Below are 118,744 nucleotides of genomic sequence, written 5' to 3'. Positions count from 1 at the left end.
CGCTCAACGTATAGAGCCACCCAGGTGCCCCGAGAGAAGTATTAGCATCCCCATTTTCCTAAAGAGGGATCTGCGACCCTGGGAGATTAACTTGCCTAATAGCAAACAGTGAGTATGGATTCCGATCCTGTCAGAGTCCAAGGCCCCAGACTTAACCATCAGTCTGCTTTTTTCCCCTTCTGTTTACTTCCTACCTCCATCCCTCCTCCCTTCCTTCTTTTCTCCCATTCTTCCTCCCTTCTCTCTTCTCCTTCCTTTTGCCTCCTTTCTCTTTTTTAGACGGAAAAACCATAGTTGAACTCCCAGTCAGGAAGCCTTTGCAGTTTCCTTGGGTGTGATGAAAGGCTGTTTCTGAGGGTGATGAGTGGAGCAAAGAAGGAAGTAGACATGCTGAATATTTAGGGGGCGCTAAGCAGCATGCTGAGAGCTTTTGTACGACTGGTCTCATTTAATCCTATAAGCTTCTAGAAAAAGGAGTTTCTATTGTTATACCTATTTAACAATGAGGAAACTGAGGCTCAGACAGGCACCTTGCCCAAAGTCACACAGTTTTTAATGAACAGAGCTAGGATAAATCATGATCTGACAGAAGTCTGGTGCCAACTTGCATTGCTGATCGCTATTATTGTCTCCCCGCTTTATGCTATACTTTTCAGTATGGTGGAGAAAATGGTCCTTTTCTGGGTGATATTTGTCAACCTCTCCTCAAGAACTTAACAATGGTAAAATCTTGGTAATTCCACCCGGCTTTCAAAGTCTTTTGCCATCGGCCCGTTTTTTAGTTGGTCAATTTCACTTCCCACAACTCCCTTTCTGCACTCTCTCCTCTTTGCAGGCTGGTATTTTGTGCCGCTGCTGTCTATTACATTGATTTCCTCGTCCACGCTTTCTAGTCTCCGTTATCAAGCTGCATACATCCTTCAGTGCTCACCTTAAGCACCTCCTTACGCATTCCTCATCTCTTGGTCCTAAGTGACAGAGACATTTCATCACCTCACAGCTCTGTGCAAAAGCTTTCAGTGATAGCCTTTTAACTGCTAAACAGAAGCCAGGCTTCTTAGCTTGGTATTCAAGGTAGCCATTCAGTCACAAATAGGTACTGAGAGCCAGTTATGTGCTAGGCACTCTTGAGGTGCTGGGCGAACTGTAGAGAACCAGACAGACGGGTTTCTATCCTGATGGTGAACAAACTGGACATTAAATAATTACAAATAATCAACTAAATAACTATTAGTATGATTCAAGCAATTACGAGGTTCTCTAGAATCTGGTCTCAACCGATTTTCAGTTCCTTCTCATCCTTTATTCCATTCAGACGAGCCTACTCATTCCATTCCCGCCTCCGTGGCTGTGCCCTTACTCTCCTATTTTTCCTGGGCGTGGGTTCTTCCCTGCTCCACCCTCTACCCCTCCAGGACTGGCTTTAGTTCCACGTCTTCCATGAAACCCTGCTCCACAACTTGAACCCAAAGGATCTTCCCTCATTTGAATTTCTAGCACTTATCCATTGGACAAATATTTACTGAATGACTTCTTGAAATGTTTGATGAACGACTCTTCATGAAGTCCTAAACACATGCTACGTATTAAAGATTTAAATTATATAAGGAGTTAGACTTTTCCTACTGAGAGGGATCAAGGATCTTTTTTTCCTCTTCTCTGGGTGGGGGTGGGGGAGAAGAGTGGAGATCAAAAAAGCTACAGTAAAACATGTAAAATTGCCAATCAACAAAATGACAATAAAAATTGCCCAATCACTCATAATGATGTAGGAAACAGGCAAATGAAAAATTAAATTCCCTTACCGCTTACAGCCCATTGACAAGTCCTTGAGACAGGCAGAGTGATCTCCCTCTAGGAGCTCAGCTGCCTCGATGATGACACTTTGCTAAGGGCAAAAGGGAATCTTAGCTTAACGTGATCCTCATCCCCCAGAATCCTGTAAGTCTACTTTGACATATAAAAATTCCTTTGGAAACTTCCTTTATCTTTACTGCCGCCCTCAAGATATATGTTGGCAATCATCCTCCAAGCATATGCCTCACTGATATATATCTTAAGGGTCTCATGACTAAAGTTTTATTAGACAATAATAAATAACATTTTCCTAACAACAGCTAGCCCCCTCAGAGTCCTGGAAACCTTGCATCCAAAATTCCTTAGACTTTCACTATCCCTAACCCCCTCCCAGCCTGAAGGTATATAATCAGTCACCCATCAGAACCCCAGTGCAGCTCTTTCCGCCCACGGGTCCTGTTCCCGTGCTTTAATGAAATCACCTTTTTGCACCAAAGATGTCTCAAGAATTCTTTCTTGGCCGTCAGCTCCGGATGCCCACCACTCCAAAACCACGTCAAAAATCCTACTACTTGAAAGACATCTACCACTGACAGCTTTCTATCTTCCTAGTTGTGTCTGTTTCTATTTCTCTGTGTGTGTGTGTAGGAAAAATTTATTTTCCCTCCAAGATGATCAAGAAAAATCTTTTTTCTTATGGTCTTTTTTTTTTTAAACCGAATACATCTACCCCCCCCCCCCGCCCCCACTTTCCTGCTCTTCTGCTTGAAGGTGGAATAGTTTGTTCGAGGTTGAACAAAACCCAGCGAATTTACTCAAGGACTCATCCGTATCTTTTCTAGTTCGATGTTCAGATAAGAATCTGAACATTGTTTTATGGTGTTTCCTCAGAAGTCCTACCTCAAGACCTACCCTGGATGCTCTTCAGAAGTTCCAAGACTTCCAATGTGTGGGATGCCTAGGTATACAGTGTAGCCATACTTTTATGAAAACCACAGAATGTGGGGCCTACAAGAACACAGATCTTCCAGTTGGTCCCCCTCACTTAAAGGATGAGCAGGCTGAACTACAGTGTTAAGTACTTGCCCACGATCATGCAGCTAGTTGGGACAGGGCTGAAGATGCCGGCCTTGATTACCTTTACAGATTGTTCCACTGTCTCCAGCTCGTCTAACAATCAACCTCCACCTAAAACTAAACAGAAAATACTCAATGAAGCACCAACTCTTGCCAAGCAAATTGTATTTACTCGTGCCACTGATCAGGGAAAAGGGTACACGGTTTGGTAGAGATTGGGCTGGACCTTTTAGCGCTAACTTGTTTTGAAATGTCAGAAAACTTTCTCCTTGGAAATCTACATTACTATGATAGGATTACAACAAAGAGGAAGTATTTGGGGCCACTTACCTCATTCTTTCCTAATGTTTGAGATATGGAGGATAAGAAAAAGATGTAGGAAAAGGTTGGTCCTTGATCATGAACTGTAGCATTGGTCCGTGTGTATATTCTACTTTGGTTCTTAATCTGATTTCTAGAGATCAGCATGATCTGAGGTGCAATTCATTCGAGCAAAAGTAGAAAAACCGAGTCTCTTCAGAGAGGCCAAGCACTCTCTTCACGGATAGTTTTCAAACTGAGCTTTCCGGCCTCAGTTTGAAGCCCCAGTAAGGTGGTCTCTCATTCATTCTCTCTGAATTCTAAAAAGTGCCAATTCTAAAAAGATTGGAATCTCTTACAAAGGCGGGAACTGTGTGAAAAGGGCGGGAACTGTAGTTTTAGGAGTGCTTCTAAAGAACGTTCCAATGGGCCTAAAGGCCTTATAGAGATTAAAGGTTTCCTGGGTGGGAGTGGGGCTGGGAGCGGAAGCTGATCCACCTGGTTGGACAGGGGCAGACGCACATCCAAGAGCGAGGAGAACCCAACTGCAGGAGGGAGCTAGAGAAGAAAGGGCTCTGGCGGGGGAGGTACAACCCAGCTCTCTTCCTCTGCTCCCTCTCAAAAGCTCACTTTACGATCAAGAGCACAGGTGCTGGCCAACGGGGCCACTGCCCTACGCCAGCAAACAAAGGGCGCAGCCTCCTACAGCCTTTTTGGTCTGAATGGAGGCTCGGCCTTACCTTTCTGGGTCCACCCATCCCTCCGCATGCACCCAATGAGGCCGCAGCCTCCTCCAGCCAGGAGGTGTTGAACTCTCGCAAGAAATGGACAGGTAGCGCGGACCAATGGTTGGAGCCGCCGCGGGCCAATGGGAGAGGGAAATGGGTCGACCTGGGGTTGAGAATGAGAGCCCGCAAAAGGGGGCGGGGCCTCGGGGGAGGGACACGTAGGCGCCGGGGGTGGAGAGGGGCGGGCGGGTGGCAGGCGGGAGGAACCTGCGGACGGTCGGCCGCGGCCAATGGGAGGGCGGGTTGGCGTGTGGGGGGTGGGTCCGGTGCCGGGCGGCCCCGCCCCTTCGGGTCCGCAGGGCTGGGGCGGAGCCAGGTCCGCGTCAGGTGGTCCCGGGCGTGCGGGCGGCGCTGGGGGCGGGGCGCGGCGCGGAAAGGGGAGCGGCGGCCAGCGGGCGGCGGCGGGCACCGGCTGCGCGAGCAGGTACCCGCGGCGGAGGTGGCCAGGCCGCCCCGGGGGGGCGAGCGCGAAGGCGGGGGCTCGGGCCCGCCGCGCCCCCATGCCGCGGTGAGCACTCGCGCTCGGCGCACTTGTCGCCGCTCCGCGCCAGCCCCAGCGAGCCGGCTCTCCCCGCCCCGCCAGCCCGGGCCCTACCTGCGGCCGCCGTCGGGGGAGGGGGGTCCCCCCAGCTCTGCGGAGCCGCATGAACAATAGGCGGCGGCGGTTCCTGCGGGCGGCGGCAGCCCCGCACCCTATGGATCGGCCGCTCCATGGAGCCCTCCAGAGCGCTTCTCGGCTGCCTGGCGAGCGCCGCCGCTGCCGCCCCGCCGGGGGAGGATGGAGCGGGGGCCGCGGCCGAGGAGGAGGAGGAAGAGGAGGAGGAGGCGGCGGCGGCCCCCGGGGAGCTGGGTTCCGAAGCACCGCTGCCCTACTGGACGGCGGTGTTCGAGTACGAGGCTGCAGGCGAGGACGAGCTGACCCTGCGGCTGGGCGACGTGGTGGAGGTGCTGTCCAAGGACTCGCAGGTGTCCGGCGACGAGGGCTGGTGGACCGGGCAGCTGAACCAGCGGGTGGGCATCTTCCCCAGCAACTACGTGACCCCGCGCAGCGCCTTCTCCAGTCGTTGCCAGCACGGCGGCGAGGACCCCAGTTGCTACCCGCCCATTCAGTGTAAGGCGAAGGCGGGGCCGCGGGGCCGGGCGAGGAGGGGGGGGGGGGGCTGGAGGCCTAGGGGTGGTCTCGTAACGGGTGGGGAATGATTGACCCGCGGGTGGGTGTGTGCGCGCGCGCTCGCGCTGTAGGGGCTTTGATGGGTGCGATGGGTAAGGTAGAGATGCCGCAGGCCTTGCCTGGAACCTCAGGCGCTCGGGCTCCTTAACCTTCATCTGACCACCTCAGCGGCAGCGTCTGCTTTCCACATCCTGAAGCCCCAGCGTGAGAATCTCCTCATTTCCCACTCCCCGCTTCCCCCAACTGTGGAAGGATTTCAGGCCAGCTGGTAGCTTCTGTCCTAACCTTAGTCCCCAAATCAGGGACCTTCCTGACCTCTTCTGCCGCCTGTCCCCGCCCCTTCAAGGCATTTGCTAGGGAGCAGATGGGGGTGTCTCCCGCAGGGCTGGCTGGGCCGGCTCTCAAGTCCCGGAAGCCTGTGTGAACTCGGGTCGGAAGTGTCTTTGAAACGTCTTGTCTATTTCTCGGATCGCAATCTTGTATCTCAGAAGTTGTACCTTTCGGAGTCTCACTGAGAAGGGTCTAGTGTGTGGAGAAGCAGGTGATGGGGTGAGAAAGGATTAGAGAGGGAAAAAGATCTTCCCCCGTGAGAGTGGCTAAATCCCAGTCTCTTGACACCCAGGCTGTTCACATAATACATTTCTCCTTTCTTCTCATCCTAGATCCTTGCCTATATTTGGTATTTGCCAAATCTCAAGCGGACCATGCCCACGGGTCCCTCCCAGGGCCTTTCTTCCAGTGTCCTGGTTTTCATCAGTTTCCCAGGAGCCCCCTGTTCCACACCCTGCTATAAAATTCCCTTTTTTGTTTTGTTTTGTTTTGTTTTAAAGGAGTTAAATTGCCATTAGAATCCCTTAATCAGTTCTGCTAGGTGGTTTTAGAAGAAAGATGTAAATATCTTCTGTGCAGTTTACACTGTTTTATATTTGAGGGTTCTCATAATTTCTTTCTTGCTAATACAGGTTTTGTTAATACATATTTATTATTGTTTATTCCAGATTTTGTATACTTTGCATTTTAGTCAATTAAAAAAATCATTCCCAGGGCCAACTTCAGGCATTGAATTTTTAAATTTCATTTGTAACATTTATCTTTCTGAAACAAACAAACCATTTATCTTTCTGGTCCTATAACTTATTTTCACCTGAAGAATTGTGTTACTTTATTTAAGATGTTCATAAAATACCATCACTTAATATGACAGTCACAACCTCTTTCCTTATTTTTCTGTTCTCCTTTTTTATTGGTGTTTTGACTATCAAATTGATGTTCAAATCCTTAGTTCCCTTTGTTTTTATCTCCCTCTCATTCAATTTAAAACTTCGTGTTTCTACAATTTGATCTACTTAAAGCCTGGAGGGGACAAATGACTTTAAATTGTTTCTGAGTGTTAAATCTTTTTGCCTGTAGTACTGGGAAGGTGTAGGCTAAGGGTCCTAGCATACGGGTCTGAAATAGTGTTGAAGGTGAACATGGTCACATATTGGAAGAATGGCCTGGCATATTAGACACAGTGTAGTTTTAAACAGAAGTCAAATTGTGAGTTTCTTTGTGGGTGACTTCTTGTGATTTTTTTTTTTTTACAGCTAATGTCAGAGTAGGAGAGCTATGTGAGGCTCCTGAGCAAGGGACTCAGTTTCTTTAATGTCTGTACTTCCAGCTGTCGAGCAGTCAAGAGTGAATATGACTTGGGCTGGAAGAACTCATCTGCAGAACACCAGATGTGTCCACAGTGTGCTACATTAGCAGCTCCTCCATTAGGTGCCCAGGACTTAATCTTAAAAAAAATTTTTTTATCCTTTCTTCATTTTTTGATAGAGACAGAGCGTGAGTGGGGGAGGGAGAGAGAGAGGGAGACAGAATCCTAAGCAAGCTCCAGGCTCTGAACTGACAGCACAGAGCCAGGACTTAATCTTTAATGTAACAAAAGTTACCTTGGGTAGACTAGATTCCTGTATGTAGAATTCAGATGATGAGAAAGTAGGGAGTACTTTGTGCTTCTTAAAAGAACTGACTTGAAGAACATGATTTTTGAAGGTCCTGGTAACTTATTTTATTTAGTCTCACCACGAGTTCTGAACTTGAATGGGATTAATTCTTGATAATTCAGAAAGTTTAATTTCATCCAAAAACCAATTAGAGTGCCTTGTGAAAGATGGATACTGTGTTAAATACCAAGAGATAAAGAAATAATAAGATAAGGAGGTGCTTGTAAGTCATGCCTGAGGGAGATTGGTGATGTAAATATATCATTTCAGTGCAGTGCTTTGGTAAAGATGAACATGGGAAGTTGCTAACAGGTGCTCTGATGGGTCTCCTGTGTCCACCAGTTCAGTTAGTGTCACTCAGAGAATAAAGGTGATTGGCAACCTGGTCTCCAAAGACTATGGAATAAAATTGAGCCACTGACAGCTTTTCCCCAGTTACCCTTTTGAATTTCTCCTTTGAGGCATGAATTGTGACATTAGATTAAGAACAGCAGACACTCAGTTAAGTAATAATGTTCAGTTTTAGTTTCAAATATTGCTTTTCAATCTGAAAATTTTGTTTCACACTTCATTCAAAACAAAAGAGGGGAAATTACCAAACCTTGTGACAAATTTTTAAAAAATAGTGATACTAGAAATCATCTAATATTTACATAGTGCAGTTATCCCCACCAATGTAGATATGAAAGTTTAGCTTTCCATGGAGCTGACAAATACAAATAACCTAGGAACTCATTCATCTTTTTTTTTTTTTTTTAGCGGAAGAGGAAAAATGTACAGTTCCAAATTTATCATCATGAGAGATAAATAGCCCTAGGTTATTTAAAAAAAAAAAAACAACACAACAGTTTCTTTACAGGAGGATTATGTCTGTTTTCAAGCAGGGTATAAATTAAGGTTATTGCTAATTTACATTTTTTTCTTACATCTACTAGAAACATAAGAATGTATTTTCAGGCATACTTGGGATTTTTAAATGAGTCACGTGTGTACCATTCACTCGCCCAAACCCACCAGAATGTGCCTATACATTTAGTTTCCAAGAATACAATTGAGAGAGAATAACATCTTGACTGCAAAAACGAAAGAAATAAGGTTTTGTTCTTGATATTCCTGAAAATATCCATCCACAGAAACTGAAAAATGTACTGAATGTGACTTGACCTGATTTTTACTTAAAACCAGGTCTTGACTGGAGGGGGAAAGGAGAGCCCCACATTCTCTCAGCTGCAGTGAAGGTCTATTTCCTACCCAAAGGAATCTTCACAGGGAGGAGAAAAGAAAGTACCCTCCCCCCAGTCCTCACTGTTCTGTCTTCTATCTGCTTACAAGCTGTGCTCTATACTTTTCTTGAAGGCTGTTCATACTATTTCCTTAGCTAGTTAGCAAGAACCTGAGAGTTTATGTTCTACCAGAGAGAGATTATCACTTTCCCTTCCCCACAGAGGTTTTCCGTCTTCAGTGAAATGCCATTTGAGGAGCTGTCCTTTCAGCACCCTGATTCAGAATCCCTTCTTTTAAATCCTTGTACGTTTAAATAAGTACTTAACACGTCCTGTGTGTTTACAACTATGCCTCAGAACAGAGGAAAGAAGGGAGAGTATAAAACAAAATACTGAACAGTTTATTCCCTTAAGGAAAATTCAGATATTCAGTTGAGGAAATAAGATGTGTAAATGCCAACTTGTTACAGAGACATATCTTTTTTCATCAGTGTAGAAGCTGTTAGAAAAAGTGAATGTTTGAGGCACCTGGCTGGCTCATTAGAGCCTGCGACTCAATCTCAGGGTCATGAATTCAAGCCCCACATTGGATATAGAGATTACTTAAAAATAAAATCTTTAAAAAAAAAAAGAAAGAAAAGTGAATGTTCATTCTCTCCATGACCAAGGAGAGTCCTGACATAACTTACATATTTCTCCAAGAGGGTTTCCTTTTTCTTTTTTCTTTTTTTCTTTTATTTGAGATGGAGAGAGAAAGAGAGTGTGTGTATGAGTGAGAACACAAGTCAGGGAGAGGTGCACGGGGGTGGGGTGGGGAAAGAATCTTAAGCAGGCTCCACGCTCAGCATAGAGCTCTGTGCAGAGCTCAATCCCATGACCCTAGGATCGTGACCTGAGCCGAAATCAAGAGTCAGACACTCAACCCACAGAGCCACCCAGGCGCTCCTTTCCAAGAGAGTTTCTAACAGCCCCTTAATATACCCATGTTTTCCTCATTCATATAAATGAGATAAGACAAGAATTAGTAATCAGGATTCATTTTAGGACCCAGAAACATTTAAGCTATTTTAAGCAGAAAGTGAGTTAGCACAGGAAAATGAGTGCTTACAGAAGTGTTGGAAGGGCAGGGAGAAGGGGCTCTTAGCTGGATCTGTGGGAACAACTCTCAGAACATTGCAGACCTGGCCCACCCGGCAAGCCACCACTTCTCTAACTAGAAACATACAGAATCAGGGGGTGACATTGAAGCTGTCAATCTTAGGAACACCCTCTTGTAGTTACTGTCCAGAGATTAGGCAACCACTTGACCTTACAACATTCCTTTCTCCGTCTGCCCAGAGCTAATGACTGACATGCAGGAAAATCCTACTTCTCCACAGCCATGCTTGCCAGGAGAAAAGCAAGAACATGGTGTCCATCTCACTTCTACCTTCCCTATCTTGTGCATCTAATTGGCAGAAGCAGAACAGTAGCGGTAAGGGAGTCTGGGAAATGTAGTTCTTAACTTTCGGGCCTCTGAAAGATCATGTAGAGAATTGTAGAGCAGATGTTGATTGTTTGTCTGCAGGACCAGCCACACCACTGATTCTTCAAGAAGAGTGCCAGATTGAGATGAAAAGCTTGAACAGCTGAAACGTTTGGGTCAAGAGGGGCTATACCTTCTGTGTAACTTTTTGTATTCCTTTGTGCAGACTGCCGGTTGCATTGTAAACTACAAATGAATGTTAGCCCTAGATAGGCTAGGAATGCTCTAATTCAGGGAGAATAGAGGTTTGAGGACTGCCAGCATCTGAGTGGAAGATGGAGGCATCCTGGAGCTGGCTGAGGAAGGAAGAGAACAGCAGTGGGCATTTCCTCTTCTGATCTTGCCAGAAGTTCAGAAATGTATCTTTGTTTTCTTCGTTTTGTTTTGTTTTGTTTTTTAGCAACCTTATTTTCTCTATCTGTTTCAGGAGGTCCAATGCATTTTTTTTTTTAACTTTTCAGGTCTGTCTGAGTTTGGTTTAGTCCCTCCTGAGTTAGATTTTGCCCCCATTTTACTTGACTATCACTTACCTGCTGAGTGTTCAGCAGGATGAGTACAGTGGTGAGTAAAGCCGACAGAATCTGCCCTTGTGAATCTCACAGTTTAGCAGGACAGCAGGCACTGAACAAGTAATTAAACCTTGCCGAGTCTTGCCAAACAGAGACTGTTATGGATATGTTTGATGGGGGCCTGACCTCATTGAGGCAAGGGTTAGGAAAAGTTCCCTTAGGAGATTTTGTTTAAGCTGAGACCTGAGGGTTGAACATGAGTCAGCCAGGTAAAGACAAACTGAGAAGACACAGCACAGGGTTTTCATGAGAGAAACATAAAATAGCACTTTACTCATATAGCGACACCTTATCTAGCTCAAGATTTATAATCACTGATAGCTATTATTATCTATCCATGGAAGCCTTTCCAAACAGAGCGGAAGATATAATCAGGTACCCTAGATTCAAACTCTGCATTGGAAAGAAGATGAGTGGTTGGGTGTGGTACTGGGAGAATCAGGATAGAGCTGTGGAGCAGGTGACTTCTGGAGTAAGATGTCTCCTGGGAGGCTCCTTTCCCACATATCCTAGTCACCAGGTCCTGGTAGAACCGTGTTTTGAAAATATCCTCCCAGTTCACTGCACACTCTCTGTCTTCACTGTTGCTGCTATTCAGACCTTGGTGTTTGCATGCCTGGGTTACTTCAGTGGCCTCCTTAGTGGTACCTTTTGCAGTAGGCTCCCCATCCGCCAGGTTATAGTCCCCATGGCTGCCAGAGTCGATGTCCTTTCTAAGTCCCAGTCTGAAAGCACTCCTCTACTTAAAAATGCGCTAGTCCTATCATTCACAGTGTGAAGTTCAAGCCTCTCAGAATGACTTTTAAAACATTTCACAGCCTAGGTGACCCCAACAACACTTTGAGCCTCATTTTGTGTCCTAATGCATCTAATGCAGCCACACTGGACTCCCTACAGTTCTAAATATGCCATATACTCTCATGCCCCATGTTCTTGCTCGTGACCTTCCCTTTGCTTGGATTGTCCTTCTCCCACCCCTGATCTTCACTACCTGATGAGATCCCTCCCACTCATTTTTTAAGATTTTATTTTTAAGTAATCTCTACACCCAGTATGGGGCTCAAACTCATAACCCCGAGGTCAAGAGTTGCATGTTCTACTGACCGAGCCAGCCAGGTGCTCCCCTCTAGCAGACTCATTCTTTAGGGTGCGTTCCCAATGTTGCTTTCCCTGAGAATCCTTTCCCACTCACCCTCTTAATCCTTGTCCCGCAGTGGGAGTTGGTGTTTTTCCTGATCTGATTATACTGCTCTAAAGGTTCTTTTCACACCGTGGTTTGGTTGTTGTGTGTCTGCCTTGTCACTGGGTTGTACGCTTCTCCTCATCTAGTACCCAGTAAAACGATCTCCTTCTGTGTTCCCTTTAGTTAAAATGGTTTGTCTTGGTATGACATTCTGTATGATGTCCCAAATAGAAATTATTACATGAATATTTTTTGAATGCCTGCTATGTGCTAGTCATTAAGAATAATGCAAGAGGGGCGCCTGGGTGGCGCAGTCGGTTAAGCGTCCGACTTCAGCCAGGTCACGATCTCGTGGCCCGTGAGTTCGAGCCCCACGTCAGGCTCTGGGCTGATGGCTCAGAGCCTGGAGCCTGTTTCCGATTCTGTGTCTCCCTCTCTCTCTGCCCCTCCCCCGTTCATGCTCTGTCTCTCTCTGTCCCAAAAATAAATAAATGTTGAAAAAAAAAATTAAAAAAAAAAAAAAAGAATAATGCAAGAGGTTAACATTTCCTGCCCTTTTGGAGTTTTCCTTACAGTGGGGAGACAAAAAAGCCAAGTGAACAGACAACTTGCTGTTAACCCTCCAGGTAAATGGGTGATTCAAGGGTGTTTTCAGAATGTTTTTGACTTCTTTTTTTCTTTTCTTTCTCAGTGTTAGAGATTGATTTTGCGGAGCTAACCCTGGAAGAGATTATTGGCATCGGGGGCTTTGGGAAGGTCTATCGTGCTTTCTGGATAGGGGATGAGGTTGCCGTGAAAGCAGCTCGCCACGACCCCGATGAGGACATCAGCCAAACCATAGAGAATGTTCGCCAGGAGGCCAAGCTCTTTGCCATGCTGAAGCACCCCAACATCATTGCCCTTAGGGGTGTGTGTCTGAAGGAACCCAACCTCTGCTTGGTCATGGAGTTTGCACGTGGAGGGCCTTTGAATAGAGTGTTATCTGGGAAAAGGATTCCCCCGGACATCCTGGTGAACTGGGCTGTGCAGATTGCCAGAGGGATGAACTACTTACATGATGAGGCAATTGTCCCCATCATCCACCGCGACCTTAAGTCCAGTAACAGTGAGTATGAAGAGATGGGGCTGGAGGGCTCAAGAACACTTTTTATACTCAGTCCATGGCTTGGTGGGAGTGGATTCCGAGTGGAATCTCAGTGGGCAGTGAAATTCCTTGCTTAAAACCATCCCATCCTTGAGTTGAGACGTAGGGGTACAATGAGTGCCAGGAAAAAATTGGTGTAGGAAAAGAAGAATGAGGCAGCTCAGGGGTTTGGGATAATTTTGAGCTCATACTAGCAGGCAAGGTTGGCAGTGTATAATTCTGATATGCTGTGCAAAAATCCACATATGTACATAGATTTATTTTTCCACTTGAGGGAAGTGTGTCTGTAATTACAAAAGGGGTTTTCCCCTTTGGAGGAACAGCAGATAATGCAAATATATATTGCCTGCATGCATTCTGCCTGAGCACCCCAATTTGAGGTACCCACTAGGGAAGGGGCCATAAGGAAAAAGAAGCATGTTCTTTGAGCTGCGAGGCCGATCCAGATGATAATGTCAACCGAGAGAGCATGACCAGCTGGTAGTATTATGGACTCCTGATAGCCTACGGGTATTATTAATTAATTGTTGTAACTACCTAGTGTTTAATAGCAGGGAACTGAGTAGTAACTGTTTATTAAACATCCAGAATCCATAAACTGGATTGTAAAGCAAGTGTTAGACATAATTACATGGTAAGTTGGTAGAAACCAGTCTCCTTGGCAGAATCGGCAGGTGCTGGGACTATGCTGCTTTTGTGTGGTGATTCGTGCTCTCTCTTGCCTGAACTGTGTGGTATAGAGGATAAAATTTGTTAAATGGTATATAAATCACTTTGAGCATCCTGTCCAGAGAGGAGGGAGTTAGGGTTTTGGAGAGTGGTGTGGGTCCCCGGAACTTCGCTCTCTGTCTTCTTCAGCATTGAGCCCAGAAATCCTTCAGACTTTATTCCGAGCTGTTCCAGATGTGGTTTATTTTTCTGTTAATAATACTGTGAATCTGTTTACTTTAAAAAATACTTTTTAAATTTTTTAAAATAATAAGTAAAATTATATAAGTAGTGCATGTTTTTGTTGTACAAAAGTTAGTAAGTGTAGATAAAAAAGAAAGAGAGAGAGAGAAAGGTAACCCATAATGTTTTCCTTCAGGAAGCATAAGTATTACATTTGACATATCCTTCTAAATATTTTTAAAGTAAATACACACACACACACACACACACACACAAATATATTTTCCAATTTACTTTAAAATAGACTTTCTTACCCTTAAAGTAAATACACACACACACACACACACACACACACACACACCAATATATATTTTCTAATTTACTTTAAGATAGCCTTTCTTACCCTTATCTCTTCTACCTGAGCCTTCTTCACCCTTAACAATAGAAAAATTCATCCTGGGGCGCCTGGGTGGCTCAGTCGGTTAAGCGTCCGACTTCAGCTCAGGTCACGATCTTGCGGTCCGTGAGTTCGAGCCCCGCGTCAGGCTCTGGGCTGATGGCTCAGAGCCTGGAGCCTGCTTCCGGTTCTGTGTCTCCCTCTCTCTCTGCCCCTCCCCTGTTCATGCTTTGTTTCTCTTTGTCTCAAAAATAAACAAACGTTTAAAAAAATTTTTAAAAAAAAAAAAGAAAGAAAAATTCATCCTTGCAAAAGCATGGAACATTAGATATAATGCATGTAAGGGATTTAAGTTCCATAAAATAAAATACGATTATTCTCATCCCTCCTCTCAAATTCTGTAAATGTTTAAATAAGCTAAAACTTTTGGTGACCCTTTTCACATTTCTGCCTAGACTTTGCTTTGGATGATGGGGTAAGAATAAGCAGAGGAGTTGGTAGAAAATGTAATGTAGAAAGTGAACTTTATTTTTTCTTATCATGCTAGGAGAAGTAGGCAAAGTGCTCGAATCTTAAAAACTTGGGCTAGGATGATGGAACTGTAAAAGTCAATCATTTCCTCCAAGAAGTTTCAAACTTGGGTGTAATTTAAGCTAAACACAAGGATTTACCTTTTGTGAGATTATGTATGGAAGTCTAGGTTCTTGTGAAGGAAAAGTTTACTTGCTGCAGGAGATGGCAAGAGACCTCAATGCCATTCTGTCATCTGAGAGACAAAACCCTGGTCTTTCTTTGTCTTTAGGGGGCTTTAGGATTGCCAAGGTGGAGCCCTCAGGTGTACCATGTTGTGATGAGAGTTGGACTTACATGGGGCAGTATGACCCTTGACCTCCTCACGGTAACAGATGCCCAGAAACGTGCATAGTCCATTGGGCTGTGTGGTTGGTGCTGATATTGATGTCTGCTGTATATCTCTCATGGGAGCTGGGGTAGCTTCTTGAAATTTGTCTGTGGTGGCTGTTTGCCGGGACTGTATAAATCCAATATGAGCCTTGATGACGTTGTTGTTTTTACTCCATTGCTCTGTGGGCGTGACTTGAAAATCATTTTAATCATTTAAAATAATGTTGTGCTAGTTTTTACCCGCCAGTTGGAGAGTCAGAACTTAGTGTTTTTGCAGACCTGGGTACACTGGCCTGTTTTTTTCTTGGTTCCAGAGAGTTGGATTTTGGTCGCTGTCATGTGAGGGCAGAATGCTATGAATCCTACGTGTTAGTTGACTTAGAACCACTAGAGAAAAGAGAATGTATCTATTGGGGCTGTCTTTGTGGAAAAAAGAAAGTAGTTGGTGATAAACATACGTTACAAAAGATTCAGTAAAAAGGTGATTTATTAAAATGCTTTATCATCCTAGTCACCTACTTTTAAAAGTCACGTGCTGTTAACTGGCAATGGAACATGTATAGCATCCTATATTGGTGCATAATCCTCAATAAGTTTAGGGTTGGCTGCGCATCACCTAAAAACCAAAATATCAGTGGCTAAAACAAAGTATACATTCATTTGTCTTTGAAAAGAGGTCTGCAGGGTTAAGAGCACCACAGTGTCATCAGGGACCCAGGCTCCTATTTTTCACGGCAGCCCAGTACATGGGTTGCAGCCTTAGGCTTGCCTTATGGTCTAAGATGGCTGCTGAAATGCCAGTTATTTGGTCCAAGTAACAGGCCTGAAGGGGGACAAAAAGCAGAAGCCCGGAAAAAGGTGCTCCTGACACTGAGTTGGCTCCCATGAACCTCCCAGAAGTCCAGCAAGACACATCTGCTTGCATTAATTGGCCAGAATGTAATCATATAGCCATGGCTGGCACAGAGGAGGCTGGGAGAGGCAGGGCTTTAATCTGGGTGGCATCGAGCCCAGCTAGTAATCAGGGTCTGCTGCCAGGGGAGGCCGGTGGTGGAAGCAGCTGGCGGTCTTACCATGGCATCTTAATGTGGGACATGCATTGGGAAGAACTATTACTTCAGATATTAAGCATCATATAGCCAAACAAGGTTAGCCAGGACTTGGGACGTGTGGCTCAGACCCCCGATTTTTTTTTTTTTTTTTTTTTTTCTTTTCCACGTTTTTATTTATTTTTGGGACAGAGAGAGACAGAGCATGAACAGGGGAGGGGCAGAGAGAGAGGGAGACACAGAATCGGAAACAGGCTCCAGGCTCCGAGCCATCAGCCCAGAGCCTGACGCGGGGCTCAAACTCCCGGACCGCGAGATCATGACCTGGCTGAAGTCGGACGCTTAACCGACTGCGCCACCCAGGCGCCCCAGACCCCCGATTTAACTAATGGTTTATACTACTTTACCATGTTGCATCATTAACTTAAACATCCCTTCTTAAACTACTTGCAGGAAACCTTGGCTATATAATTGGATTTGTGTCTCGCTCCATCCACTGGGGAAAACCAGCGACTTGATGGTTAGCAAAGGTGTCAGTGAAAGATGGTCGTTTAGTGGAAAGATTGCCCTTTTGGGGGTAAGGAGATGGATTTCTGGATTTTGGCTTACAGGCATTTGGCAGAATAGCAGTTTAATAGCGGTCATTCAAGCTTACATTAGTGTAAAAATGAGATCATAGGAAAAAGCTTTGGACATTGAAAAGCCTTGCCCAAAGTGAAGGTTGTGTTATTACTTTTATTATTAAATCACTTCTTTTCTCCTCTTAGAAAACACAGAAAAACATAGAGGTAAAGCAGTTTTTCCAGTTTTTGCATTTATGTGTGTTTTTTACCCAGAATCATACACAGGAAATCCTAATAACCGTGTAGCATGCTTTCATGCTGCCCTCCTTGTCAGCAGGTCGTGACTTGTTACGTAAATAAATATTCTTCCACCACAAGGTATTTAAAGGTAGCACAGTCTTCTGCTACTTAGATATGCTGTATTAACTAAACCAAACCCTTAATAATAACAGTAACAATAATAATATAACTGATGTGATTGGGGCACCTAGGTGGCTCAGTTGGTTAAGCGTCCGACTCTTGATTTGGGTTCAGGTCATGATCTCATGGTTTTGTGAGTTTGAGCCCCTTGCCAGGTTCTGCGCAGACAGCGTGGAGCCTGCTTGGGATTCTGTCTCTCTGTGTCCCTCCCCCACAAGTGCATGCACTTGCTCTCTCAAAAAAAAAAAAAAAAAAATCTATATATATATGTATATATATATATATATATATATATTATATACAAAATGAGTGCTCTCTTTAGGTCAGGCACTGTCTGAGCATTTCATGTAGATTCTGTTTTAATTCTTACAGCAACCCTGCCGAGTAGACTATGAATGTCTTTATTTTAGAGATGAGGAAACTAAGGCTCCAAGGGGTCATCCATTTCTCTAGGATCTCACCTCCAGGCCTAAGAGCAGACTTAGCACCCAGGCCTGACCCCTCAGCTTGTGTTCCCAGTCACCACGCTGTTGCTGGCACACTGCTTTTGGGCGGCTGGGGCGTCTCGCTGAATTGCTTCACGTGGCCCTATAGTGCTTTGGTTTTATAGAATTAGGAATGCTATTGCTGTCCTACTCATAGAGCCATAGCAGCCACATTTCATTAAGAGCTGATCAATTTACTCTTAGCTTCATAGCTGAAAACCAGAGGTGAGTGGTGGACTGCATTTGGTTGGGACTAACCACACCCGCCTTCTTTGGTTTGGATGTCACCTGAAACTTCTCATGAGGTCTTTGCTGCCTTTATCTCTCTCTTCCTCTAAAGGCACTTTCCCCTTAAGCCAAGCTGGTTTCCTCTTTCCCCTGGAATACACTCTGTGCTTCCGGGCCACTGAGGCCTCATTACACCCTTGCCATGGGAATAACCTTGCTTCCCGGGGTGGCCTTGCCTCGTGTCTCTGCCTGTCCAAACCTTACCCATTTTCCTGTGCTCAGCGCAAACCTGGCCGCTTCCTCCCGACAGTCCATCACTGTGGTCATTGCTAAGTAGTCACCTCGTGCTGAACACACGCTACCTGAGAGCACGTAGAGGATATTACCGTGGCAAGCTCAGATGTCTTCCAGGGTCAGTACGTCTGTGAAGCCGCTGGTGTGAAGCTATAGGGCTTGGTGGGAATGATGAAGGGAGTGCGTGCTCCATCCAGTGCGGGCCGTTGAAAAATAGAACAAAGCACTGCTGGCCTGTAGCCGGCTGCCAGCCTGCATCCCCTGGCCTCTTTATGTTGGCGATGATTTCAGGAGCATCCGCTCTGCCTCCAAACGGATTTTGTGTCTTTAGCTTCCCAGGTACATGAATGAGTGAATAAATGAGCGAGCGCAGTGTCACTTGAACTGGCCTGCTTACAGGATCTCAAAATGTAAAGCTTCCGCTTCTCTTGTCAAAGGACGTCCCTCCTGCCTCCCTGGTACAGATGTCGCTTTTCATCCTCCGTGTGATCTCCAGGCCCTCACCCCCTTCCTAATGTCCGAGTTCGCCATCGTTTCCGGTGCCGAGGGTGGTATTCTCGCCGTGTATTTGTTGCCGTCCTCCAGTGCCTCTGCCCTCTTCTTTCCCTGCACCCTTCCTGGATGCCAGCCCCGAATAATCCACTGGCCAGTGTCTCCACTGCAGCCAGTTGCGGGCTGCCGGATACTGCTGGAGCAGCGCCCCACCCCCCCCCCCCCCGCCCCTGTGCTGCGTGCATCCACTGCCAGTCCGTTCCATCCAACCTCAGCGATCCTTGTGTTCCCAACTTGTGAATCCCCTTTTGTGCTCCTTACAGTCTCAGTTCTAGTTTTGTTGAGTTTGATTGGCTGCTCCCCCTGCGACTCAAGGCCTGAGTAGCACCTCTCCCTCTGGTGTCTCTGCTCGGTTGCACTTGGTGCCCTTCTTCAGCCTTCTCTCTGGAGTTGACAAGATAAGGAAGCCGAAGACTTGCTTTCTTTGGAAGAGTCAGGGGGACAGAGCTTCCGTCTTGCCCTTGACCTCAGGCAGGCTGTAACATCTAACCCCTGGTTTACACCTGGACTGGACACTGGCCGTAGCCCTGACTGTGTTTCCTGGGGAGGATTTCTCCAGACTGACAGCATGCCAGCTGCAAGGCTTGTGGAACGGTCTGACCCACTGGATTCCACTCTCTGGTGCCCTTCCTCCTGTACGCTGAGGTAGAGCGCGTTCCTATGCGCAGGAAAGAAGGAATGGAAGAAGCAAGTAGGGCACAGGGATCCTGGCCAAGAGCAATGTGGCAGGAAGGACTTGCCTAGAAAAGGATGAAGAGTGGCCATAACAGCAGTTTTTCCTATAAGAGCATAAAATAAACTATAAAACATCCCCAGGATGGGTCTGGGAGGCAGCAAAGTATGGGCTAGAGAGCCCAGTTCCCAGTCCTTTATAAGAGGTGCGTAAATGCCTTTTTTTATGCCTCAGGAATGCATCCCCAGTGAGATACTTCCAACAGTACCTGGCTCGGGTGCTGCTGGCTCTCTCTCCATTTTTCTTCCCATTTCTGTTCTTTGTGGTTCTTTCCTCAAGCTCCTTCTTTTGGAATTGGAGGGTGATGGACATGTTTTGAGGATTTTTTTTCCTGGCAAAAGCATATCAGCGCTTAATGAATTGGGTCATTTTGGTTGTAGGAGGCAATAGCTAAGGTTAGCTAGCAGCCACCAGGCATGTACCAGAGTATTCTGTTCAGCTGATGGGTAGCATTTTGCATGAACACAGAGACATGTTCTGGGAGTCAAAATGAAGACATACGTGGATGAGGCTGAGACGAAGCAACCAACCAGCCAGGTGAACACGACTCGGCAGAAGAAGCGGGTGAGGCCAGAAGGTCTGGGTTGCAGACCTCAGTTCTTTCACTTTGCCTGGGAACCTTGCTTGTCCATTTTCCCCTGGGCGTGGCCGTCTTCGCACAAAGATGCTTCTTCTTTGTGCGTCAGTTGGAGCGCTTGGTGTTGAGAATATAACAGTAAACGAAAACAGACACCTGCCCTGCCCTCACAGAGCTCCCCCGGGGGTCATGGGGGAAAGACCTAAAATGTAAAGTCATGACTCTGCGCATACTGTTCAGGGCAGATGTTGGTACCATGAGAATGATAATAAAGGGACATGCCTGAGAATCTCCGGAGGGAGTAGGGAGGAGTTCATGAGACAAAGCAGTGAGGGTAGCTAAGGCCAGGATGGTCCAGGCAAGGAGACCAGCAGGCACAAATGTCCAGTGAGAGCATGCCCCCCCCCCCCCCCACAAGAGGCAAGTGCCCTTGACATCCCCTGGGTCCTTTCCTGTGGATGGTGGGGCTGAGGGGCTGCTGAGAAGGATCAGGAGGGAAACTGGTCTCTTTGCCATCCTTTCCCCAAGCTTGCTCTGGAGTGCCTTCCTTCACCTTTGGTGGCTCTGGGGCTTCTCTGCAGCTTACTCAGTGGTGTAGGAGGTAGTGTGGGGCCCTGGGCAATGTTTAGGCACCTCTAAAGCCTGTGTTGCTGTCGGAGCAGAAGATGGTGTTGTGCGAAGGATCTTGGTAGGTATCCTGGACCCTGAGTTGTTATCTTGGGGAAACAGCCTCAGTGAGGGTGCAGTTGCAGGGCAAGCAGGGCTTCTAGTGGTGTGCGGGCTCTGATTTCCAGATTCCTTAGTGTTTTCCCTTTTATCTCTGTTTCCTCTGATTTGAGCTGCTGTTGCCTTGAAAGCCAAATTACTGTGTCTTCTCTTCCCTACACCTTTCCCCAGGCAAGCCTGGTAACAGCTAAGTAGTGACCTGAACCTTTTGCAGCTGGTCTGTGGCACTGTCACCACTCAGGGTCAAGATTTGTGCTTCAGGGGCTCTAAGGAGACCAGAGCCTGCCTGGCTCTCCCTTCCTCCACGCCTCTTGGAAGAATTTCCATTCCTGACCCGGTGTTTTACCTCATTTCCGTGAGGTAGCTCAGGGTTACTTATGGATAGGGAAAGTGAGACTCGAGGTGTGAAGTGCGTGGTCTTGTTGAGTCGAGAGACAAATGTAGCTTCTTCCCCGGGCCACCCGTCTCTTTACCTTAGAATCCCTTTCAGTCCCCCATCAGCTTCTTGTAGAGCCATATTTGTTGCTCTTATTAGGGACAGGTTGTTAACACAGCACCCTTGAATCCCTGGGAGTCTACGCAGAATGTGTATAGGTTCATTTGGGGTGTACTACTTTGACTAATCCAAGACTCTGAGAAGGTTATGAATCAACACTGTTAGAGAGGATTTCTTATTCTTTTTTTTTTTTTTTTTTACGTTTATTTTTGAGGGGGGCGGGGTTGCAGAGAGAGAAAGAGACAGAGAATCCAAAGTAGACTCCAGGCTCCGAGCTGTCAGCACAGAGCCCGGCGCGGGGCTCGAACTCACAAACTGTGAGATCATGACCTGAGCCGAAGTCGAACACTTAACCGACTGAGCCACCCATGTGCCCCTGTTACAGCGAACTTCTTAAACTGGGCCTGTGAGTAAGGGAAGAATGAATGGGTGTGGTGGAAGGAGCCTAGACCCACGTGCCACCCTCAGCACTGATTGGCTGGGTTGCCTTTGGGCACATCTTGTGCTCTCTGAGCCTCAGGTTCCACGAGTGTGAAATGAAAGGTTTGGACGAGATGGTCCCTGAGGTCCCTTCCAGGACTGACATTGTGTGACTTAAAGTGTGAATGTGTGTTTGGGAGAAGGTGGTGATTACGTGGTCTGCACAGGCCCGGGTTCCCTGCTTTCTGGCTTTTTGTTGCAGGGGCCAGAGCTCCTGATGGGGAATATTCTCCAAGTGGTTTAGCGAGAACACAGTTGACTGGAGCTCACAGGAGCTCCCTGCCCCTTTGCTGCCCAGGGCATGACAGATGGCCTTGCCGAGAGAAGATGCTCCAGTCACATGAATCATGATGGGGATTCACAATAAACCAAGGGCAGCCTTCATCCTGGAGGCAGGACGCAGTTCGTCAAACGCCATTTCTGTCCTTGGGACTGAATGAGGGGCATCCTGGTGTCTCCGAACTTTGCTATCAGCTTCCCATCCCCACTTCTCTGAATTGACGTTAGGCTTTTACAGATGGGGCTCAAGACCACTCAGGTGTTTGTGTGCCTCCGTCCCCCTCCCCATCAGAGTTGCAGGAAGATTGTGCTCATGCAGATGCTGGAGCATGACAGAGAGGTCTAGAAATGAGACATATTAAAGCTGAGGATTGCTCATCCCCGGGATTTTTGCTCTCTGTAGGAAACTTGGAGGTTTTGATCTGAGAAGAAAGCATTTCCCCCTATGCTTGGTTTTGGGAATCCCATTGGTCCTTCCACACATGGAAGGAACGCTGGCTGGGGAGTCAGAGAGACTTGGATTAAAGCTACTTCTTGAGCCCTGACATGGGACATGTGGGTAGCTTCTTGGAGCTCCAGGATCCTTATCTGCAAAATGTAGGCATTACAGAAAAGAGCAGTGTTGTTTTAAGATGGTATGAAACAGGGGCGCCTGGGTGGCTCAGTCGGTTAAGCATCTGACTTTGGCTCAGGTCATGATTGTGCGGTTCGTGGATTTGAGCCCCGCATAGGGCTCTGCACTGTCGGATTCTGTCTCTCTCTCCATCGCTCTCTACCCCTCCCCTACTCTCACTTTCTCTCTCTCTCTCAAAATAAACTTTAAAAAAAAAAAAAAAAAGAGGTGGTATGAAACAGTGTGTGCCATGTGCCCCATAGGGACCACGTTCAGTAACGAAGCTGTGCTCTTTTCCTCTTTCCAAGGAGTAGGAGAAACTTCTTTCTATTCCTTGTTATTTTAGATGTACACAGGATATAGTTCACTTTCCCTGTTTAAAGTAGCATGAGGACGGGTGCCTGGGGGAGTTCAGTCGGTTAAGCATCCACCTCTTGATCTCAACTCAGGTCTTGATCTCAGGGTTGTGAGTTCAAGCCCTGCGCTGGGCTCCACGTTGAGCATGGAGCCTACTTAAAACAAAACAAAAAAGTAGCCTGAGGATTTTAGGCAGCCCTGAGCTGACTTTTCCCAAGTCGGTCAGGGGTAGTTTTACCGTAAAAGGCAGATTTATTTCAGCTGAAGCCGCAGAAGGGGACCGGTACCCCCCCCAGCCGCTTCCAGCCATGTCTGGGCTTCTTGTAGAGAAGGCGGTGTCTCTCTCACTGTCTCCAGACCTATCTTAACTCACAGTGCTTACCCCCCTGAGAAATGCTGCCTTGTCTTGTTACGGCCTTTGGCCTGAATGAATGGGACAGCTGGTCGGTTTTATGGCTCTGCTGGCCTCTCAGTTGATAATTAAAATGATTTTGCCCCAGGAGGAAGGCAGTATATTTCTCTCTCCTCTGCTGCACCAGTCCACGGCCAAGGTCAAAGGGAAGGCCGTTTTCACACCTCTTCCTGGCTTCTTCCCCAAGTCAACTTAGCATGATTGTTGCACGGCCTTTTTTAAGACTGGAATATTCAGGGCGGGCTGAAGAGATTTTTTTTTTTTTAATTTTTTTTTTCAACGTTTATTTATGTTTGGGACAGAGAGAGACAGAGCATGAACAGGGGAGGGGCAGAGAGAGAGGGAGACACAGAATCGGAAACAGGCTCCAGGGTCTGAGCCATCAGCCCAGAGCCCGACGCGGGGCTCAAACTCACGGACCGGGAGATCGTGACCTGGCTGAAGTCGGACGCTTAACCGACTGCGCCACCCAGGCGCCCCAAAGAGATTTTTTTTTGAATGCCGCGGTCTTCTTTTGGTAGGAGGATGGCGCGTCACTGCCCCTTGCCCATCTCTGTGCAGCAGCTTTACTGCCTATAGCTATTGCACATCTAGCTGGGCCCAGCACTTAGTAGGTCCTCAAGAAATGTTTGTGGGTTTGGTCATCACAGATTCCAGCACTGTGCCTGTTCCCATGCATTAACGTCTCTCTCCAGCCCAAGATATTATCTCAACAATGCCCCCACTCTCCTTTAGAGTCCACATTTAGGATGTGAACCCCCTCTTTCATTGGAGATGAGCCCACGTGAGCTCTGGGTGAGGTGTGGTTGATGCCTTGGCTCTATTACTTGATATCTGGGACCTTGCACAAATGATAAACTCTTTGTGCTTTAGTTTTTGTTAATGTTAAATGGGAATAATGATAATTGCACCCATCTCATTTTATAGGGTAGAGGTGAGGATTCAGTGAAATAATCTAGATGAAGCGCTTAGCACCGTCTGGCACACGGTAAGTGCTCCACATATCGATCATTATTATTGTAATTCCAGAGGCTACGTTTATTTCCTCAGTCTTTAGATCCGTGATTTGTGATCTTCTGCTTTTAAGTATAAATTGTCTTGTACTTGGCTGTTAAGTGTTTTAGTCCTGTTCTCCAATTGCAGTGTAGATATTTATAGTTATAGACACAGTGATACGTACAGAAGGTAAGAATAGTTCAAAACTGAAATACAAAGAAAAGTTCATCTTATTCCTACCCGAAACCCTAAGTTTACTTTTTAGAAGCAAATGTAATTAATGTGTGGGGTTTGTTGTTGCTGTTGTCTCCTTTGATAATTTTTTTCTGTGAAAACCCAGGAATCCCAGTAGAATTATTGACGGCAGAGGTAATGTTTTTCTTTCTTCCATTTTCTCCTGCTCCCTGCCTCCCCTTTCCCACAAATCACCCCCAGTATAGGACTTTGCATATAGCCTTGCCTTTTCTACCCCTAGTTCCTTTCTGGATGGACTCAAACTCCTCTACTGAACAAACTGCATTTGCAGTCATCAAGCTTTCCTTTTATATGTCCATTTCTGTTTCATAAACTTTTCAGGAGCTTAGGACTCTAAAGAGGGTGTTTCTTGGAGCTTAGAAAGTCAGAAGCCTAATGTTTGCCTCTGGAATTGCCCAGCCGTGGAGGCTCTGACTCTCTACCCATCTGTCTACCTTGGGGCCTGACCTTCACAGTGGGTCTGTGGGGCCCTGGCAGCAACTGATCTAGTAACTCAGACCTTTCTCTGCAGATCCTTGTGACTGCTTGCAACTTGATATGCCCGATAAGGCAAGGTAACAGGAAAAGGTATTCTTGAAAAAAGAAAAAGAGGTATCCCAGATTGCACAGTGCAGATGCGACTGTGTTTTCTTTCTGTGTGATTTGCCTATTCCTGTCTGTGTACCTCATCTCCTGCCACTTCCCTCCGTGGAGTGCATGCCATCTGGATACATTTTATTTTTGTTTGTTTCTGCATTCTGTTAACCTTCAGAATCCAAGAGGAAGGTGAAAGCTGTAGTTGGGGGAAACAGTGATAGTCTCCAGTTTCCAGTCATTCATAACTCCCTTTTGTGTTTATGGATTAGACTAGAGCTTAATGGAATCTTAGAGCTGTGACCACAAGACGTTGAGTAATTTGCCTAAAGTCAGGCTTTCGGGTTGCCTGGGTCCAGTGACAGGTCTTTTATTCCAGGCACTCTCAGCCCCTGACAGTGGGGCCTGTCACTCTGCCATGTTTCCCAGCTAGGTCCCAAGTATCGTGGGCGACAGCATCTGAGGCATCTGCACCATCCAAGGGATCAGGGATGCCTTGCTTATAGCCCCAGAGGTCAAAGCTGAGCAGGGGCGCCTGGGTGGCTCAGTCGGTTGAGCGGCCGACTTCGGCTCAGGTCACGATCTCATGGTCCGTGATTTTGAGCCCCGCGTCGGGCTCTGTGCTGACAGCTCGGAGCCTGGAGCCTGTTTTGGATTCTGTGTCTCCCTCTCTCTGACCCTCCCCCGTTCATGCTCTGTCTCTCTCTGTCTCAAAAATAAATAAACGTTAAAAAAATTTTTTTTAAAGCTGAGCAGCAAAGTCTGCATCTTTCCTGCCCACTAACGATCATGTCTTCACTGGGTTATATAAAAGAGACCACTGTTCAAGCTCTGCTATGTATTTTAGTTTTCAGGAAGTAAAAACAGTAAAGACTCCTCCTCTCCACCCCCCGCCCCCACCCCTGCCAGCTGTATTGAGATATAATTGACAGGTAACATTGCGTAAGTTTAAGGTGTACAATGTGATGTTTTGATATGCATATATATTGCGAAATGGTTACCGCAGCAGGCTTAGTTAACACATCTGTCACCTCACATAATTATTTTTTGGTGTGGTGACAACATTTAAGATTTACTCTTCTTAGCAATTTTCAAATATATAATAGGTTTTGCGTTTTTCTTTAAGAGATTTTATTTTTAAGTAATCTCTACACTCAACGCGGGGCTTGAGCGCCCAACCCTGAGACAAAGAGTAGCGTGGTCTACCGACTGAGCCAGCCAGGAGCCCCAATACGGTATTGTTAGCGATAGTCACCATGCTGTATGTTAGATCCCCAGAACTTACTCATCCTCTAACAGGAAGTTTGCGCTCTCTGGCCGGCGTGTCTCCATTTCCTCTACCCTTCAACCCCTAGCAAACACCATTCTGCTTTGTTTCTGAGTTTGCCTCTTTTTTAGAGTCAGTACGTACCTTTCTCTGTCTGACTTATTTCACTTTGCATAATGCCCTCACGGTCCATCCGTGTTGTCACAAATGGCAGAATTTTCTTTGTTTATGGACCAAATAATACTTGATCGTATATGTATGTACAGCACGTCGTCTTTATCCATTCGTCCGTGGATAGACACTTGATTCTTACTATACTGTGGCTATAATGCTGCAGTGAGCATGGGGGTGCAGATATCTCTTGGAGACAGTGATTTCATTTCCTTTGGATGTACACCCAGAAGTAGAATTGCTGGATCATATGGTGGTTCTACTTTTAAATTTTTTGAGGAGCATCCATATTGTTTCCCACCGTGCCTGCAGCAATTTACATTTCTACCGGCAGTGCACAGAGATTCCCTTTTTTTTTTTTTTTTAAACATCCTCCCCAACACTTGTTATCTCTTGCTTTTTGGTAATAGGCATCCTAGCAGATGTGACATGATATCTCATTGTGGTTTTGATTTGCATCTTCCTGATGATTAGTGACGTTGAGCATCTTTTCATGTATCTGTTGGGCATTTGTTTGTCTTCTTTGGAAAAGAGGGGCCTCTGCCCATGTTCTGATCAGATTGAAAAACATTTTTAAGTAGTCAGCTCCTAGCTATCTGTCTTTAGGGATAGGAATCCCATGGTGGGCCATTAACAATCTCTCTGTAATTGCCAGTTCTCCCCTCTCCCTCAAAATCATAAAATTCATCATAAATTAGCTTGTCCTTTCCAAGTGCATGGCAGCTGGTGACAAGGAAGGGTGGCCCATCAAGTCCCATGGATGGTAATAGAAAAGCAACTTAAATTTTTCCCACATAAGCCTCTCATAAGCCTTTCCCACATAAGCCTGATGATTTAAGATTATTAGTGACATTATCTGATTTCTTTCCTTAGCTTATTATTCATGGTGACAGAGATAAATGCCCTCCATTTCGCCCCCCAGTATTCCTAGAGATGAGATGAAGAATAATCATGGTTTGTATTTGGTGCTATAGAATTCAATTTGGAGCAGTATCTGTCTCAGATGCTCAAGGCGGAGGTGGTGGTAACCCCATTTTGCAGTAGAGGAAACTGAGGCCCAGAGAGGTTTAATGCATTGCCCAAGAACACATAGCTAGAGAATGGTGGGGCCTGAACTCGAGTCCAGGGCCCTCCAGCACTCGTGTAGTGGTCTTTCTTCTCTGTCCTCTGGGAGCAGATTGCAGTGGGAGACCCCATACTAGCAGCTTGTTCTGTAGGACTGACCCTGTGACTCACCAGACTCTGGGTGCGCTGGGGCTAGCCGTGGCTTTAAACCTGGTCTTGGGGTCCTTGTGGGGCAGATCATCCCCACATCTGGAATTGCAGGGAGGGGATCCTTCACTGTTCTACCCGAGGGACCTGACAGCCCTAGACCTGGTGGTCCTAAAATGCATAGGAGCGGAGGGCTACTTTCTCCTTTGCCCTTTCCCCAGGGCCCCTCCAGGAGCACAGTATGAATCTTAGCCATCATTCTGTAGCCTCAGCTTTGCTTCTTGTTAGGGTTCAGGGTGAATCAAAGTTATGCTTATATAAAGCTATCCAAAAGTTGGACCATAACAGAAGCTTCCACATCATCTGACTCTTGAGAATATCAAGCAGGCTCCCTGCTGTCAGCACAGAGCCTCATGCAGGGCTTGAACCCATGAGCTGTGAGATATGATCTGAGCTGAAGTCGGATGCTCAACTGACTGAGCCACCCAAGCGCCCTGTAAACTGAGTTTGTAACCAGATGGATCGCGTTGGGCCCATGTGGCAGTTCCGTTCCCTATGGAGGACGGGTGGGCAGGCTTTGTAGTGCTGACTTACATTCATAGATTAATATCATGAAAGAGAAATTGGGCTTTCCAGCCTTCATTCCTTAATGCTCTGAGTTGACCTGACTGCTGGTGAACTAACGCCCAACCACTATGAGTAAAGCCTCCCAGCTCTTCCCTTCTCCTGCCTCACCAAGAGAATTTTGAGTTTGTTGCCACCGGTATTTTTAAGCTATGGTGACGGAAGGCAAGCAGAGGGGACAAGGACTGGAATCCAGCAAATTCACCCTGACAGAAACACTTTTTTTTTTTTAAGTTTATTTATTTTGGAGCGGGGGAGGGGCAGAGAGAGAGGGGGAGAGACAGAATCCCAAGCAGGCTGTGCACTGTCAGTGCAGAGAGCCCGATGCGGGGCTCGAACCCATGAACCATGAGATCATGACGTGAGCCAAAATCGGACACTTAACCAACGAACCCACCCAGGCTGCCCCATGTTAGAAACACTTTTTAAAAAGGAATTTTAAGCAGAAAGGTCATGAGTTTCTTTATGTGAGGACAACAAATAGGAGAAAAAAGGGGGATCTGCAGAAGTGTTTCTGTGGAGCACATGAATCCTCTAATGCCTGGCAAAATAAGTAGAAAGTCTGTGTAATTTTGATTTACTTTTGGATGTTGCCACCACCACCCGCCCCGCCCCTGCCGTTGGACACCTTTCCACCCGTGATCATTGCATGTAAGGCTGGCTTTAATTTTTCTTTAAATGTTTATTTTTGAGAGAGACACAGAGACAGAGACAGACAGAGCCCCAGTGGGGGAGGGACAGAGAGAGAGGGAGACACAGAACTCAAAGCAGGCTCCAGGCTCTGAGCTGTCAGCACAGAGCCTGACGCGGGGCTCGAACTCACGAACCACGAGATCATGACCTGAGCTGAAGTCGGATGCTTAACCAACTGAGCCACCCAGATGCCCCATAAGGCTGGCTTTGTGTGCATCCTTCTAGGTCATACGGACCATGAATCCAGCCAATTTTAGGCTCCTCATAAGTTTTTTGGTGTTTGATTTGATATGTAGTACACTGAAGGAGAGGCTGGGAATGAGAAGGTCACTGATAATGACCTTATAGGAAGAGTAAGAATGTCCCTGCTCAGGAAAAGGGACATATTCTAAGACCTTTCCTCACTAGGAAGTTCCCTGAGGGCAGGAAAGAAGACATTTGAACATTTTCCTGGCAGTTTCAGGGTATGCCCATTATGGCTACCTTTCTAGGTATCAGGGAAGGAACCAACAGACTGGTCTCCCTCTGGAAACAGAGATGTACCACCTTGAGAACCTGTGTGGTTGTGATTTTACCTAACCATAGTAAGATCCTCAACTCTATCACTTGGATTTCAAGAGTCATCTTTGGAGATAGGCCAGGAAGGTACAGGTACAAACCTCATCTCACCCATCCCAGTGGGCATGGAGGTGGAAGGTGGGTACTCAGAAAGGCATCTGTAGCATAGACAGGAAGACAGTGAGTCAGAACAAAGCTAGTCTTAGCCTGAGGTGTTACTTGAGGTTGGCCTCTCCCTACTCTTAGATGAGAAGTTGGGAAATGACTCATAGGAAATTTTACTGTGTTTTTCTTAGCTTTCCAGGACTATTAAGGATTTGTGGTTCAAAATGGCGACTCCCATTGTTTTGAGACTTTGTGGTCGGGCTTCCTTGGCTACAAGGTGATGGTGATGGTGATGGGCAGCTGTGGTGGGTCGTGCTGTTTCTTCCTCCACAATAAAATCTTTTCTCCTCTGTGATGCCTTGGGTGATGCCTGGGGTGTTTGCATTTTGCGTGGGTTATGATTCTCAACCATGAGAAACTGACGTGCCTGTGATTGCATAGGTGCTGTAGGAAATACGACACATCCCTTTATTATGTATGCGATGTAGACGTCACTTCGACCACATTCTTTCCATCCTCAGGAGCCATATGGCATAAACACACCCAGACAACCAGAACAGTATGATGCAGTATGGAATAGTGTGCCAAGGGTACATGAGATGGTGTCTACAGAAGGGAGAACTCTTTGGCAGGCACTGATGGAGGAGTTAGGTCTTAAAGCAGTTCGGGGGGCGAAGAGGGTGTTGATAAGAGGATGGTGGGCCACAGCAGTGACTTTCCAGAGGAGGGGGCTGCCCCAGTTCAGCCATGGCCAAGTGTTGGTCAATGTTGTGCCTCTGTCACTAGATTCTTTAGGAAATTCCCACACCTGGAGTACTGAACAGGAAAGCCATGTCCCCAGGTACTTAAGTTTCCCATATAGAAACCACTCCTGTCTCAAAGCGGCTGGGGAGCAGATATAGTGTTCTAGGCTCTGAGTCAGGCAGATCGGGCTTGGGCAGGGTCCTCAACCTCTGAGTCCATTTCCTCTTCTGTAAAATGAGGATAATCCTAGTATTTACTCATAGCATTGTAATGCTACATGAAATTATGCACACAAGCCCTTAGAATAATGCTTGGCACAAAGTAAATGCTCAATAAAAGGGAGCTCTTCATTCTTTTTTAAGAATACCGTCTCCGAGAGCAGCTGCTTCTCTGGTAGCAGCCGATATGACAATAGACTCACAAGCGTGTCACCAACTGTTTCCATTACTGTTGCTTCAGAACAAACCGCCCCAAACAAGAATCATTTCATTATCTCATGAAAACCAGGCTGGGAATTTAGAAAGGGCTCAGGAGGAATGGCTTGTTCCTGCTTCTCCATGTCTGGAACCTCAGCTGAAACAATTTGGAGGGTCTGGTTGAGGCCGCAGCTGGAGGCGGAACTCTTCAGAAAGGCTTGTTCGCACATGTCTGGTGCCTGGGCTGAGAGGACTCGAAGGCTGGGGCTGCTGGTGATGGTGCCCACGTGTGAGCCCTCCGAGTGTGGCTGGCTCGGGGCTGGTGGCCTTCTGACACGGTGGCTCAAGGCTTCAAGCACAAGTGTTGCAGTGAACAAAGCAGAAGCTGTGTCGTCTTTCCTGATCTGGCTCAGAAGTCATGCAGTGTCACTTATGCTGCGTTCTGGTGGTTAACGGGAGTCTCAGGCCCGCTGCGATTCAGAGGGGACAGAGACCCGCCTGTCTGCGGGAGGAGTGTCCAGATCACATCGGAGAAAAGCATAGAAGGTGGGAGATGTTGTGCCATTTTGAAAATGCCACCTGCCCTGCCTTCCAAGGGGACTCTGGTGGCAGAGCCTGGGGACACAGGTTCGTGGGGAGCCTGGGAGCAACACCCCATGTCCACATGCCAAGGAAGAAGAATGGCTTTTTGTTGACAGAATCATCAAAGGTTTGATGTGCTGCCTCTTTCTTGATCATTTTTATCCAGTTTGTAGCTGAGGCATGACTGAGACCTGGCAGCTCTTCACGGTCAGGGTGAGACGGTGTGGTGGGAATGGTCAGAGCTGGCAGGTGTTTGTGGAGATGTTCTTTAATAAGGAAAGTGGCTGCATAAAAGCTCTGCCTCTGCCTTTCCGTTTCCTGCTGGTGACATCTGTGTCTGGACGAGCTCAGGGCTAGAGTCCCAGCTGTGTTATCTGAGCTTAATTTGCACAAGGTGGCAATGTCTGTAGGTGCCCGAGTTGAAATAGTCCTATTTTAGGATGTGGCAGGGGGCAAGGTGTCCTGCAAACACACGCTGGGAAGTTTGGCCAGCAAGGTGGCAGCGGCCATTTGTGTTTTAATCACAAGAAGCTTGGCTGTGAGAGAACCTTCGCTCGGCAGCGTGAGAGAGGTGGGAAGGGGCCACTATGTCGAGAGAGGAGATAAAAGTGAAGTTCCCATGGAAAGCTGGGGCTGGTTAAAGGGGTCATTGAAAAATAGCTTGAAAAAGGCTGATGAATTGTGCTGTGTCTCTTGAGACCAGCCATTGTTAGTCTATAAATATATGAGTTCTCGCTCATGTCCCCTCTATCCTCCAGCCCTACAAAGCAGCAGAAATCCACCCCTTGTGCTGTTGAATCATGTAGCAGGCACAGATGTGGGCACGTCAGGAAGGCTGGTGCTTGGAGTTGTCTCTCAAGTGCTGGCTTACACGTATACATCTTTTCCCTTGTCCCCCGTGCACGTATTCGCGAGAAAACCAGCCAGAGTTGGGAGTGGCCTGGAGCCCTGGACGCCCTCCAGGTTTGAACCGAGGCCCCAGTATCACAGTCCTGTTAACTAGCCTGTCTGAACACTGTGCTTAACGGCCCAGGTGCCAGAGGACTGGCTCTCAACAGGCAGCCCCGGGAAGCCCATCTATCAATTCTGGCCTCATTCTCAGCCTGTGCCATTCTCCGAGCTCTCTGCTGCCTGCCCTTGGCTGACATCGTGAAGCACAGAGCACTGGTATCTGGGGCTTGCCCGTTGTCCCAGATGAACGCGGGACTGAGCTGCGTTGGCAAATAGTGTCTGGTCCCAGCATGTCAGGGCCGTGGAACTGCATGTGGTCCAGACCGTGGCAGTTCGTAATGTGTGAGTTTGTGACTGTGCCTGAAAGTGAAGGAACCGTGTTCCCAGGTGATTATGGAGAGCTGGGAGGGTCTGGGAAGCTTCAGTCTCTATCGGAAGCCGTGAGATGGTGGGCGTGTGTTGGCACAGAGGTAGGGGCAGTGAAACCTCCCAAAGCCCCCGTCCTCGCTGAATGCGCATACCTTCCCGAAAGATCGATGACCTACAGGTACCCAGCCGGAGCACGTGGGTGCTGTGAAGCCGGAGAGATTTCCCGGGACTCACTGGCCGCTCCTTTTCCCTGTTCGTGTGATTAATCACCGCATCTCGCTGGCCCGTCATCTCCATCCCAGTACCGTGGTTCCTTCTTCGCCACCTCCCCTGGGTAACTGTAAAGGTCACTGTTGTGTCCTCGCTGCCTGTCTCTTGCTCTTTCAGTTCTGTTTGTCTCGCTGCAACCACACCACTTCCCTGCTCACAAACTGCCTGTCACTCCGGGACAGATTCCCAGCATGTCTGCGTGGCCTGCAGTCTTCCGGTCCAGCCCCAGCCCTTCGCTGCCGCTACGTCCTGCTCCAGCTACCGGGGACCATTTCCTCTTCCCTACATGTGTCAGGGTTTCTTCCCTTTGGCCTGAAACCACACTATTCCCCTTGCTCAGAGTGGCCTCCTGCCTCTTTCCCTTGGATGAAGCCCTGTCCTTTCTTCACAGCTCAGCAGCTGTGTCTTCTTAAAATTTTTTTTTAAGTTTATTTTATTTTTGAGAGAGAGAGAGAGAGAGAGAGAGAGCGTGTGAGCAGGGGAGGAGCAGAGGGGAGGGGGACAGAGGATCTGAAGCAGGCTCTGCGCCGACAGCAGCGAGCCTGATACGGAGCTCGAACTCATGAACTGTGAGATCATGACCTGAGCCGAAGTCAGACATTTAACCTACTGGGCCACCCAGGAGCCCCGGTGGCTGTGTATTCTGTGACCTCCTTCCGAGGATTTTCTTTCCATCTCTCATCTCTCATGTCCACGTTTCTCCACAGTAGATGCTTAAAGCAAGATGGGCTTGTGGGGTACACTAAGATCATCATCAAGAGCGTGGGAGTGGTAGCCAATCGTCCCAGATTTACACGTCCTGGCTGTGTAACTGACGAATGTGCTCACTTCGCTCGGCTGCAGCATCTTCACCTGTAAGCAGAAATGAAACAGTACCCGTTTCCTGAGGTGATCGATTGATGGAGGTAGTGCATGTAGGCTGCTTAGCACGGTGACGGGTATGTAGTTAGCGCTCCATAAATACTCGCAGCGCTGATGGCCGTGCTTGTAAGGGGCGACTTATGGCCAGAACGAATGGGAGGGGGGATGGGAGAGGGAAGGAGGTTCCATTCCTGTTTTCCTTTATAGGACCAACTCTTCCTTGTTCCTCTCTCCCCCTCTCCCCTGTGAAGGGGACTGCCGGCCTAAGCAGCACAGCTAGTATCTTTAACCAAAGTCCGCAGATTCTTAGACAGGAGGGTTACCAGGGAGGAGTTTTGCTCTCTTGAGTAACATCCTGGCTTCTCTGATCCTGGATGTTGGTTGTATTTTAGAGGCTTTAGCTAATCCTGAATCCCTTTTCACCCATGGTGTGGTGCCTTCTTCCCAGAGAGGAGTGTGGGTGCTGCACTTAGGCAGGGTGGGGCCTCATGGTCTGTGGGCCACACCCAGCACCCTAAGAGTTGACCTGCTGGGGCCTGGGCCCCGCCAGTGAAGGGCTGACCCTTGTGCTTCCGAACTCCGCCCCGTACCTTGCCCACTTATAATAGCATCAGGCTAGTCTTACAGGGGAGACTTTCTGGCCCCTGGACTGTGATGGAGCGAGAATCTTCCTCTCTAAAATAACCTTTCTCCATTTTGGGATGTAGAGAATGGTCGTTCGTGGGGTGAATGAGCAGTGAGCAATGTTTCTCCCATGGTGGATTGTGGCTGTTGGTGAACAGGGGAGCTGAGGTACAGAGCTCTTGGAGTTGACCCATATTCTTTGCACTTCTGATATATAACCTCAACCTCTTTTCCCCCTCTCCAGAGGCCCTTTATGCTAGCCTGGTAAGACACACATTTTAGAAAAAGGGAAAAGAGAGGCATGGGTGGGGACAGGAACAGAAGGTCCCACTGTGAAAGGGATAGTGACCTAGGCACTGGACCAACTAACAGGACCCTGGTGCTGGATGGGAAATTGGAGGCTCGTCAGTCTAGGGTGTTTCATAGCTCTTACGGCCTAGTGTCTGCAGGGCCAGTGGGAGAAGATTCTGTAAGTCAAAGCAGAGATCCTGGGTTAAGAACATCCTGTGTTGGGGGGGCACCTGGGTGGCTCAGTTGAGTGTCCAACTTCAGCTCAGGTCATGATCTCATGGTTTGTGAGTTCGAGGCCCACATTGGGCTCTGTGCTGACAGCCAGGAGCCTGCTTGGGATCCTCTCTCTCTCCCTCTCTCTCCCCCTGCCCCTCAAAAATAAATAAATAAAGCATTAAAAACAACAACAACAACAACAATAACATTCTGTGTTGGGTGTCGCTGAACAGCTGTATTGGACCTTCCTGCCACTGCTCAGCACCAAATACATACCTATTTTGAGGGTGAAGGTCCAGTGGAGAGAATAGGACTTAAGGCCCCAGGATTCCCCTGCTTTGTTAGTTCCTATGCTCATACGTTTGAACATTTAATGTGAAGTCAGCCCTCCCACTGGCTTCACTGAGTTACCATCTGGGGGGTGTGACTGGAAGGCGACCAGTGCTACTGAGTTTGCCGGGTCCAGCCTGCACCACTCACCGCAAGACTCACGACTTCTAAAACAGTTTCAGACCTGGTGTAGGACAGTTACTTGTCTTGCCCCCATCAACACCTTTCCCCGTGCCCCCAAGCTGATGTACTGTCTCAGCCGTGGCGCTTTTAGCACACATTTGCCCTAAATAATGCCTGGTGAGATGTTGCCCACCAGCAGGCTTTTGCCACCACTCCTTGCCAAAGCTGTCCTGGTGTGGGTGTCTGTGAGCTTCCTGGAAATATAGTCTTTATTTCTAATATACTCTTATTTAAACATAAAAAGCTGGTTCCCTTCCCTACAAGGATACAGAGCACTACTCAGGTGGTTTGGCTTTAGTCTGAGACCCCGGAGTTCCGGTGAAAAGGGCAGTGTGCACACAGGTAGAATTAGGTTTGACTCCTACTTTGGTGGCTTCTCTGCCAGTTCTCTACTGTTCTAAATGCAGGTTTTCCTCCTTGTCCCTCCCTACCACTAAGACATAGCCGTCAACTTGACAGTGTTATGGGAAAGCCACTCTTTTTTTTTTTTTTTTTTGGTAATTAAAAAAAAAAATGGCTTTTAATGTTTATTTTTGAGAGAGAGAGAGAGAGAGAGAGAGCCAGTGCAAGCAAAAGAGAGGTGGAGGGGGGGGGGGGGAGACACAGAATCTGAAGCAGGCTCCAGGCTCCGAGCTGTCAGCACAGAGCCCAACATGGGGCTTGGACCCATGACCTGATCATGACCTGAGTTGAAATCAAGAGTTGGACGCTTAACCAATTGAGCTACCCAGGCACCCCTAACGACTTAATTTGTAAAATATTAACAAAGAATACCCATTTAATGTAGACAATTTTTTATAATATAAGAGGGGCACCTGGGTGGCGAGGTCAGTTGAGCCTCCGACTTTGGCTCAGGTCATGATCTCGCGGTTTGTGAGTTTGAGCCCTGTGTCGGGCTCTGTGCTGACAGCTCAGAGCCTGGAGCCTGCTTTGGATTCTGTATCTCCCTCTCTCTCTGCCCCTCCCCTGCTCATGCTCTGTCTCTGTCTCAAAAATAAATAAAACATTAAAAAAAATTTTTAGATGAATATAAGAAAAACTTATCGCCCCAAAACCTGGTACACAGAGGTAACTATGGTTAACATTTAGGTATATATCCTTCAGGTGTTTTTCTGTCTGGTAAACAGCATATTCTTAACAAAAAGAAATCTGATCAAACCATGTATTTTTGTATACTAATGTTTTATGAAAGTATAGTCATATATATTATTGCTTGCTACATCTTTTTTGTGTATGTATTTAAAATTTTTTTTAATGTTTATTTATTTTTGAGAGAAAGAGCACGAGCTGGGGAGGGGCAGAGAGAGAGAGAGGGAGACACAGAATCCAAAGCAGGCTCCAGGCTCTGAGCTGTCAGCACAGAGCCCGAGGCGGGGCTCAAACCCATGAGCCATGAGATCGTGACCTGAGCTGAAGTCAGACACTTAACCCACTGAGCCACCCGGTCACCCCTTTCTATATGTATTTTAAAGTGCACATACAGTACCTATTAAAAAGCTAAATTGTATCACAGGGTTAATAATAAGAAACAAAGATCTCCTGCTCTAGCCTTTCTTACTCCCTGAATCTTCCTCCTGGCTAGTGATCTTGAGAGGAAGTACTAGTTTAATTTATAGTTGAACACATTGTACTTAGCACAGTACATATGGGCTCTCTCTACAGGGGGCTCTTTAAAAAAAAAATTTAAGTCAACACTTATTATAGAACATGACATACTACTTAAAAAACATGCAGCTGAAACGTGTCAAGTGGATTCATTTTATAGAAGCTTGGAGAGGTCTTCCAAATCTTCGGCTGTATTGTACAGAGATTTTATTGACTGGAATTGTTGCTTTGGGTTTAGATTTTCGGTTTTAATGTGTCTATTTGCTAAAAGAGATTTTGTAGCAGTGGAATTGAACTTCGTACCTGTTAGATTAGGTTCGCTGATGCGAGACAGACACCCAAAGTAACAGTGGCTGAACTAAGAAATCTTTTTGTCTTAAATGTAAAAGTCTGGCAGGAGACGGCCCGCGGTTAGCATGACATGTCTGTTCCACAAGCGCTAGACTCCTTCCATTTCACAGTTCTGCCAACTTTCAGGCAGAATCTTATCCTCAGAGTCCAGGGTAGCGGCTAGATCTCCAGGTATCATGTCTGTGTTCCAGGCAGCACGATGTGGGAAGGGATGAAGAACAGCCAAAGGCCTTGAGCTGATGACCTTTAAGACCGGTTACAGAAGGCAGCCACATGATACTTCCGAGTCACCTGGCTATGCTTTCGAACTGGGAGACTGGGAAACATAGTTAATGTTATATGTGGCCGGGTGCCCATCATGCACTTGAGGGTTCTGTTACTATGGGATGAGGGGAGAATAACCATTGAAGGGCGACTAGCAGTCTGGGTCACAGCTTTCAGGCTCTGTTCCTATCATTAATCCCTCGTTAGTCCTTCCATGATATGTTGCCAGGATTGCTAATGTAGCAATTCTTTTCTGCTGTGTTTTCAGTTTGTTTTCTGTTTCTCATGGAACGCTGCTGACTCTGTCCTTCTGTTTTAACCCTTCCTTGGAGACTTCTCTCCCATCGCCTCCTCTGGAGTCAGAGGCCTTGAGACACCTGCTTGGATATGAGTTGGTGGCTGGCTGCCCTTTTCCTCAAGGGCAGTAGCCTTCTGTTTTGTGCGTGGTGGGCTTCCAGTGACATCATTGAGATCAGTGGTTCCCAGTGATGGGCTGTAGCCCTCTGGGGAGGGGGCTACTGCAAGGCCTTTTTGAATCTAAGTGTGTTTGCAGAGAGTGTCAACATTCATGTCTGTTTTTCAAATGTGTGTAGGTGCTATTGTGTTGATAGAATGCAAATTCGGTTAAAAGTGTTTTTCTCAATGAATATTTTAATATGGCAGGGTGGTCGGGGCACTGAATGTGATTTCATTCAAACCTGGGTTAGGTCCGGGCTCTGCCTCTTATCGCCTGTGGACTAGCCTCTCTGGATTTCAGTCTCCACATCTGAAAGTGCCTTCCTGAATTACTGGGAGAACGAAGTAAGATTATGGATGTAAGTCACTTGGCCCAGTGCACGGCACACTGAAGCTCCCATGAACATTAGCTCTGAGTCGTATTTTCTTCTTAATCAACATGAAAGGTACATCTGTCATCATAATAGCATTTTTTCTAAGGGTGAAAGGACATATTTCAAGAGGTTGGGAGCCATTGCTGTAGCTTCTTTGGTGATTCCGACGTAGCCAGCCCTCAAACAAGTTTGGGGACCACCATGTAAACTGATTCAGTCAGAAACCTTTTGGGATGATTTGCACGTATGTATTTATATATTTATTTAAGCTTTTAAAATGTATTTATTTATTTGGGGAGGGGCAGAGAGAGAGGGAGAGAGAGAGAATCCCAAGCAGGCTCTGCACAGTCAGCATGCAGAGCGGACGTGGGGCTCAAATTCAGAAAACCGGGAGGTCGTGACCTGAGCTTAAATCAAGAGTCGGATGGTTAACCGACTGAGCCACCCAGGTGCCCCTGTATCCATTTATTGATTCAACCAAGAAAAGTCCTTACTGAGCACCTATTATGCCTCCTCAGGCTGCAGGCATAGAAAGGGAGCCATCGTGGTTCAGCTTTGCTCTAGCTCTGGGACAGGCAAAGGTCACTGTGCTGAGTGCTCTTTGGCTGCTCCAGCAGGGCTTCCTCTTCTGTTTCCTTCGGTTGCCTCTTCTGCACCAAGAAAGGGCGGATCCTAAGTCCTCGAGGACCCGGTTCTCTCACCTCTCTGCACTTCTGATGGGGCCTTCGGCTGCCCACGCTGAGTGTTGCCGGGAAGCACAGCTTTGCCGGTCGTGCCAGTGGAACCCAGCGGAGCTCTGCTGACCTTGCTGAACTGGCTGGGGCCTCCGAGGCTGCGTCTCCTGGCCGTCTCCAGGCAGCGCCGCACCTGCTGAGGCGGAGAGTCGGGGAGTCTAGGTGGTGAATCATTTGCCTCAGTAAGCGAGTCTGGCCTCTCTTGGCCCTGCCTGGAGGGACAGAGTGGGCTGAGGGTCAGCAGGGGCCGGGAGAGGCCAGGGGATGCATGCTCGGTAGTGGTCCGTGAGGCAAGCTTTTCCGCGTGGTTCTTGCTGAGTTAGCCTGGCAGGGAGGTGGCTCCATGTTAGCCACGGACCTGTTGGCATTCTGGGCTGCTGGGTGGGGCTAGAGCCTGAGTTCTTCCTTCCTCCGCTGGAGACAACGGGCCGCAGGAGGCAAATGTCTCGCGCACTGACTCAGGTGCCCTAAGGCCTGGCTGCGTCTAGTGAATGGGACTTTTCTCTGGGGTAGAGTCATCTTGCCGGACTCCTCTTTGCCCTTTGGTTTAGCTGTTATTCCACTCGGATGGGTGGTGGGGCCTGGCTGGCCCCAGGAAAGACCGACACTGCTTTCAGGGAGTTACAGACTCGGAATGTCAGAAGCAGGGGGAACGGGGGCCTGGTGCAGATCCGCAGTGGTGGAGCCAGAACCCAGACGTTCTGGCTCTTCAACTGTTACTTTTTTTCTTCCTGCCTTTTTGCAGCTCAGAGGTTGTTTTTGCTAAGGTGGGAGAGAGGGGAAGCTGTGACGTAGGTCTGGGCTTTGGCAGGAAGACGCAGGAGAACCTCCGTAACTGGAGAGGTGGAAGAACTAAGCCAAGCAAAGGGGAAGCCCCTGCAGGTACCTTTGGGTACAGACTATACCAGCTCCTTCTCCCTACACCAAGAAAACAAGCAAAACTGAAGGCAGGATCCCAGGCTGGGACGGCAGATTGAACACATACACGTACTGCATCTTCTGGTGCTCACTCTTAAAACCCAGCTAAGGGGCGCCTGGGTGGCGCAGTCAGTTAAGCGTCTGACTTCAGCCAGGTCACGATCTCGCGGTCCGTGAGTTCGAGCCCCGCGTCAGGCTCTGGGCTGATGGCTCGGAGCCTGGAGCCTGTTTCCGATTCTGTGTCTCCCTCTCTCTCTGCCCCTCCCCCGTTCATGCTCTGTCTCTCTCTGTCCCAAAAATAAATAAACATTGGAAAAAAAAAAAAAAAACCAGCTAAAACTGCAGGAACTCACCAGGCCGGCAGGAGAGGAGGCCGCAACAACCAAGTTTTGGAAGCTGGAAAACAGGGGGGTGAATGGTAACCAGGTGATGTAGGACATTTGAAAAAGATCGTTTTAAACGGACAGAAAAGCAAAGAACCAGTCAGTTTATATCACAGACTCCTAAAAAGTCTAGCAACTGGCAGCCCCAGGCGCCTCTGGAGCTGGGGCCAAGTGAGGTCCTAAAGTGAGCAAGGTTGGGTAGCAGTGCTGTGCAGTGCATTTGAGTCCCATGGATCTTTCTCCTCCACTCCTCCACCGACCACCTTTCCATTTGGAAGAGGTTAACAGTTTCTAGACAGGGGGACTAAGCACAGTGGAGGGTATGGGTGTTTTATTTAAAAAAAAGGAGGGATGGGGCAGCTGGGTGGCTCAGTCGGTTAAGCGTCCGACTTTGGCCCAGGTTGTGAACTCGCAGTCCGTGAGTTTGAGCCCCACGTCAGGCTCTGTGCTGACAGCTCAGAGCCTGGAGCCTGCTTCAGATTCTGTGCTTCCCTCTCTCTCTGCCCCTCCTCCGCTCATGCTCTGTCTCTTTCTCTCTCTCTCTCTCAAAAATAAATAAACATTAAAAAAAAGGAGGGACGAAGTAAGCGTTTACAGACTACAGTGTGCATTCTGAGACCCCCTTGGCCCTCACGACTGGCTTCCCAGCACATTTGGTAGCCAGGCCTTTCCTTTCCCAGCCATTTGGAAGAGAACTGCTCCCTGAGAGCTGACCAGCTCAAGAGGAGTGACCTCTGATATTCCTTCTAGGCTTATCTGGATTTCCCCACAGTGAAGCTCAAGGTTGACAGATTCCTCCTATGTGCTTAGAGGTTCTAGTCAGCTTATGGTTCCTCACACCTTTTCCTGCCTACTTATTATGGAAAACTTACAAGTAAGGGAGATTGCATAACGAACACCCATGTACTCACCAGTTTCAACACTGGCCAGCTCGAAGGTAATCTTCCTTTGTTACCCCGCTCATTCCCCAGCCTTGATTATTTTGAAGGAAATCTGTAGCATCATTTCATATTTTCAGTAACTATTTCAGTACTTCGTTCAAAATATGAGGACTTTTTACTTTTATTTATTTTTAAAGATTTTATTGTTAAGTAATCTTTACACCCAACGTGGGGCTGGAACTCGCAACCCCAAGATCCAGAGTCGCACGCTCCACCAGCTGAGCTAGCTAGGTGCCCCAGGATTAAAACCTAAGCACAGACGCCTGGGTGGCTCAGTCGGTTAAGCATGTGACCTCGCCCCAGGTCACGATCTCACAGTTTGTGAGTTCGAGCCCCACATCGGGCTCTGTGCTGACAGCTCAGAGCCTGGAGCCTGCTTCGGATGCTGTGTCTCCTTCTGTCTCTGCCCCTCTCCTGCTCGCACTCTGTCTCTCTCTCTCTCTCAAAAATAAATAAACATTAAAAAAATTTTTGTTTTAAACCTAAGCACCGTTTGGTTCTTAATCACAAACAGACAACCAAGGGTTGCTATAACTCTGAGTGAAAGTGCATTAGAGGCCAAAACACAGATAGGAAAAGCAGCTGAGGCAAAGTGCACTGGAGAAAAACAAAGAAGTAAAAAAAAGAACCATTGGCAATACACGGGGGTAGAAGAAAAGATATTGTGCCCATATTTAAAAAAAAAAAAAAAAAAAAAAAAAACAGCTACCTGATGCCAAGCACCCAAAAAGAAAAAAAAAAAAAAATCAGAGGAGGAAAAAGAGCTCCTTTAGCAATTAAAACCATGATAGGGAAATGAAAAACCCAATAGAAGAGTTCGAAGGTAAAGTGATGACATTTCCTAAAGAAGAGCAAAAAGAAAAAACAGATGGGGAAAATAGAGGAGAAAAGAAAACTGGAGGACCAGTCTAGAAAGCCCGATATCTGAATAATAGAGGTTCCAGAGTGGGAAAACAGAAATACAGGCAAGGAAATTAACAGTAAAACACTTCAAGAGAATTCTCTGTAACCGAAAGACATGGGTGCTCAGATTTCAAAGTACTACGTTCCCGCCTCAAGCCACATCCCTCTAAGATTTCAGACCACAGGGGACGAAGAAGAGAGGAGAAATTTCCCAAAGGAAAAAGACATCACTTACAGGCATCACGAGGCTCAATGGCCTGAGGCTTCTTAACAGTGTTGGAAGCAAGAAAATGGTGCATAATGCCTTCGAAATTGTGAACGGAAATCTCCAATTTTATACCACGTATGGGGATGGAATATAGACATTTTCAAACAACAACAACCAAGTACCTTCCATGCATTCTTTCTAAGGAGCTACTGGAGAATGCACACCGCTCAAGCCAGAGAAGAAACCAGCAGAGAGAGAGAGTGTCCTGTCCCTGCAGGACCCAGGGATTAACACAGCAGGAAAAACCCCGCAGGAAATGAAGGAAAACCCCCGCAGACTGTGAAGAAAGAGCCCAGGAGACCGGCTGTGCCCCAGACCTAGAGGTTGGGCAGTTGACATCCTGCAGTGTGAGTCAGGACTGACATCGCCACCTCGGCTGCTGCTGGTGTTACATTGATTTAACCTGAGGCCTGCCTGCCTGCGGGAAGCCTGGTCCAGATTCTTATCTACACTCAGCTGTCTTGCTCATGTGTTGATGAAGCTCCTGGGCGCTCCTCCTTGCCCTGCTTACCGGATAGACAAGTGTTTTCTTTGCCCAACCGGAGCAGCAGAGGTAGGTCAAAGTGAATTTAGAAATAGAAAATCCAGAGGAGTTCACACCTGTGTCTGTGACCTTATTTGGAAGTGGAGTCTTTGCGGATGTGATCAAGTTAAGATGAGGCCACACGGATGAAGTCTGGCTCTAATCCAGCGACCGGTGTCTTTGTAAGAAGAGGGAAACTCGGATACAGACACACAGAGACGAGAAGGCCGTGGGAAGACACAGACACACGCACAGGGCACACAGCCAGATGAAGACACTGGAGTTACCGCTGCCCAAAGCCGTGGAGCACCTAGAATTGCTAGCAGTCACCAGAAGCTAGAAGAGGCAGGGAAACACTCTTCCTTCCCTGGAGTCTTCAGAGGGAGCATAGCCCTGCTGACACCTCGGTTTTAGACTTGAATTCTAGCCTCCAGAATTCAGAAAAAATTTCTACTGTTTTAAGCCACCAAATTTGTCGCGACCATTTTACAGCAGCCCTGGGAAACTAGTTACACACAGCTGCATTTGTGCCGGCCACTCGCCTTTGCAAAACATCTCCTGCAGGGATGTGTACACAGGTGGTAACGTTACAAAAAGTAGGGGGATGAGGGCCGCCTGGGTGGCTCCGTCGGTTAAGCGGCCCAACTCTTGATTTCGGCTCAGGTCATGATCTCGCAGTTTGTGAGTTCGAGCCCCGCGTTGAGCTCTGTGTTGACAGCTCGGAGCCTGGCGCCTGCTTCCGGTTCTGTGTCTCCCCTCTCTCTTCTGTCCCTTCCCCGCTCACGCTCTTTTTTTCTCTCTCTCAAAAATAAATAAACATTTTTTTAAAAATTAGGGGTCCCTGGATGGCTCAGTTGGTTAAACGTCCAACTTCAGCTCAGGTCGTAATCTCACGGCTGGTGACTTCAAGCCCCTCATCGGGCTCTGCGCTGACAGCTCAGAGCCTGGAGCCTGCTTCAGATTCTGTGTCTCCTCTCTCTGCTCCTCCCCTGCTCGTGCTTTGTCTCTCTCTCTCTCAAAAATGAATAAACTTAAAAAAAAAAAGTAAAGTTTAAAAAAGTAAAAGAATTCTTTAAAATTAAAAAAAATAATCAAAAAAAATAAAAGTAAGAGAATGAATGACAGAAGCTAGGAAAGGGATGTGACTAGGAGGGACACACAGAGCTTCTAGGAGATTAAATGGGGATGTAGGAGTTGTCCTCTCATTTTCTTTAAACTACATACGTGTTCTGTACACTCTCCTATGTGTCTACACATTTGACAATAAATTGAGAAAAAAAAAAGACTAGACCAAGCAAAACACAACAACACTCAGAACAGAGTTAGACCAGCTGCTTAATCTGGTGCTGAATCATTCGTAGCGAATGAAGGCCTGGGGACGGAGCCTTGGCGCCAAGGTGAACATTTAGCAAGTCAGAGCCCCTTGTGCTAATGGCGATGAATAATAAATAAGAAATCTCAAAATGATAAATCATCCACCAAAGCTAAATTTGCCATTACGACATATGGGAGTGTCTCCTCAGTTGTGCCAAGTTTTGAGAGCCTGGCTTCCTGCTAAAGGATATTAGGTCAGACTCCGAGCCCTCTGTGGCCTCCCCTGCCTGACTCATTTCTCCCTCTGATAACCTGACCGGAGCTGGCCTTTTAGGTGGTCAGTTTAAAATACCACTGAGTTCCATAGAAAGTCACTCAAGCTCTTTATATTCATGGAGGATTAAGATTCACTTTGGCACTAGTTACCTTTCTTGATTCCTCTCCAACACCTTTTGTTTGTTTGTTTGTTTGTTTGTTTGTTTGTTTTTAATTTTAGAGAAAAAGAGAGAGTGTGCACACAAGCAGGGGAGGAATGGGGTTGGGGCGGGGGGGTAGAGAGAGAGAGAGAGAGAGAGAGAGAGAGAGAGAATCCTAAGCAGTCTCCATGCACAGCATGGAGCCCAGTGTAGGGCTTGATCCCATGACTCTGGGTTCATGACCTGAGCCAAAATCAAGAGTCGGACACCCAAATGACTGAGCCACCCGGGCACCCCACTCTCCAACACCTCTAATCACTTCTTTCTAATGGAGATAGAAGGCCTTAAAAAAGGAGTTTGACCTGTAACAGGGTCTACTGAAACTTAATAACAGTGATTTTTGTTTTCGTTTGTTTTATTTGTACAGGTTAACCGCTATTAGGAGAATATTTGTGTTTTTCATTTATAACAATATAAAATTTCTTTTAGTAATTTTTAAAAAGTCACTGTAAAGAAAACTATTAAGTTAATGGTATATAAGTGGTATCCTGATCTAGAAATAATCAAGAATAATGTCCATGGGTTACTCAGGTTCAGAAGACTGCTTCTCCTGCTTATCCTTGTAGCAGAATGTAGGCCCTTATCATTGATGTTCCCTTTGTCTTGACCTGATAGTCAATTTTGTCTTGTATCTTTCTTTTTGTTGTTGTTGTTTGTTTATTTATTTTTAGAGAGTACGCACACATGCATGTGAGAAAGCATAGGAGGAGCACAGAGAGAGTGAGAGAGAGAATCCCAAGCAGGCTCTGTGCTGTCAGTGCAGAGCTCGATGCGGGGCTTGATCCCACAAACCATGAGATCATGACCTGAGCCGAAATCAAGAGTTGGACGCTTAACTGACAGAACCACCCAGGCGCCCCTGTCTTGTATCTTTCCATTCAGTATGTAGAAGGCCCTTAAGGGCAGAGTCTCTAGCTTCTCTTTCCTTGTAAACCCCCACCCGACCTGGAAGCAGCCAGATGTGGATGCGTTATTCATCAGTAAACCCTGGCTGCAGCATTCCTCTTTCTTCAGTCTCGTTATCTTGCCTGGTCCTTATCGGCTCCCCTTTGTGCCTCAGGACGGATGACACGGGAGGATGTCACCCCCGGTGCCCACAGGGTGGGGAAGTGGACTGCCTGAGAAGATGTGCAAGATACTTCTTCAGTGAAATAAGTGAAGGGTCAGTTCTTGCAGAGTCTGGCTCTGTTCTGGTTCCTGGAGACGGAATGGTGCGGATTCCAGAAGAAAGAGAATGGGGTTTTTGTCCTCGAGGAGTCCTATCCATCACATTCCAGGGATGATGAGACACACCTATGTGCAGCAGTTGGGAAGGATTTAAAAGAAGTATATAAAGTTCAACTGTGCCGAAGGAATAATTCAGGAAAAGGGAGAGCAGTGAAGACTAGTTAACCAGTGACAGTTTAGGGATCAGACAGAACTTGAGATAAGCCTTAAAGACACATAGGATTCCTTACTGTCCTCTGGATGGCACAGCACATGAAGAGAGATGTGGCTTTGGTCCCATCTCCATCCCTCACTTAGCCTTGCTGTATCTGTTTTAGTATGGGTAGAATTGGGAGAATGTTTGCACCTACCTCATAGGGTTGATTTAAGAATTAACTAAGGTGATTTATGTAAAGCTCTTCACATACATTATGTAAAGAGCATCATGCCTCTACATAGCAAGTGATCAATAATGGGTAGCTATCATTATTAATTTATCAACCATTCCATTTATTTATACAGCGAAAACTTATTGCATGGCTACCATCTGTCAGGGACTCCCAGGCTCCCCACCAGTGTCCTCAGTACCTTTAACGCCGAGTCCCATGGCTTCCACTTATGCATGAGACGCTTAATCATGATAGTAATCATAATAGCTATAGTGTCCTGAGTGGCTGTGTATGTGTCAGACCCTCTGCCACGTGATTCGTTACTACATCACCTTTAATCTTTATCCCCATTTTACAGAAACGAGAATAGAAATGCAGAGTTGATGAAATTTGTGCCGGGTCCTATGTGGAGTGTCGGGCCTGGGATTTAAATTGTCTGCTTTTTGGGTGTTGGTTTGTTAGTTTGTTTGGTCCACACTGACTCTTGTTACTGTCACCGTATACCCATGATGTTTCCCAAACTGTACTTGGCTTCCTCAAAGGGCTGTGCCTCTCAACTTCAGTCCTCGACACCTCTATTCTACTTGTCCCGCATGTCTGAAAGACGGGAACCCCGCCCCCTTCTCCATCAAGCCTCTGTATCTGGTTGGCCAGTAGGTTTTTGGTTTTTTCCCCCTGTTCCCCTTACCCTGGCCGGCACCTCCACTGACTTAGGCCTGGACTTGTTGATTTCAGGATTTGTTCCACTGCCCTAGCCTTGAGAGGTGAGGGCCACACAACACGCTTGGATGGACTTCAGTAGATTTTGATAAACCATTCTTAAGTTTTCTAAGAAGTAAAGCACAATCATTCGTTAGTTCTGTGGCTGTTTGTCAGTGGTAGAAACTCAGAATGGTCTAACTGCAGCGGTACAGACAAGTGAGTTGCTGTGATTAAACCTTTTTCTCCCTGGGGAAAGTGTGTTGGGAGACAGCTACTCTGTTCTGTTTTTAAAAGTAAAGCCATTTTCTTTAACAAACGGGACAGTTGGGTATCCACATGCAAACAAATGAAGTTGGACACCCTATATGATATACAAAAATGAACTGAGAATGGATCAATGACCTAAATATAAGAGCTGAACCTGGAAAACTCTTAAAACATACAAGTAAATCTTTATAAACTTCGATTTGGCCATGGAATTCTTCTTACACCAGAAGCATGACCAACAAAATAAACAGATAAAGTGGACTTCATCTAAAGTAAAAGCTTTTGTGCATCCATGGACATTGTCAAGTAAGGAAAAAGACAGCCTACAGAAAGGGGGGAAATGTTTGCAATCATATATTTGGTAAGGGTTTAGTATCCAGAATATAGAAAGAAGTCTTATAACTCAAAACAAAAAGACATTACTTTTTAAAAATATACTTATTTTAAATAAGAGTGAGTGAAAGAGAGTGAGCACATGAGCAGGGAGGGGCAGAGAGAGAGGGAGAGAGAAAATCCTAAGCAGGCTCTGCACCGTCAGCACACATCCCAACACGGGGCTCGAGCTCACGAACCATGAGATCATGCCCTGAGCTGAAATCAAGAGTTGGACACTTAACCAGCTGAGCCACCCAGGTGCCCCAAAAAGACATTTCTTGAAAGAAGATATACAGACAGCAAACAAGCACGTGAATAGATGCTCAGCATCATTAGTCATTAGAGAAATGCAAGTCAAAACCACAATGAGCTGCCACTCTACATCCACTAGGATGGCTATCATCTAAAAGAATTAAAGGAGGGGGCGCCTGGGTGGCTCAGTCGGTTGAGCGTCCGACTTCGGCTCGGGTCACGATCTCACGGTTCGTGAGTTCGAGCCCCGCGTCGGGCTCTGGGCTGATGGCTCAGAGCCTGGAGCCTGCTTCCGATTCTGTGTCTCCCTCTCTCTTTGCCCCTCCCCCGTTCATGCTCTGTCTCTCTCTGTCCCAAAAATAAATAAACGTTAAAAAAAAATTTTTTTTAAATAAAAAAAAATAAAAAAATAAATAAAAAATAAAAAATAAAAAAATTAAAGGAAAATAAGTGCGTTGAGGATGTGGAGACATTGGAACCCTCATACACTGCTGGTGGGGGCGTAAAATGGCACAACTAAAACATTTTTTTGGAAAGGGCCACCTAGGTGGCCCAATTGTTTGAGTGTCTGACTCTAGATTTAGGCCCAGGTCATGATCTCAGGGTCATGGGATTGAGCCCCGCACCAGGCCCCACGCTGAGCATGGATCCTGCCCCAGATTCTCTTTCTTTATCCCTCTGCCACTCTCCCCTGCTCATGCATGCTCTCTCTCCCCAAAATTAAAAATAAAAAATTTAAGAAAAATAAAATGGCACAGCTGGCGTGGGAAACTGAAAACAAGTCCTCAAATGAATATATTTATGTACATATGTGTGTATAGCAGCACTAAATCACAATAATCAAAAGGTTGAAACAGCCGAAATGTCTGTTGTGGAGAGATAAACAAATGGTGGTGCGTCTATACCGTGGAATATTATTCAACCATGAAAAGGAATACAGTGCAGATACAAGGTATAATATGGATGGACTTTGAGGACATTATGCTAAGTGTGTCCTATATTGCATGGTTCCATTTATGTAACATATCCACAATAGGTAAATGCATAGAGAGAGAGCAGGTTGGTGGCTGCTAGGAGTCGGGTGGAGGGGAGAATGGGGAATGATTGCTTGATGAATACGGATTTCCTTTTGGAGGTGATGAAAAATGTTTTGGAACTAGACAGAGATAGATGTAGCCAGGATCACTAGCTGGCTTCTGATGACAGTCTCTTCTTTGCTGAGGTCAGGACCCCATGGCCGGCGATTTCTAACTCTGATGCCTTCACGGGTCCAATCTATGGGGATCTGTGTCTGAGGTCAGCCGGATAGAAGTCAGCAGGGAGTGGTGGGGATTAGGTGGAACTAGGCTGGACCTGCACTGTCTAAAGGCATTCGTATTCAGGGAGACCTTCCCTGGGTGGATTCTTGCCCCATCTCCATCATTCTGCCATCCCTCTCCAGCCATCTGGCAGGCTAATGTATTTAAACATCTTCGCTGTACCATTCATTCTCTCTAAACCCATGTCCTGTAACAGAACCTAAACTTCTTTGTTCCCCCTTCCAGCCTAGGATCTGCGGAAGGTCAGCTGGTTCTAGATACATCATCAAACTATTACCCTCCTCCCACTCACCCTGTCCCAGCACCTGGAGTTTGGGTGATAAGACTAAATCCCATTGGCTACGTAAGGGGATGGGCTCACTCTGAATCTTTGGTTTAAGGGTGGCTTAGAGAGAGAGGGTCAGCAGCTGGTGGCTGCCTCTAATCAGGGAATGGTGGGTTTCTTTAGTGCCACTGGCCCAGCAATTTGAGGGCATATTTGTTGTATCTTCCAGCAGAGAAGGGGAGAGGGGCACAGAAGAATCTGGAAAGATGTTTGTTATTCGAGGAGATGGAGAAAGTTTTTTTAAAATCTGTCCAAGCATTTAGAGACTTGGATCCATTCAGCTCAGAGTGGGGAGGGGTGTGTCAGGGGAGTCCGGGAGAGGGTGTGGAGGAAGGAGACCTAGTCCATTAGATCTAGGGAGGGGCCAGCACTGTTTTCTTTTGTGCTTCCAGCTCTATAGCTGCTTGTAATCCCCTCTTCACTGCTGATTTTCTGAGAAGCACTTAGGACAGAAAGATCTTTGTCCTTCCAATAGGTAACAATAGGTAACCATCCTTCCAATAGGTAACAATCCAGTGGGCATTTGCAGGCTGGGGGCAGGATGAGAAAAGTATAGCTGTGTGACTTGAAGGAACTGCCTAAGGCTCTTGTGCCCTAAAAAGCACCCCTAAACCCCTCCATGGTACCCAGAGTACCACCATCACACATCCCTTTATTGAAGGAGTTTGCCTCTCAGAGGTAAAGGTAAAGCCTTCTGAAGAGGCCCTCAGCGAGGGTCACTGGAAAGTCAACCCTGGGAGGGTGTGACCCAGCACAGTAGGGCTCAGAACTGATTTTTTTCATTGTTTACCTAGACAGAGTGGTTGGAGGAACCGAGTCAACTTTTTTGTTACTCTATCCTCAGTGGATTCCTTTCCCTCCCCTTCCCATTTGGACTTGGAGAGCAGGGATGGGGAGAGACTCTTCCTACCTTCTCTGAAGTCCTGAGTATAAAGCTCTGAATCCCAGGTGTTCAGCGTCCGGCCCGGGAGAGGTTGTGCTTTCATGAGGCCTTCAGAACCTTCCTGCTTGTGGAAATGGAGGCCTGGCTCGCACGTACCCTCTGCCCGCTCAGAGCTTCTTGGCTTGGCATACAGCACTTCAGTCACTTAGCGTGTTTGCTCTTTTTTTGTTTTTTAATTTATTTTTGAGAGAGAGAGAGAGAAATTGCAAGTGAGGGAAGGGCAGAGAGAGACACACACAGAATTGGAACCACGCTCCAGGCTCCCAGCTGTCAGCACAGAGCCCGATGGGGAGCTCGAACTCACGAACCGCGAGATCGTGACCTGAGCCCCTTACCCACCTGAGCCACCCAGGTGCCCCTTAGCATGTTTGCCCTTTTTAGGAAGATTGACTCCTGCAAGGGGATGCAGACAGCTGGAGCTGTCATGTAGGTGAGGTAGCCGCCTCAGCTACTGTCCTAGGAGAGCCCAGATGGCTCCACACTGTGGTGCTTTGGTGTTAGAACTTGGGAGACAGGCCCAGAGTATTACTGATTCAGTGAACTAGTTTTTTCCTCCTGGGTCATACACACAGAGAGATTCATGGTTGTGAACATACATGTATCCTCTGACTTCTTCAATTTGTCAGGCAGTTCTCAGTGGCTGGGGGTGGGGGAGGGAATTCCTGGATCAAAGGAAAATCTCTGTGCCCGAGAGACAGCTTTCTTACAAACTTAACTTGGGAGAGGTTCATGGGAACTGTGCAGGCACTGCCTGGAACCTTGAAAATCCATTCCTTGCGCCTCCAAAATGCACCCCATTCCTTGTGGTCTGAGAGTGGTTATGGCCCAGGGGTGCCTGGCCAGATAGGAAGCCCAAGGAGCCTCTCCTCAGAAGGGTCAGCTGTGACATCACAGGTCCCTCCATAGGGCGTGAATGGGCTGTGTGCTGTGAAGGTTAAGAGGGAAGGCTTTTGAGTCAGGCTGCCTGTGTCAGTCCTGGCTTATTAGTTGATTTTTTATGTCAGTTTCCTCATCTTGTAAAAAGGATATGGCAATGGTACCCACCTCATAAGGTTGTTGTGAGTTAATGATAATGCCTATAAAGGACTTGCCACGAAAATGGATGCATCGTAGGTGCATCTTACCAAAAATGATGGCTCCTACCATCAGTCCATGGTAGCTGCACAGTGGAGCCTAGAGGAGAGGGTAAGAATCTGGCAGGAGGGCTCTGTAGTTGGTGGTTTCCCTGTGATTAATGCAGACTTTCTGGTTTCTTCTATGTTCCTTTTCTTCCCAGTACTGATCCTCCAGAAGGTGGAGAATGGAGACCTGAGCAACAAGATTCTGAAGATCACTGATTTTGGCCTGGCTCGAGAATGGCACCGAACCACAAAGATGAGCGCAGCAGGGACATATGCTTGGATGGCACCTGAAGTCATCCGTGCCTCCATGTTTTCCAAAGGCAGTGATGTGTGGAGGTAAGGTCCAAAGGGTCAGGGGCAGTGCCGCCCTGGTCTATTTTGGTGGTACACGTGTTTCAGGACTTGGAGAACTGAGGATGCATAGACTCCCAGACACCCCAAGTAGGTCTAAGTGACCCCTTCACAGCAATCTGTAGTAACTCCCAGGTTGCCATGGGACAGTTTCTAATGCCTTCATCTATCCAAAATTCCTTTAGTGCTGTGGCAGGTACCGCCTCTATGTGTTAGTGATTGCTCCGTAGGAAAGACCAGTAGATCCCAGGGGCAGTGTGTACTCCCATCTCTGACTGTAGGGTGGTGAGGGCACCCAGGCATTCCTGGGGACTGACCTTCCACGAGGTCCCCCTGGCTTCCTTAGCAACTGCGGCTGTTATTGCTGGACTTGTTCTCACTCTAAGCTCTTCAGCTGATGAGTATTCTTTGTGCTATCTCTGTTGTTTTGGTGGGTTGGAAATTATGCTTTCTAGTTATATGGTTAACCTTTTAGTCAGGGCACTATCTGTTGAACATTGATACAGAAATGGGAAAAGATGGGTCTCAAGCATGTACTGAGAACTGCAGAGTCACAGATTAGACTAGCCGTTCCCCTAGTAAATGTCAGCCTAAGAGGTCATAGGGACATGGATCTAAAAATCTAATCCCCATTGATGGGAGGAAGAGCTTGTGCAGAGGGTGCATCCTCCTGGCTGTGAGAAGTAGCATCACCTTGGCACACCAAAAGAAAGGGCCATAGGTTATCATCGGACTTCAGTCTATGAAGTTGTTTCTTCCTGGTGAGTTGTAAAGTGAGCTTGTGTGTGTATATGACGAATGTGTCTATTAAAAAAAAAAAACAGCTTTATTAAGATATTCACGTATTACGAAGTTCACCCTTCAAAATGTTGAAGTCGATGGTTTACAGTAAATTTACCAACTTTGTACCAATCGGCATTGTTACCAGCTTGCTAAGGCTGCTGCAACAAGCTACTGCAGGCCTGGTGGCTTTAAACAATAGACCTTTGCAGTGTGGAGGCCAGAAGTCTGAAATCAGTACTAACAGGGCTATGCCCCCTCTGAGACTTTGGGGGAGATTCTGTTCCACATAAGGGTTTTGGATATTAGGACATGGATGTATCTTTTTAGGGCTACCATTCAAACCACTACGACTGCTATCTGTTTCCAGAATTATTTTTCTCATCCCAAAAAGAAACCCAATACCTGTTGGTAGTCATTCCCCAATCCTGCCTCCCCCTGTCCCCAGCAACTACTAATTTACTTTCTGTCTCTATGGATTTGCCTATTCCAGGCATTTCTTATATATGGAATCAATACAACATGTGCTCTTTTTGACTGGCTGCTTTCATTTATCATGTTTTCAAGGTTCATCCATGTAGCATGCATGAGTCAGAACTTCATTCCTCTTTATACCTGAATAATATTCCATCCTGTGGAAACTTATTTATCCATTTATAAGTTGATGAACATTTGAGTTGTTTCCACTTTTTGGCAGTTGTGAATAATACTGTTGTGGACATTTTTGTGCAAGCTTTTGTGTGAACATAGATTAACATAGATTTTTAGTTCCCCTAAGTATATACCTGGAAGTGGATTTGCTAAGTTATATGGTTATTCTGTGTTTAATTTTTTGAGGAACGACCGAACTATTTTTTTTTTTTTTACCATAGCTGCACCATTTTCCATTTCCATTAGCAATGTAGGAGGGTTCCAATTTCTCTACATTATCTTAATACTTGTTATTATATGTCTTCTTAATTATTGCTATCCAGTTAGATATGAAGTGGTATCTCATTGTAATTTTGATTTTATTCTCTAATGACTCCTGATGTTGAGCATCTTTTCATGTGTTTATTGGCCATTTGTATATCTTTTCTGGATAAATGCCTATTCAAATCCTTTGCTAGTTTTGAAACTGGGTTGGTTATCTGTCTTATTTTTAAGTTGAAAGAGTTCTTTAAGGGCGCCTGGGTGGCGCAGTCGGTTAAGCGTCCAACTTCAGCCAGGTCACGATCTCACGGTCCGTGAGTTCGAGCCCCGCGTCAGGCTCTGGGCTGATGGCTCAGAGCCTGGAGCCTGTTTCCGATTCTGTGTCTCCCTCTCTCTCTGCCCCTCCCCCATTCATGCTCTGTCTCTCTCTGTCCCAAAAATAAATAAACGTTGAAAAAAAAAATTAAAAAAAAATAAATAAATAAAATAAAAATAAAAAAAAAGAAAGAGTTCTTTATATATTTTTAATATAAGTCCTTTATCAGGTACATGATTTGTAAATATTTTCTCCCATTCTATGGGTTTCTTTTTTCTTTTCTTTTCTTTTCTTTTCTTTTTTTTTTTTTTTTTTGAGTGAGGGGCAAAGAGAGAGAGAGAATCCTAGGAGGGGCAGAAGTAGAGGTAGAGAGAGAGAGAGGCAACGCTCACCCAAAGCGGAGCTTGTGCTCACCAGAAGCAGGACTTGAGCTCACCCAATGTGGGATTCGAACTGACAAACCATGGGATCATGACCTGAATTGAAGTCAGATGCTTAATGACTGAGCTACCCAGCTGCCCTCTTTTTACTTTCTTGATGGTATTCTTTGAAACAGAAACATTTTTAATTTTGATGAGGTCCAATTTATCTATTTTTTTATTTGATTGCTTGTGCTTTGAGTGCTTATGCTTAGGCTTTTGGTGTCATAGTTAAGAAACCATCCCCAAGTTTTATGAATATCTATACCCATGTTCTAAGAGTTATAAAACTCTTAGCTTTTACATTTAGGTCTGTGTTCCATTTTGACTTAATTTTTGTATGTGGTGTGAGGTAAAGGGTTTAACTTCATTCTTCTGCCTGTGACTACAGTAGTCCCTCCTTATCAGTGGTTTCGCTTTTTTATGGTTTCATTTACCCATGGTCAACCATAGTCTAGAAGGTCAGACCTATCATCAGAAGGTCAGTATTAACTAACGCTGGGTCACAATGCCTACATCATTCATCTCACTTCATCTCATCACATAGGCTTTTTATCATCTCACATCATCACAAGGGTGAGTATAGAATGATAAGATTTTGAAAGAAAGAGCATATTTGTATAACTTTTATTATAATATATTATAATTATTCCATTTCATTGTTCATCTCTTACTATGCTTAATTTATAAATTAAACTTTATCATATTTATGTGTGTATAGGAATAAACATCTATAGGGTTCTGTACCACCTGCAATTTCAGGCATCCACTGGGGGTCTTGGAACATATCTCCCATGGATAAAGGGGGGACTACTGTATCTAGCCCCATTTGTTGAAAAGGCTGTTCTTTTCTAATTGTCACCCTTGTCAAAAAGTAATTTATCACAGATGGAAGGGTTTATTTCTAGACTGTCAATTATACTTCATTGGTCTATGTGTATATCCTTATGCCAGTACGACTCTTTTGTTTTAATCAGTCTTTCTTCCTCTTTCTTTCTTTCTTTCTTTCTTTCTTTCTTTCTTTCTTTCTTTCTTTCTTTCTTTCTTTCTTTCTTTCTTTCTTTCAACATAAGCAGGGACGAGCAGAGGGAGGCAGGGGAGGAGACAGAATCCAAGGCAGGCTCTGAGCTGTCAGCACAGAGCCTGACAAATGAAGGGCTTGAACTTACAAACCATGATTTCATGACCTGAGCCAAAGTTGGATGCTTAACCAACTGAGCCACCCAAGCACCCCAGTACCATTCTGTTTTAATTACTGTAGCTTTGTACTGTTTTGAAATTAGGACATGTGAGTCCTCCAGCTTTGCTGTTCTTCAAGATTATTTTGGCCATTCTGTGTGCCTTGCGTTTCCAAATGAATTTTAGGAGCACTTTATCAATTTCTCCAAAATAGGCAGCTGAGATTTTGATGGGAATTGTGTTAAACCTGTAGGTCACTTTGGAAACTGTTGTCAGCTTAACAACATTAAGTCTTCCAATCCATGAACATAAGATATATTCCTATTTACGTAGATATTTTCTAATTTCTTTTAGTGATGTTTTGTAGCTTCTGTATATTGCATCGTATATCCCCAAGCATTAATTATAGGGTGAAGTGACTATCATGCAGAAAAGAGTTTTCTTCCCTTAAAATATCTGGCCAGATTTCATCAGTGCGAACTGTGTAGTGATAGTCCAGTGTTTTTGACCTACAAAAACAGCAATTTCATAGGCTTCAATCTAACGCTTTCATTACTTGACTATAGGCTAAATGAGAATAGCTAATATATTGATTAGGCTAAGCTACTATTACAAAGAGACCTATAGATGCAGTGGCTTAAATAAAGTAGTACTCAAAGAGTAGTGCAGCCAGTCCAGGCTGTGGGGTAGCTGTGCCCCGTGAGATCCTTCATAAACCCAGGTTCTTTCCGGGTCCCTCAGTGCATTGTTCTTATCTAAATGGTTACATCTAAGTGACTGTTGCTTCCACGTTGTATTTTGCAGAAAGAGAGAAAGAGAGCTTATCCATGACAAGCAGGTTGTCTTTAATTTGGAGACAACCCAGAGGTTGTGTACATCTCCTGCTCTTTTGTTATATGTGCACACCCGGCTCCAAAAGAGGGAGACAGATGTAGGCTCTAGCTGGGTAACTGTGTGTCCAGCTAAAACTCTTATGATGGAAGAAGGGGAGAGTGGATTTGGGGGACAATCAGCTACTTGCCACACTCAACTTGATCTTACCTTTCTTCATAGGAAACCATGACTTCTCAGTAACATTACTGTTTTCTACTTCCTGTATTCCTGCTAGGCTTCTTCTCCAGCCTGGCCCTGAAATTGTGCAGATTTTATTGCCACAGACGCCAAAAGTTTCTGTCGCTATACTGATTTGGACAGAGTTGCTGCAGGTATGCAGGCACATTCTTAGTGGGAAGCGAAAGCCCCAATATCTAATGTAAGGTCTTTTCATGGTGACAGAAGTGGCCGGCAAGGAAGAGCAAGGCCATCGTAGGAGTTTGTCCATCATGGAGGGAACAGGGCAGGACCATTCATCTTTTACCCAAAGTGTCCTTGTTCTAAGGCTAACCTCCAGGTCTTGCCTTTCAACCACAGATCCTGAAAGCAGGCTTGAGGAGCCTTTGGTGAATCATCTGATGAAGTTATTCTGCTCTCTGAAGGGAATGGCTTGGAGGTAAACTCCAAATCAGTAGCACTTTGGATGAGGTGGCTTGGAAATGGTCATGTGGTCTGCTCTGCCACTAGGTCTTCAGTTTAGAGTTGTTCCCAGGACTTCAGCTTCTTGACTCATCTCGGTCGAGGAATGTGGTTTGAAGACATAATTCACTGTGCTCCCTCCAGCTGTCTTAGCTTCCGCGCTGCAGTATTCCCTGCAAGGAACAATGTATTGGAACCCCTTAGATGGGCCTTTACTCCTTGAGCCTACTTACCTAAGTGGCTCCAAATGATCTCAAACCTGTGTCCGAGGGAAACTTGTGCCCATTGCTGTATGTACAATATGCACACACTGGTGACAGTATTTGCTACCCACACAAATGCTTATGAGCTAGGCTCTATGCTAAATACTGTACCCCATTAAAAAAAACTTTTAATGTTTTATTCTTTCTTTGAGAGAAAGACAGAGTGCAAGTAGGGGAGGGGCAGAGGGAAGGGGAGACACAGAATCCGAAGCAGGCTCCAGGCTCTGAGCTGTCAGCGCGGAGCCGGACATGGGGCTTGAACTCACGAACCACGAGATCATGACCTGAACCAAAGTTGGACGTTCAACCTACTGAGCCACCCAGGCACCCCACTATACCTCTATTTTATCTCATTTTATTCCTCACAAGAATCCCCAAAAGTAGAGGATATTATTTCCATTTGGCAGATAAGGTAACCGAGGCTTAGATGGTTTAAGTCGTTTGTCTAAGTTCATCCAGGTGGTAGAGACAAAGCTGTGGTTAGAATCAGAGCAGTGCCTGGGTGACTCAGTTAAGTGTCCAACTCTTGATCTCAAGGTTGTGAGTTCAAGCCCCATGCTGGGCTCTGCACTGGGTGTGAAGCCTAGTTAAAAAAAAAAAAAAAAAAAAGGAACTAAATATGTGTCTCTTAAAACTTTGTGGTGTAGCCATATTGCCATCTGTATACCCTTGTGCCTGCATTTCGGGCAGCTTCTTCCGGGATGATTGGCCACTAGGCCTGGGGCTCAGCAGGATGTCCCAGAGAGGGCCCACACATGCCCAGGAGCTTGGACAACGTTTGTTCACAAATCGACTTATAACTCATTTACTTATTCAGGAAATGTTTGTGGAATATTTACTGTGTGCCAGGTACTGGGCAGAGCCTGTGTCCGTCCTCTACCCCTCCTGGAACTCCTCAAGGTCTGGGGCCTCTGGGCCTCTTCTGTTGCTGTGTGCCGAAGGCCAGCTGAGTTTGTCTTACTGCTTTTCAAGTGTAGGTCTCTGGGTCTCTTCCACATGCTGTGATGGAGGGTATGATGATCACGGCCCAGATTCTCGACTTCATGTGTTTCCTGATGTGCTTGGATTAGACCGCCTCAGGAGGAGTAATTGACAAAACCTTTCCCTTTGGTTGTGTGTGCACAGAGTGCAGTGGTTAGTGGTCTCCTATAATGACTTCTTGCCTGGTGTGGGGGGGATGGAGTGGAGGCATTTTAAGTTTTCAGAATTATAGAACTTGGAGCGCCTGGGTGGCTCAGTGGGTTAAGCGTCTGATGCTTGGTTTCAGCTCAGGTCACCATCTCATCGTGTGTGGTTTCGAGCCCTGCGTCGGGCTCTGTGCTGACAGCATGGAACCTGCTTGGGATTCTCTGTCTCCCTCTCTCTCTGCCCCTACCTGGCTCTCTCTCAAAATAAATAAATAAATAAACATTAAAATAAAATTATAGAAGTAAAATGTGTTCACCGTAGGAAAAAAAAATTAGAAAATATGGGTAAACAAAAAGAAAAAAAAGGGAAAAAGAAATCACCCATTACTCACTTCTAAAGATAACTTCTGTTAATATTTTGGTGCATTTATTTCTATTCCTGTGCTCATCTACTCGTCCCTTAAAATGAGATCATTCTGTTTTGTCAGCTGCTTTTGAATATAATACAGGGGCACCTCTGTTGGGTGTCTGACTTCGGCTCGGGTCATGGTCTTACAGTTTGTGGGTTCGAGTTCTGCATCGGGCTCTGTGCTGACAGCTCAGCTTCAGATTCTGTGTCTCCTTCTCTCTCTTTGCCCCTCTCCTGCTTGTCTGTCTCTCTCTCTCTTAAAAAAAATAATAATAATGTAATATAGCATGCGCATATTACCATATCAGTAAATATTTACCATGTCAATGTATTCATCTATATATTACATATATAGTAACAAATAGATCATCATTTTGAATGAGGTCTGGTTAACAACAACAAGAACAGTTTTGTGTTACTTCACAATTTACAGAGTGCTTTCATATGTGGTAGTTCAACTATCTTCACCAACAATTATTAAATAGCATGGTTTCTGGAATGTGGGGTCGCAGCCAATTACCAAGTGCAGAAGCCCATTCAAGGGACACCCTCTCCTATCAGGATGTGTGTCTTAGAGACAACATAGGTTAATAAGAAAAATAGTCCTGATCCAGCTCAGGTGTGGATTTGCTGTGCCTTTGGTTGGGTTGCTATCTACTCTGATGCTTTTCCTCACTTTGAGAACACAGAACGCCCCTCCCTGACCTGTGACCCCACCAAATGGTGGAAGGCATTACCATACCTCTGGAGGTGGTTAATCATTGACACAGGGTGCATTCCCCAAGGTTTGCAAGGACGCCTGGGAAATCCACTGACAGCACTGTGGGAATGGGCGGCTCCCTGTTGGGGGAGGGACTGAGGCAGAGTTTTAGCTGAGCTGGTACCTCCAGGCCGCTTGTACAAGGTCTTGAAAGGGCCTGTTGACCTTCTCTCAACCTTGGGAGGGCATCAGAGTGGGTCAAACCTGAGGTAAACCATGTGGGCTTCTCCTGCCCACCTCTCCCGGGGGCTCAGACACATCTAATGTGTCATTCTCTAGTTCCTTTCTTGGACTCTATTCCTGCCAAAGGAATGCCAAGTCTTCATTTACATCACCACCTTCTGTTACAGAAATAAAGAGGAACATTGGCAGAGGAGAACTAACTGGTTCAGTCATCCCCAGGAATGCTTCTTCCCTGATTGCTGTCGTCCCTCAGCAAGGCTCTCGGCCGACACTGCAGTCTCGCCCTGAATCCCACCAGAGGCTTTCTTGTTTCAGGACCTTCCCAAGGGGAAGCACACAGTGTTTACTAGCTGTGGAGGGTAGCTTCCGGAGAAGCAGTAGTTACTGTTATTTATTCTTTGCAGTTACTCTGTGCGGTGGGAATTGGCTGTCTTTGTTGCACAAGTGAGGAAACTGAGGTTTGGACAGGTAAGCTTCCTTTCCCACGGCCCCACCACTGTAAGTGGTGAAGCAGACACATTTGACTCAAGTCTGTCTGAATCTTCCTTGGGCAGCATTCGACCCGTTTCTCCTAGTTGTGGGGCATTTCACATGGAACAAAATGCGGTGGAACAAAGAAACAAGCCAGGTGAGAGCAGGGCTGCCCTCGTCGAAACTGAGAGAGACGGAGTCCCTGGCTCCACCCTCTTCGAGGTGGCCCGAGGCATCTCCATGGGTCACCTAGGACTCAGCAGTAAAAGCATCACAGAGTAGATGCGAGGACACAAATAGGACCCATGTTTAGATCTTTGAAATCCTCTACTGTCTTTCCAGGTAGTTAGGGCTCAGACACCAGGAGAGGGGTTCTTTGGGACCTTGGGTTTTTGTTCCCCAGAGTGGAGGTTGGCAGTGATGCCAGGAGCAGACAACTGAAGCTGAGGGTCACCGTAGCCTAGGAGTCTAGTCCGCAGTGCAGACAGTTCTTAGAGGTCACTTGGTAGCAGCTGCCCAGCACGACTGCTGTCTGGATGAGTCACAGTAAAGATTTGGCAGGAAGAATAACAGTGCTATTCTGGGAATTCAGGGCTTACTCCAGGGCGCGCAGTGCAGCCTGCGGGACTGTCTATCCATACAGTGCTTCCCACCAGCTCACTCACTAGACGAGGCCTACTGTGTACGAGGCCCTGAGAAAGCAAAGGTTAAACGACCATCCCTGCTCTCGCAGGGCTCATTGGCTGGCAGACAAACAACCACAGCCCACGGCAGCCCAGACAAGGGTGAAGTAACAGTGGCAGCATCAGGGAAGGCTTCCTAAAGTGTCCATTGTTGCCATCAGCCTCAGACTAAAAGCCAAGTCCCTGTCAAGACAAGACCTGTAACTGTCTACCAGGCTTTTTGTGGTTGTTGAGATACATAAAGAAAGTGATGGTATTTGGAGGGCGCACTGGGGGGACGCCGTTGTCCAAGGAGACTGGCCAGGCCACTCTGGAGGACCGTCTGCGGGGATCTTCTGGGATGCCCTGGTGCATTGGTTGGCACATTGCTCTCCTTTGGAGCCATGCCAGGTCACCTGGGATTCTTTGAGGGCAAGCCTTGGCTTTGTATATGCTGATCCCTGTCTTCTTTTACCTAGCAGTCCGGCTTAGCTGTCTCCTGGCCCCATTCTGGTCTGGTTTAGGTGGCCAGGGGCCCATCATTGTCTCTTTGTGCACTCATAATATGTCTGTTGTGACCCACTCTGTGTGCTAATTGGCATCTTTTCTGTTCCTGTCGGTAGTCTCTTTGTAGATAAGATCTGTGTCTTGTATCCCAGTGGCCTGCAGTGAGCTTGATGCACAATAAATCTTTAGTAGATGTTTAAAACGAATGAATAAAGGGTGGAGCATTTGAATTTGAAAGACGATTATAGTTCACCAAGCAGAGAAATGGTACAAGGAGATTCTAGAGAGAAGAAATTGAGAGTTGGTCCAGGGCCCACCATGACTTATTCCACGTATGCCCTTAATATATGCTGCTAAACTTACCTGAACCTCGCTTTCCTCATCTGCAAAATGGTGATAATATTTATCTTGCAGGTTCGTGGTAAGGATTTAAGATGATGTTTATAAAGGTCTTAGCATCTTGTGCATACAAAGTACCATGATGAAATATTAGGCTGTTTTCCAATTAATCTCTATGCCCAGCGTGGGGCTCGAACTCACGACTCCGAGATCAAGAGTCGCACACTTTCCCACCTGAGCTATGTTTTGTTTGAAAATAACATGACTTTGTTGGTTATAAACTACCGATGAGTATTTTTAAAAATTTGAGGCTTGTGTTAAAAATATGAGGGGAGCCACTCTTTACTGTTCGTGGCCTTATGGTGCTTGTCCTGAAAGGATTGTTATTCCTGGAAGGATTGAACCCTACATGATTTTGCCTCTTTCTGACTGTGAATTCATAGAATAATTATTCCGCTAAATTCTGTGCTCCCCATTCTCTGACTCACAGGACATGTGAAAAGAAATTCTTCATGTGGCTTTGAAAGGTGGAGAGGAAACTGAAGTCCTCACAGCTGACACACTGCTCTGTTGTCCCCATGTTGGCCACGCTTGTGCAACTTTCCCCTTTGAATTAGACAGAGTCTCTGTTAAGTGATCAGCGGCAGGAATCTATCCAGCCTAATGGGCATTTAAAGAAATCTGTTACAGGAGCAAAATCTGTTCTAGGTGGTCAGGTCTCTGCTTTTCTAAAGCCAAAGAAATATATCTGTGGCTAACGCTGAACTTTTCTTTTTTCTTTTTTTTTTTTTTTTTTAATTTTTTTTTTCAACGTTTATTTATTTTTGGGACAGAGAGAGACAGAGCATGAATGGGGGAGGGGCAGAGAGAGAGGGAGACACAGAATCGGAAACAGGCTCCAGGCTCTGAGCCATCAGCCCAGAGCCCGACGCGGGGCTCGAACTCCCGGACCGGGAGATCGTGACCTGGCTGAAGTCGGACGCTTAACCGACTGCGCCACCCAGGCGCCCCTGAACTTTTCTTAAAACAGACAAAAAATGTATTCTTGGGAGGCTGCCTCTTCTTCCAGAGTGTTATGTTATGGATAGCAGCAGAATAGCTGTGGCTGGCCGGCACGTATTTAAACCCTTAGAGTGGCTCAATGAATCTCGCGGCAGCCTTGTGAGACTGGCCGTGTTGTTTGCACTTTACAGATGAGGAATCTGAGGAACAAGCCTTCAAAATCAAGTGTGCCTGACTCCAAAGCTTTTGCTTTTAGTGGGTCGGCCTCGTGGTCTCCCGGTCTGTATTACATTGGTGCATCTGCTTTGTTGGTGTCCCTCCGTCCCAGAAAGAGTGTGGGCAGCTCAGAAAGGTCTCATGAGCCCTGTTGGTGAGACTGCCTTGTGGCTTCTGTCTTCTTCCCCTGTTCAGCTACGGGGTGCTGCTTTGGGAGCTCCTGACTGGCGAGGTGCCCTTCCGAGGAATCGATGGCTTAGCCGTAGCTTATGGAGTGGCCATGAACAAGCTCGCTCTTCCCATTCCTTCTACGTGCCCAGAACCTTTTGCCAAACTCATGGAAGGTAAGTGACCCCTGGCTGGAACAAAACTGGAGAAAGTTTACCTTTCGGCAGCCCTTGGGTATGTTGCGGACAATCCTGCTGGGTCGGTTACTGAAAGAGGAGGTGAAGCATTGGTCACTCACAGAGGAATCCTGTGGGTGGTTGGAAGACCTGCTTGAAGATATGTCAACACCCTGCCTCGCTGATGTCACAGATGTCCCTTCTGTCTATCTACAGTGACTGTAGAGCTTGGCTCAGTAACTAAAGCCTGCTATCCAGGGCTTTAGCATTTTATTACTTAATAAAAAATGAGCGTATTACACATATAGAAGCAAAGAACATCGGAGAAGAAAGGAACTCTAGAAGTCATCTGGTCAGACCCTAAGTGAGAAACCCAAAGCTGAGAGAGGCGAGGTGCACTCTATTAGCTAGTGTCTGAGCTGAGAGTAGGTAGAGTTCACTTTTCCTGCTGCCCAGCCTGGTGCCTTTTATCCTTGCCTTATCATCATCCCATAGAGGTGGGCAAGGCTGGCTCATTTATTTGTGGGAGATGGAGGCCCCAAGTCTCGTGACCCACTGTCAAGACTGGAATCGTGTAGGAACATGAGAAGTCATGGCTGTTGACCTTCACGCAGGCAGAGACTCTGGACTTGCTTTTCTTATGCTAACTCAACAGAGTCAGATGGGGGCGGCCGCATTATATTTCCCCATTCAGTCTTTATAATATTGAGGGTGGGCAGCTTGTTTTATTTCCCCAGCCCTATTTGTGGTTACCTACCCAGTGTTTCAGTTTCTGGAGGGAAAACTATTTCTGGTAAGTGAGGTCCCGTAATATTCTAAGTCTTAACGCTTGTCTCTGTCCATTCATGCTTTCTGTCTGCTCACGTGTTCCGTGCAGACTGCTGGAATCCCGACCCTCACTCACGACCATCTTTCACAAACATCCTGGACCAGCTAACTACCATAGAGGAGTCTGGTTTCTTTGAAATGCCCAAGGACTCCTTCCACTGCCTGCAGGATGACTGGAAACATGAGATTCAGGAGATGTTTGACCAACTCAGGGCCAAAGAAAAGGTAAATAAAACAAGAAAAAGCCATGCATTGAATCAGTGGACCTTCCCCACTGGGGCCTCTGGACAAATTCCGACACAACCACCTTCCTGCTTGGTCTGTGGTAACAGAGCAGCTTTTTTCTTCCCGGCTCTACATGGAGAGAGTTCTCCAGGCCTTAGGTATGCCCTGAAATAGTATAGACGTTTTCTTTCTTTCCGGGATATGGCAGGAACAAGTAGGGGAGTCATGATCCAAAGCTCTTCTTACAGAGTATCTATTTCACTGTCCAAACCAGAGGAAGAGCACCACTGGGTAAGTACCAGCAGAAAGTATGAGAAAGTTCTAGAAATGTTTCTTGGTGCTGTAGTGGACTTCTGGGGGTGGGGGGTTAACTTGTTACAGGGATACTTCAACACTGAGCACAGGTATCAGAATCAGAAATAGCGATGGGCTAAAAATACTATGGTTCTGAAACTATTTGGTATTCTGCGTGTTTTTATGAAAAGGGCTCAAGCCCAAACTGACTGAGGAGTTCAGATATTCTTAGCTTACTAAAGATCTACCTTTTTGTTTTGGTGTCCATTCCCTATGGGTCTCCCCTCTTTGCCCTTCATGCCTGGTTAGCAGCCAGTATCCACAGAGGTGAAGCTTAACACCAGCACCTATGTTGCTTCTACTACAGGGGCCAGGCTGGACCTAAGGGCTATAGCTGCGGGCATAAGCGGCGTCCATGTGTCTCTTGGTTAATTTCTGCTTTCCCTTCTCATTCCCCATTATGGGCATTTGGGAAGCAATTTAATATAATAACAGTAGCTAAAATTGTGTATGTCTTTCAAGTTCTTTCACTTGAAATGTCTGATGATAAAAGAACCTTGTATCATTTTTATCTTGGGGGGGGGGGTGGTTATGGCCCTTGCCCCCAGCATGTAGGGCAGGTATTCTCTTTTTCATCTCAAGGCTGAGGGTCAGTGACTTGTCTAAAGTCACACAGCCAGTATAGTGAGAGGCAGAATCTTGAACCTGGATCTTCTGATTCCAAAACCTTTTTCTCTCCAATATAATTGTTGTTTCCCTAAACAAATGACTTAAAAATCATTTCTGGGGGCGCCTGGGTGGCACAGTCGGTTAAGCGTCCGACTTCAGCCAGGTCACGATCTCGCGGTCCGTGAGTTCGAGCCCCGTGTCAGGCTCTGGGCTTATGGCTCGGAGCCTGGAGCCTGTTTCCGATTCTGTGTCTCCCTCTCTCTCTGCCCCTCCCCCGTTCATGCTCTGTCTCTCTCTGTCCCAAAGATAAATAAACGTTGAAAAAAAAAATTTAAAAAAAAATCATTTCTGGAGCTGATGTGAAGAAATTAAACTCTTTTTTTTTCTTTTTTTTTTTTAATGCCATATAGCACTCCTAAACCTGGTACTATTTGGCAAGTCAGTGAGCATTCTGCAGGGGAATGGAGTGAGTCTATGACATCTTTTGTGACCTGGGGGGTGGGGGGAATCCGACACTGACCTTGGAGCAGAGTAATTAATCGAGTTTGTTCCTGTTACTAATGCTATTCCAACTAGAAGAAACCTAGAGTTGCTGGTTCTTTTTAGACTGTTGAATCATTTGACTCTTGGTTTTCTTTCTTTTGATTGATGAAATTATAAGGGTATTAGCCACCAAGAAGAATGAAACTTGGATTTTGTCAGTAAATAGTTACTAGGATAAGCCAAACCCATTCTCATAACAGCTAACATTCGTAGAGCATGTTCCCTGTGCCATGCTCTAAGTAATTAATATGAATTCTTATGTAATCTTACACAATAAGATAATAATTGTCTTATGTACCATGTGCTGTCAGTGCTGTTAACTCCATATTGCATATGATGCCCATGGTAATTCACTCCAGGCCACTATTCAGCCAGTTTGTTCCAGAGTCCTTGCTCTTTTTTCTTTTTCTTTTTCTTTTTTAAGTTTATGTTGAGAGAGAGAGAGAGAGAGAGAGAGAGAGAGAGAGCGCGCGCATGTCCACAAGTGGGGAAGGGGCAGAGAGAGAGGGAGAGAGAGAATCCCAAGTAGGCTCCACACTGTCAGTGCAGAGCCCGACGCGGGGCTCCAACTTAAGAACCGTGAGAACATGACCGTAGCCCAAGTCAAGAGTCAGATGCTTAACTGACTGAGCCACTCAGGTGCCCCCAGAGCCCTTGCTATGATGCCTGTCCATCATAAGGCTTGTAGTTGGGCAAGTGAGGGCGAGATGGATAATGAGCTTTCTCTCTGGAGAGATTCCTACTAAATCATTGTATGCAGATAATGTGATTTGCATACTAGAAGACTGATCCCCAAATAGGCGTTTCACAAGCAGGAGACACATGTTTGAGTCTTCCAGATATATGGTGCCATTGGCAAGTACTCCACAAATGTCCTGGTTTCCCATATGATTCAGCTCATTCTCAGCGTGTCTCAACTTGACAGCTTCCACATATAGTGACAATGGATTTGTCTCTGGACTGGGGTCTGACTTCCCGCAACAGAGGGGGCTACAACACAAACCATCCCCTAGACAAGAGCGCACAGGAGAAGATGACTTAGGAAAGCTGAAATCAGCTTGAACTTTTTAACTTTCCCATCTAGCAGCAAAATCAACCAACCAGGAATGATTTTTCTCAGTCTTCTGTGTGTGTGTGTGTTCTCCTAATGGTGAAAACAAAGTACCGGGATAAGGAGAGCCAAGGTTTTGGGGGGAGCATACAACAGTTGCTTATTTCATTAGAGAAGAAGTCCAAAAGTTCAGGCTCATCTCTCAGACACTTTGGATGAATCTGGGTTCCCATAAAGGCGTGTATTTATAAAAGTGAATCCTGTCTCCCCCTCCTTTCTCATTCACGCGTTGACACTGAGCACCTATCATGTACAAGACAGTTTTCAAGGTGCTAATCCTTTTCTCACTTCTGCCTTTTCTATAACATTTATTATCAATTTTGATACTCTCTTGAGAGTAGAGGGCAAGTTGAGTGAAAGTTCCTAAATGTCAGAATATTTTATTCCCCTCAGGTCTCTGTTCTCTCTTTGTTCTCTACCCACTGCTCAGCTTTGCCAATATGTGTTCACAAACTTTTTTCCTAGCTCTAGGCTCCCTTTCTACAGTCCAGAATGACTTCTTCTTTTTTTTTTTTTTTTTCCAACGTTTATTTATTTTTGGAACAGAGAGAGACAGAGCATGAACGGGGGAGGGGCAGAGAGAGAGGGAGACACAGAATCGGAAACAGGCTCCAGGCTCTAAGCTGTTAGCACAGAGCCCAACGCCGGGCTCGAACTCACGGACCGCAAGATTGTGACCTGGCTGAAGTCGGACGCTTAACCGACTGCGCCACCCATGCGCCCCCAGGATGACTTCTTATAGTGGAGCATTCCTTGGAGAAATTGTAGCTTTCGACCACAGAAGTGTTGCTCTGACTACTTTATTGAAGAAATGCCCATTTTTTTTTTTTTAGGTTTGACTACATCATGCCCCCTCACTTCAGTCTTACGCCCTGGGTAACCAGTGCTAACAGTTTAGATGCCAGATTTGACAATTGTATGTACATGTTCTGTTCTCATTCCTGTTTCCTCTCCTAATACCTAATACCACCTCCCCTTCCCTCCCACCCCCCATCTCAGGAACTTCATAAATTCATGCAGAAGGAAAAAGGGGAAGCAGGCAAGAGGGCTTGCCCATCTACTAGAGCAAGCGCCTGGCAAAGACTTTGGGAAATGTTTTCTCTTCTCTTTGCTGTGCTGTCGTGGTCCTTCCACAGCAAATGGTTGTCCTTTGAGATAAGAGGAGAGTTCAAACCGCATCCCTCAGTAGAGTCACTCACCAACTGAACAGAGGTTTAGAAGACTCCCTTTTTTGAACAATCACTCTGGAAATATATTTTTATTTGAGTGTTAGGTGATGCCTGGAGGGTGATTCATTTCTGGGGGGGGGGGGCACATTTTAAGCTAGATCACATTTAGTTGGCTCCGGTTTAAGAAACATCCCTTGGGGCGCCTGGGTGGCGCAGTCGGTTAAGCGTCCGACTTCAGCCAGGTCACGATCTCGCCGTCTGTGAGTTCGAGCCCCGCGTCGGGCTCTGGGATGATGGCTCAGAGCCTGGAGCCTGTTTCCGACTCTGTGTCTCCCTCTCTCTCTGCCCCTCCCCCGTTCATGCTCTGTCTCTCTCTGTCCCAAAAATAAATAAACGTTGAAAAAAAAATTAAAAAAAAAAAAAAAAAAAGAAACATCCCTTATATAATGGGGGAAAAAATTAAAATAGAACCAAGTCTGTGAATTTTTTTTAAATGTTTTTATTTATTTTTGAGACAGAGAGAGAGAGAGCATGAGCAGGGGAGGGAGGGGCAGAGAGAGAGGGAGACACAGAATCTGAAGCAGGCTCCAAGCTGTCAGCACAGAGCCTGACGCGGGGCTCGAACTCACCGACTGTGAGATCATGACCTGAGCCAAAGTCGGACGCTTAACCGACGGAGCCACCCAGGCGCTCCCCAAGTCTGTAAAATTTAAGGACAGGATTATATTTTCTACCCAACCCCCCCCCCTCATTTTTTTTCCAATCACAGGCAATTTTTATCAGTACTCAGGGAGCACCTGGGAACTACCAGCCCCTGTCTCCAGGGCTGCGGTAGCCGTGTCCTCAGTGTGGCTGTGCCCAGCCTGCCTGTCCCCAGCGTCCAGCGTGGTCAGGTGTCCGTTTACCAGCTACCTGTGAGGCCTGCATCTCCTCCTGGGACCGGGGGTATGGGCATCACAGGAGCGCTGTCCAGGTTTCCGGGAAGCACTGGCCCTCGGGGGCCCTCGGCCTCCACCCCTGCACTGAACGCCCCGTCTTCTCCCCGCTGCGTCTGCCGCTGCAGGAGCTCCGCACCTGGGAGGAGGAGCTGACGCGGGCCGCGCTCCAGCAGAAGACGCAGGAGGAGCTGCTGCGGCGCCGCGAGCAGGAGCTGGCCGAGCGGGAGATCGACATCCTAGAGCGGGAGCTCAACATCATCATCCACCAGCTGTGCCAGGAGAAGCCCCGGGTGAAGAAACGCAAGGGCAAGTTCAGGAAGAGCCGGCTGAAGCTCAAGGATGGGAACCGCATCAGCCTTCCTTCCGGTCAGCGGCGGGGCTGGGGGCGGCTGGGGCGGGTAGGGAGCAGGGCAGCCTGCTGCAGGGGACCCGGGGGGGTGGCCAGGGACGGGGCTCTGGGGCTCAGAACGGAGCAGGTTGGACGTGGCCCGTTCTGCTCACCGGAAAGACTGGCCTGCGGAAAAGCTACCCGGCTCCGGGGGAGTTTTTGAGGGTGACTGATCACAGGGTGTGAGGGAAGACCGACTGGTGGCTGGTGGACCTGACAGGCGGGCACGGTCCAGACTGACAGTCGCGTGGTGGCTCACATAGACACGTCTCACATGAGGCAAGCCCGGCGAAGAGGCCCAGAGCTGCAGGGGCAGATTCCGGGGCATGCGTATGCCAGAGACGAGAGAACGCCGTGCTCTGCAGAATAACTTATCTCTGGCTTTCTTTAAATAATTAGTTGTGTGCGAGCAGTGGAGATCAGGATTAATGTGTAAGAATTTGATTTATGCACAACCTTTCAGAAGCACATTGGGTGAATAAAGGCACATCTGGAGTACGTCCAGGCTTGGGGAAATGCAAAGTAAAAGGAATCTGTGAAGTAGAATCTTTGTGGGGTGTAGTGTACCAGTGGAGGGAGGTGAGTGTGTGTTTATGCAGATAAAAAAAAACTTCGTTGTAGTCTAAGTTTATCAGGTCTGGGAAGCAAACCTATAGAAGTGTAAGGAACCAAGGGAAAAGGGCCGAATAGGAACAATAGCCGATGATTGTAAGCACTGGTGGCTTCAGTACAGACAAGGGAATCCATTCAGTGAAATTCCGTGACTTTGTTTGTGGGACATGTTTACTGGTGTCCCTGTTGCACATTTTTTCCGGCCAGGCAACAGGGAGTCTTTGAGTCCCTCTCGAACGTGTTGCGTGTGGTGTGCCACGCTGCTGCCGTGTGCTGGGGAAAGCTCATAGGAAAACAGTAGCTCCCACCTTCCGGGACGCTGCATCTAGTGGGGAGACCTAGGTGTGAACACTCAGCTGTTCACGCTTCTCGATACATGAGGACGCTGGAACTTAGAAATCCAGAGCTGCGAGTTTTACGTTCTTCATGCTCTGCCATAACTGCCTCTGGAAGACGTCACAGTCTGGACCATTAGCCCCACTGCCCTCACTTTCCTAGGTTCCCACCAAGGATTAGTCCTAATTACTCTGCCCTGCCTGCACTCAATGAGAAACATCAGTCTCCCTGCTTTGGTCCCTAAGAAAAGGGGGCATGTACTAATAGATTGTAAGAAGCAGAATTGTTTTTATTTGTTTTGAGAGAGAATTTTGAGAGAATTGTTTTTATTTATTTTGAGCTGAAATCAAGAGTGGGACACTTCATCGACTGAGCCACCCGGGCACCCCAAGAAAAAGAATTTTAAGTTAGATTTCCTAGAATACGCAACAAGTCTCATGTCTTAAACAACTATTGTAAATCTGTATATATGAGATTCGCTTAGACAGTGAATTTTCCTTCTCCTCATATGTTGGTCCTGCTGCCCTGCCTTCTTTGGGGAGAAAGGGAACATTTCCTAGGTGAACAAGTTGCTTCTTGGGAAACTGGGGCCTGTCCCTCAAGCCCAGGACATGTCACTTTTCTCATAGGAACTAGATTATGGGAAAATGCGTCTAGTGGGAATGCATTCACTTTTCTCATAGGAACTAGAGTATGGGAAAATGCTAATGCACACACATGTCTGTGTTTCCCCAAGCAGATTTCCAGCACAAGTTCACGGTTCAGGCCTCCCCCACCATGGATAAAAGGAAGAGTCTCACCAACAGCCGCTCCAGTCCTCCTGCGAGCCCCACCATCATTCCTCGCCTTCGAGCCATCCAGTGTGAGACTGTTTCCCAAATTAGCTGGGGCCAGAACACACCGGGGGCACCTGTCCCCTGCTCTGTCCAGCCACCGACTGGCCCAGGCTTGCTCCATCCATAACTTCTGCCACCTCTCCTCGACAATGTGTATATACATGCACATATGTACGCAAACCCGTAGCCCTCCTTCTTGTCTCTCTCCATTAGCTTTACTACCGCCTCCTCTACCTTTTACTCTTAGATCCCAGCAAAGGGGGTTGTGGGTATCGACGGGATCCTTAGTGAACTACAAAGCAATTTGGAAACTGGTGTGTGATATAGATACCCTGGTACCTGGCCTGGGTTGCTTGGTACCCTGGCCTACGGACCTTGTGCACTCTCCGCCATGTTTGGGGGATCACTGTTTTTCTTTTGTTCATGCTTCCCAGGGAAGGGTGTTTTCAAAGTGTAGTTCCTAAGAAAACTCGCCAAAGACTTTGTGATAGGCCAAATTGGGACCGATTTTATTTTCACCACCGTGTTTACTGAAAAGAATTTACACACACACACGTGAACAAAGTAGTTCCCCTAACTTAAAGATAGAGATTTCATTTTTTTAAAAGCCCTAGATTTCTGGCTATCCTTGAAAAATCGGTTCGTATCAGTGGATTCCCTTTTTCACGTGGCCACAGTTGGCTAGAACCAATGGCAGTTTCCTTATGCACCGTGTTTTGCCTCAGTCCCCTCAGCTCCCTATTTTTTGGTGTCTGGAATCATTCACTCATGTATGATGTAAGCCTCTGAAGCATTTGGGTTTCAGCCCTTGTTATAAGGTAGCAATGTCAGAGGAATGTTCCTCCTCTCTTACCTAGTATATTTCTCTAGGCCTGTTCCCTCCCCTTCCCCTACTCCTGACTTCCTTCTCCGTAGTCTTGAGTTCCTCATTATCTTTCTTTCTTACCTACAATTCCTTTCTGCACTTCCAAGTCTTCCTTACCCCCTTATATTTTTTCTCTCCTTCCTAACTCCTCACCCACTGCCCCTCCCCGTCCAGTCCCACCCAACAAAACCAAGTTCTTTAAGTCAGATCTGTTTGGAACTCTGCCGTCTGGCTGGCCTGAGCTCCAGCTTTGCATTGGACTTACGAGAATCTGGGCAGTTTTTCCATGTTTGGTACTTTGCGAGTGCTCAGTGATTGGTGGCTGAGGACTTGAAGGCTCCACTTGGGCACAGAGTTTTTGAGGAGGTGTGACTTCTTCCCTATAACTCCGTGCGTGTGTGTCCACGTGCGCATGTGTCTGTGTCTGTCTGGTGAGGTAGAGGCTAGTTTTGGAGGGGGTGGGGGGCTGTCTATCTTTCTTTCCAGATCCCATCCAACTTTTGTTATTCACAGTGACACCAGGTGAAAGCAGCAAAACCTGGGGCCGGAACTCAGTCGTCCCCAAAGAAGAAGGGGAGGAGGAGGAGAAGAGGGCCCCCAAGAAGAAAGGACGGACGTGGGGGCCAAGTACACTTGGTCAGAAGGAGCTTGCCTCGGGAGACGAAGGGTAAGACCCAGAATGTAAGAGATTCTTTCCACTTAAAGATGGGTATACCCTTTTAAAACTATGATATGAAACACCGTCTCCTCTGTTGTGTTTCATTGCTTTCTGAGAAATTACAAGCTTCAGTTTTCCAATGTCCTCATTTCCTGAACCTCCTAGGACAGGGCTCAGCATACGTTTTCTGTAAAGGGTCAGATAATAAATATTTTAGGCTTTGTGGGTCACATCGTCTCTTTTGCAATTACTCACCTCCTGTGTTGTAGTGCAAAGGCAGCCATAGACCATGGGCACTTTGTAAATGAATGAGCGTGGCTATGTTGATTCAGTAAAACTTTACGAAGGTAGGTGGTGGACAGGATTTAGCCCCCTCGTTGTAGTTTGCCGACACCTGTAGGGGTCTGACTCAGAGTTGCAGGTACATTAAGCATGAACCAAATGTGATGAGTTCAGCCAGGTGTCCTGCTTGTACCCGGCTCTTCCCTTAAAACATCCGCTCAGAGCCAAGAGAAGGAAGAGCAAGGCTTACAGGCCTCTCTTGACTTGGAGGCTTATCCCGAAGCAAGGGCTGGTGGAATGACCCAGCCCGGGTAGCGAGTACACTCAGGTGTGACCCCAGGGCCAACCGGAGCTTCTCTTAGGCCCCACCTCATTGCTACACGGACAGGTGTGAGCGCGTCCTCTGAGCGAAGCAGGGGACCCGGCTTCGTGCCCTGGATGTGCTTGTGTTCTTACAAGTTAAATTCTCTCAAGTCCCGGTTCTTCGTAGGCCAGTCGCTCACCGTGTAGTGGTGGCGAGCATAACCCCTGACCCCAGGCTGCCTGGGCGTGAATCCTGGCTCCGCCATGCCTCACCGTGTGGCCTCGTGTTTCCTCATCTGTAAATCGGCGGTTATACCAGTACCCATCTCCCGGGGTTGATGTGAGGATTAAATAAGTCCATTTTGGGAAGTGCATACAAGATTAGCTGGCTCATAGGAAGCATTTGTAATACCTGCTGTGATGGTTCTTCCCTGCTCCTGGTGCATTTTCTATTTCGTACCTTCTTCTTGGTGTTAGAGGCTAGAATCCTGTTTTTTGACTTTTCTGAGCCTGTGAGAATAGGCAGTAATCCCCTTCGCCCTTTTCAGAGACTTTCCTGAACTTGTGCCCGAACCTGTAAGTGGCCTTGGTATTCCTTCAAATACTAAGAAGATTTCATGTCCAAAATCTGTTCTCTTATGTCAGATCTGAGCTGAGAACGAAAATAGCAATTTGATTCAAAAAGGATTGACTCCGAAGCCAGGCTTTAGAAATCACAAATACCTTGGAATAGAAAATTTAGGTACATAGGGTGAACTGCCTGAGCTCTGTGAGGGCTCGATGATGGTCCTCTAGGAATGGTGAATTGCTCTGCTGTGCTAGGTCCTGTAGAGGCAGGATCTCCCTCAGTTTGGATTCCTTCGAGCCCTGGGGTAGAGTAGGGTTAGGTTGGGTCTGAAAGTCAGTCACGCTGAATCCCTGGATGTTTCTGACATTTCAGTAGCTTCTCTGGTTCTGCTTCATTTATAGATGTTTTTCGTCTTGTTTAGTAAATTAACTTTGGTTCATGTTTCAAAATATTAACTTTGAATTTTCTTCCTCCTTGCATAGATGTGTCCTCAAAACTACTGAAGCATTTCATAGAGGTGGGGGAGGGGAGGGGCAGAGAGAAGGAGAGACAGAATCCCAAGCAGGCTCTGCACTGTCAGCATAGAGCCCAATGTGGGACTCGAACTCAAAAACTGTGAGATCATGACCTGAGCCAAAATCAAGAGTCGGACGCTTAACTGACTGAGCCACCCAGGCGCCCCAAAATATGACTTGAATTTTTTATGATTCTCCATTCCTGTTGAAGAAATAAAGTATATTCTGTTCATTCTCGAGTAAAGGCTTCTTTAACGTCAGAAATTTTGGGAGCCTCTGTGTGATAATATTTCTAATTTTAGCCCCTATCAACGGAAGAAAATAATCCCTAACAACAAAAAGCTATATTGAATTCAGTAATGTTAAGTGACTATACATCCTTTAAAAAACGAGTACATATCTATAGGAAACGTATGCACTTGCTTGTAGATAGCTTGGGTATCTGTGGGTTCACGCGGCCTCTGCAGTTATGCTGTGGCTGCTCAAGGACCTTTGTCCCACAGATTGGGAGGTCCTGGGTCTCCTTGTTAGGATTCCTTCATCACGTGGGCTTTGTTTACCGGGCCAGAGGAGGGCAGCTACCAATGTAGCTAGAGTCAAGCCTTGAGGGCTCCCATGTGGGAGATACTGAATTGGATGTACCCACTGTCGCCTACTACTGATTTTCTTTATTCATTGAAGATCCCCTCAGAGACGTGAGAAAGCTAATGGTTTAAGTACCCCATCAGAGTCTCCACATTTCCACCTGGGGTGAGTCTAATCTTCACCCTTTCATCAAATGTGTTCGTAATAGTCCCCTTCCATTTCCTTGTCCTCACAGCACATCCGGTAGAATCAAACCTCATTATTGCCAAGGCTATGCCGATTTTTTTCCTTTAAAGCAGTACCATCGTGCACCCTGGGAAATTCCTGTGTCGGTCTGACTTTCCCTCTCCTCACTTCTCTGACCATTCCCGTTGTGGGGATTCTCCTGGCACCCTTAGTTTTAGGGGGCAGTACATGACGATTTATGCTTTGAACTTTAGCACTGGCTTTGACTTTGCTAATCTGGATTCCCCTTGAACTCAGAGCTGGAGGTGATGTTGTAAGATCATCAGCTAAAAGTCCCAGGCTGTGGGTTTGGTTAGCATGCTTATCCCTGGCTGTGTATTTTGGTTGAAACCAATGGTGGCCGGAATATACTTGAATTCACTGGTGTTTCTGACAGCACTTGAAATAGAGATCTGAAGTGAGGGGAAAAGTGGGTCCCTCTCTCTCCCTCGAGATGGACCGGGAAGAGTGGGCTTTAGCTGAACAGCTTTTCCTGGCCCTAAAATGAGAGCCACCTCTGGTTATAATCCTGGTATGTCCAAGGCAGCCATAACCCACGGAGTCCTCAGCCTTCTCTCTTCGTTGTCCATTAGAGAAAAGACCAGTGCTTCTGGGCCTCTGATTCCCCCATCGTAAAGGGGGTCGATGGGGTGCCCCGTCAGGATCCTCAGAGTTACTGGCTGGCAGGTGTGAGCTCATCACAGGGACTTGAAAGCAAGCTCCTGCCCTTTTCCTCTTCATTCCCAGACAAACCAGGGGCTCGAGTGCAGCATTATGTACTACCCACATAGGTCTGTCCCAAAGTGCACTGCTCTGGTGCAGCTTTGTTGGCTGATTTTTGTTTTTGAAAAGTGGATGGCTTGGAAAGTTGCCTAAGCATGCCGTGAGCTTGGAAGGAGAAGTTGAGAAATGGCCCATCCCTGCTAGCTCATCTGCCCAGGGCTCGCCTGGGATCACAAGGCTTCGAATTGCAGTGTCTCTGATGTCAGCAGTGTGCTGGACACAGTGTCCTGGAGTGATCGTCTCTGCCTTAAGGTGGGCTCAGGCAAGACCCTGGCCAGTGCTGGGCAGTCCTCATTCTTCCTGTCTTCTTGCCGGCCTGCCTGCTAGATCTTTCCACAGCTCCGTAGCAGCATGTGAAGGGGTGGGTTCATGGCCCTGCTTTTCTTTTCCTGGAGCATGTGCACTTCTGTTTGTGACACGAGGGGACCCAGTAATGTTCGTTACCCCGAGGCTCTTGGGCTTTGGTGGAATTAAGCACACAGAAAGAGACGTTTCCATGGGCCCCTGGAGGTGAGGGTGGAGTAAGGGAAGTCACCAGTTCTAACAGTTCCCCCATTTCCTCCTATTTAGCCTCAAGTCCCTGGTAGATGGATATAAACAGTGGTCGTCCAGTGCCCCCAACCTGGGGAAGGGCCCGAGGAGTAGCCCAGCCCTGCCAGGGTTCACCAGCCTTATGGAGATGGGTAAGCATGGCCCTTGTCCTGACTGTCCCTGTTCCCTCAGGGAACTTCTGGCCAAGCTTCTGGGAGTGTTTGAGGACCCCTAGTACCACCTCATGGGAATTGTCTCCTCTTTGACCCAACTCCTGGGCCCTCACCCTATTCCCTCTTCATTGGCTCTACTCCCATTGCATCAAACCTTCCCAAATCACAGTTTGTTCCCACTGCTGCCATGGAGCCTGCCCTTGGCCTCCTATCCCAGGGCGCCGGTTGTAGTCTCCTTAGGGCAGTGCAGAGGGTGAGGACTTGAATCAGGCGCTTCCATCTGCTTGGGTCTCTTTGTATTTTAACATGGGGAGTCTGCAAGACAGGAGATGATGGTGGAAGACACTGTGGTCTTTCTCTAAGGAAGCTTTCCAGTTGCCTATGATTACTGAATGGGTAAGGTCTTCTCCAGGCTCCCTCTCTCTCTCAGATAGGATGTCCTCTTCTCTCTGAAGATCTTCAAGTCTTAGTAGGTCAGTCTACAGCGTAGATGGGCCTTCACCCATGTAGAGGATTCCAGTCCGTTGCGGGACACTGGTCTTGAGACCGGCCTCTAGGCCATTGTTGTAGAAATTCAAGGTCCCTTCCAGTTTTAAGGTGCAAAAACATTAGGGATGTTTCTGTTCTACCCACTATTCTAGGAAACTCACACACTGTACCTCTTGTGTTGAGGATCCCAATGCAAGAAGTAGGAAATTAGCAGATTTGTCTGCACACAGGAAAATAGGCTCTGGAATGGAGAGTGATTGCCTCATATTGGCCACGGTTGAGTGTGGAGGGGTAAAGCCCTGTGGGTTCAATGCCCGGTCCTTATCCTGCCTGTGAGACTGTTTGACCCTTGCACTCCTGAAAATCCACCAGGAGGCCCAGGGTTGGGGAGAAGGATGAGATTCTTACTCTTGCTGCCTCATTCCCGTTTCCTGTCCCCCACACCCTGCCATTTTTGTCATCTCCAGAGGATGAGGACAGCGAAGGCCCCAGGAGTGGGGAGAGTCGTCTACAGCATTCACCCAACCAGTCCTACCTCTGTATCCCGTTCCCTCGCGGAGAGGATGGGGAGGGCCCCTCCAGTGATGGAGTCCACGAGGAGCCCACCCCAGTCAATTCAGCCACCAGTACCCCTCAGCTGACGCCAACTAACAGCCTCAAGCGGGGTGGCACCCACCACCGCCGTTGTGAGGTGGCTCTGCTTGGCTGTGGGGCTGTTCTCGCGGCCACAGGCCTGGGCTTTGACCTGCTTGAAGCTGGCAAGTGCCAGCTGCTTCCCCCAGAGGAGCCTGAGCCACCAGCCCGGGAGGAGAAGAAGAGGCGTGAGGGTCTTTTCCAGAGGGCCAGCCGTCCTCGTCGGAGCACCAGCCCCCCATCCCGGAAGCTCTTCAAGAAGGAGGAGCCCATGCTGTTGCTAGGAGACCCCTCTGCCTCCCTCACGCTGCTTTCTCTCTCCTCCATCTCGGAGTGCAACTCCACCCGCTCCCTGCTGCGTTCCGACAGTGACGAGATCGTGGTGTATGAGATGCCCATCAGCCCGGTTGAAGCCCCACCCCTGACCCCTTGCACCCACAACCCCCTGGTCAACGTCCGAGTGGAACGCTTCAAGCGAGACCCTAACCAGTCCCTGACTCCTACCCATGTCACCCTTACGGCCCCCACGCAGCCCAGCGGTCACCGGCGGACTCCTTCTGACGGGGCCCTCAAGCCAGCGGCTCTCCTAGCCAGCAGGAGCCCCTCCAGCAATGGGTTGAGCCCCAGCCCAGGAACAGGTGAGTCCCGTCCTCCTTTTCTCTTTCCTGCCCTTGGGCCTCCCGGGTGTGGCAAGATTGGAGTGAATGGCAAAATTAGAATGACAGTTCCTCCTCTGACTCGGCCCACCAGGACGAGCTGCCCTGGGGTTGGAGAGATGGCCAGGCCGGCTGATTTCTCTCTGTCCTGTGCCTCGGCAGGGGGCTTCCCTGAGGAGTGAAGGCAGACCGCAGGTTCTGGGAAGAATCGGACCCAGGGCTCCTGTAGGATGTTCAGGCCCTGGGTCTTGGAGGGCACAGCGCAGTGCCTTCAGGGCATAGGAGGGGCAGGAGCCGAGCTGTGCTCGTTCCCTGAAGTGGAGACAAAAGTTACCGGAAGGAATGCTACACTCTTACAGGAGGGGTATTTGTGCCACGTAGCTGGGCTCTTGCCTGTGATTAGAGCTTAGTACAGACCTACTCGTGGGCAAGCTTCCTCCCAGGCATCCTGCCTGTATCGCTCATCCCTTGTTCGTGCCTGACTCCGAATCCAGATACATTCCTGTATCTGTGCCTGTGCATGAGCTCGCCTTCCCTGTCTGACGCTGAGCCACCTGGGTGTCCACATCCCTGTCTTTTCCTGCCACTGTCACTTGCTCCCTAGAAGACTGAAACCTGACTTTGCAACCCCTCTCACCCAGTAGGAGAGGAGATGGCGACTGGGATTTCAGGGAGATTTTGAGTGTAAATGACAATTGTATTTTCCCTTTCGGCTTTAGATTTTTTATTGTACTCAGGTATGTGTCCTCTTTGGGAAGAGACCTTATGACTCATCTTCAGATTTTTGAGACCTAGATTTGTTCTGGCCTCACATGTTTATTAAATGGATGAACTGGAAATAAACAGACACTTCCTTACGTCAGGGGTCAGCAAACTTTCTCGGTAAAGGGCCAGATAGTAAATATTTTAAGCTTTTGGGGTCGTACGGTCTCCGTTGTAATTACTCAACACTGCTGCTGTCGTGGGAGAACAAGCCATAGGTGCGGCTGTGTTACAATAAAACTTGTTTTGCAGACCACAGGGTGGCCCATGGATCGTAGGGTTTTCATTATGGATGTGACCCCCATATGTCCTCTTCTTATTTTATTATCGGAGACAGTGAGCATGGCCTTCTAGTTCACTGTTGTATCCCCAGTGCCTCCCAGCACACTCCGCTGCACGTAGTAGGTGCTGCTTAAATATTTGTTGCTCGTGTTATTCCAGGTGAATAGGGATGTGGCAGGTATGGGGAGGGAGCAGTGTCTATCTGGTCTAGAAATGTGTGCCATCACCTGATGCCTCTCCCTCTGTCTCTTTGCCCAGGAATGTTGAAAACCCCCAGCCCCAGCCGAGACCCAGGTGAATTCCCCCGTCTCCCTGACCCCAATGTGGTCTTTCCCCCGACCCCAAGGCGCTGGAACACACAGCAGGATTCTACCCTGGAGAGACCCAAGACCCTGGAGTTTCTGCCTCGGCCACGTCCTTCTGCCAACCGGCAACGGCTGGACCCTTGGTGGTTTGTGTCCCCCAGCCATGCCCGTAGCGCCTCCCCAGCCAACAGCTCCAGCACGGAGACACCCAGCAACCTGGACTCCTGCTTCGCTAGCAGCAGCAGCACTGTGGATGAGCGGCCCGGACTCCCGGCCCTGCTCCCGTTCCAAGCGGGGCCGCTGCCCCCTGCTGAGCGGACGCTTCTGGACCTGGACGCAGAGGGCCAGAGTCAGGACAGCACCGTGCCGCTGTGCAGAGCCGAACTGAACACACACAGGCCCGCCCCTTATGAGATTCAGCAAGAGTTCTGGTCTTAACACGAAAAGGGTTGGGGGCGGGCAAGGGGGAAGCAGGAGGAGATGGGGGGAGCTGGCTGGCACAGCCCTTTCTCGGAGTTGGACCCCCTGAAATCCAGCCCTACTTCTTGCACTGATAATGCACTTTGAAGGTGGAAGGGATGGAAGCAGGGCCACTTCAGAGGGTCCCCTGCCCTGTAGGGCCTTTCTACCCATGTCCACTGGAAGGGGCTGCGGCCATCAGCTCTGGCTGTGTAGGGGAGGGCGGGGTGCGTGCATGTCCCCCACCCTCCACAGTCTTCCTCGCCTTTATGGTGACTCTGCAGGGTCACTCAGCCAAATCTGTCTGCTGCCCCCTCTCCTCAGCCCCCTGGGTAAGCCTGGAGCCTGTCCCGGAGTCCTTTTGTTAGCCCTGAGTTCAGCCTTCCCAAACACCAGTATTGGATGATCTGTGATTGATTTTGCTCCTCTTCCACATTCTTCCCCAGCACCCATGAATCAGAGTCTCATCTGGTGTGAGATACACGCTTTTCTGTGCCCTAAGCCCTTACGTGCCCGCTGGAGGACTGAAGGCAAGGTGCCCCAGTGTGGGACGTAGGAGTTGAGGGACCTGGTACTTACCCGCCTGCCCTTCCAGGTGCCCCGCTTATTTATTTGAGCCCCACAGGGGTAAGGGGACCTGGGGGGAGGAGAGGGAATTAGGAAAAACAGAGTCGAGTGGCAGCAAAGAGGGTAACAGAGTCTGCCCTTGTTCCTTTCGGAAACACACAAATAAAGGCAGAAACCAGCACCTGTTGATGGCATCCATCTCCTACCCGGGGTCTGGACATGGCCAGACCAGTTTCCGATACAAACATGCTCATCCCAGGGATAGTTTCTTGGGAGACTCACTCACTGGTGCCAGTTCTGAAGCCAGAGACAAAGTTCCTGTGTTGGTCCGTTATGTTGTTCTGGTCGTTATGTGTTATGCCCTTCCCTGGATCTTTCCTCCAATCCCTGGAGCCAGTGGATTATGTGTTTGGTTGGTAGATATCTCTGCACTGCACCAAAATAGCATATTGGGGGTTGGGGGGTGGGAGGGTCCCGGACACTGGGAGCTGGAACTGTGGGGATTTCTTCTCAGCCACACCACCCATTACGGGATGCCCTTGAAGTAAAACGGAGCCATTAGTGGTACCTTCCACACACGGATATGGTGAGGCAATGATGTTCGTGGGGTGCTTAGTGAGCCACTGATATACAGGAAGCTTTGAGCCCCAGGCACTGCAGACTGACCGAGGGCTCATGCCTCTGGGCACAGGTGGCCCCTGATGCTGGGCTCTGGACCCTGAGCTGGGTAGGAAGGAGAGCAGAGGCCAACCCTGACTTTTCTGGAATCTGTTTCCTTAACTGGAATGTTGAGCTGCTTGTGGAGCTTCCTCCTGTGTGCCTGCACCATTTCCACTTCCCCTGGGGCCTCCCGTGTCAAGTGTGAGCGGTTGCCTTTGTGCAGGACGCACACGTAAACTTGATTGGGAGCAGAGCCTTGGGTCATGCTCCTCTCCTCTCCAGACTCTCCAAATGTGGCTTCCCTGTCTCTTATCATGGAATATTTCCTTGGAGACGTTGGCGGACCGCCTGCAGGTTCCCTGCATTTGCTGCCTGCCTGCCAGAAGGAGGAAAGCAGTGAAGCTGGCACAAATGATGAGTTTGGTCACCGCTCTGTCTCTCTGTCACTATGATCAAGTCCCAACCCGGGAATGAGGAAAGGGGTGACCTTGGTTTTCGAATGGCTCCCTGTTTTATGAGCTCACTGGCACTTTGGTTCAAGGGCCCCCCCTCATCTTGGGTGGGAGGCACTCAGTTTTGTTGCCCATGGTGTCTCATCTCTCTCCTCTTTTTTCAGTGAAGACTGTAGAGATTTTTTTTTTTTTGCCTCTGTCCCCTCACCCCTTGGCTTGGGGTGGGGGGGGAGGGTTGTGGAATGTGAATCCTATTAACAGTTCCAGCCAACCGAGGGACTCCTCTTCATTCTTGATTGGGGAGGGGGCCACAGATGGTGTGTTCTGGGCCCTTCCCTGGACTCTCCATAGCCCCAGTTCCCAAGTCTCTAATGTGTCTATAAGCCCTTGGCTCCACTAAATGGCCCTTTGGCGGGGCGCAGCACACAGCATAATCCAAACCTTGCTGGCTCTGGGCAGTGCTCTGTGCTGTGAGGCAACTGACCGTTTTCTACTTTTTGTTGTTTTGTTAGGTTGCAGCCATCTTTTGGGGAAGTGGTGTAATGGGCACGGAGTGGTGGCCACTTGCCATTGAGTAAGAGGCTGAACCCATTTCTTACTCCTCCAGCCGGAGGAAAGACAAAGACTGGGTCTGCTATTGGTAGAGTTGCACCTGTCGGAGGCAGAAGCAGGATTAGTCTGAGGCTGCTTCGTGAGCTGGCGCAAAGACGGAGGTGTTCTCTCAGCTCCTTCATATCCCGTCTCTGATGGGCCCCTGCCTGCCACATTCTCTCTCTGTAAGGTGAGGCTTGGTGGGATAAGGATCCTATAGAATTTGAGTTGTCCACGTACGCTCCCTTGTCTCCATGGTCACGGTCAGGAGCAGGCCTTGAAGCTGGGATTGAGCCCCTGCGTTGGCAGTAGCCAGAATCCCTTTTTCTCTTTCCGTTTCTTTCCTTCCCTCTGTTCTTGGCAGGTGTTCATTACCCAAAAGTGATTGGATGATTGGAATCCAGTGGCCCCCAGCATCAGGGGCCACCAGTGATGGTGACTGGAAACAGATACTGCTCTCTGCCCTTTGTCCTCAGATCCCTCGTCTCCTTCCACTGATTCTAAACAGGATTATCCTCTGTTTACCCCCCCTTGGGGATCCAGGTCCCTGCCAGGGGCTGAGTGGATGACTCCATTATCCTCAAATTATTTCTAAGAGGCTTGGTGGTTACTCTGTCTTCACTTCACATCCTTTAGTATCCCAAGGGTCTGGTAGTAATGATGAACGTGATGATGATGATGTCTTCTATTTGTCAACTCAGAATAGTGCTAACCTTTCCTCCTGGCCTTTACAAAATTGCATCATTTTCCTTCTGATACACTTGCTGGTAGAGAAGAGAAAATGCTTAAAGAGGAAGAAATTCAAGGGAAGGGAAATTTGAAAGCTGCCTGGACTGGTCGCTGAGTCGGGCACCAAGCTCTAAGACTTGAACAAGGTGTCTGTCTTCCACCATCTGTTTTGCTGTCTGGCTCCCCTTTTAGCCACTCTCACATTTCCTTCCTGTAAAAGCAACCATTACCTGTTTCCCGGTCAAGGGCAATGAGAACATGTTTCAGAGCAGGTCGGCGAAGCATGCAGCTCCCAGCCGGCCATTAGGACAAATTGCTGACCTTAACAGTGTGGTCCTCACCACTTTTGCCTTTAAGGGACTTGCCTAGTGTTTCTTACTTTGGTTTCTGGAAGAGTAGTGGTTTGGAGCTGGCTTAGAATGACTAACGGGGGCCATGGTCAGGCACATCTTCTTCTGCGTTTTTGCAGCACCTGGTGTTTACAGACCTCCTTTCTGATCCCCCCACTTAACTTGTCAGGCTGGTCTTTCCCAGCATTAGTGTCTTAGGAAGGAGGAAAATAGGAGACTGGGAGGCTGGAGTCAGCATCAGAATGACAGTTTGGGGTCTTGGAGTTTTTAGGAGTCATTCCCAGAGTCTTGCTTTTTCGAGACTGGAATGAGGCCAATTTAATTCCTGGAAGAATCTTTGCGAGAAGGTCTGCCGGCCCTTGGGACGCATGTCCTGGTGTGAGGTTCTTTACAAGGCCCCTTTCCCCGCAGACCACGGTTGCTCAGGGACACAACAGGACATCCCAAGGGCATCTAGGTGTGGCTTGTTGTCAACACTCCTATTCCTCAGTCCCCACATTGGGCCCCCCTCCTCCCTCTGGCCCCCACAAGGAGGGAGACCCCTCCTGAGCATTGCTAACTCTTCAAGCTTGCTTTTAACAAAAGCACAGAACAGCGGGTTCTGAAAGGCTGGATGGCTGTGAATGGTTACACTTCAGGGAGCCTTGATCTTTTCTTCATGTGTTTAATTAAGCCTGTGCTTTTGACTCAGGTATGTGAGCCCCCCCCCCCGCCCCCCCTCCACCCGCCTTCAAGCTGGTTGGAAACACTCCATTGCCTCTTGGAGGATTTGGGGGAAGAGGCAGGTGTTGCCCTTGCTGTAGTGCTGGGCCTTTCCTGAAAGCTCTGCCAGAGACTGGCCCTGGGTCAGGGGTGAGAGCAGCCCACACCACAGTGTGTTGTGATCATAAATGACCATGGTGGCAAGAACGGCAGGAACACGGTGACCTGAGCTGCCCACATGCTAGTGTGCGAAGTTGCAAGTGTCTCCTCCCCTCTGTGGACCTGTGAGCCCAACAACGAACTGAGGATGATGCTATCTTCCCTACCTGAAGCACGAAGCCCTTTAACTTTAAAATGTATGGTCCTGGAACCCAGGGTCCAGCACTGATAAGCCTCACCTTGCTAGTTTATTTCCCTTTGTGGAGAAAAGTGTGGGGGTTGGGTGGGGTGGGGGGTGGTTGTAGGTCAAAACCAGCCGAATATTGGCAATTTCCTGTGGTTCAGCCTACTAGGCCACTTGCCTCTCTCCTTGGCTTCAGGCCTGAGGATGGCTTCTTGTCAAGCTACATTTAGTCCTAGGAACACATTCCTAAATGCTCTCTTCTTTCAGACAAATCATTGCTTTCTTAGATCAGGAATTCAAATTAGTAAAAATCCACATCAGAAAGGAGAACCCACTGCTGCCTCTGTGAGTTCTCGGTCCCTGGCACCTTCTGGGCCTTGCCACTGGACCCTTGGCATCTCAGGCACTGGTGTTTGAAGGCAGGAAGCCGAAACCGGAGTCCCGGCTAATTACGGCTAATTAACAGGATTTAGGTGCCTAACCAGCCTGACCCAGCTCTGGGCTTCTGGTTGGCTGTGCAGGTCAGGTGAACCTCTCATCATCTTCTCAGACTGCTGACGATTTCCCATTTGTTCTGATGAGATATTGACAGCCCTCCCGCTTTGTTCATTTCCGGTCTTGGGCACTGGCAGCACCCTGGCCTCCCTAGACAGCTCAGGGAGCCCGGTCATTTGTTGTTCTGAAGGTCGGGCTCTTTCCTTAACCTGGAAGGAAGCCAGTAGGACTGGTCTTCCTGATTCTTACTGCCTGTGGTTCCCTGCATCCCCCGCCTGTAGCCTTGCTTTGGGTTGTTAGCTCACGACTGCAGCTAGAAATTGAGAAGAGCCATTGTGTTGAGCTACATGCCCTTGGTACCCAGCTGTAGCAAAGAAGGGAGATGATGAACTTGTCAACTTTCTCCTCTGATTTTCCTCACTATCCGTCCTAAACACACACGCTCACACATTCACACACTCACATATTCACATGCTCACATACAGATTTAGACTATCTTCTAGAGGATTAAGGAAAGAAGTTGGAGATGGGTTTTACTTAGTTCGCAGAAAAGCTTTCTTTGGGATTTTCCTTCCTGTTAGAGCCTTTGAGTCTAGGTAAAGTGAAAGTTCACATATGTGTTCGTTTTGTTTCTCTGTAATTAGCTACTAGTTTTCATCCCTAGGCCTTCCCTGTTTCAGTGTCTTGTTCATATGTCCTAACCCTGTGTCCTTGAATTCCCATTTTGCTTTGGGATTTAAGTTATTGTAATTTGTCAACAATATTTAAAAATAGAAAAGTCCTGAAGGAAACTTACCAGGTTCTTTTCTTTGGCTTTTTTTTTTTTTCAAGGTACTGTAAATTGTTAACTAGGGATGCCAAGCAGGCTTGGTTCAATGGCTAAACCTCTTATCGTATTACAGTGTAATGCCGATTCAGCCTGGTCCCACCACCAGAGCACACACAGACTTGAATAAAACTGTTACAACAATGACTTCTGGTTTGCCGTGGTGCTTTGTAAGCTTATCCTTTCCCCACTTTTTAATTAAACAAGATATCCAAGTAACTGGCTCTTGTGGGGGGATTTCCATATGTAGGGAAAAATAAAAACCATGGCTGTGGCACAGGAAACAGGAAGTGGGGGGAAAGCCCCCCCTGAAGCCCCTGGAGCTCCCAGCTGGACCACAGAGGCCCTTCTGGCACATGGTGCTGAGCCGCACCTGCTGAGATGATTCAGTCTCTTCTCACAACTGACTTCTGCACAGGCTATGGGTTTGGGCTTTCAGAGCCCCTGCAAGCATGTGCTGTCTCCCACCCCTATCATCATCCACCCTGATGTTCCTGGTGAAGTTGTAAATGGGGCTAAGAGGACAAACAAGTGGAGTTGTACACGAGATTTTCTGCCTGTGAGGAAAATCTTGGATTCCTTGTCATCTTGATACTCTCAATGGCACTTGCCAGCTGTGTAACCTCGGGCAAGCCACTTAACCTCTCTGGGCCTCTTCTGGAGCAAGTTGATCACCAGGCAGCCTTTGTGCTTTCACTTTCCATGATTGTATATTGGGTGGGATGAGGGTGAAAACAGACGGGAAGAACCGTGTTGGGGCTATCCTCTGCTGCCTTTGTCCCCTATTTCTTCATTCAGCTGAATGCGGAAGACAGCTTCTGAAACTTCTGTGTTGACACCCTCATATTTTACTGGTGTGACCTTGTATTTCATGCCATGTAGCTTAGCCTCATCTTCTGCAGCCCAGAAGGGGTGACTGAGATGGGGTTCCACGCTGGTGCTTAAACTGTGAGAAGAAAGATGACCCTTGGTTGAACTTCACGATGAGTTTGACCAGGACCCACGTGATCCTTGTAAGGCACATTGAGCAAAGAGAAAAAAATGACCAAACTCCTTACTGGAGAAGATGCCATGGAAGGTGCCATATGCTATAGGTATGTGTGTGAATTGCTCATGTTTCTGGAAAGCAGTTTGGCCATGTGGCATGAATTCCATAACATGGGCCCAAAAGTTCTGTTTAGTAATAAACACTAGCTACAAGGTGCCAAGCATTGTGTTAAGACTTGATCCACATTATCTCATTTACAACATCTCAACATCCTTGAGTAGACCCCATTTTATCTTATATGTGTGTGTGTGTGTGTGTGTGTGTGTGTGTGTTTAAGTAATCTCTACACCCAACATGGGGCTCAAACTTACAACCCTGAGATCAAGAGTCACACGCTCCACTCACTGAGCCAGCCAGGTGCCCTTATCTCCATTGTATATTGAGGCAAATGAGCGTCAGAATCAAGTAACATGCTCAAGGCCACACAGCTATCAAATAGTGGAGCTGGGATTTTTCCAATTCTGGCATCTGCACTTTATACCACAAGATGAGTCAGATGAAGACAAAGATTTATTTATAAGTCTCCCAACATCATTGACAGGAGGGTTCAAATGACAACAAGTGACCCAAACAAGGTTTTGAGAGAGGACTTCCACTACCTCCATTCTGATTTCAGTCTGTTCTTTCTAACTGATCACATTCTTCATTCCAGCTTATCTTTTAACTCAGGCAAAGCATCCCCTGAAGGGAACAGAAACTACCCCCTCAAACAATAAGGGCTGCCCTGAGCCGGCAAGACCCTGTGACTGACCCCAAGACAATAATCAACTTGACTTTCGCTGCGCAATGGCATGTACCCACCGTCCCACCGAGCTTTGTCCCACATTTCCCTTGCATAAGCCTGGAAATATTTTTCAGCACTTTGGAGACGGTCTTTGAGACGCTAGTCCTCTGTCTTCCCCATGTTGATCTCATTTCTTGTTTCCCACCACTCGTTTGTCTGCCTTTGGATATTGTCAGTGGCAAGTAGATGAACTTGGTCTGTTTGGGACCCCAGCAGCCAGGTGGTCTTGCACCCCTGTGCCCCGGATATAATTTTTTTGGTCTACCTCCACCCTCTTCCTCACTCAACATAGAATGTTGGAAGTGAGAACATGGGGAAGTGAGAAAGTGAAGGCTATCTCTACAAATTAGAAATAGTCTATATATCTGACAATGGGGGGATTGCTTAAACTTTGCTTCTTTAAAAGGCATTTATTATCTTCTATATGCCAGGTACCAGCTGGATGCTGGAGCTTCATGGCTTGCTCAGGTAGAGTCCAGTTGATAAAGATCTTATGGTCTGGTGGGAAAGATTGAAATACGAAGACATCTGTTTAATATAATGGGATCGGTGCTATGATGGTCTTAGGGGAGCACAATGGATTGGTGTTAGCCTGAGCTCAGGCTGGGGCTGCACAGACTTCATGGAGAGGATGATGCTTGAGTTGAGTCCAAAGGTGGTGGAGGGGTGCAAAGGCACAAAGGCATGGCATGGCTCCCTCTCTTATTAAGCAGCACACTTCTGTCTCTTTCTTTTTGAAACGGACCCCTTGTGATAACCTCACTCTAGGATCCTATCACTGGTTTTATGATACAACCATATGTGGTATTATGCGGCCATTAAAATTAGATAGTTTAAGAATAAGGAAATAGGGAAATGTTCATAAATGAAAAGGCAGGATACAGAAGACTTTAAAACAATGATCCCAATTATATACAGAAAATATACTTCATTTTCATCCTTTAAAAAAACATGCACTGGATAGGCATAATATGAAAAAGATAGAAGATCAATAATCACCATTTTTTATGGATTGGTGTTACAGACGATCTAAAAGTGTTCCTTACTTTTGGAATTTTTAAGACTGTTTCTTACAGTGATTATATGCTACCTTTACAGTCAGCAAAAGAATGGTGACTATAGTAGTTTGGGGTACTTTCCCATAATACCAGCTTCTCCTGCAGATGTTCCAGAAGCCCAGGCCCCTTGCTTCAAGGCTGCCCCCTGCCCTGACCAATACAGCAAGGTGACTCCAGGCCAGAAACAGGACAGGGACGAGCTTCCCGGTCCTAATGCAATCCTTTCTCATTTCTTCCTCCCAACTGAGAGATGGTGCTGAAAGGGTGAGTCATCTGCAAAATGCAAGCGGAACATAGTGAGGACACACAGGGAAAGTTCTGGAAGGAAGTACCATGGAGGTCTCCTAGAGGGCATAGCTGGTTAGGAATGTCAGGTCCTGGGCAGGCACGCAGCATGCCCTTACATTTGGAACACACATGCACACAGCCCTCCGGCCAGGAGCTGGGCTGGGGTTGGGTACAACCACACCCTGCTTACTTGACTGTGGAATGTGCTTCATTCAAGGCTGGGACTGATGTGCTAATCCTCTGATCCCTCCAGTCCCCACCCAATCTAGTCCAACCAGCTTAAGTCGGAGAACGTGTTTTGGCCTAGGTGGTGGGGGGAGGGAGAGTTGTCTGCTGCTCAGCCCTGCTCCTCCTCTCAGACACCGGTCACACTGCATCCACCCAATCAGGAGGGCCTCTTGCACAGTTTCAGCGGCAGGCACTGGGCGCTTCTTTGTGATCAAGGGAAAAGGGGAGGGTTGGGGGAGAAGATCAGCCCTAGGAAACATGCTCATGGAACACAGGTCTGGTCATGTTACACCCCAGTGTCGGTAGGAAGAGATCCACATTCTTTAGCATGGCCTTGAGGGCCCTTCCTGACCTCTTCCCAGCCTACCTTCGCAAACTCCTACCACAATTTCCCTGCCCCCGGCTCTTCCCCACCCTAAGACTACCCTCCCCTATTTCTGGTAAGATTTCATCTTCCAGGAACTGAGGCCACCTGCCTGAGAGAGCATGATCTTCTTTATGACCAGACTCTCCGCTGCCTACCCAGGTGTCTGAGCTGACTGTAACCTAATCAAGTGCTTGAATCTGGGGTGGGAGGAGGCAAGGGAGAATTAGGCAAGAGAAGGAAGGAAGGAAGGAGAAGAAAGGAAGAGAGACTGGACCCTGCCTTCTAGAAGGACATAGACTCTCTGGTGAGATGGAAGATGTGGGGGTGCCCTGAAGCAGGTTACCAAGCACAATGGGACTCCTGTGGCATAAGGTAGTCCCGGGGGCCATGGTTCGTGAACAGTAGCCAATTAAAAAGACGCTGGCTCCCAATCTGAAAAGAGAAGAATCCTTCTAATAAGTACTGATTGAAGGCCCACTCTGGGCTGCGATTCAGTGTGACCAGCAAATTCCAATTCTGTTGGGGCACAGGCAATGAGGGATGCATTCTTAAGACAGTAGGATGCGGAATGGGCGGTGGTGAATGGAGAGGCCTGCCCCATCTGAAGACATCCACTTAAAAAAAGAATGCATATGGGGGCACCTGGGTGACTCCGTCGGTTAAGTGTCTGACTCTTGATTTCAGTTCAGGTCATGATCTCGCGATTCGTGAGATCGAGCCCCGAGCCAAGCTCTGTGCTGACAGGGTGGAAACTGCTTGGGATTCTCTCTCTCCCACCCCACCTCTCTGCGCCTCTCTCTCTCTCTCAAAATAAATAAACAATAAAAAGGAAAAAAAAAAAAAAAGGAGTGCATAAACACATCCCCTCTGTGTTTTAAACTTCCTGAGAGTGAACAAGACAAAAAAGCCTTATAGGAATTTACCGTGTAGTGGGGAAAATCTGGTAAGGCCACAAGGAAGGCACTGGAATGTGGGGGGCGGGGAAGAGGTGGAAGGCGATATGTAAGTTGAGGCCTGAAAGATGAGTAAGACTGAAGACTGAAGTAGTCTCTGGGTGACAATGGTAAGGGGGATTCCAAGGATTGTTTGAGCCACCCTTAGGGTGTTTTAATCCTCCTGCCAGATAGCTTATCTTTTTTTTTCATTTTTTTTTTAAATTTTTTTTTTCAACGTTTATTTATTTTTGGGACAGAGAGAGACAGAGCATGAACGGGGGAGGGGCAGAGAGAGAGGGAGACACAGAATCGGAAGCAGGCTCCAGGCTCCGAGCCATCAGCCCAGAGCCCGACGCGGGGCTCGAACTCCCGGACCGCGAGATCGTGACCTGGCTGAAGTCGGACGCTTAACCGACTGCGACTGCGCCACCCAGGCGCCCCCAGGTAGCTTATCTTATCCACACCTCACAGGGCACTTCATTCCTGTAGCCTTTTCTTTATGTAAGTGTTAGGCTTAGGTGATAACTGGGCGAGAAAAAGAAAAGATAAATTTTAGCACAGGTGGGAGGAGGTGTGGGTACTTCCAGCTGGGTTCCCCCTGCGCTATTTAGTCTGCCCTGGAGTGAGGGGGAGAGTCTCTAAAGAGTCTCTAAGGAGACTTGCTCCAGAGAATCAAAATGGGGCAGGCAACGGAAAATAACATATGGAGTGAAGGGTTTGGGGCACAGGGCATCTTTGTCTTGACCCCCTCTCTCAGCAAGTGATATTGATGACAGACTATAACAGCCTCTGGCAGCCCATGTTGGAGGTAGGGGAAAGACCTTCAAAGTCTGTTCCATAGACCCCTGGAGGTCGTCAAGGTCAACGCTATTTTCCCAATGATATTAAACTATTGTTTACCTTTCCACTGTGTTCGTATCTGCACCAGGGGCGCAAAAGAGTGGTGCAGCAAACTCGGGGCACTTCGGCACATGTCGTGGCAGCGACACCAAACTGGACAGCGTTTGCACCCTTCACCGCCACGCACTCACGGTAGCGGAAATGCCAGTCTCGCTGAAGAATGTCCTTGACAAAACAGGTAGCGTTCTTCAACGTTTATTTATTTTTGGGACAGAGAGAGACAGAGCATGAACGGGGGAGGGGCAGAGAGAGAGGGAGACACAGAATCGGAAACAGGCTCCAGGCTCTGAGCCATCAGCCCAGAGCCTGACGCGGGGCTCGAACTCACGGAGCACGAGATCGAGATCGTGACCTGGCTGAAGTCGGACGCTTAACCGACTGTGCCACCCAGGTGCCCCCAGGTAGGCTTCTTAATGTAATTGCATCTTGGTTTTGTGAGTACACCTTTTTAACGTTCCATGCGCTGCAAGGCAAAGTTCACACAAAGCCCTCCTGCGGCAAATGGAAATCCAAGGGCTGTCTGGAGGGAAAGCACGCATGTGACTGAGTCGCCAGCTGCACGAGCTGCTGTTTCTTCACCCAACACTGTTGTTACTCGAAAGAATGATTGTCAGGCAGACTGTGGTTATTCGGGCTTGACGACTTGGCAGATTTTTTTCCCAAAAATGAATGAAGTGAGACTGTTACTTCAGACAGCTGACACTATTTGTTCCCAATGACAAAATTCAAGCTTTCAAGTGAAAATTAGGATTTTGGAAAAACTCGAGTCTGTCATGAGCTTGACAGCTTCCTGACACTTAACGCCTTTTCTGATGAGATTGGCAGCAATGTTTACGACTGTGATTTTTTTCGATGTCGTATCATGAAATGTGCCAACATTTACAAGTTCTCCATAACTCATAAACTAACATTTTTCATATGACAATGAATGAAGTTACAAAATCATGCATCAGAACTCTATTCAAAGTCCAAGATAGACCAATGGATATGAATACAGCACGGTACACAAAGTCCATGGATATTATTTCAGATTCCACATTCCAACTAAGCTTTAAAAAGCCATAACTTGTTGAGATTTGGTATAGTGTCAAAAAAGAATGCCCATAATTATCTGAAAAAGTTATCAACACACTCCTTTTTCCAACTACATGTCTATCTGAGGCCAGATTTTCTTTATATGTTTCAGCGAAAACAAGCTATTACAACAGGTTGAATGCAGAAGCAGATATAGAATTTGGCCGTCTTTTATTAAGCCAGACATTAAAGAGCGGTGCAAGAAATGTGAAATATTGACATTCTGTTCGTAAAATTTTTGCGTTTTGGAAAATATGGTTATTTTTTCATTAAAACGTTATTTATGTGAAACATTTAATAAGATTATTATTTTTATTTTAAGTTTATTTATTTTTGAGAGCGAGAGAGCGAGTGGGAGAGGGGCAGGGAGAGAGGAAGAGAGAATCCCAAGCAAGCTCAGCACTGCCAGCCCAGAGCCTCATGCAGGGCTTGAACTCACTCCCGAGAACCATGAGATCATGACCTGACCCGAGCCAAAATGAAGAGTCAGACGCTTAACTGAGCTACCCAGGCGCCCCTGATTATTTTCCTTTTAAAATGAATCAAGAAATTAAAACTTTTTTCTTGGTTTTTATTTTCGAATAAGATAGATAAATATAGTAGAGATAACACGTATATATACACATACACTCTTTGGGGTCTAAAAGTACTAGAAGATGTGAATCACCACCAGATGGTGCTAATGAGAATAGAGAAGATTTGAGGGAGAGTGAGGAAGGGCGGTGGGTGGGGAGGGAGGGAGAGAATAAAAGTAAGATTTGCAGCAGCGAGTTTCACAGTATGAGATTTCCTAATAGCAATGATATTTGTAGACTCCATAGGAAAAAAAGTGAAAGGCCCAGGACTTAATCAGTGGGTTTTCAAAATTTAAATTAGATAGGTAGATTTATGCCAAATAATATGTTGGATTTTTTTTTTTTTTTTTTTAAAACGTCCTGTAACAAAAGCCAAGCCACATTCCTTGGAGCAGCTCCCTGCAGCCCTGGGAAACTAAGCAGATTAAACTGAAAGAGCTCAGTCTTTTCCATTTTGTGTTGCTAATAAGATAACATTAATCTCTGGGGTTTAAGAGTGAAATTTAGGCAGATTCATTCCAGCAAGGAGTGCATTCTGGAAACCTCACAGCCTGCAGCTCCTTCCCATTGGCCCTTGGAAGCCCTGAGGGGGTAGCTGGGGGGCTGGGGGCGGGGTGGAGAAAAGGTCACCTCTGAGAGACTTAGCTGGCCTTTGGTGACCAAATAGTATAAATGTCTGGGCTTTGTGCGAGGAACTATAAATGGGCGTTGGGGAAACTTGAAGCCAAATTTATTTTCCCTCCAAGGGCAGTGTGAAACAGCTGACAGAGGGTAGAGGTCTCATCCAGAGGTGACATTTTTCGTGGCAATGCTCTTTTAAGGGTCACCAGCAAAAGGAGCTAGAGCCTAAATTGGGGGCTGGCTCTCTGACTGGGTTCATCAGCTGCTAGAGAAGTGGGTGAAACGGGGTATCAGCTCTCCTTCGCCTCTAGGCTGGCGATTTACATGTGTCCTCTGTTGGCCGTTCATTCGTTCATTCATTGACTCACGTATGCGTTGTTTAATCTGCTCTCTGGGTCCTAAGCAGTATGCAAGGAGCTGGGTCTACAATAAAGACTGAATTAGACACAGTTCCTACCCTCAGGTGGACTTGTTGGGAAAAAAAAAGTCAATATCGAAGGAATCTTGACAGCTTGGTGCCGCCATCGGCCACAGACGTTTTAGAACGTTTCAAAGTCCACTTGGCTTATTCTCTAGTGACACTATCAGTGCAGGCAGCCAAGCTGAACGGCAGGTTTTCTACATAAAGATGGAGGTGGGCATTATGCTTCTCAGAAAAATAAGGAGTTATATTTAACCTTGATTGCCCCTTCCCCTTCCCATCTTCCTTTCCTTCCTGCCCTTCATGCCACAAGTATTTATTGAGCACCTACTATATGGTGGGCACCGAGCCAACCAAGCTAAACAAGACATACTTGGTCTCCAGCCTGCTTACACACAAGTGTGTAAGCAACAAGAACCCACTGACAGATTGTTGTTAGTGATGTGGAAGGCAAGGGGAATGGGAGCCATTTTATTTATTTTTTAATGTATTTATTTATTTTCGAGAGAGAGAGAGAGAGAGAAAGCATGAGCAGGAGGGGGGCAGAGAGAGAGGGGCCAGAGGATCCGAAGCAGGGTCTGTGCCTTCGTACAGAGCCCAATGTGGGCCTCGAACCCCTGAGCCATGAGATCATGACCTGAATAGAAGTCACATGCTTCACCAACTGAGCCACCCAGGAGCTCCGGGAACCACTTTAGATACGGGTAGTCATGGAAGGTCTCTCTGCAGAAGGAAATTTGAACCAAGATTTCTCACCCTCGGCACCACTGACGTTTTGGGCCAGACAGTTCCTTGTGGTAACTACCCTGTGTGTTGCAGAATGTTTAGCAGCGCGCCTGGCTCTGCCTCCTGGATGCCAGCAGCACCCTCCATCCCATTTGTGGCAACCAAAAATGTCTCTAGATATTGTCAGAAGTCCCTCGGCGGCCAAAATTGCTCCTTGTTGAGAACCATTGATTTAAGCTGAGACCCAAAAGATGCGGAGCCTGTCGAGAGAGGACTGCACTGGAGGACTTTCAGACCATAGTGAAGAGTTTGGATTTTATTCTAAGTTGAAAGAAGTCAACGTTTTCAATCATGGGTGACATAATCTACTTTGAGCTTTGAAAAGATCGTTCGGGCTGCGGAGTGGAGAATGGATTGACAGGAGGAATGAAAAGGTCACAACTGTCAAAGGAAGCTGGAGCACTTGTCCGCCTGACGCCCAGGAAGTGATAGTAGCCTGGACAGGGGTGGTGACACTTGGAAGTGGAGAAAGGGAGACAAATATTCACCATCTTTAAAGTAGAACCCCCAGGGCTTGCTGATGTGGTAGCATTTGCGGGGGGTGGGGGGGCGGGGGGGCAGGAGGGGAGGGAGGAACATTCAAGCCAGACCACACAGCTGCTCACATCTCTCATAAGAGTGTGTAGTTGGGGTAACGTTTGGTTGAGATGATGTACAAAAGTGAACGCACTGGGTTCAGGGTTCCCTGTCCCCTGTGATTCTGGCTGGTCATGTCTCTTAGGCACCAAGTTTTGCCCAGAAACCCGGAAAGGCAGAAAAAGCAGAGCTGATTCATAAATGAAAAGGAATCGAGGCTGGAATCTGAAATCTCACTCTCGAAGCCAATGATGGTGCAAAACCCACTCAGCGTCCCCACTCAGTCCAGGAATCTTGTGTTTCTCAGTTGGGAAAAAATGGAAGCACAGTGACCCGGAAGGTCAGATTGGGAGTGAGCAAAACTGTTGATGTGAGTGGCACCCAATAGTGGGCCTCTTGGCTGACATTGGAGAGTCATGGACAGGCACTGGGAACAGGGGACTGTAAGTGAGGAACACTAGTATTACCAGGGAAGGGGGGAGAAAGGCAGGGACAAATTCTAACAAAATATTAGGGACCTGTTTTGTTCGTTTGTAATTGCATAGAACGTGGTTGCCCGGATTGTAAATTGCAGTGCCCTAGGCGTGTAATTAAGTGAGAGGGCTTAGCTGGCACCAACTGGGGGGCCAAGTTGTTGACGCAGCTTCTGAGAGCAATCTTGTGATACTAAAATTCAGGGGCTGTGTGTGTATGTGTGTGTCCTTAGCTCTATTTGCATGTTTTTCCTTGGGGCTTCCAAGCTCCAAGCAAAAAGGACGAGCCCCTTTAATGTTTTTGTTTTTTGGTTTTGGTTTTGCTCACCCTAAGAACATTCCCATCAGCCCCTTTAATGTTTTTGTTTTTTGGTTTTGGTTTTGCTCGCCCTAAGAACATTCCCATCGAGGGCTCAGTCTGGCCTGTGGCAATGACGTTCAGCTGGAGGGGGGGGGGGGGGGGTTCTGGATCTGAAACAGGTGGATCATCTCAGTGCGATCATGAGCCATCCCACTCGTTACAAGTGCTCCCATGCAATCTCTTCTTCGGCTTAAAATCACAGAATTTTAGAGCCCAATGTGAACTTAGCCCTTATCTTTTCGTTTTACATACGAGAAATCTGAGGGCCAGAGTGGAGAGCTGATTTGCTCAAGGTTGCTCAGCCGGTGGGTGCTATCAGAGAATGACCAGGATGGGAACCAGCACAGGATCCTCTCCGGAGGTAGCCCTGCGGCCTCCTCCTGTAACCATAGAGCAGTCTTGTCTCCTGCCACGTGAATTCCCACCCTCTCCGACATACTTCCTGCTTTCTCAGTCTGCGCGGAGGTGTGGTGACTGCTTCAGAGGTCTGACGGAGAAAGAAGAGGAATGTACCAGTCAGATAACTGAAACGCTCTGTGAGTAGAAGATAGTTCACTCTTCCAGTCACGGGGAACCATGTCACCTTGACCAAGGCAACCTACCCAGCGGACCGTGATGGCCCAGAAGAGTTCCTGCCCCTCCCCAAGGTGAGCAATTTCCTCTATCCAGCTCTGCCAGCACAGGCCCATGGCAAAGTAAAGACACAGCATGCAATTACTCAGAATGGGAGCCAGCCCTTTCAAGAGGTTCTCTTTGATCTTTCTTAGCAATTCCCTGGGGGCGGGGGAGGGGTGTGGGTGGAGGTCCTCTTCCCATGGAAGGATGAGGAAGGTACTCCTGGGAGTGCCTGGAAGTCAGGACCCGGTCTCCAGCCCTCCCTGCTGCCCTCCTGCATCCTGCCTGTCCATTTGGACCTTGCTGCTGCTATAGCACATGGAAGCATTTAAGGAGTCCCAGGTCTCCTTTCCCAGGGCCAGTGAAGGGGGCGCTCTCCAGCGCTCCTGCCTGGAGGGGGCTAAAGCTAAAGCAGCTGAGGATCTTTGGGATTGAAGAGCATTTGTGTTTGTTTAAGGTGACCACATTCTGGATGTCTTGGGTGCCCTGATTTCTAATATTCTGTTTTTGGAGTGAAGGGGGTTTGGAGCTGAGAGCCAAGAAAGAATTCTTGAAGATGTCTTTGGTGCAAAAGGGGTGATTTCGTCAAAGCGCGGGAGGGGACCCAAAGGCAGAAAGAGCTGCTGCTGGGATTGTGAAGGGTGCCTGGTTACATACTATGGAGTTGGGGAAGGTAAAGGCAAAAGGGAGGTTTCCGGAAGGACTTTGATGTGCTAAAGGAGACTCCTAAGATGCCAGGGGCAGTGCTATTGTGAAGCTAAGGTTGCTTTCTCTCTAGTAGAGCATTAACATTAAGACAGTAAGGGGGGTGGGGGGAGCCTGGGTGGCTCAGTCGGTTGAGCGTCAGACCTCAGCTCAGGTCACGATCTCACGGTCCGTGAGTTCGAGCCCCGCGTCGGGCTCTGGGCTGATGGCTCAGAGCCTGGAGCCTGCTTCCAGTTCTGTGTCTCCCTCTCTCTCTGCCCCTCCCCCGTTCATGCTCTGTCTCTCTCTGTCTCAAAAATAAATAAACGTTAAAAAAAAAATTAAAAAAAAAAAGACAGTAGGGGGTTCCCATACTCAATATTTACTTCAAGTATTTGTCAATGGGCTGCTGGTTATAAAGAAATTTAATTTTACTTGCCATTTCCTTCTTGCCTTTGTTCCCCACATCACTATGGAGGGGAGGGTGATGTTGGGGCTCCAGGAAACTGAGACTATAGGTTTCTGGAGATTAGGCTATTGATAAGATTGCCTTTTTCTTGTAATTTACTGAGGTATTTGTAAACCGATGGAGACTCATGTCCTGTATGATTGTGATCTCCATCAGTTGACCATTTGTTTTCTCTCCTTTCCTTTGTTCTTGGGCACCCAGGAGTGCCTGGGGATTGTCACACATATCCTACCTGGGTTGGGGGATGGGGGGTGTTAGTCTGTGCTTTGCTCTCAGCTTGCCTTATACTCCCTCATCACGACCTTCTTTATAAGTTCATGTACGGACTGAAACTTAGATTCTGATTTTTGGTTCTGAATATAGAAATAATACACTTACTTGGAATTCTTCATTACACTTAATGGAATTCTTCACCCCTCTTCCTGGTGTCTGACTTTGAACCACACAAAGCCCTCTCTGGAAAGACCAGAATCAACCCCCGCTACTCGCCTAACCATACCGGCCAATCATCTAGGGAGCCTGTGATGGGGCTGAGCAAGGCAGGGGGTGTGTGTGAGCATGGGTTTGGAAATCAGTTCTGGGTTCAAATCCCAGCTTCCGGCACCATGATTTACAACGTTTTCTAACTTCATCTCCTACTGCTCCTCCCCGCACCCCTGTTTCTGAGCACTACCCTGTGTGGGCCCTCTAATACTTGGTGCCTGCCTCAGGGCCTTTGCACGTGTGCTTCCCTTGCTCTGGAATTCTTCCACCAGAGATCCACATGCCTATACCCCTGCCTTCTTCAAGCCTTTGGTCAATGTCAAGTGAAGGCCTTCCACGACCAGTCTCTAAAATTGCAATCCTCCGTGCCCTCACCCCATCTCCTTCCTTGCTTTTTTTCTCCAGGGCACTTATGACACCCCACCCCCACCCCCAGCATAGCATACAGTTCACTTAGACTTTTGTTTATTGTCTGTCTTCCCCAGCTACAATGGAAGCCCCATGAGGACAGGGATTTTCATCTGCTTTGTTCACTGCAATATGCCCAGTGTCTGGAACAGTGTCTGGTTCTTGACAGGAGCTTAACACATTTGCAAGAATACATGAATCTGAGCAAGTAACCTACCTCTCTGAGCCCATGTCCTCCCTCTCTTAAAAAGAAGTTGTGAGGATTAAAGAAGACAATTGCTGTAGATAAAAATAACAGCCAACAGGGGCGCCTGGGTGGCTCAGTCAGTTAAACATCCAACTTCAGCTTAGGTCATGATCTCATGGTTCCTGAGTTCAAGCCCCCCCTCATTGGGCTCTCTGCTGTCAGCACAGAGTCCACTTTGGATCCTTTGTACCTCTTTCTCTCTGCCTCTCGCCATCTCGTTCTCTCTTTCTCTCTCTCAAAATAAATAAATAAACTTTAAAAAATGTCTTGTGTCTTATTCAGTGCCTGTTTTCAAATGTTCCAAGGGCTTATTACTGTACATGGATTATTTTATTTAATCTTCCCCCCAAGCCTGTGAGGCATTCTGTTTATCTTCATTTTACAGAAGAGGAACCTGAGGCTTGGAGGAGCTGTGTCACCTATCCAGGGTCACATAAAACTCTGGTCCATATTTGTCTGAGCCCCAAGCCAGGACTCTTAACCTTGCTAATATAGTGCACAGGGCCCGGTATGTAGCCATGGCTCAACCAGTGTTAATTCACTTCTCCAGATCACTCAATGGGAGACACTTGTAGTCTGTCCCGTGTGTGTGTGTGTGTGTGTGTGTGTGTGTGTGTGTGAATCTACCCCTCCCACTAAAGCCTAACATCTTGGAAGAACCCCCTGTTCTCAGAAGGTAACATGGCACTGCCATTTAACACAGTACTGGAAGTCCTAGCCCCAGCAATCAGACAATAAAAAGGAATAAAAGGTATCCAAACCAGCAAGGAGGAAGTCAAACCTCACTATTCACAGATGACATGATACTCTATGTAGAAAACCTGAAAGACCGACCCCCACCCCCTGCCCAGAATTGCTAGAACTGATGCATGAATTAAGTAGTCTCAGGATACAAAATTGACATACAGAAATCTGTGGTATTTCTATACACCAATAATGAAGCAGCAGAAAGAAATCAAGGAATCAATCCCATTTACAGTTGCACCAAAAACCGTAAGATACCTACAAATAAACCTAACCAAGGAGGTAAAAGATCTGCATTCTGAAAGCTATAGAACACTTATGAAAGAAATTGAAGATGAGACAGAGAAATGGAAAAAACATTCCATGTTCATGGATTGGAAAAACAAATATTGTTAAAACATCTATATTACCCAAAGTAATCTATGCACTTAATGCAATTCCTATCAAAATACCACCAGTGTTTTTCGCAGAGCTAGAACAAATGATCCTAAAATTTGTATGGAACCACAAAAGACCCTGAATAGCCAAAGCAATCTTGAAAAAGAAAAACAACCCTGGAAGCATCAAAATTCCAAACTTCAAGATAATCAGAGCTGTAGTGATCAAGACAGTATGGTGCTGGCACAAAAACAGACACAGATCAATGGAACAAAATAGAAAACCCAGAAATGGACCCACAACCATATTGCCAACTAAACTTTGGCCAAGTAGGAAAGAAGATTCAATGGGAAAAAAATGGTGTTGGGAAAACTGAACAGCAACAGGCAGAAGAACGAAACTGGAGCACTTTTTTTACACCATACACAAAAATAAATTCAAAATGGATGAAAGATCTAAATGTGAGATAGGAAATCATCAAAATCCTAGAGAAGAACACAGGCAGTAACCTCTTTGACATCGGCCATGCAATTTTCTTACTAGATTCATCTCCTGAGTCAAGGGAAACAAAAACAAAAATGAGCTATTGGGACCTCATCAAGATAAAAAGCCTCTACACAGCGAAGGAAACACTCAACAAAACTAAAAGGTGGCCTTTGGAATGGGAGAAGATATTTGAAAATGACATATCTGATAATGGGTTAGTATCCAAAATATATAAAGAACTTACTAAACTCAACACCCAAAATACAAACAATCCAGTTTAAAAATGGGCAGAAGACATGAATAGACATTTTTCCAAAGAAGACATCCAAATGGCTAACAGCCACATGAAAAAATGCTCAACATCACTCATCACCAGGGAAATATAAATCAAAACCACATTGAGATACCACCTCATACCTGTCAGAATGGCTAAAATTAACAACACAGGAAACAGATGTTGGCAAGGATACAGAGAAAGAGGAGCCTTCTTACACTGTTGGTGAGAATGCAAACTGGTACAGCCACTCTGGAAAACTGTATGGAGGTGCCTCAAAAAGTTAAAAATAGAACTACTCTATGACCCAGCAATTGCACGACAAGGTATTTACCCAAAGGATACAAAAATACTGATTTGAAAGGATAGCAACATTATCAACAATAGTCAAATTATGGAAAGAGCCCAAATGTCCATTGACTGATGAATGGATAAAGATGGTGTGTGTGTGTGTGTGTGTGTGTGTGTGTGTGTGTGTAATGGAATATTACTCAGCCATGAAAAAGAATGAAATCTTTCCATTTGCAATGATGTCGATGGAGCTAGAAAGTATAATGCTAAGTGAAATAAGTCAATCAGAGAAAGAAAGACCATTTGATTTCACTCATATGTGGAATTTAAGAAACAAAACAAATGAACATGGAGGGGGGGGGAATGAGAGGCAAACCATACTATAGAGAACATACTGAGGGTTGCTGGAAGAAAGGTGGGCAGGAAATGGGTTGAATAGGGATGGATATTAAGGAGGGCATTTGTGATGAGCGCTGAGTGTTACATATAAGTGATGAATCACTAAATTCTATATCTGAACTAATATTGCACTGTATGTTTACCTGGAAGTTAAATAAAAACGTGAAATAAAAAAAAGAACAACAACAAAAAAAAGGCAATGTGGTGTATTTACAATGAGACAATAGGTTTGCTCACTAGGGGACATACATTCTGGCACCTCCTTTGCATTAACTTACTGTGTCATCTTGGTGACCAAGATCTCCTTCTTCTTCCTGGTGACCTGTTTCTACTGTTGTGGAAACACTGTGTGGTGTTTCTACTGTGTGGTGACACTGAGGTCTCTCTCAGCTGTAGCAGCCCTGGACGGTGGGAGGACCCCACAGGGTTGTGTGGTACATGAATCATCTCAGGATCCTGCTGCCAGGCTGTGGCCTTGACCTCATTCTGCTCAATAATGCAGTCTATCCAGCTTTGATAATTGTGGGCCTTGCCCCTCCTACATCTCTTGAGCTTGAGTTTCAGGCTGCTGGATTTGGGTGTGAGGATGGAAGACGCAGTATTTCCAATTATTTTTCTAAGTACTTCTCTAGGGTCAAGACCAAGAGGAAGAAAAGAAAGATTTGAGAGCTTTCCCATCCAACCAGGGACAGAGTCACTGTAGTAAATGGACTTCCCTTGTGGGGATGATCACAGGGGGCATCTGCTCAGTTCTCTGGAAACTCTGCAGAAGGGCTTGGGGACTGCTTATGTAAGAGGGCATCTGCCCAACAGCCTCTTCCAATTCCCCATCACATGTCCTGTCAAAGGAATCCCCACAATCCCCTTATTTGCCAACCCTGAAACTGCCTCACTTCACTTCTGACTTCTGAACTAGGGATTTTCCCCTTTCTTGTGAAATGGAGGTGAAATGGAGTAAGCTGAACTAGCCCATGGCTTAGGTCATTTTCCTCATTTCATTCAACATTTAGGTGCTAGACTCTTTGCCAGGGATTCAAAGAGTAAATTAGTCAGGTTGTGGCACACTTAAATTGGGTAATTGGTAATTTGAGGAGAGCTTAATGAAGAGACTATTTTCAACAGTGAGGACAGAGTACAGGAAAACGAGGGATAGTGTGGTACCCTGGAGCTGGTAACATCAGAAAGAGATTATCAGACCTAGGCTGCAAGGATAAGAGAGAAAATTCCCAGAATGCAGGAGAGAGCATGTGGATAGGGCCATTTGGCAGGAGCCAAAGGTCACACAGACCTTTGGTTGAGGAATTCATCTAGCTTGTGAATGAACACCTTGACCTTCCTCTCTTCTTCCTATTGAACTCCACTGATGTAGTTGGGATGGTCCAGCCTCTTGGGGGCTCACAGTAGGGCAGAGGACAAACAGATTTCTAGCACAGAAATCAGACACAGCCTGAGTCCTCAAGGAGCTTCCATACTAGCGGGGGTAGGATGGGGGGTAGATGGGAGTGCAAAAGTAGGTTACAGCATGATAAATGCTTTAGTAAAGATATGAACAAAGTACAAGAGGAGTTCAGGGTTTAGGAAATAGGAAATGATCTCTGCCAGAGAAAGTGTTAATATGTTTGTAGGTTGGGGGAGGAAATTGGTTCCTGGGAAGGAAGTGCAGGGGAATTGTACCTCAAATGCAGATCAGGCTTCTCAGAGGAAGTAATGTCTAAAATGAGACCTGAAATGTGAATAAGAATTAGCCAGGAGAAGAGGAGGAAGTAAAGGAGTCTAGGCAGAGTGAAACACAGGCATGAAAGCCAAAGACTGAAAGAGAGTGTAGGACTCCTTGGGAAACTGTAAGTAACATGATAGAATAAAGCAATGTAACATAATAGTGTATAGGAGGACAGGTGGCGGGTGAAGCTGAATACAGCAGAGCACAGAGTGTGAAGAATCCTTTTGCTAGATGAAGGAATTTGGGATTTTGTCTAAGGCCTTAAAAGGTTTTAATCAGGGGGGTGACGTCATTGTGCCTGTCTTAGAAAATCACTTTGGTTGAAGAGATGAGAGTGCATTAAAGGTAGGGGGATTAGAAAGATAGTTGTTTTTGTAGTTTACATGAGAGGTTATAGTGCCCCAAAGCCAACTGGTAGAAGGGCAGAAGGAAAGAAGTATTAAGAAGGGAAATCCTGGCATGTGAGGGTGATCTGGCTGCAACATCAGTCACCCCATTGATCGCCAGGGTTGATTCAGCTGATCTGGCTGGCTAGGCGGGTGTCCCCTTCTTCCCTCACCACTCCATGTGCATCCCAAAAGACGACCTTCCCTGATAGAGGAGGACCGTTCTTCAGTCAAGGGTATACGAGTAGCTATGCTCCCCTGCTAGAACATCCAAACAAGCTCTCAAGAAGGGAAATCCTGGTGGGATTTAGGGGGTGGATAGAGGAGAGAGAGTTTAGTCCTGGAGATATAGTGACATAGTTCACTGAGATAAAGATCTTTAGAGAAGGAAGAATGCGTGTGTGTGTGTGTGTGTGTGTGTGTGTGTGTGTGTGTGTGTAGGGGAGGAAAGTGCACCATGATGAAAAAGATGGAGGGGATTGATAGTCTAGTTGGGGCACATTGAGGTGATGGCCCAGTAGGATGTCCAAATAGAATTCTTGGTGCTTTGAATAAATTGTCCAGAAGAGGTCTTGGTGGAAGGTATGGATTTGAGAACCACCAGAATGCAATTGATGATGGCCGCAATGGAGCACATGAGATCACCATGGGAAGAGCTTGGAGTGAGGAGAAAAGAATGCTGACAAACACAGACTTTATTTTTTCTTTAATGAAGAAGATTAAGCATTATAGTTTATTAATTAATTCTGAAGCAGATTATTATTTTTAAAAAATTTATTGTCCAGTTAGCTAACACACAGTGTAGTCTTGGCTTCAGGAGTAGATTCCCATGCTTCATCACTTACATACATCATCCAGTGCTCATCCCAACAAGTGCCCTCCTCAATGCCCATCACCCATATTCCCCAATGCCATCAACCCTCAGTTTGTTCTCTGTATTTAAGAGTCTCTTATGGTTTGCCTCCCAGTCTGTTTGTATTTTATGTTTCCGTCCCTTTTCCTATGGTCATCTGTTAAGTTTCTCAAATTCCTCATATAAGTGAAATCATGATATCTTTCTCTGACTGACTTATTTCGCTTAGCATAATAACCCTCCAGTTCCATCCATGTTGTTGGAAATGGCAAGATTTCATTCTTTTTCATCGCTAAGTAGTATTCTGTTGTGTATATATATACTGCATCTTCTTTATCCATTCATCTGTTGACGGATATTTGGGTTCCTTCCATATTTTGGCTATTGTTGATAGTGCTGCTATAAACATTGGAGTGTATGTGCCCCTTTGGGTCAGCACTCCTGTATCCTCTGGATAAATTTCTAGTAGTCCTGGGTCATAGGGTAATTCTATTTTTAATTTTTTTTAGTTTTTTTAATGTTTTTATTCATTTTTTGGGAGACAGAGAGCGACTGTGAGCAAGGGAGGGGCAGAGAGAGAGAGAGAAACACAGAATCTGAAGCAGGCTCCAGGCTCTGAGCGGTCAGCACAGAGCCTGATGAGGGACTTAAACTCACAAACTGTGAGATCATGACCTGAGCTGAAGTCTGCTGCTTACCTGACTGAGCCACCCAGGCGCCCTATTTTTAATTTGTTGAGGAACTTCCATGCTCTTTTCCAGAGTGGCTGCACCAATTTGCATTCCCACCAACAGTGCAAGAGGGTTCCCCCTTTTCCACATCCTCGCCAACATCTGTTATTTCCTGAGTTAATTTTAGCCACTCCGACTGTTGTGAAGTGGTATCTCAGTGTGGTTTTGATTTGTGTTCCCCTGATGATAAGTGATGTTGAGCATCTTTTCACATGGCTCTTAGCCATCTGGATGTCTTCTTTGGAGAAACGTCTATTCATGTCTTTTGCCCATTTTGTCACTGGATTATTTGTTTTTTGGGAAACACAGACTTCTTGAAGGGTAGTGGAGGTAAAGGAACTCACTAAGGAGTGGAGAAGGAGCAGCCTGAAAGGGAGGAGAACTGAATGAGTGTGTCACAGAAGCCAAAGAGAATACAGAAGTTCCCCCTTATCTGTGATAGATATGCTCCCAGACCCCCAATGGATGCCTGAAACCATGGATAGTTCTGAACCCTATATATAATTTTTTTTAAGTTTATGTATTCACTTTGAGAGAGAGAGAGGGCAAGCTTGAGTCGGGGAGAGGCAGAGAGAAGGGAAGAGTTGGAATCCCAAGCAGGCTCTGTGCCATCAGCACAAAGCCCAACTCGGGGCTCACACCCACAAACTGTGAGATCACGACCCAAGTCAAAATCAAGAGTCAGCCACCTAACCCACCAAGCCACCCAGGTGCCCCTACTATATTTTCTATGTACACACATCTATGATAAAATGTAATTTATAAATTGGGCACAGTAAGAGATCGACAACAATAACAATATAGAACAATTATAATAATATACTGTAATAAAAGTTATGTAAATGTGATCTATCAAAATATCTTTTTGTGCTATACTCATTCCTCTTCTTGTGATGATGGGAGATGATAAAAAGCCTATGTGATATGGGGCACCTGGGTGGCTCCCTCAGTTGAGTGTCCTACTTTGTCTCAGGTCATGATCTCATGGTTCATGGGTTCAAGCCCCACATCAGGTTCTGTGCTAACAGCCTGGAGCCTGGAACCTGCTTCTGTGTCTCCCTCTCTCTCTGCCCCTCCCCTGCCAGTGTTCTGTCTCTCAAAAAATGAATGGACATTAACAAAAATTAAAAAGAAGCCTATGTGATGAGATGAAGTGAAGTGAATGGCAGTAGGCATTGTGACACAGTGTTAGGCTACTACTGACCTTCTGATGACAGGTCAGAAGGAGGATCATTGCGTCTGGACAGCAGTTGATCTCAGATAACTGAAACCCTAGAAAGTGAAACCACAGATAAGAGGAGAAAACTGTATTGACTTCTAAGAGGGACACGAGGAAAAGCAATCGTCAAACACTGCAGAAAGGTCCTAGGCACAGGAGTTAACTTACTGAGCATCTACAGTGTGGTTGCTGTGGGCTGAATCGTGTCCCCCCAAAAGACACGTTACAGTCCTAACCCCTAGTACCTCAGAATGTGACTGTATTTGGAGATGGGGCATTTACAGGGGTAATTAAATTCAAATGAGATCATAAGTATAGGCTCTAATCCAATATAACTGGTGCCCTTATAAGAAGAGGAGATTGAGGGGCACCTGGCTGGCTCAGTCGGTTAAGCGTCTGACTCTTGGTTTCGGCTCAGGTGATGATCTCACCATTCGTGTGTTCGAGCCCACATTGGGGTGCATGCTGACAGTGTGGAGACTGCTTAGCGCTCTCTCTCTCTCTCTCTCCCTCTCTCTTTGCCCCTCCCCCATCTATTCTCTGTCTCAGAAATAAATAAACATTAAAAAAAAAAAAGGAAGAGGAGATTGAGACACACAGAGAGCAGACTATATGAAGACATGGGGGGAAGACAGCCATCTACAAACCAAGGAGAGAGGCCTCCAGAGGAATCCACCCTGCTGACACCTTCTTGGCAGACTTCCAGCCTCCAGAATGATAAGAAAATAGATTTCTTGTGTGTAAGCCACCCACTCTGTGGTTCTTCTTTATGGCATCCCTAGCAACTAATGTAGGGCTACATTATGTTTTAGGTAGGCATTTGAAAAAGCAAACAACATGGGCTAGGGCCCTCAAGGAAGTTAGCAATTTTTTTTAGGAAAAAAAAAGAAGCACGTAGATTAGTGACTGGCCATTCTAGCCTGTATAACCCTCCAGCTTGGGCAATTCGATTGTTAATAAATACTGTATGAGGTTGAAGAAGCAAGCACGTTGCTCTGGGCTGGAGGCAATCAGGAAAGGTCTTGAGGAGGAGGTGGGATTGAGCTCAGCTTTGAAAGCTAAAGATTGGGATTGGCAGGGTAACTTGAGTGAAATTATGGAAGATGGAGTGGCATGCAAAGACCAGCACTCCTGTATGTCCTGATGTCTGTTCTCTCATCCAGGGGATTAACAGGTTCAGCTGACCACTTGGCCACCTGCCCAAAGATGTTTCCTTCGCTCTCTAGGTGTGGTCGTGTGGGTAGGTTCTGGCCAGTAGAATGTGAGTGGAAGTGACGTGGACGACTTTCAGTTGTTCCCATGTAAGGAAAGAGGCATGTCTCCCCTGTCACCCTTCTTTCCTTCTCTCCTGGACATCGACAACACATGGCCACTGCCTCAACACTGGGCTGCTTTTATTTGGCCTGTTATTTGGGAGATGTTCCCATCTTGTTTAACCCACTGTTATTTTATCCCTTATACTGACAAACAGATAATCTAACTAATGCATACAAGATAGTGCTAAATGGTGGTGGCACCTCAGGTTTGTACTATATGTAATGATAATTACCAAAGTCCTTTGCATTCAAAAATAGAGATTAGGGAAGGAGCAAATATTTGCTGAGTGCTTTTCATGCACTAGGTATTGTGTTAAGTATACGTTCTGTGTTGGAATTATGGTCTGATTCTTATAATGGCTCTTTAAGGTAGTATTATTGGCCTTCTCTTACATTTTTTTAACGTTTCTTTATTTTTTGAGAGACAGAGTGTGAGTGGGGAGGGGTGTAGAGAGAAGGAGACACAGAATCCAAAGCAGGCTCCAGGCTCTGAACCGACAGCACAGAGCCCGACACGGGGCTCAAACCCACAAACTGTGAGATCATGACCTGAGCCAAAGTCAGACGTTTAACCGACTGAGCCACCCAGGCGCCCCTATTAGCCCTCTCTTAAATGTCAAGGAAATTAAGTTTCAGAGAAGCTACATCACTGACCCAAGGGAACATAGTAAGTGACAGAGTCAGGATTTGAATCTGGGTCAGTGGTTCTTAACCAGAGGCAAGTTTGTCCCTCAGGAGACATTTGGCTGCAGTAATGTTTGTCACAAGTGGTGGAGGAGGGCGGGTAGGGATGTGATACTGGGTAGCAGGAATGCTGCTAAATATCCAACAACGCACAGGACAGGTCCTCCCCCTCCAAAGAAAGAATTATCTGCCTCAAATGTTGAGAGTGCTGAGGTTGAGAACCCCTGAGGTCTATTCTACAAAAGGCTCACATTCCTTCCATTTCACCAAACTGGGGAGGCGGGGAGGGGAGGTTGAGGAGGGGTTTATGAAGCATGTCATGAAAACATTGTTTTGGGGATGTAAACCTAGAGTGATAAAAAGAGGAGTTGGAAAAACTGGGAACACCTGAGATGGGAGAAACTGAAGCTAAGAGACTAATGGACACCACTGACATGGTCCAGATGAGAGGGAGGGCTTGAGGGGCTGGGAGGGGGGGGGGGGCGGTGGCCAACAAAGGGAAGAGAATTGAAGTGTCAGGGCAAGAACTTGTTGACCGGGAGTATCTAGAGAATGGAAGAGTCAGGGAGAAGTGAAGACAGACTAGTCAACGGATGATTCCATTTCTCCCCATCTCTTTCCCTCTCCCCACACCCTCCCCTCCCCGTCTCCTGCTTCCTTACCCATCTCACCCTCTTCCTCTCTTTTCCCTGCAGTCTCCTCCCCCGTCTGCCTCCGCTTCTCTCCACCTTCCTTCCTACTAACCCCTTTCTCTATGGGTGTACTCTGTTTTCCTCTGAAGCCCAGTTCTAAGCCGTGGGTCTAAGCTCCCCCTATCCAGTGCAATGCGGAAAGATCTGTATTTCCTCAGCTTCTCCCCTTGACAAGAACCGGCAAGCTCCCGCAGTGACAGCAACAGATTCTGACGTGTCTTTTCAGTCTTGCTTCCTTCACCATTTCCTGTTTGCAGGGAGGATTAAAAACTTTGACCAGTGTCTAGGATTGTTGTAAGGACAGACACATGGCTCCCGAAAGATGCCCCGAGGGAATTTCTGACATGCCAGAGGAGGAAGGAAATCCTTTGTCTCATTTTTGCTGTTTTTTCTGGAGTGGTTTCCAAAAACAACTGGCCTGCTGACAAGATCTTCTGAGGGACCTGGGTGATCTTCCTCCTTTACCTCACCCCTGGCCCGTGCCTGTCATGGCATCGCCTGGCATGCCCTGAGCCCTGCTGGCAGAAGCTTTAGTGTTTGGCCTCTGGGTCTGCGTCCCTGGCCCTTTCTTCCCCAGGACTTGGGGAGCCCTAGGGAGAGGCCACTGACATCTCATGCCTTTGGAAAAACTTGGTCAGTGAGAAGGCTGCCATGACAAACAATGCTTTCACACCTTACAGCTAAAGTCAGAGGCTGCACGGGCTGGCCCTGAATCAGGCATCGTCCAGAGGGGTCAGCACCTAGGGGGATGCCAGTCCCCCAGCCCCCGCTCCCATCATGCTTCTGTGGGACTACCCTTGGTTCAGCCTGCGTGCATCCCTCGCCCTTAGGCTCCCTCTGCTCACTCGCCTTCCGCTTCCTGGGTTTCCTCTCCTTCTTGCTCCACCCCACACAGTACCTTCTGCCAGGAGAACCAGGTCAGAAGACAGGGAGAGGGAAGCCCCTTTCTTCTGTGGCCTTCGGCCCCAGTCACCTCTCCTCCTACCCACCCACCACATCACCACCTGACCCTCTGAGGAAAGGACTGGGTGTCAGTTGTCTATACCATTGGTGGCCTCATGGCATGACGGTTTTGATCACGTGTCCACCCCGCAGTTGGACATGTGGGCTGGAACTCAGGTTCTGTTCCCCACATGCAGGGTATGTGACCAAACCTTTATGTTCCCATTTCTTCAGTCCAAAAGTCAGGGATAACGGTAGCACTGACCTTGAGCCGTTGTGAGGGTTCAATAAGTGATGTGGTAAACACTTTGGACGGTGCCTGGCACCTGAGAAGTTCTATAAAAATTAGATGCTTTGGGGATGCCGAGGTGGCTCAGTCAGTTCTTCGGCTCAGGTCGTGATCTTGAGGTTTCTGAGTTCGAGCCCCACATCAGGCTCTGCTGACAGTGTGGAGCCTGCTTGGGATTCTCTCTCTCCCTCTCTTTCTGCCCCTCCTCCCCTCACATGTGCGCTCTCTCTCTCCCTGTCTCTCTCAAAAATAAATAAATATATTTTTAAAAATTAGGTGTTCTCTTCACAAATATAGATTGATGTTCTATAGCTCAGTAAAAGCTGTATGTATAGGTCAGGCCACCTTCCAGCCATGACAAGCTGAATCCAGGGCCATCATGGGGTGACTGGGCTTACTGGAACGGCCAGGCCAACACTGGTGATGCCCAGGATGGGCTGAGCCACATCCCCTGTCAGCACAGTGGGCTTGAGACTTGGCAGGCCTTATGGAGAAGAGGAAAGGAGGGAGGGAATGGAAAATGGTGGGATTACATCATGCTAACAGTCACTAGACTCGGGGGTAAGCATCAGGCCAGCAGTGGTCAGAACAGGGAGCATCTGCCACTGCAGCAGGGAGACTCGAATGGCTCAAATGGAAATGTTTCCCTAGGATCTCTCTGGGGACAAGTAGGCGGGACCCACTGCATGGGGAAGGTTGAGGGCTGATGGCCAGCAAAGAGCCCCTCGCTCCATTTCCTGTGCCCTTTCTCCCTTGTTTCAGTCCTCGGTGCCATTCGTGGTCTCTCCTTTCTCTCCTGGGAGAGGCCCCTTGGAAAAAGCTTCTGATAGCAGCCACCCTTGAGGGTGAATGAGTTAAGGTTGTCTATGTGGCAGGCCCTGACTTTTATTAAAGAAAAAATATCAGGGGCGCCTGGGTGGCTCAGTCAGTTAAGCATCCGTTGGTTCATTAGGAAGAGAAATGACTGAGCCAAAGCTGCCAAGAGGCAACTCTTTAGAATTGTTTTTTCTGGCACCTTCCACGGCATTGCCAAACTCATGGAAGGATCAGGGATATCCGATGCTGGGAGCCACAGGAAAACTGGGAGCCCGCAAGGCCAACGGACATGCGTGTGCCTGTGTGGTGGCAGTGTCCTATGTCCCGATGTGGTCCCCTGTGGTCTCCCTGAACTCAGGAAGGGGCTTTTATAGGGTCAGTACCTCCAGACTCCCAAATCACACACAGCCGCGTGGCCGGGCAGGGCTGCTGCCCCATGACTCAGCAGGAAGAGAGTTCCAGGCAATGCTTACTCTCTTCTGCAGGGATCTTGCCCTGAGGAATATCTTAGGCCAGTGTCCAGTGGTCGGGTCGGCTAGCTTTTCAACACTCTCCAACAACCGCCCTGCCTACCACCACCCCCCCCCCGCCCCCATTCACTGATACAATTTTGTTGTGTTTTTCCATCTAAAGAAAAATGTTGCGCAAGAGCTTCTTCGAGCCAAGTCCCCCAGCCCCAGGGGTGATTTTCAAGAGTGCCAGACATTAGTCCTTTTATAGCATGTCAGGGAGGTTCAGGGGTCCAAGGAAAGGAGGCTTGAGTGGCTCAGAGCAGTGCCACTTACCAGCTGGAAGGAAAGCACTTTATTATATTGGGGGGTGGGGGGAGGCGGTGATATTCTTTTTTTTTTTTTTTTTTACTTTACTATGAAAAACATGTAACATTAAATTTACCATCTTAACCTTTTTTAAGAGTACAGTTCAGGGGTGCCTGGGTGTCTCAGCTGGTGAAGCATTCGACTTTGGCTCAGGTCATGATCTTGTGGTTCGTGAGTCTGAGCCCCGCGTCAGGCTCTGTGCTGGTAGCTTGGAGCCTGGAGCCTGCTTCGGATTCTGTGTCTCCCTCTCTCTGCCCCTCCCCCGCTTATGCTCTGACTCTGTCTCTCTCAAAAATAAATAGACATTAAAAATAAATTTTAAAAAAAGAGCACAGTTCGGTAGTGTTAAGTTTATTCACACTGTCGTATAACAGATCTCTAGAACTTTCTCATCTTGCAAAACTGAGACTCTATTCCCACTAAACACTAATTCCCTTCTTACCCTCCCCTCAGCCCTTGGCAACCACCTTTCTGCTTTCTACTTGTATGATTTTGATTACTTTAGATGCTTCATAGGAGCAGAATCATCCAGTATTTGTCCTTTTGTGACTGGCTTATTTCGCTCAGCACAATGTCCTCAAGGTTCAAAACACTTTAATATTTTAACAACCTGTATTCATGCACTTGCGTTTGCTGAATGTCAGCCTGGCCTCACCTCTATCTCAAACATGGGCCCTATTGTGCAGGAGTTCTAGAAGTTACTCATGCCTGGATATTAAAGAAATCCCATCCCACATCCCCAAATCCTTCCTATGGTTCTTTTCCTAGTGTGAGTTTCAGGAGACTCTCAGAGTGTGAGAAGTCTCTCTGCTTGGGTCGGTTTTTTTGGTCAAGACCTCATTTATCAAAGCCCATGTATCTCCTTCCTTTCTAGCTCATTCCCAAGTACTTCCTCTTATATGCCACACACCATCTCAATGTAACTTAATGCTATTTTTTTCCTAAACACAACCTGAATATCCCCATCTTCATGACTTTGCTCTTCAACTTTCTTCGACATAGGGAACCTTTTTCTCTTTTCTCAACTTGCACCCATCTGCTGAGGCTGCTCGAATGGCACCATCGTCATGGAAGGCTCCAACTATTCCCTTGTTCAGAAATGATTTCTGTTCCCCTCTGTCACCCTAAAACACCCTGTAAGGTGGCAGGAAGGTGGTTGCCAGGGGCTGAGGGGAGGGAGAGAGGGGAATTAGTGTTTAGTGGATAAGTTTCAGTTGTGCAACTTCTTCTGAAACTTCAGGATGGCACTTAATATTTCATCCTCCTTGGAGTGCCTAGGTGGCTCAGGCAGTTAAGCGTCCAGCTTCAGCTTGGGTCATGATCTCGTGGTTCCCAAGCTTGAGCCCCGCATCAGGCTCTCTGCTGTCAGCCCAGCGCCCACTTTGGATCCTCTGTCCCCCTCTCTCTCTGCCCCTTCTCCGCTTATACACGCACACATTCTCTCTCTCTCTCTCTCAAAAATAAATAAACATTAAAAAAAAATTTTCATCCTCCTCCTCCTCATCTGGTAGCATTTATTGAGAATCTACGGTGTGTCACAAAAATATGCTGTGCTTCACATCAGCATTTGCTTTTCTATCTTGCAAGATAGTCATTTATGCACGTTTTCTTCCTTTCTAGGTTGTAATAATAAAGTAAGTGGGATTTGACATCAACTGGACTTGGGCTTGGACCCCTTCTGTTACTAGAGGTAGGACTTTGGGCAAATGACTTTGCCTCTCCAGCTCTCAGCTTTCATGTTGGCGAAACACAGATATTAGAACTTCATATCAGGTAGTTGTATTGCATGAAATAATGCAATGCTATGACTATAGCTAGCATTTACTGAATGCTTATGATGTGCCGGGCAGTGCTCCCAGCACCTTTTCTGTATCATCTTATTTAATAATGTAAACCCTTACAACAACCCCATGAGATACGTTTACAGAGGGAGAATCTAAAGTGAAGAAGGTTTAAGCCAGTAGATGGAAGAGCCAGAATAAAGTCTTTGACCTCAGGATCCTTACTCTTCGTTACTACCAACAACTGCCTCCCAAGGGTGGACGCTGTGCAGCGCAGGCTGGATAATATCTGGATAATTCTTAGCTCAGCCCTGGCAAATGTGTCCAAAGTGGCAGCTGTGATTCTCGTTCCCATTCCTGTCGTGGGGGGCTGGGTCTGTCCGTGCGTCTTTGTTTCTCCGGGGCGCCTCCCGGAAGAAATAGATGGCATTTGTTAAGCATTTTCCACGAATTTGCATTTGCCAGGAATTGTGCTAAGTCTCTAGCCCCAGCACAATTAGCGAGTGGGTGATCGAACAGACGAGTGCATGAAAACTGGGGACACAAGCTCTGGAACAGCGGGCAAAGGCTGTCTGAAGAGAGGGGGCCTCCCAGCCAGGTTGTTGGCCAGGCAAGAAGACACTGCCGTGAGGAGAGGCCTCCCAGAGTCTGACTCGGGCCCAGGATTCATCAGTGTTTTCATTAACGACTCAAACGATGGAGTGCAGAGAATGCTAATCAAATTGGTGAAGCCTGCGAGGCAGGACAGAAGCTGAGCAGTTAGGAGGCGAGCTCGAGCTTGCAGACAGTACTTGACAAATTAGAGAAATAAACAGAGTCAATAAACAGAGCTCCAGGAGCTGCAGACTTCAAGTGGCACCAAGGGAGCAGCTACCTCTAATGGATCCACCCAGAGAAGCTTTTGGCCCACTTTTCTTTGGGCCTCACCTGGCTTGATTGCATATTTGGGGCAAGTCTAAATGCAGTCCCTTGATGAGGGACTTGGGCCTGGAGGCCTCATGGACAAAGTTCCCGCTCCAGAGGCTACGCTGTCCCCATACCCCTTCCTGGCCTCTTCCCTCCTCGCCCCAGCCATTGGTTTTGCTGGTGCTCATGGAGAGAAGGACATGGGTCCACCTGCTCCCTCAAAGACCTGAGGCTTGGCAAAAGCATAAACTCAGCCACGATGCCCCATCCCTACCCACCAAAATGGTGCTGCCTTTCTCTACTTCCTGCACATTCTCATCACTGAGCTGCTTCTTTTCCCATTGGAGGCTGCCCTGGAGGTTACTGTGACCTCAGTTTTCCGTGGGCAAGTGTACCGGGTGTGAAAGGAGGGACAAGGACACAGCGTGATCTGGTAGGGAGTGCCCTACCTCTTCCCTGCCTGCCTCTGGGAGGAAGATGACGTCTGGGTGGTTTGGCAGAGATGTGCAGGCTTTGGAGCTCCAGCTGCATCCTTCTGGGGCTATGTAGCATCAGTAAGTTATTTACCTTCTCTGAGTCAAGTCCCTTTGGCAATAAATAATTGAAAACCAGTCAGTTTGTCTTCATCAAAATGGAGTACTCAGTGGGAAGAACAGGAGAGAGTCCCAGAAAACCTGGGCGCTGATGGAAGAGCCGCTGTGGGACCACGGCGTGACCTCTCTCTTCCTCTTTCTCCTTCTCTGGAGTTGCAAAGTTCTCTGCTCCTGCTTTTCTCAGCACATCTGATCCCTTCCTTCCTTCCTTCCTTCCTTCCTTCCTTCCTTCCTTCCTCCCTCCCTCCCTCCCTCCCTCCCTTCCTTCCTCCCTCCCTCCCTCCCTCCCTCCCTCCTTCCTTTCCCTCCCTCTTCCTTCTTTCCTTCCTTCCTTCCTTTCTCTTTCTCTTTCTCTTTCTTTCTCTTTCCCTTCCCTTCCTTTCTCTTTCTTTCTCTTTCTCTTTCCCTTCCCTTCCATTCTCTTTCTTGCTTTTTTTTTAAGTAATCTCTACACCCAAATGGGGCTTGAACTTACCAACCCTGAGATCAAGAGTTGCATGCTCTACTGACTGAGGCAGCCCAGCGTTCCTCCTTCTTCATTCTTCATTGGCCTTCATGGTACCTGTGAACACACATTGATTCCCCGGTCCTGGCTTTAGAAGGGCCTGGGAGTGAGGACAAATATCGAATCCTCATTTCTAGGGAAAAGAAACTAACCTGCCCCACTAGGGTCAAGTTTCTACCCTTGCCCAAGGAGTTGCTGGGGTTTTCTTGGTATCAACATGCCGGTAGGAGTCCACCCTTGTGGGTAGGTAGAAGGCTCTCAAAGAAGAGAAAAAGGGAGGGTGTGCAGTCTCTCAGCTTCATTTTTCTCATGTGAAAATGGAAATAATATTGCCAACCTCCTAAGGATGAAGTGTTCTACATAAAACACTTAGCATCATGGCTGACACATGGTAAGTTCTGTCACTTGTTGAACAATTGCTCTTATTCAAGGTAGGTTCTCTGGACTTGGCAGGAGGGTCTCTGAGCTGGGATGGGCCTGGATGGGGAAGGACGCTCAGAAGGGACAGGCTGAGGAGGAGTGAGTATGGGGAATGTATCTCCGTTCATCCTCTATTTGGGGAGACAGAGTTGCAAAAAGCTGAGGAGGCAGATGCTCAAATGTTCTTGTTTCAGGAGGCCCGACTCCTAATTCCCAGCTGGAGGGCAAGTCAGCACTACCATGTCATGAGCTTAAGCTCTCAAACCACGCTTTCATTCATTCTCTCATTTAACCGATGTTAGCTGAATACCTACTGTGTGCCAGGTACTGTTCTGTCTGCTGGAGATATAGCAGTGATCCCTCACGGTGTTTGCGTTCTAATGGGAGAAGACAGTAAAAGAAGATAAATGTTATGGGAAAGTGTTAAAGAGAAGTAATAAAATGGGAAAGAGATATGTGAAATGTCAGGTAGGTGGAGTGAGTGTTAATGTTTTAAATGGAAGTAGTCAGGGAGGGCCTCACTCAGAAGGTATCCTTTGATTAAAGACCTTGAAAGAAGTGATAGAGCTAGCCATGTTATGGGATGGGGGAGAGGATCCCAGATAGAGGGAACAGCCAGTGCAAAGGCCCTGAGCTGGGAGTCTGCCTGCTATATTTATACTGTAATTAATACTTTAATTAAAGTATTACAGGACCAGATCTTGTCGATCATGTAGTTCATAGTAAGGACTTTAGCTTTTACTCTGAGAGGGAAGCCATCAGAGGGATTTAAGCAGAGGAGTAACATGATCATAATCAAGTTTTAGCAGAATCACTTTGAAAAGACTGAGGAGGTCTAGGATAGAAGTAGTGAATCTAGTTAGAGTATTGCTAGGAGAGCTAGAGCTGATATCTTAGACTAGAGTGGTCACAGTAGGAGTGGAAAGAAGTGGTCAGATTCCAGATATATTTTGAAAGTAACACTGATGGGATTTACCCAGCTTAACTATTGCTTTGTTCTGCAGTGACGTAAATTCCAGGTCTGAGCCCCCAAATATAACTTAGCACATGGTCCTTCTTCCTGACAGCCAATCCTTGCAGGGCATGTCTCTGCAGACATGTTCATGGGTCACCCATTTCCATGGAGAACCAAGGCTTAGAGGACCTATTAAGACCTCTACGGTCACAACCATGGCTCCTGAGGTCAGAAAGCTCTAAACCCAAGTCCTCAAAGAGGAGGCATGAAGAATTTTTATTGTGGTGGCAACTTTCTTTCTTTAGTGATGTGACAGTGAGGTACACTTTTGAGGTACACTTTTAGGGATCCCAGAATTGAGTTTCCAACCCTGGAAACAAATTACCACTTGAGAAAGGCATGGAAGAATTAGTGCCATTCAGAAGTACTGAACTTGAACTCCAAAGGAAATGGATTTGAGTCCCAACCCTGTCACTATGGGCCTCAGCCTCTTTATAAGGGGGTTCCATTAGATGAGCTCCTTTCAAGCTCTAAGGGCCCATGAAGTTTGTGCATTTTGTTTGCCTGAGATATTTACTTCTGTGGATTTAGCTTCTTCAGTGTCCTCATCCTTTTAAATTTAACCTTAAATTTAACCTTTTCAATTTAACTATAAATCAAGAGAGATAGGTGAATTACATTTTTGAAAAATGGCCTGATGACAGAAAGGATGCCTTTGAGCTAGAGGACCTGGCC

The 118,744-nt window shown here is 47.1% G+C and overlaps 1 protein-coding gene across 2 annotated transcripts; it reads left to right on the top strand.

Moving 5' to 3' along the window:
• The first annotated feature begins 4,398 nt into the window (after positions 1-4,398).
• On the top strand, positions 4,399-86,557 carry MAP3K9 (mitogen-activated protein kinase kinase kinase 9). 2 transcript variants are annotated; one of them, XM_043556479.1, is made up of 12 exons: positions 4,399-5,073; positions 12,313-12,726; positions 52,076-52,256; positions 63,524-63,672; positions 64,550-64,725; positions 69,575-69,815; positions 71,525-71,647; positions 73,000-73,153; positions 75,494-75,562; positions 76,976-77,088; positions 78,066-78,869; positions 80,190-86,557. In XM_043556479.1, exons 1-12 carry the CDS (start codon positions 4,674-4,676, stop codon positions 80,672-80,674), a joined length of 3,309 nt encoding a protein of 1,102 aa, XP_043412414.1. In that variant the 5' UTR covers positions 4,399-4,673; the 3' UTR covers positions 80,675-86,557. The 2 variants fall into 2 exon arrangements, with proteins under 2 accessions (XP_043412414.1, XP_043412415.1); XM_043556480.1 differs by lacking the exon at positions 75,494-75,562.
• The last annotated feature ends 32,187 nt before the right edge of the window (positions 86,558-118,744 follow it).

Source organism: Prionailurus bengalensis, chromosome B3 (assembly GCF_016509475.1).
Source record: "Prionailurus bengalensis isolate Pbe53 chromosome B3, Fcat_Pben_1.1_paternal_pri, whole genome shotgun sequence".
Lineage (NCBI taxonomy): Eukaryota > Metazoa > Chordata > Mammalia > Carnivora > Felidae > Prionailurus > Prionailurus bengalensis.
Note: the sequence above shows the minus strand (reverse complement) of the source record. Positions and strands in the feature narration are given on the sequence as shown.

Coding starts and splice junctions, on each gene's coding strand:
- MAP3K9 (XM_043556479.1), top strand. CDS start 4,674: ATGGAGCCCTCCAGAGCGCTTCTCGGCTGCCTGGCGAGCGCCGCCGCT. Junction 73,154..75,493: donor CTTGCCTCGGGAGACGAAGG/GTAAGACCCAGA, acceptor TATTCATTGAAG/ATCCCCTCAGAGACGTGAGA. Junction 77,089..78,065: donor CACCAGCCTTATGGAGATGG/GTAAGCATGGCC, acceptor TGTCATCTCCAG/AGGATGAGGACAGCGAAGGC.